The sequence below is a fragment of the Mixophyes fleayi genome, chromosome 5 (genome assembly GCF_038048845.1).
Source record: "Mixophyes fleayi isolate aMixFle1 chromosome 5, aMixFle1.hap1, whole genome shotgun sequence".
Taxonomy (NCBI): domain Eukaryota; kingdom Metazoa; phylum Chordata; class Amphibia; order Anura; family Limnodynastidae; genus Mixophyes; species Mixophyes fleayi.
The window spans coordinates 5,516,368-5,660,546 of NC_134406.1; the positions used below are offsets into that span (position 1 = coordinate 5,516,368).

Genomic DNA, 144,179 nt, shown 5'->3' on the forward strand with positions numbered 1-144,179 from the left:
GGCCGAACAGAGGCGCGGAGTCTAACGGGTCCCCCGGTCTTCACCAAGAACAGCCGCAAGGCAGGATGGACTTTTGCAGCCGGGAACACGCAGGTCATGGCTCTCTGATCAGCCACTAACACAGAGAGAAAGGGAAATCCATAAATAGGTCAGCGAGCCGAGGACTGGTACACTAGCGGTAGTGAGGTACAAAATAAGTGTGCAGAAGGGGAGGCCAATAACACGCAAAATCAGAAGCCGAGGGAGAGTGGTCAAAACAAGCAAAGACTGGTACACAAGGGGTTAACAGGCAGAAGCACTATGGAAGAAGAAATCACAGGGGAAACCGAGATCATCAGCAATACAGCATAACAGAGAGTCAGTCTGGGTATGAATACCTGTTGCTCTGACACAGGTGCAATGACAGAGTGAGCTTTATATACTGTTCAGGATTGAATACGGCGCCTCCCAGCCACGGTCATGTGACCACCCAAACCTGGAAGTGCTGAGCTTGTACAGAGACAGAAGGAATCAGCAGCACAGGAGTGCGGAGCAGGTAAGTTTTGTGACACCACCTGTGTTGTGTCCATGGGGGATGGTGACAGTTCAGATATAAACCACTAAACCTATCATTATTGGAAGGGGGGATGTTGGATGTGAAAGAGGGCTTATATGTTATTGTCTTTTTAAAGATAAAAAAGCAAAATAAAAAAAAACAACAATTACAAGTATTATGGGCTTTATGTACTAATAGAGCTGCAGTGCACTTTTTTTTTTGAAGCAGAGAGGTGCTAAATACAATATTGAATTATTACCTATAACACTTGTATGCTCCATAATGGAGCAGATCTGTTCTCACCGGTAGCAGAGTACTTCAGCACACCTATAAGGGGACTGAGTCATGTACTGGGGAAATCCCTGGTGGGCCCAATTGCTTGAGGGTCCCACCCACTACCATAGAGCAGGACCCAAAACATGCTCTATAGTTGCCTAAATCAGTGATTTATTCTGACTTCTTCTCTTCTTTCTTATAAAGCTGACTCCCACATCACTCTGCAGGGAGATCATGCAGCACAACCAATCAGGGGAGGAGCAGAGAGTGCAGTGTATTTTGCACCATGTTCTCCCTCTTTCCTCTGACTTTGCAGGTAAGAATGTATAGACATTTCAGGAGTGTTGGTGGTATGTGGGGGAGTTGTGAGTCGCATGTGGGGAGGCCGGAAGGGCATGTGAGAATGTCTGTGGGAGCATGTGGTGAGGCCTTAGTGGCATTGAGCGGCATATGGGGAGATCTGAGAGCAATGTGAAAGGCATGTAGGAAAATCTTAGTGGTAGGTGAAGGGATGTGGTGATATCTGAGTGACAAGTGAGGGTCAAGTGGGAAGGTCTGAGTATCCTGTAGTGGGAATGTGGAAAGGTCTGAGTGTCATCTGGCAAGGTCTGAGAGGCATTTACGGGTCGTGTGGAAGGTCTCAGTGGCAACTGGGGAGGTCTGAGTGGCATGGGAGGCATGTTGGTAGGACTGAGCGCCATGTGATGTGGTCTGAGTGGCATGGGAGGCATGTTGGTAGGACTGAGCGCCATGTGGTCTGACTGGAATGTAAAGGAGCTTTGGAGTACATGGGGATCTGTGGGTAAATGTGCATCTGAGGGCATGTGGGGCTATTTTGTAGCAAGTGTAAGTCTCAGTGGCATGTAGTGGAATTTTGGAGCAATGAAGAGGCATGTGGGTGCATTTTGGGATGAATGATGTGGGGATGCCAAGGTTGTTTTAGGGCTTTTATTTATTCTTGAAATCAAGGGTAATGGACATCTGGAATGGAGGTTTGAGGGCTGCACAAGCGGCAAGAATATCAGGTTGCTCATCAGTGGCCTAAATGTTGTCTATCATTTGCTTAAATGAGGTCCCCCCCTTGTGACTGGCCTCTCTGGTGGCTGAACATCAAACTTTGGAAGTTATTTTCTGATGGACCTCACTTTGTGCACAGGGGCATTGTCATGCTGAAACTGGAGAGGACCTTCCACAATCTGTTGCCACAAAGTTGAAAACACCCAATTCCCTGTAATGTCATAAGATTTCCCTTCACTGGAACTAAGGGCTCAGGCAATGAAAAACAGCCCTGACCATTTGTCCTCCTCCACCAAACTTTATAGTTAGCAGGACATATTTGGGTTCTCTTGGCACCAACCAAGCCCATATTCATCCATCAGACTGCCAGATATCGAAAAGAAAATCATCTCCCTAGAGAACTTGTTTCCACTGCTCTACAGTTTAATGGCAGTGTGTTTTATCACTTCAGTAGATATTCAGCATTATGCATGTTGATCTAAGGCTTGTTTGTGGAAACCCAATCCATGGCGCTCCTAATGAACAGTTCTTGTGCTGACATTGTTTCCATAGGAAGTTCAGCACTCGGTGGTCCCGTTCTGTGAGCTCGTGTGTCTTAACGCTTTGCGGCTGAGCTGTTGTTCCTCCTAGATGTTTCCACTTCACAATAACAGCACTTACAATAGACCGGGGCAGCTCTAGCAGGGCAGAAGTTTGATGAACTGACTTGTCGGAAAAGTAGCATCGTACGACTGTCCTACTTTGAAAGTCGCTGAGCTCTTCATTATGACCCAGTCCACTGCTAACATTGACTATTGTTGATTATGTGGCTGTATGCTTCATTTTATGCAACTGTTAGCAATGAGTGTGGCTGAAATGGCCAAAAACCCTAATTAGAAGAGGTGTCTACATCTTTGGCCATGTATTATATGTATATGTATACATAAACGGGCTCAAGAACGCAAAATAAGATGTTTGTCATAAATGACCCCTTTATCTTTCACTGTACAAAACAGCAAACTACAACGACAATTAATAAACTGAAACAAGCAGATCATACTAGATGTAGAAAAATCAGTTCACATTCTACTAGACTCAGGGGCAGGCTGGGCTTGGGGGCAGGGGGCATCTGCCCCTTTGGCAGGTCCCATAGTGGCTTTCTTGGGCTGGGTCACTGGGCCAACCTGGATTTTTTTTTTCTTTAAAATGTTTTTAACAGGCTGCTGAGTTGAGTCTTGCCACCCAGGCTAAAATTTGCCAGCCCTCCCCTGCTGCTAGTGTACGTCAGTTTTATAAGGAAGGTCATGCACCATATTTATTTCAGAAAGAGAATAAACATTCAAATTCTAAGTGTTTTATGTTCTAGGTGTTTTATGTTCTAGGTGTTTTATGTTCTAGCTGTTTTATACCTGACAGTTTCACCAGTAGATTCTGCAGCATTTTATCGACAAATATTTTGCTCTGTTAATTTAGAGCATCATCATTAATTTATTAATTTATAGCAGCATTTTGCACATTGCTGTTGATTTGCTAGTTGAATTGTTCAGCTTGTCTGCACTGCCTAAAATAGACTGTAAAATTATTTAGTTACCTGCAGTACCACATAGAAGTTGGTGGTGGCAGTAGAGTATAAAGAACGAATATTAACACTTTCTGGTCAAACGCTATTATATTTAAATCTAATATTTAGCTTCATGTAGACACCAGTGATCTTTTAATAATGCACTTCTGAAATGTGTGCGAAATCTGGGAAAGTGTTGGAGATAAAGTTGAACATTTTATGTTTAACTTCACCGTAATTGTAAAAGAGATGAGAGGCCATTTTCAGTTTTATCTGCATTGTGCCAAGATGATAATATACTGTAATATCATTCAGTATGATATCTGGATCTATTAACGCCAATAGACAGCAGCATCTTGGTACAATTTTGATAATAGAGCGGATAGCACTTTACATTGATACCGTTTTATGGTTACAGAGGCTATAAAAATGTATTCGTCCCTTTGGAATTTTTCAAATTTTTCTTACATAAAATAATTAAAATGGATTTATTTTGGGAGCTGGTGCCATTGATCAGCACAAAGTACTGTAATGTTAAGTAAAAAAAAAACTTTAGAGCTTTTTCTTAATTAATTACATATAATCATTAATTACATCATTTCAACCCCTCTTATTTTAATACTTGGTAGACGCACATTTAGCTATGATTTTTTTGTGTCTCTACTATCTCATCTAGAATACTGACCTTTTGTCTCATCTTCCTTGCGATACGGCTTGAGTTCCATCAGGTTGGATGGGGACAGTTGGTGGACATTAGTTTTTAAATAATTCTACAGATTCTGGATGGGTTTTAAGGTCTGAGCTTTTGAAATGTGAGAACTTTTTCAAAGTGGTTCTGGAACTGGTGCATTTAATCTACTCTACAGTTCAAATATTTGGCGTAAACTTGAAAATAGACTACAAATATGAGCTAAATTCAAGTAAATTGAATAGATTTGACCTTTGAGCCTGTTCAAACTTAAAAGTTTACTTTATATAGTATTTTTAATGGTGTTTCCATGAGAACAGTGATACTGTACTTCAAACTCAAACTTCAAACACAAACTATGAACGTGAACACAGAATTGTTCATTATTGAAATTAAGAATAGTGCATAATGTAGTCCTTTAAGCTCAGACAGGGATTTTATAGTTTATTTTAACATATTTCAAATTTCAGTTGGAGTTAAGATTGCAGTTATAAAATGACTAGAGATGCTCAGGCTCAGTTCCCCGAGAACCTAACACCCGAACTTAGGGGATCCAAGTAAAGAGCCGAGCCGGCTCGGTACTAACGTGCGCCCTCGGAATTGAAAACGATCTCGGATCTCACGAGTTTTGTATTTCTTTTTAAGATCCAACATAGAGAGGGGTGGGGGGGAGGGCGGACCCCCGTTTATCTTTTCTGCCACTGCTGTGTGGCAATGTGTCCCAGATGTGCTAGGAACTGCCGTGTGTTTGTGTCATTGCTCTATCGCTTACCATCCAGCCAGGTCGCTGCAGTATTTGTCCGAAAGTGTATGAAAATAATATTGTGACCTGTGAGGTGGTCAAAATTGACTGCAAATGACTTGAAATTAGTGTTATTGGGGTTAATAATAATGTAGGAACAAAAAAAGAGCAAAATGATGTGATTTTAGCATATTTTAGGATTTTTTCTAAAAAATCCAAAACCAAAACCAAAACACACAAGGGCGGTTTTGCCAAAACCAAAACCAAAACCAAAACAAGAAGGTAATCCAGATCCAAAACCAAAACGAGTTCACAGGGGTCAGTGAGCATCTCTAAAAATGACTAATAAGGTGGTTAAAACTAAAAGCTATTGTTGATATTTTTTTGATCTGTTTGACCAAAAGTTCCAGCCCTACAAACCGATAGGTTAAACAACTTTACTTAGCTTCATTCCAGAACGCTGATTTTTTTTTTTATATTTTAAGTTACTCCAATTTGACTTTTGCTATATGCTTTGGGTTATTGTCCTGCTGGAATATAAATCTTCTCGCACGTCCTAAGTCTCTATGGCTAATCCTCGCACAACAAGACATTCATCTAACCTCCAAGCCTTTAAGCTTTCCCAGAGAACTGACATCTTCAGGCGACCTTACCGAATTCCCAAAATTTAAACTCTCCAGGCTATTCTAACCGACTACCTCCTTTCTTTAAAATTTTATTCTCATTCTATACTCAAATAACCCTCTAATCAACTGGAGGGAATGCTGAGGGCACAGGGGGTGCAGGAATGAATCTTGCTCCTTGTGCCACCCCTGAGGTCCATTCTTTGCCCTGAAAAGAGCAGAGTGGGGACTTCTTCTGAGCAGCACCAGCACAGTGGGCATGGGCACCGGATCACACATGCTCACACAAGGTCACCTCCCTGCTCTTTTCAAAGCAGAGGTTTTGACCCAAGGGGCTACAGCGGCATTAAAGAGCTCCTAACCCAAACTTTCGCTATTGGGCCTGAAGATACAATGTTCTGCTCCAGCTCTGATTTGCAAAGCAACATTGCTGTGTTTTTCTCATTGCAGTCTGGTTGGCACAATATGTAATATGTGGCACCTTATGTATCAAACGCCTATTGTCCTATAGGTGATAAGCTTGTGGGCCAGATCCTCTAACCCTTTGTCTGTCTGTTAACACCTAGCCTTGTTTGTTCCCATTTCTAAAGCACTGCTGCATATGTCAGCACTAACTAAATAAATGGTAATAAGTAAATAATCTTTTAGAATTTTGTAGGATTAAAACATCTGATTTGAAAGCGGTTGAAACATCGAGATATAATATTTGGCAATTTGACTGTTTTCTTCCATTACTAGGTCTGAGCCTAAGGCAACCAGAAATCCAATCCTTAATCCCGGATATTTTGATGGGGTACGCCTGAAAATTCAGATGGCCAATGACCAAATTTGTATGAACTAATCGGGCTCCATGTGATCTGATCTGTAAGGTCCAGTGACCGGATTGTAAGGAAATTCACAACTTATCACAAAACACTATTTATATTTATCACAATGTAGTTTTCCTATTAGTGGGTAAGTCAGGATGGGGCGATGCCCATCAAGTGTAACCATGAACATGATGATCTCATTGTACGTATGGCATCAGTTTCCACACTGAATATATTAGTACACTTTGGAGAATATCATTGAACCACTGTGACGTCTCAGATGAATCTCTGAAATTATATTGCTCAACTTTATTTCCTGAGGGTTAACTGGATAACATAGAGGATAGTTTATCAAGGTGAATAAATAGAGTAACCCCAGAGAAACCAATCATTAGCCTCTCTTGTGCTTAACTTATCAAAGTAGATTGCTTTTGATTTGAAATCAATGGGTTTTATCTAAGCTTCACCACTGGGCCGTACAGAAGTCCGATGGGCGATGATGATACCTTCCAACTGTCCCGACATCCTGATTAGCAGAGATGTAAAAGGGGTGGCTCTTAATAGAAAAGTGGGTGGAATCGAAATATGTACAGTTGGGGGTGTAGTTTGGTCTGGACAGGGTGAGGCTTATTTTGTCTCGCTTTCGGGATTCTAATTGTTGGAAGGTGCGTTTTAGGGTCTAGAGGTGTGGGACGTATCCCATTAAGGCCTCAGAAGGGGGCAATGACATCTCCTGCCACCCTCACTTCCAGACCATATAGTGGCCGAACCACCCGCACCCATGGTAGTATTTTTTGGGGAAATGAAAATAAAATATATCTAATAAAAACATTTTTTTCTTGCTCATCTGGTGTCATACATCTGTTACTGATGATCTTTATCAGTAGATACAGTCAATATATTTTTGCCTTGCTCTTTAACCCAGGCTTAGCCATACAACTAGCAAAAAAAAATAATAATTCAAACTTAACACAGAATATAAATAAATAAATAAACAAAAGTAAAAGAAGCCATTTATTTATACTCACTTGCGATCACTGATGTGTTATGTGGTTTCTCTATAAATTGTAGTAATATACATTTTATAGTATTGAAGTGTTGTTTTGTCTCCTGGTGACATGACTCACTTACAGGTTGTATTTAGTTTTCCTGGTTGCTTGTATAATGTGTAGTGAAATCATTAAGCAGTTGTGTCCATATTACAGCATACTGTACCCAGGGCCAACGGAAGTTCTGTGGGTGCCCTTGGATGTCCCGCCCCTTACCTTAAAGGGCGGGATGTGGGGGGCGCCATGTCCTGTCCATTAGACTGGTCTGTGACTCTGGGCTTCCTAATCACATCCAAGTAAGAGACAGATATTGTGCACTGACCTGGATATATAAAGTAATAATTCATTGCAACATTTACTATTACAGAAATAGAAATAGAATTCTAGGAGTTGTCACATGGGTTCAAGTTTATCCACTAAACAAAGTAATATAAACTAAGTGATTTAAAATGTATTTGTATTTCTTGGTTGGCTGTTGCCACATTGGGTGTGTAACTGGTGCATCAACACACTGTGAATTATGTCTTTATATTTGGTGATATCAGAGAGGGACAAAGATAACAATATATTTTATTTATTAGTGTCCACCTTAGATCATACATTGTCCAAGCCGGAGAGAGAACAACAGAACTATATCTTTCACACTTCTTCATACAGTGTATTTGAACAATACTTTCTGCTTCTCTCATTCATTCCTCTACTCCTCCGTTTTATTAACCTCACCCAGAGAATACACCACCCACAACAATCCTGTACCCGGCCTCACCCCTGTCACAACTTCCTACAGAGGCAGCGAGTTTCTAACACCCAGGAAGACTGATAGATCTCCCACCTATGCCCTCTATACATAGGCTGTCTCTAGACTAGAAAAGTTGGAGTCTAGGAAGAAAGAAGATGGAGCCCATCTTAAGGTTAACTTAAACAAATATTTGCACATTTTACTTGCTTAACATTTGCACATCTTGCCTTACTTAAATGGCAGAATAGCTGTTGTCTTTACTTCATTTAAAATATATATCTACTTACATGTTTACCCCCAATCCAGGTCTCCGACTTGGATCGATAAATATAAATTTATACTCTGGATAAGTTTAATTTCTATTAAAATTGCACAGGGTTCCAGAGTAAAAGACACAAATACACATAGTGAAGGAATATGGAGTCCTCTCCTCTCTTCTCACCTGTTATAGATAAGTGCAAATATTCCATGATTTCTAATTGCTGTGGTGTACTGATAAAATACTACACAAACCGCATACTATGGTTTCTTTTTACTTGCGACCGTCTGTGCCAGAGTCACCTGTTATTCCGATAACATTTGGAGGAAGGCTGGTTCTTCCGAGATCTCTGTGGACGTATCCTTGCTTTTAATAAGGAAGGTTTACTTAAATTTAAGTTTATATCAGGTGGTACTAGGCCCCTTTACAGCAATATTTGTATAGATTCTAAGGGGGTATTCATTTGTTTGCAAGTTTTATTTTTAGACCGCGTTAAGTCATTTTAAAGCTGTTTTTTTTTTATTATTTTCGAGCGGGTTAACCTTGCTCGCGATTCAATTCCATTTTTAACGCTACATTTTTTTTTTATGAAACGGTCCTCTCGGGGTCCAGTAGAAGGTCTATCGAAAGTATAGGGTGTGCGAGAGGCAGCCGCATTAAAAGCTATTCAATGTGTTTTGACATGATATAGATGATTCTATGTTAAAAAATAGTTCAATAAAAAAATATGCTAAAGAAAGTACTGTAATGTAGATATTATCAATGTCTAATGCAGTCTAATGTATGAAAATGTATGGAAATCCTTTTTTTGTATTATAGATGACCGCATTAAAACTCCCCTTCACTCCCCTAAAAACTCGCAAACACAATGATTAACGCGCGGGGTCAACGTTCCCTCTTTTTCAATTGAATTGCACTAGTTTTCGTGCTGCGTTTAATAAAAACGGTCGCTATTGCAGTTAAAAACCCGTGGGTGACTTTTTTTTTTAACGCTGCAGGGAAAAAAAAAAGCGGACAATTGAATACCCCTCTGAGGGCCTGATATAGAGTTAGCAGTAAATCCAGCTAGAAGGTGCAAAACCATGTTTCACTTGGGTGGGTGGGTGGGATTTAGAGTTGTGAAGGAAAGGATCCAAAACTCTAAATCACCATGTAAAAATAAAGCTGCCCAGTCTTTGTGTGCTACATACGACAGCAGCCAGTTCTATCACTATGTACAACAAAAAATTGTATTTGTACCCCTTGCATTGTACTATAGTTTGTCCAGGTGCAAATTTGCACCCTTTAGTTTGATTTGCTCCTAAACTTAAATGAGGCCTTAAATCTTCTCTTCACCACAGTCATGCTTTTCTAGAGTGTCTGGTGCAAGACTAGCAATGAAAGTTGTTAAAAATGTAACCATAGATGGGTACCATAGTAATGGAGTCGGTGTGCCAGACCTGGCTAAAGAACCTATGTCCCATAGATGCCTTTTCATAATATGGCCCTGCACTCCGAACTGAGATGTCTTTCTCATTTTCCCATGCCCATCAGTTATCTTTAAATGTTTGTGTTGTTTCTCAAATTGTTAAAGCATAAAAAGATTCTAAAGTACAGATTGTTCATATTTGTTTACTCTTCTCTGCTTCTATAAAGTATTCATCTCTCGTTGTGAACACTGAGATTGTCACTTAGAATTCCAAGTTCCGCTGTCAGGGTTCTATTTGTAGAAGGCATCTGTGTCGTCTTTACTGCCATGTTGATACATATGGCTGACATTGTTACATTTTGGATGTCACTAAGATAATTTTCATAAATTCATGATCTGCTCCCAAGAAATACATCCGTCTCAGCTTCATTGAATAGCCAATTTTCCATCCAGAAGGAAACACTGAAAACACTTAAAAAAAAAGCTGTTTTATAATGCAAAATCACCAACTGGAAGTGGGCCAGAACCTGAGGGCTGATGGGTATAGTCAGTGCTTCATTTGTCATTAAAAAAAAAAAAGAGTTTAACTCAAGAACTTAGGACATATGCTTGGAGAACATTATAAATTATATTTAAATGTTAAAGATTATGGTGCCAGAACTGAGTTCCTTTGTGCTCCAGCACAAATTAAGCCTTGGATGTAGTTCTATAGTCATCACAATATGGCAAGCCAAGGTTTCTGTTCCATGAAAGATACTCTAGGAAGAACTCAACAAGTGCAAACCCTCCCCAGGTAGCAGAAAGTTCATGATTCCTCTACACACCAACATTGTTACCACTTTATGGACGCTTTGTACGCTATATTCTTTAGAACTCCATTTGCCCAGGACTGTTAAACTGTTCAGAGTACATAGGGGCACAGAAGAAAAGAGGTAATGAAAATATTGGTTTAAATGGATTGAGAAGCCCTTCTCAGGACCTGGTCAGAAGCAGGTCATAAATGCCCCTGGGATTCAATGTGAGCACTACAACCTTCTCCTGGGACAACCTTTTGTGGACAGTTGGTGTCTACTGTGGTCCTTTGTTACATCTCCGCATTTCCTACCCCTTTACTTGTCTTTAGTATTGTTCTTCTTTGTACTTTAATTCTCATAGTTATACAAGCATTTTTTCCCACCGCTTCTCCTAATCTTATGCTAATGAGTCAATAGTGGGTGGCATTTTGTTAAATTCTTTTATACAATGCACATCATGAAACTGGTTTTTTTTTTTGCATATTTTTGTCTGGATGAATCAGGCCTCCACATTAAAAAAACATAGGAAATTATTCTGTCTGAAAGAATAGACAATGGCTTTAAAAGTATATTTTGCAGAGCAAAAACACTTACTCTTTAAGGATTGAAAAATGGTCTCAAAGAGAATATTTCTACATGAGATTCTATTGCTATTTCATCATATTTTAAAGAACATTTTCAGATTTCTCCACCACCTATTGTTAAGTTAATAATTAAGTCTGGACAGAACCTAATTTTATGGATGTCATAGCTAATGTGCTGCAGATGAGAATAGTGCAACATGTTCTCTATAGACTCATAGGCATCAGCAGTTGGATGAGGGAAGAATGCAGGGATAGGTATTGGTGCTATAGAGGTATTGGTTGGTGTATCAAGAAGGGGGTCGCAGCTTTTCGACTACAGTGAGAGGCCATGACAGAGGAGACTTCACTCCGGTTGGAGTTCGCCTTTAATAACTATTTTAATCATAATTTGATAACTATCCAAAACTGGAATTACTTGCTGTTTAGCATAACCAATATTTACCATTCCGCCTATCCAATGCAGACATTGTATCAGCAACAAAACTCACTAGAGACAGGTGGGAACAGAAGGCTGGTGTAGAGGCAGGAAGATCAATTGGCCGTGATTCCCCTGACGTTACTGAAGGTGAACTAGTGTAAAGATGCAGAGAGAGCAAATGAACTGTAAGACAGTAAATGAACTGTGAGATACTGAAGGAGCAATGAAAAGCAATTATTTAATCAATCAAAGATAACTGCAAGGTTCATTAATGTTAAGTACCTTGAAGAAGAAATTATCATAAATTATTACACACATTCAAAACAAATATTGTATCTGTTTTCCAAAAGCTAAAAAGTATAAAGAGACTGGCACGAGGAGTAAACTGGGACAGACTCCACAGCGTGCTACCCTGCTTATAGGGATGGAGAAAGAGTTTCACAAGTCACTGAAAATCATTTGAAACATTTATGAAAAGTGGCGCTTTTGTAACTGTTCCAAAAGGTGCTGTAATCATAGCAACATACCCGATGTGTGCTTCCATTTTATAAAGAAAAAACGAACATAGTCTGGTGCTAGTTTTTATTATTGCTCCTCAATAAAGGTATGTTGACCATCTTTTACATATCAAATGTGATCTCGGTCCAGAATTTTTAAAACTCAGAAAAAAAGCTAAACTCTTTAATTCTGTATTTTCATCAGTAAAAACCCTGGAAACTGATGTCTATAAATGTCCATCCTGGACTTGTGGCCACATAGGTCTCAATCTACACTTGAAAACAATTCAGTATATTAATTTTTTTTAAAAATTAATTTCTGTATGTATTTTATATGTGTCTGTTCTGGATGTGTTGGAGCCACTATGCCTTCCAGTATTTTTTTTAAACTATTGATTGAAAGCATTTATTTCTGTTAAATAAATTAGACATGTTGTACAAAGTGTTGTTCACGACAAAACCGCTTAGTCAGTCTAAAAATGATTTAAATACCCTTTTATTTATACCTCACATTCACTGACTGCCACTACCATGATCTGATTCCACAGCTAAGACTTTGCTGAAGTTCTTTGATTCTCCCAGACATAGTCCACTTGGATTCAGCTGAAATTAACCAGAGTTTGTAAACCAAACAGTTTTGTAGCATTTAACTACCAAGCTATCTAGCATGTGAATACAAAGGACACAAAGACAGAACATTATTAAAGGGAGTTTAATGTGACGAAAATGTAACAATAATTAAGATATAAAATATATAATTAATCTACATGCAGTAATCTAATTATTAGGGATGTGCACCGGCGACTTTTGAGGTCTCGTGTTTTGTGTTTTGGATCCGGATTTTCGTTATTTTTGAGGTTCGGATTTGTCTCGCAAAACACTTGACGAAAGGTCTCGGTTCGGATTTAAGGTATTGGATTCGGATTTTTTTTGAAAAAAACATAAAAAGTTTAAAAATCAAGTTTTTGGGCTTATTTTCACTCCTAGGCTATTATTAACCTCAATAACATTCAATAACAAGCATTTCCACTAATTTACAGTGTATTCTGAACACCTCACAATATAGTTATTAGTCCAAAACGTTGCAACAAGGTATCTTTCTGGACTGCGTAGAGGAGTGGGTCACCACAATATATTATAAACCCTGAACTTTTATGATTCGCACCAATAATTGTACCTGGACTGCGTAGAGGAGTGGGTCACCACAATATATATTAAAAACCCTGAACTTTTATGATTCGCACCAATAATTGTACCTGGACTGCGTAGAGGAGTGGGTCACCACAATATCTTAAAAACCCTGAACTTTTATGATTCGCACCAATAATTGTACCTGGACTGCGTAGAGGAGTGGGTCACCACAATATATTAAAAACCCTGAACTTTTATGATTCGCACCAATAATTGTACCTGGACTGCGTAGAGGAGTGGGTCACCACAATATCTTAAAAACCCTGAACTTTTATGATTCGCACCAATAAATGTACCTGGACTGCGTAGAGGAGTGGGTCACCACAATATATATTAAAAACACTGAACTTTTATGAATCGCACCAATAAATGTACCTGGACTGCGTAGAGGAGTGGGTCACCACAATATATTAAAAACCCTGAACTTGTATGATTCGCACCAATAATTGTACCTGGACTGCGTAGAGGAGTGGGTCACCACAATATCTTAAAAACCCTGAACTTTTATGATTCGCACCAATAATTGTACCTGGACTGCGTAGAGGAGTGGGTCACCACAATATCTTAAAAACCCTGAACTTTTATGATTCGCACCAATAATTGTACCTGGACTGCGTAGAGGAGTGGGTCACCACAATATCTTAAAAACCCTGAACTTTTATGATTCGCACCAATAATTGTACCTGGACTGCGTAGAGGAGTGGGTCACCACAATATCTTAAAAACCCTGAACTTTTATGATTCGCACCAATAATTGTACCTGGACTGCGTAGAGGAGTGGGTCACCACAATATCTTAAAAACCCTGAACTTTTATGATTCGCACCAATAATTGTACCTGGACTGCGTAGAGGAGTGGGTCACCACAATATATTAAAAACCCTGAACTTTTATGATTCGCACCAATAATTGTACCTGGACTGCGTAGAGGAGTGGGCACTGGGCACCACAATAAAATATATAAAAAACCTTCAACAGATCTGCATTACACTACACATACGGCTGCTCCTCCATCCTCTCCATCATATACATGTTGGAGTTTTAGCGTGTGACAACCTCTTGTTTTTGATAATGTCAGTGCATTTTGAATATTTTTCAATTTGCCCCACACCACTGAATGTACTTTATCTATGATACGCAATACGCATCTATCTATCTTGACTGCGTAGTGTGGTGGCCCCGGTACACAATTTGGTACCGAGGCCACAATATAATTAAAAAACCCTCCACGTGTCTGAATTCCACCAAACAAGTATCTGGACTGCATAGTGGGGTGGCCCCGGTACCCAATTTGATACCGGGGCCACAATACCTCCTCCAAACATGGTACAGACAATTCGTCATTGAGAGACCCCAGACAGACAGGGTCGAAGTGTTATTGTTTGACTTTGTAAACCCAAAAAAATGTCCCTGTTGCACATAGTCGTGCAATGAAGACTGACTTTTTCATTTAAAGGCACGATCTTTAAAGTGTAGTGTTTGTAAGTCTAAGTCATATTATACTTTTGGTAAAATTGGTTTATTTTGTTCCTCTTTATGGTAATTAATTAGTAATAGAATTAAAGTAGGAAATAGAATTAAAGTATGAAATAGAATTAAAGTAGGAAATAGAGTGGTATAGAGTTGTAGTGTGGTATAGATAGAGTGGTCCACACAATATAATAATAAAACCCTCAACTCGTCTGAATTCCACCAAACAAGTATCTGGACTGCGTAGTGGGGTGGCCCCGGTACACAATTTGGTACCGAGGCCACAATATAATTAAAAAATTGGGCATCAACTGTCACCGTTGTTTAATATCTGATACACCTAAATATGGACTGCACAGTGGAGTGGCCCCGGTAGTAAATTTGGTGCCGGGGCCACAATACCTCCTCCAACTTCCAAGTGTAGTGTTTATAAAGACACACAGCGTCGAAGTGTTATTATTAGTTGACTTTCTTAACCCTAAAATTGTCCCTGTTGCAAATATTCGTGCAATGGACAGTTACTTTTCTATTGAAAGACTCAAGCTTTCAAGTGTAGTGTTTATAAAATATAAACAACAATACAGTAGTTTTAGAGCACGTCAATACCTCTTGTTTTAAATTATGACACAGCATTTTACTTTTGGTTTAATTTCTTGAATTTTTTTACATTTGGTTTTACTTTTTGAACATGGCAAACGACTGTTGCTTGGTCATATAATGCAAAAAAAAAAGTTCCAAGATGGAATTGTCCTTGGGCCCTCACACCCACCCTTATGTTGTTGAAATAGGACATGCACACTTTAACAAACCAATCATTTCAGCGACAGGGCCTACCAAACAACTTTGGCTGAAATGATTGGTTTGTTTGGGCCCCCACACCAAAAAAGCTATTCATCTCTCCCTGTACAGACTAAACAGGCTCTACTGAGGCAAGATGTCGTCCTCATCCTCAACCTCTGATTCCTCTCCCCCTACAGTGTGTACTTCCTCCTCATCACACATTATCAATTCGTCCCCGCTGGACTCCACAACCACAGGTCCCTCTGTAGTATCTGGAGGGCAGTGCTGTACTTCATTGAGGAATTGATTATTCATTTTTATAAACATCATTTTTTCAACGTTGTGAGGAAGCAACCTCCTTCGCCGCTCACTGACCAGGTTCCCCGCTGCACTAAAAACTCTTTCCGAGTACACACTGGAGGGGGGACAACTCAGGTAAAATAGAGCCAGTTTGTACAGGGGCTTCCAAACTGCCTTTTTTTCCTGCCAGTAACAATATGGACTGTCTGACATGTCTACTTGGATGGTGTCAGCAAAGTAATCATCCACAATTTTTTCTATTGTGACAGCATCCAATGCAGCGAGAGTAGACATGTCTGCAATGGTTGGCAGGTCCTTCAGTCCGGACCAGATGTTATCAGCATCCCCGCCAGTGCCTCTTTTGGGAAAACTGAGCTTTTTCCTCGCAGCCATAGATGTGGAAGAAAATGAGGGTGGAGCTGTTGGCATGTCACGGTCCTCTTCAGAGGACAATCTCCTGACCAGCAGGTCTTTGCACCGCTGTAGACTTGTGTCCGCCGGAAACAGAGACACAACATACGCTTTAAACCGAGGATCGAGCACGGTGGCCAGAATGTATTCCTCTGACTTTAAAAGAGTGACCACCCTCGGATCCTGGCAAAGCGTACGAAGGGCTACATCCACAAGAGCTACATGCTTGGTGTAATCGCAATGGCTTACCAGCTCCTCCCTCACTTTCTCCAGCTGCTTCTGCAACAGCCTGATCAGGGGAATGACCTGACTCAAGCTGGCAGTGTCGGAACTGACTTCTCGTGTGGCAAGTTCAAATGGCTGCAGAACCTTGCACAACACGGAAATCAGTCTCCACTGCGCTTGACTGAGGCGCATCCCCACTCCTTTGCCTATGTCGTAGGTGGCTGTGTAGGCCTGAATGGCCTTTTGCTGCTCCTCCATCCTCTGCAGCATATAGAGGGTGGAGTTCCAGCGCGTCACAACCTCTTGTTTGAGGTGATGGCAGGGCAGGTTCATGCTTTTTTGATGTGCCTCTAGTCTGCGGTAGGCACTGGCTGAATGCCGAAAGTGTCCAGCAATTTTGCGCGCCACCGCAAGCATCTCCTGCACACCCCTGTCACTCTTGAGGTAATGCTGCACCACCAAATTAATGGTGTGGGCAAAACATGGGACGTGCTGGAAATTGCCCATATTTAATGCCCGCACAATGTTACTGGCATTGTCTGACACCACAAATCCCCATGAGAGTCTAAGTGGGGTAAGCCACTGGGAGATAATTTCCCTCATTTTCTCTAATATGTTGTCAGCGTTGTGCCTCTTATTAAAGCCTGTAATGCACAATGTTGCCTGCCTTTGCATGAGCAGCCATTTTGTAGATGCTGCTACTGATGCAGCTGTTGCTGTTGCTGCGGAAGGGGATGCATCTACCCAGTGGGCTGTCACAGTCATATAGTCCTTCGTTTGCCCAGAACCACTTGTCCACATGTCCGTGGTTAAGTGGACAGTGGGTACAACCGCATTTTTAAGAGCACTGAGGACACTTGATCGTACTTCTCTGTACATTTTTGGTATCGCCTGCCTAGTGAAGTGGAATCTCGAGGGGATTTGGTACCGGGGACACAATACCTCCATCAACCCTCTAAATCCCACTCCACTGATGGCGGACACCGGGCGCACGTCTAACACCAACATTGCAGTTACAGCCGCAGTTATACGCTTTGCAATAGGGTGACTACTATCGTATTTGGTGGTCATGGCAAACGACTGTTGGACGGTCAATTGTTTTGTGAAAGACTTAGCGGTCTTACTACTTCCCCTCTGGGAAGATGACCGACTAACAGCAGCAACAGCAGCAGTGGCAGTAGTAGGCGTACCGCTGCAGGATTCCTCGGATGAATCCCGTATTGAGGAGGACTCAGTCTGGCTGCTGACTTGGGCTGCAGGACTGAATCTGATGGAGATTGTGGAGGAAGTTGACGAGGAGGGTGTTGCTGGTGTGTATCCAACTGGACCACGGGATTTAGGTGTCCCTGTACCGATGAGGGTCCTAGCCCCAGTTCCTGAACTAACCACTGAACTATGAAGGTTATTCAGGTGACGTATAAGGGAGGATGTTCCTAGGTGGGCAAGATCCTTACCCCTGCTTATTTGAGCTTTACATAAGCTACATATTGCCATACATTGGTTGTCTGGATTTGGATAAAAATAACTCCAGACCGAAGAGGTGCATTTTTTGGTCTTCTGACCAGGCATGACGATGGGCTTTTTCATCCCATGGACATCAGCTGTTTCCCCCCCTGGTGCCTCATTTACAATAACCACATCACCATCCTCATCATCAAGTTCCTCCACAGCGCCAGCTACATCATCAATAGCCTCCTCCCGAGCCACCTCTTCCCGTACAGTGATGGGAAGGTCAGGCTTGACAACCACCAACACCCTTGGACTCGCCTTGGGGATTTGTGATAATTTCTCTTTAGAAGGCAGAGTTGTTTGCTGTTTTGTTGCTGACAGCATAACTCTCTTCAATTTTTTGTAGGGGGGGGGAGGAGGAGGAGGGCTAAGATCCGTGGGTGAAGCTGAACCACTAGTCATGAACACGGGCCAGGGCCTAAGCCGTTCCTTGCCACTCCGTGTCGTAAATGGCATATTGGCAACTTTACGTTTCTCCTCAGATGATTTTAAGTTTCTCTTTTTGCTACTTTTTCTTAACTTGGGCTTTTTGGATTTTACATGCCCGGTACTACGAGATTGGGCATCGGGCTTGGAAGACGACGTTGATGGCATTTCATCGTCTATGTCATGACTAGTGGCAGCAGCTTCAGCATTAGGAGGAAGTGGGTCTTGATCTTTCCCTACTTTATCCTCCAAATTTTTGGTCTCCATTATATGTAGCACAAGATACTGCAGAATGTGTGAACTTGGTAATATTGCAGTACCAATGGACTTATACTGCTGGATTGGTTTTGCAAATTTGGTTATAATTATTATATATTTTTTTTTTTTTAAATTTTTTATTTTTTTTTACTTTTTTTTTATTTTTAAAAAACTTGGGAATAGTGGGGAAATAACTATGCCCTTAGAAGCACAGAGCACAGGACACAGCACCACTGGACTGAACAGGACACGGCACAGGACCCAGCAGCACTACGGAACTCAGCAGGACAGAGCACAGGACACAGCACCACTGGACTGATACTGCAGAATGTGTGAACTTGGTAATATTGCAGTACCAATGGACTTATAATGCTGGATTGGTTTTGCAAATTTGGTTATAATTATTATATATTTTTTTTTTTTTTACATTTTTTATTTTTTTTTACTTTTTTTTTATTTTTTAAAAACTTGGGAATAATGGGGAAATAACTATGCCCTTAGAAGCACAGAGCACAGGACACAGCACCACTGGACTGAACAGGACACGGCACAGGACCCAGCAGCACTACGGAACTCAGCAGGACAGAGCACAGGACACAGCACCACTGGACTGATACTGCAGAATGTGTAAACTTTGTAATATTGCAGTACCACTGGACTTTTACTGCTGAATGTGTGAACTTGGTAATATTGCAGTACCAATGGGCTTATACTGCAGGATTGGTTGTGCAAATTTTGTGGTAATTAAAAAATATTAAAGTAGTTTTTGGTATTTTTAAAAAAAACTTTTTTTTATTTTTTTAAACACAGGGGAATATTGGGGAAATAACTATGCCCTTAGAAGCACAGAGCACAGGACACAGCACCACTGGACTGAACAGGACACAGCACAGGACCCAGCAGCACCACTGACCTCAGAAGGACAGAGCACAGCACACAGCACCACTGGACTGATACTGCAGAACACAGCACAGCACAGCACAGCACAGCACAGCACAGAACTAAACAGCACAGAACTAAACAGCACAGAGGACCACCTAACACACCCTCCCTCTACCCTGATCAATGCCCGAGTGAAGATGGCGGCGACTAGCGGGGAATTTATAGGATCCGAGTATCGCGAGATCCGACAACGGGATTATGAGTCAGAGCCTCAGTTTCACTTTTGAATTTGGCGCCAATACCCGGATCTGTCTCGGATCCGACTCGGATCCGCAACGTTCGGGTGGGCTCGGATTTCATAAATCCGAGTGCGCTCATCCCTACTAATTATACAAACAAGTTTCTTAAAAACAGTAAAAACTCACAACATTTATTGATCTCTTTTGCTGGGGTAGGCAGGAATATCATACAAATCCTCAAAAGCAACATTTATCTCCAGGAAATTTCCAATCTTCTCATCATGCTCTCATTAATGAACACATTTATTTCCTCCCATCCACCCTCCTCTTTGTGACCTCACTGGAGGTGGTGGAAAGACTGAGTGAGTTTATAACCCTGGACAGTCCCTTTTTTTCCAAACACTTTGGTCAGAAACGTTTTAGGAATTAAGTGTCTTTTCTTTAGCGCATCACTGGAACATAATCTCTCATTCAATCAGCATAGCATAAATTACATGCAAATGTATACCAAACATATGACATATTAATTATTTGGGACAATATTTAATTTTTATGTCTTTATGATGAATCCCTGAGCTTGACATATGAACTGACCATAAATATATACAGAGATCTGCGCAAGAATGAATTATGAACACTTTCTGTATTAATATATAAAACCCACTGTACCATACAGCTAATATCCTTTTGGTGGCTTCATGTGAATCTTACATCTGTGGAGTTGTGCAATAAATGTTATCTCCCAGACTTTCGTGCTGGGTGCATATAAGCAGAACACATACACCGTAGCTGACAACAATCAGTTTACATACTAAAACCATTGATATCTGGATGAGTAATTTGTAATATATTTCATATTTTCTTACTTATTTAACCCTTGATAATACCAAAACCACAAGTGGGGGTAATAATGTTATTGTCGGGGTGTAATTGAAATGTTGATGATTGTAATATAATGCAATTGGCTGTATTAAGGTTATGTTTTGGGGTTATTAATATTATGCAGGGACTTGTTGGGGCTATTAATGTAATATGGGGACTAGTAATGTAATGTGTAAGTTTGGGCTATCAATTTAATGTGAGGATATTATTGAAGTTTAGTGCATTTATGTAATGTGGGGAGTAGTGGGGGTTATTATTGTAATATGGGGCAATTCATGTAACAAAAACAGCAGATGGCGCTATTAATTTTAAGATGAATTCTCTTTTTATTAAGCGTGGGGTCTATACATGCAATGTTGTATTGATGTATTACATGTGATGGCTATTAATTTACTGACAAGACTAGTTGGGGGGATGAGGCCTATTTATTAAATGTGGGTGTTTTTTATTTAATGACAAGGCTGGCTGGTGAAAGGATACCTATAGTGTTCACTTGTTGCTCACCCTTCAATGATGTGCCCAAAACATCAACAGTCAAAGCTGCAAGAACAGGCAAAGAGTCTGCCAACTGCTCTGATTCTGGCAAAACAGTCATGAGGTATGTCCTGCTTCATGTTGCTTTCCAAATCTGCCCTGCCAGCTGCACTCACCATGCCCCAATGTCCAGTGGAGGAGAGGCCAGAGTGTTGTGCCACACAGCAAACAGCTGCTCTATGAGTTGGTCAATCTAAGCAGAGTGGCTGTGAAATTATCAGTGGGAATCACTGCCACTCTGCACAGAGTTTATTCCCACATACTGTGAAGACCAGACACCAGCAGGTCGGAAATCTTAGGGTTTAGGTTTGGGGCATTTAGGAGATGATAAGAATGGTGGGGGAGTACATGTGACAAGGGGAGAATGGGAAGGGTATATGTCACATTTGAAGAAGGGCCCAAGTACTATTCTTGCGTACAAGGCCCACCATTCATAAAATGCCCCTGGGCTGCAGAAACCTGATTCTGTTCAAATAGATACATTGTATCCTAGATCTAACAATAGGTGGAATATTATCCATGTTGCAATGCTAGTTCTGTACCCAACAAATTTTCCTCTGAAGCTATATGGTTTTCTTGGCAAAACAAACCATCAAAATTCGCATAGAAAAATTAAGAAATCAAAAAGTGTTTCCCAGTATTAAACTCAGTTGATCAGAAATTTGTGAAAAAACAATGTAAAACCCCTGTTCTGCTCACCTCCGATTCATCAAACAATTTTCAGGAACACATCCCCACCTGCTGATCATTCACCTGACGACCCATACACCCAAAACACACATTTAGGGGCTGACTCGAACTTCAATTAAGGGGAGAATCCTTATGCAGAATTCATAGTACAGCACCTTTTTCCTGGTGCTTCCATCGGTAGAAGATTGGTTGAGCCTCCACCGGTTTCTCTGGTCAGTGAAGGTAATTTAAGAAGTCGCAAAAAGGCAAATTATCAACAAAGTAAAGCAGAGGGAAAATATTTTGTTTACAGGTTGGTCTGTGCCCCAAAAATAATCTGTTCTCTTTGCTTTACTTTGTTGATAAATCTTTCTGGGGAGTACCACCTGGTGAGAACACATTTATGCTAAAAGTTATTAGTCCACGTGTAAAACAAAATATATAGACGGTGGTTTCATATAATACATACAAAGTAATGTGCATATAAAACAAGGTTTTACAGCAGTGTTGGCTAACCTGTGACACTCCAGGTGTTGTGAAACTACAAGTCCCAGCATGCTTTGCCACTATATAGCAGCTTATTTCTGGATGGGTATGCTGGAACTTGTAGTTTCACAACACCTGGAGTGTCACAGATTAGCCAACACTGTATTACAGACTTCATCTTTAGTGCGGAGATATTTCTCTTTTGTAGATATAAAATGCAAACGATATAATTAGACATCATTTGCCCATTTTTCTGCAATTGCGCCCGTTTAAAGGGGAAGCACACGGGTCTGCATGTAAAAGTGTCAGCTTCTGCTGGGGGTTTGCATACTTTGATGGTAGGAGCTAAGCAAGACGGAATTTACCTGGGCTGACTGATGTGTGTTGTCCACAGCGGATGACAAATGCAAGAACAAGATTTTGTTGTGTGGGATAAGATATTTAAATGAGTTTTAATGAGACTTTTTGGGGGTGGGAATTTCTGGGTTAGCTGGTCACCGCCAAGGTCCCCCCTCTCTTTGCTTGGAGGAGATTAGGCTTCGGTCTATTATTTCATTGGGATTCCTTTTGTACTTTTCAGGTGTACGTTATACAGCAAAGCACATGTGCATATGTTGGCCAATGTAATAAAATGATTTAAATGCAGAAAAATCAACTGTACTGTAATAAAGACAGTCCCTAAGGTTCAGTCCCCTGAAATCAATGAAAGGGATAGTTTTATGGAAATGCAACTGATTGTTTTTCTGTTTCCACAATGCTCCTTCCCATGTTCATCCAAGGTCCCCGAAAAGGTCGTGTGGAGCATTTTTATGAACTCAACTCACAAAAGCGGAATTTGTTCCATTATTATGGTTTACTTGCAAGGCAGACAAATGAAAATGAAATGCACTTGGGGTTGCATTTTGTGAGTAACGAGGGAGCGCTATTGAGGTGCAAAACGTCACCAGATATGAAGAAGTTAAAGAACAAGACATTTCCATGTTTTCAGTAGCTCCTACTTTCCTTGAAGCGTCAACCTACAGAATAACACCAACCTGTACCGGAACTCAGACTCAATACCTCTTTACCTGTAAAGAGAAAACACAAATAAAACTCTGGGATGGCCTGGCTGAGTGTGCTCGGGATGTCTAGTTGGGATAAGGCAGCTCTGCTCTCACCCCATTGTTACCATCCCGGTTACCCTAACCTGGGCAAAGGGGACTACATTAGTCCAACGTGGAACCATATCCCAAATCTAACTCGCATGGATGCCGGGGCAGCCAATGCGATCCCTGGTTCTACTTAGGGATCGCACAGACTCCTCTTCACCATAGATCAGTCTTCTATACTGCTACAATTGCCAATCAGCCCACAGAACAAACCCACCCACAATCTGCTAAACTACTAACACCAGTAGAGTGTGCGTCCTTGATACTCTAAGGAATTCATTAGCCTGTTAAGAAGAATATAGCTCGACCAAGTTAACCCTTTGAATGCCAGTGTGTGATTTGTTGATACATTTGATTAACAAGCTTAGTGTGTGCTTGCATTTACATTTGTGTAACACTCTGGAGGTGTGAAGAGTCTGTGAGCAGCTAGAAGCCTTGGGTGCCAGTGTGGGAGAGTATATTGGGGTCCTATTGCCCGTCTCCAATAGGTGGTGGCAAACCTGAAGTGTGTGGAGGGTGTGAGAGCACTGTTTGGGGGCGATCTATAACCTGTGTGATAGGTAGATAGAGAGACTGCGGGCTGGAATCGAGTGTGACCTCATACAGCAAACACCCAAAGTTACGGCAGCTGGGAGCATGTTCGTGACAGAGAGAAACGAGGGTAGTGTTATCAATAAAAAGAGAGAGTAAGGGACGTGAGGGAGCAGTGGAGGGGATGTGGGTGATGATTATTTCTGTTTTGTAAATATTGAGTTAAAGAAAGAGCTGGGACATCCAAGATGAGATGGCCGAGAGACAGTAGGATACATGAGAAGAGAAGGAAAGTGGTCAGGGTAATAAAGATAGATTTGGGTGTCATCAGCATTCAGGTGGTATTGAAGGCTCAATGAGCTGATGAGGTCAATAGGGTCACCAAATTGGCAGGGATGGATGGGGTGTGGTCTGTCTAAGAAAAACTGCTGGCAGGCCTATTGTCCAATTTATTCCCACAGGCCTAGTGCCTGAAAACAATGGCCTAACTACTGCCTTAAAGAGAGGTACACAGGACCGAGCCTCAATCAAAGAGTGTCACATGCAATCACTGTCTCTAAATATGTCGCTTTTCTATGCCCTGAACCTAGATATTACACACCCACACAGCCTGTAAGCTTTAATAATGGCAGCACAGGCCCTAAGCCTGAAATATTATGGCACAGATGCTAAGCCTGGATAAACAGTACCCAATAAACTTATACCCTACAGGGATCCCTAAACATCCATGGGCCTTATGCTCAACTAACTGCCCCTCAAGCCTAGTGCCCAATAATAAGACCACATGCCTTGTGCCTGAATGTAAAGTGTGTGCTGGCGCAGGCTGAATAATTGTGCCTAAAGGTCTTACTTGTTTCTTGCAGCTTTCTTCGTCAGCATGGAGGAACCATGATTATTAGTTCCTTGCGTTCCTCCTGCTGTCTTCTTGGATCCACTGCTGTCTTCGAATCTTCTTCTTTCTTGATCCCGACTTTGCTGGGTCTCTGCTGCCTAGTGCTGTCTTCTCTCTTGATCTCGCCATCCTGTCTTCGGAGTTCCTGCTAGGTCAATCTCCATCATGTTAATATAGAGCACTACGCTGTGTCTCACTTCTGGATAGTGGTGTCCCCTGTGATCTAGTGAAGACAGGAAGTGAGGCAACCTCCAGCTATCCGCATCTCTCTATTGAGCATGCACAGGCAGGAAATTTGGCTCTCAGCTGGATCTTCCAGGGACAGCTGAACTGTAAAGAAGTGATAACTAAAGTTGCATCCTTTTTGTGTAATCTTACTTATATATAGATATATAAAGTGACCGGAGGTACAAAAATATATATGAGCAGCCTGTTCTCTGACATTGCTCACAGCTTTATCTGCATATATAAATGTACTATAATAGTGTTAAGTACATTAACTGCATAATCTTGTCATACTGCCTGTCTGCTACAGTCAGTATCAACTGTGAGCAACTTAATATATGTATATATCATCTGTTACAACAAGTTCTGAAATAATACCTAAGTGAAGTTGCAGTGGAATTTTGGGCAACGGAACAGAATTTAGAATACGGTCTTCTGGTCTGATTCATCATGGTATGTGTCTACTGATTTTGTGCACATCGCATGCAAAATCACCAGAACCGGGCCATGCGCTACTAAATGCAGAAATGTTTTTCGTATAATGTTGTACGTATAATCTTTTAATTTAAATTTTTTTATATATTAACTATTTTGTCATTTATGCTTATATTATTAACAGGTGATACTAATTCAATTGTTTTCCACATTTGTATTGGACGCATCCTACAGTGCATTGTGCAGTAGAGCAGAACAGACTTAAACCCAATTTCTTCGGCGCACGTATCTTCAGATTCACTCCTTCAGGAGTACGCAGAGCCAATTTACGTTAGTTTTAAACCAAACGCACGTTGCATTCAGTATGCGTGCTTTCATGAATCAGACCCTTCCACTTCTGTATTTGTAAATTCTGCAAGTAGTGGAATCAATAGTCTATAAATACAGCTGGGATATCTGTGTCAATTCATTCTGCTCTTTGGTTTGGTTGTGGGAGGGATTTTGTGGGGCCAAGTTCCATTGGAGAAATGTGTGAAATTCCATGGCCAAAAGCGAAATGAGGTGAATATTCTATGGAACGAGAGAAAGATACTCTGCACAGGGATAGCAAGAAGACACAACAACCGCGTGCAGTGCGTAATAAGATATAAATCTTTAGTATATAGCACGCGGGGGTGCTAGTCCCAATGTATTAGAGACAGCAAAAATTACGAACAGAGGTTCGTTGTAGAGGGACATATTAGCACTCCTTGTGTTAATTAAAATATAACTTTTATTAATTTTAGTTTAATAATAATATCCTCCCGGAAGAAAAGGTGAAATATAAAAAATTCAAGTATACACACATACATACATGTATTAAAAACAAAAACACCAACAGATAGGGATCTGTTATAGATAGGAATAATTGTATTATGAACTCAGAAAATTATCTATTATTTAATACATGTATGTATGTGTGTATACTTGAATATTCTATGGAACAATTTTGAAAATTTCTAGTATTGACCAACTAAAAAATACACATTGGGCCTGCGTCATTAAGGAGAGCAAAGCTAAAAACAGGAGTAACTTTGCACATTGGCAAAACCATGTTGCATTGGAGGGGGAGGTAAATTTAAAATGTGGGGACAGATTTATAGTTGACGTAGGGCATGTCCTAGATCAACTTTAAATTTCAGTGTAAAAATAAAGCTATAAAGTATTTGTATGCTACATGAAAAAGCAGACAGTATTTTCCTTACATACAAAATAATAAACTAATTTGCATCATTTGAATTGCAACATTTTTTTTCTAGGAGATAACTTTTGTACTACTCTGCTTAATGGCTCAGGCCCATCATGTTGTCTCTGCACTGAGAGCAACTCGAGCTATATATTGTTATTCCCATGCCTTTATTTATTGATTAGGAGCATTTTAATAGCGTCACATTATTGTAGAGCACAAAGCTTCACCGAGATCAAGGATGTGGAGGAGAGGACAAGGAGAAAGGTGCGGGGGAAGGGTGGGAGTGATAACTAAGAGTCAACTCATATTCATACGCAGTTGTAACTCTAGACAAATGCATTATAAACAATACAAAGTAGTAATAATGGGAAAAGGAGAATGATCTTGACTGGTTTCAACTCTCTGCCACTTTTACGCTTCCTTTTGAGTTCAATTTTTATTGAACTGCCACATATATAAACCTCTCTGTGTGAGTGCACTTGAAGTGTTGTTAATGTAGTATATGTGTTTATGTTGGTCTCTACTAGACTGCAAAGAATCATTTTAGAGGAAAGATAAAATAAAAATCCATGGGGTTGATTCGCAGAGAAAATGGTAGTAAATTAGTCTTAAAAAAATGTGCTGACAATAGCATGATTTACAAATAATTTATTTGGGTTTTTTTTTGTTCTTGCTGCCTGGTGGAAATAAAACATATACATTATACAGTGGTTTTAACGAATGTGCTCTTCTGCTTGAGAATTCAGATGCCCCGTATGAAGTGAATTTGAAAATAGTTGACTACAACAGAAGTTACTATGCACCGGTAACCACGGTGTAGCATGTTCTTTTGAAGCTAAATATTTTTGTATGCATTTTTAGACTATACGAACATGCTTAAGACCATCATTAAACAAATTGTTTTGTTATAGTAATATAAGGGTCTCCCATCTAAGCTTATAGTTAGGACTCAGTTATTTTATAAACTGATACGACCAAGCGGTAACCAACAAAAAAGAAGCTATGGGCTGGTTCCTTGTGATGATAGTGGCACATTGTCATAGAGTTGAGTAGAAACTGCCCAAGGTGCTTTGTTCCTAGAAGAGGGACATTGTACTCTCCTATTGACCACGTCTAAAGGTTATCTGCCCTTTCATTCTCTTCCTTTGAGGTCCACTCGATTATTATTATTATTATCATTTATTCATAAGGTGCCACATGGTTTCCGTGGCACCGTACACAATACAGTACATAATAGTAAACGAGTAATACAAAACCTCCAGAAACTCCAGGCATAGCCTAATAGTGAGGTTGGAGCAGGAGAAACGGTATATCCACCTTTTCACTCCTTCTCATCTCCATGTTGCAGTGATTTACTGACCACACTTCCCAATTTCTTGATAACTTTCCGGCCTGGTTCCCCCACTTCCTCTCATCTGACCTCCCCTCCATCATCCTGGGCTACTTCAATATCCCTATTGATAATTTATCTGACCCAGGTTCTATTAAACTTCTTGTTCTTTCCTCTTCTCTTGGTATCACAATGGTCCTCCCCCCCCACCCACCGTCTTGGCCACTCTCTTGACCTTGTCTTCTTCCACTGCTGCTCCCTCTCTGACTTCATCATTTCTCTATTTCCCCTTTCTGACCATCATCTCCTTTCTTTCTCAGTCTCCTAGTCTCCCTCACCTCCCTTGTTTAAACACACTCTCACTATGTGCAATCTTAATGCTATTGACCCTGTGGTCTTTTCATCCTCCCTTGGTACTCTTCTCTCCCTCTAAGCCAATCTCACCTGTCTCAACCTGGCGAACTCCCTCTACAACATCACCCTCTCTTTTGCCCTTGACTCTGCCTGTCCCACCAATGCTGTTTCCCTCCATTGTTCCATCCCCCAACCCTGGCACTCTAAATTTGCACGCTACCTCAAACGTTGTTTACGCACTACGGAACGCCACTGGAGGATATCTCGTTCCTGGGCGGATTTTCTCCACTTCAAGTTTATCCTCTCCTCCAACAGCTCTGCCCTCTCCCTAGCCAAACAGTCTTACTTTAAATCTCTCATTATTTCCCAGTCTACCAAACGTCCGCGACCTCTTCGCTACTTTCAATTCCCTACTCTTCCTTCCCCTTCTTACTTCATTTCTGACCTCGACTTCGCTACGTTCTTCTCCTCCAAAATCAATGCCATCAGAACCGAAAGCTCTTCCTCCAACATCCCTCTCCCCCCCTGCCTTACACCTCTGCTCCCGCTGCCCTCCAACCATCTTTCTATGTGCTCCTTCCACCCTTCCTCCAGTGAGGAAGTCCATTCCTTACTTCTGTCCTCTCCCACCTCCATCTGCCTCTTTGGTCCAATCCCCTCTCACCTCCTCAGTTCCCTGTCATTCTGAAACAGGATTCCTTTGCAAGGAACACATAGGAGAACCTACTGAACGAAAGAAGCCCATTCTATTGGTTCATTCATTTATTTATACATAGCTGTTTCCTTAGCTAGTTCTACAAAGTATACCTCAAGTTTTACCACCCAGGGTCTGCCTACTACATTTACTGCCCTTAATCCTACTGAGCGCTGCAAATAAATAATGGATGACCTTGGACCTTTAACAAACTGTGTGAGTCATGGTATATATAATATATAGCCTCAGTATATATATATATATATATATATATATGTATATGGTATATATAATATATAGATAAGTACTGATCTGGAATAACCAATGTCAAAACCACTGGTCACCTCCTCACGGATCAACTTTATCATCAGCTGCCTAATGTTGCCATCATTACCTGCAATGTAATAATATCAGAGCACAAATTGTAAGAAACATCACATGATCATTCCAGCTTAAGCCTACTGTAGCATCCCTGCTGCTTGCTCCACTCGCTTTACACAAGTTACAGCTACTTTGGATTCTAAGGTAATAGTCGCAGACTTAATAAACCCGTCTCGGGGACTAATGAATTATTTAAAGACTGCATAAGGAAAATGTAACCTATGCATTTCAAGTAGGGAAATCTATTATAAGTAGTCATTCTACAGCCTTTATCAATCTTGCCAGCTCTTAATTCATATATTGGTATTGTGTTTGTCCAAAGTGAATGAATTCAAAATAAAAAGAATTGTCATTTAATTTAGCTAGTTCCTTTACTCTGGATAAATTTTTATTGATCGAAGCTTTCTACAACTGTATTAGGCTACCAAGGGCTTTAAACTGAATTTATTTTTGCAATAAAAATCTATAAACCCTTGGAGACATTTAAAGAGCACATGAATACAGACATTTTTTTCCGCTGTAGCCTTTCCTATCTTGGGTCAGCCCAGCTATTGTTCGACGTGCCGCTGTTTAGATCTGCCAAACAATGCTGCTTCATGTGGTTTTAGCTGCAAGCCCATTGTAATTACATTTCCATTATTGTTTAAAAGTAACTTTTTTATGCCCAAGGGACCAGATTACCGGGAAGAGAGAATGTAATGGCATTGAGGTGAAACAATTATTTCAGTCAAAAAACATACACTTTTTTTGGTGTCCTCTATCTGCAAAACCTGTAAAGAGTTGAGTCAAATTGGATTATATTGGCATTCAAATTAAAAGGGAACTTCAGTGTCCTATCTCCTTACAGTATTCCATGAACCACTGAATATAAATTATAGCAGTTATGTGCTCATGATTTAAAATGACCCATATAATCACAATTCAGCTAGCAACAATATCAGGACTTCTGAACACACTGATTGGTGAATGGCTAGTGCTATTCACCAATCAGAGACCTGGGCTAGCCATGACATTGTTTCTGCACTGTTTATCTCAGATTGACAAGGAGAAATTGATGCTGGATGGAAATGCGCCTCTGGCCACAACGTATCATCTCAATGGTCATTGTTTTCCGCATTCCGTATCAGCTGCAAATTGGAGGGGATAGGATTGGCAAAACAGCAATGGTGTGGAGCACTTATCCCATGTTTTGGGAACAAAATATACAATAAAAATATGACATAATGAATAACTGCATTCATATTGATTTAATAGATGATTTTGATGGAGAGACATGCTGAATCTGTTTTTACCTTGTATTAGGATAAAGTAAATTATAATGACACAACGGTCTCCTTAAGAGGTTGACGAGTTTTTGGTCCCTAACATATTTATGCTAAATTCTACACTTATCCTTGGGATCAAGGGCTAATTATACATTTGCCAACAGTCCCAATTCTGTTGAGATATTTGTCAGAATCGGTGGTCCCACCACTGCAAGACACTGTTCCTCTGCACCGACCACTTGGTTACAAAGTACTCATCTGGACGGTGGGCGGGTAGCTTGAAAGTGAGATCACATGGTCTGCATCTTGTGGAGCATCCTGATTGGCTGTCTGCTCCTACATTTGCAAGCAGTAGTATTTCTCACTACCCATAGTAGGTGCAATGTGCCGGGCTTGAGTGTGTTCATGTTTGTTTTTATTGGTTATCATGTCTTGTCTGGATGCCCTGACTTCTGCCTGGATACTGGACCTGGTTTTGTCCCTTTCTTTGGTCAATGTTGTATCTGCCTATTGTTCAGTGTGCACAGCCCTTGGAGGATGTTTTCCTATTTGTCCAACATCATATCTAGTACTGCCATAGTGTCTCCAACAAATTCAGCACCAGCTTTTTACAAAGAATCACTGATTAAATAAGGAACATATACACGTAGCCGATGTACAGTAAGTGTGCGTCAAGCTCGAGCGCACACAGCAGTGTCCGATTCAATCTTTGGGCATCTGTATGGTAAGTGATTTTCTGTTGTATCACTTGCACCAGCGACAGGTCAGGTGTAAGTGTTATTAGTGATGACGGCTGTGTATACAGCTAGAAAATTGGTTTGCAATCATGTCTGTAAAAATGTATTTTATGTACAGTAGATATTAAATACATCCTAATAAATGTATTTTATGATGTTATTTATTTTTGTAAATGTTTTGTCATTGCTGAATATATTATTAACAGGTGACATTCATTGATATTTTCTTTTCCTGTGCGTTCTGTGCGTCCTTTGGGACTTTATATTCCACATATGTATTGGACGTATCCTGCAGTGTATTGTCTGTTAGAGCAGAGCGAACCTAGACCTGTATTCATCACCAGAAGTATTTTTACATCCGCTCCTTGCTGAATACGGACGTTGTATTATCGATTTATGTGTGTTTATAAAAAAATGCATAATACTTTCTGTGACAGGATGAGACTGCCTATGCCACCCTGTCTGTTGCTGGGAACCGGCTGGGCTTACTTTGCCACCGTTCCCTTTCGTTAACCAAAATGAGCCCTCATGCCGCAGTAGGAGGGGCTTACACGTGCTGCCAACACTGGACTCCTTACCGGCATCCAGTACCGGGTTTCTTCTGGGTAACTGATGCTGCAAGTGTATCCCATTACTGGTGTACCTGGGCTGGTACTCCTGACCTCTTACTATGGATCAGGGAAGCTGTGGATGGATTCCCCCTGGCCTATCACACTGACCAGGGCTGCAGGGTAGCAAGATGTTTATTTGCTCTCACACGGGCTGAAGGTACCAGTGTTCACTCAAGTCAGATGAAAACAGAAGAACACATTTTCAATACAAGCCAGTGCCTTTTATACAGTTAGACATAGGCTATTTTTAGAATCAGGATTTGCTCTGTTTACACAAACATGGATTTCCATGCATTGTAAAGCCGCAATATTTACACTTATCTATGAAATTCTAGAGACGCTGTGATGTCCTACATCACATGCTGTTTAAGATGTTCAGAAAGGTTTGGAAACTCTAGACAAAAGGCCAAACAGTAATGAGCCCCTGCTGGGCCTTTGGCCAGAGCAGGCATCTGACACTTCATCACAAAATTTAGTTAGCAATTCCTGCTATCAGACTCCCTCCCCATATGCCTAATTGGAGGTTTCCACTCGCAACCTTACAAACCCCAAACAATGACACTCCCATACAAAACACATCCTAATACACAAAAGACCTCCATCCACAAAGGCTTATTATATCAGATATATACATCACAAGTAAGGCATTTGCATTAGAAAGGTTAAAACAGAGAAATTAATTTTCTACGCTGGTCTCAGAAATAACGATTTCCTATCTCAACATATACACAACATCAAACATAACTGCTTGTGCAATTATATAAATAAGCACCCGTCGATATTTCCTTTAAATAAATTCATACCATAAGTCATTTATGAGTGATCCAGTCACATATTTATTATACGTGACTTAATGAATCAGGACCTAAGTCTCTACTACTGTTACCAGAAGTCCTGAAGGCAACTGAGTACAAGTCAGTATGATCTGCTCTTTAGGAAAGGAGACCTCTGAGGGCAAAGACCACGATTATTCTGGAGGTTCATTAAAGGATTCCTGCACTTGCCACTACATTATAAAAGGAATAGATAATCTCCAAAGTTGGCAGATCTAGGGCATGGCTTAATTTTGTACTAATTTTTCATTCACGAATGTTGACTGATATGGATGATTAATATTTATTTACCCCTTTTTTATTTATTATTGTTTCTCCCCAATGTCATAAAATGCCCCTACAGTAGTGCAACTGCCTCCTTTGCTGGTGAACAATGATGCTCGCCAAGACCACCCAGCTAGACGAGCCACTATCACTTCTCTCTGATCTTTTATCTGCTCCAGCACTGACAGGGTCTTATCAGAGTTCAGATCAGAGAGAAGGGGCTGCCGGCATCTGAGTGGCAGCAACTGGAGTGAGCTGCAGAGAGAAGAACTCTTTAAGGTCAGGAACACTGTAATCGCAGCAATGACCTATAATTCGTAGGGCAAGAGGCATGAGCAAATGCAAGTTTTCTCTTTCACATACATTTTGATATTTTTTGGTATTTCACGTCACTGTTTGACAATGTTGGAGCTCACTGACTGCTGAGTTGAACTTCTGCCGGTCTGTGCAGCATAAATTGCACACGCCTACAAAGAGAGTTGACGCATATATACTAATGCACACTTGTGTGTATCTGGCACTTGGGCCTCCTTACAACTGGAGAGGAGGCAATGGGGGATGGAAGGGGCGAGCAGATGCAGATCTGCAGAGACACACATTGATGCCTGTTAGGAGGTTTATCTTTCGTACAGGATAGAGTGCGAATACATGCTGATGGCGATGATTTGGCCTAAACCAGACGCTCATAAGGTTGTTGGACATTATGAGCTCCAAGAATCAGAAATATGGGCAGTAGCTGTTTTGGGATAGAAAATCCACCAAGGGATTAAATATGCAGCCTGCACTTAAAGACATTTACTGGGTGCATCTTCTTTTGTATGTCAAATGTACATTCTTTTGATTCATGGCAGCCCTTCCAGACTTTAAGGAGTCAGGACAGCAGGAGGTCTCAGGCATCCTTGAACATCCCCCTCTTCTAGCAACTCTCCTGAGATAAGGGTGCCTCAAACCACAACTGTGAAAGGTTTGACTCCTCCTCCTGACCCTGCTTCAAGACCGTGGGAACCAGGTAGAGTTTAAAAGGACAGTTTAAAGGGACACTGTGCTTCTTTTGAGGGAAATTCTGACTGGAGAATAAGTTTCCATCAGACTTCACTAAACTCGTTAAGAGGGAACTACAGCTGCAACTTGCTCCTTTTATCATTGGTCTGCATCTTTTTCATTTACCTGGCTGATCATTGATCAAACCACTCAAGCTTGACAAGGCATAGCATGAAGCAGGGTGAAGGACCCTCGATATTTCAGAGGAACCTTCCCATTCACCGTGCATAAAATGTATTGTTACCCTTCAGGTGTATTTTGTTACATACCTTGTACTGTTCAATTGTTGACAAACGGTAGCCATTGAGTGATATATGAACAATAAACTTATTCTGAGAGATTTCTGTCTAAGTGGTAACTGAATATTAATATGATACTAGAACATTAATGACCTGATTCATCTCCCTTTGGTTGTCAGTGTCGCCCTGATACCTAGAAAAGGGTTGTAAAGGACCCCACACCCTAGTATCGTTACATACGTCTCTCCCTAATATTGCACAGGAGATACTGTAGCCATTCTCTTTCTTTCTTTCTTTATGTATTTATTTATTTATTTTGTTATAGTTTGTTGGTGATAGTCCTAATGGGTTTGGTTTTTTAAACATGTGTGGAATTTGTATGTTCTCCCCGTGTTTGCGTGGGCTTACTCCGGGTGCTCCGGTTTCCTTCAACAATCCAAAAACATACTAGTAGGTTAATTGGCATCTGACAAATCAACCCTAGTGTGTGTGAATGGTAGGGACTTAGAATGTAAGCTCCAATGGGGCAGAGATTGATGGGAATGACAAATATACTCTCTGTACAGCGCTGGTGGTGCTATATAAATCAATGTTGATAGTCTATAGTTATGACTTAAAGACGATTGCATCTTTTCAAACCAGGCATTTTTCATTTTTTTGCTAAACATGACTACATTACATTTTACCTGGTGTATATAATGATTGCCTTTGTATGGTGTCCATTGTCTATTTAGAGTAATTCCATAAGTATTTCACTTGTGAAAATAAGTGTTGCCAGAAGGAGTTCAAATACTTTGCATTCTCAATCAAGGACAAACTTACATTTGATGCATCTTAGAATGCAGATCGAAGTCTAACATTCGCTAAGCAACTAGGGCAGTGTCAGGATTACTCATTCTCCCTCTAACAAAATGCTGAATTACATGGAACAGGATTTATAAACCTCCCATCAGGACCTTATCTGAAGACAGCTTGAGTCAGCACAAAATTTTTACAGGGCCGACTTTTCCATGGAACGAGCTTCCTAGCAGCCTATCACATAATGCTCCCTCAGAAATCAGCAATCTGGGCTCGCTACATAAAAGAATTCAAGCACAACAAGACTATCTTTATATACTTACATGGCAGCTCCAGGATTCTGTGCTTTAAAGGGTTAAGTAATAATTACACATGACACCAAGCAAACATATATTTTAGAAAGAAAATTGCAATCTGCTGATGCGAAATGTTTGTATGACAAACCACTGAAACACAGGCGATTAAGCCTCTCTGTTCCTTGTCAGCATTGCATAGAAAATGGTAACACGCTCATTTCTGTTGAATAATGCACCCTGTAACAAGGTTTTCTTGTTTCAACTAAGGAATATTTTAGCACAGAATGAATGGAATAATCTCCGGAGAGTAGTAAGTTTAATGCCGTTCATGGCGGTTGTGACTTTAATGTCTACCGATTCCATGTTAAGCAATTTCCCCAAGCTCCATTAGAGGCACTCCAGATGTTCAGGATATTTTAAAATTAAAAAGAAGGATAACTATAGTCTGAGCCATATCTTATGTCAGGGGATGCAGGGTGATCAGGACACCTGCCGGCTCTAGTGTAAATCGGACTAATTAACACAGAGAGATGGAAGCCTACCGATACATACATGGCACACAAGTCATTTCACAAACATAAAATGACCATAAAAATGTCATTTTTCAGCATCGGTTTCGTGTCGTGAATACTAGTTTTTGCTTGTGTTCATACTGGGGACATTAAGCATTTCTATAATAAGCATGTACTGTATTTTAGAATCCTGTAGAGACAGGCTTACTGTAGAGCAGCACAGTTCACTTACAAGGGAAGCAGAAATGTTCTTTATTTTGCAACATCCTGTTTGCCTGTTGGGTCATGTAGGTGAAATCTCTCCATGACATCTATTTATGGAACACCCTGGGTCAGCCACGTCTCTCTCACCCACGTCCGGTGCTATCGTTAGATGACATAAGGTGGAAGCCTAGAGAACCAGCATTTCAGAGGAGCCTAAAAGAATGAATGATTGACATGTTTGTTGCCGTGGATTTAAATTAAACACATGCCCTTTATTGTGCTGTGCTGCTGCAGACTGCTGCTCCTCTCTGTCAGCAATAGGCTGGGACATTGGCACTGCGCTATGACATCACAGCGCAGTGCCTCACTCACAACCTGCCACTGACATCAGAGTAGCGGCAGCCAGTAGCACTGACTCTGACAGCATCCCGCCACTTGCTCCTCGCAAGGTTAAAAATAAGGTAAGTGTAGCACCTGAGGCCAAGTGGAGGAGCGCTTAGGACACCTCCACCTTGGCAAAACCATGTTCAACTGCATGGTGAAAATATGCTAACATCTTGGTCTGAAAATCCCTGCACTTACCTGTAAAACCAGCAACATCTTGCTGCAGGTTTGTACTTTTGTGCATAAAGGATCTGTATAGTATCTGTGACTGCACTAATTATCTCTCTCACTGTAGGGGCACCCAGGAAGTGTCTATGGTAGCGCCATGCTAAGAAAAATTTGCTAAGAAAAAATTGAAGTCAAACACATTTTTGGACCGAGACCACCAGTTCAGTTCAGGATCAGGGATTTCTGGACTTGGGAGCTATACAGAAGAGCAGGAAATGTCGATCAGGAAAACACAAACGACTAATGATTTTTGGGGTATTTAGGGCTGTATTAATAACACAGAAATAACACAGAAAGGAAAGGAAAATATGATTTTTTTTCTGTATTTAGTAACGCAGTGATTGAGTGTTTTTTTCAATTAAACGATATTTGAAATTTGTGTATGTGCCTTTATTTTTACACTTTTAGTATAATGATGAGGGGTTTTAGGGCCCCTGTCTATTATACTTGGACTACTGTGATTGCAAAGTTGTCCTTCCAGGGGTCTTAATCTTGTTTTTTATCCCAGTCCTCACAACCCAGAAGGGAAGGGAAGAGTCCCTGGTAGCTGCTAAGTGAGGGGAGCTTGCTGTATCATGGAGACACTGGCTCCGTGCTGACCAGTCTGGTAGTCTCCCTGTTATACTGAAAACTTCCAAGGCTGCCAAGAGCTGGAGTTGATTAAGGATTTGCCAGTTTATTTATTTTAAAGTCATACACTTTACATGAGACTGTATTTATTACAGGTGGAGAGTGCGCCTGCATATGTGTTTCTCCGCCGAATATTTCCCATTCAAAGAATAGACCCTCAGCAGAGAAATGACATATGTAAAAATAACAGTCCTGCCCCTTTACCCGCCTGATTTATATATAAATAAGGCTAATCCAGGCAGTATTTAAGGAGTCAAACACAAAAGTCTATTTTGCAAGGGGTGATACTAAAGAGGTTGGAGGTTCGACATTGATGTGAGCACCTTGATGTATGCTGGATGGACCATTGTTGTGAACACCTTGATGTATGCTGGGTGGACCATTGTTGTGAACACCTTGATGTATGCTGGGTGGACCAATGATGTGAGCATCTTGATGTATGCTGTGTGGACCATTGATGTGAGCATCTTGATGTACCCTGGATGGACCATTGATGTGAGCAACTTTATGTATGCTGGATGGACCATTGATGTGAGCACCTTGAGGTATTCTGGATGGAACATTGTTGTGAACACCTTGACGTATGCTGTGTGGACCATTGATCTGAGCACCTTGATGTATGCTGTGTGGATCATTGGTGTTAGCATCTTGATGTACCCTGGATGGACCATTGATGTGAGCAGCTTTATAAATTCTGGATGGACCATTGATGTGAGCACCTTGATGTATGCTGGATGTTCCATTGATCTGAGCATTTTGATGTATGCTGGGTGGATAATTGATGTGAGTATTTTGATGTATGATGGGTGGACCATTGATGTGAACACCTTGATATTTGCTGGATGGACCATTGATGTGAATACCTTGATGTATGCTGGGTGGACCAATGATGTGAGCACCTTGATATATGCTGGGTGGACCACTGATGTGAGCACCTTAATATATATTGGGCAGATGATCATTGTGCGACTTTACAGAACCAAGGTATTTTGTAGTTCACACTGGATCCGCTTGGTAAATGACTGCTGTATAACCCAGATATATATCTTATGAAGACACAGAATAAATAAGCAACAATATGAAGTTTATACAATATCTCTTTTATATTCAGGTCAAACATTTCACTTTCACATACATTTAATTTCATTACTAGAGTAGAATATGACTGCTGACTCATTTAATTACCTGTCAGTTGTAGGTTGGTTAAGTTATTGAATGTGGGTGGAATATTTTACTCACTTGTTGCATTATTCTTACTGTTATGTTAAATAGCCCTTATTTCACACTCTGAGGCGTCTGCACCCTTTCAGCATCTTCACTTTGATAATGGAGATCATTATAATCTGCAAACAATATTACAAGACATTCAGTGGGTGGTCATGAATGTAACAACATCTGATTTCTGCTGTTATTTGTGTAATATATAAACAGGAAGGCTTGCGGCTGTCCATTAAACTAACTATGCTACTGTGTCTATTAATGAGCACAAAGCCTTAATGGATCCTAGAAGAATATTTGACATAAGGATTACTTGAGAAATGTGACTTTCTGTCAGTTGTCTCCAAACCGTTAATAAGAAGCCAATAGTGAAGATTAATGTATATATACTGTAAATCAGGGGTGGGCAATAGGTGGCCAGTGAGTCTTAACTCGCAGAGGCAACCAATATCTGCGTCACGTCTGTACAGTGCGGGGAGCTCACGCGGAATACCCAGAGGAAGAGGGAGTGCACCGCGCTGTCCTTCCTTCTTTCCTGTGTCTGGCCCCTTTAAATGCTGGAGAGCCGCACATTTAACCCCCCACCCTCCGGCATCAGCCCATACTTTCATTGAGGCGTCCTTCATACGGAAACAGCATTTAGAGACAAATAAATACCAATGTAATTAAACATTAAAACATACAATTTTGACCCTTGAAATATGTCCCTTTACTGTCATGACTTCATTAAGAAATAGGTCCATAAAAAATTAGTGAGAAATCATCATCATCAGTTATTTATATAGTGCCACTAATTCCACATCAGTCCCTGCCCCATTGGAGCTTACAGTCTAAATTCCCTCACATACACACAGACTAGGGTCAATTTTGATAGCAGTCAATTAACCTACCAGTATGTTTTTGGTGTGTGGGAGGAAACCCGAGCAACCAGAGGAAAGCCATACAAACACGGGGAGAACATACAAACTTCACCACTGGGTTGGTCGGGAATCAAACTCAGTGCTGTGAGGCAGAAGTGCTAACCACTAGTCCACTGTGCTGTTAGTAGTTTTGCTTTTGTTCAATTGATTGTTAAATCTGCTCACTACACTTTGGGCAAAAGGAATCAGGGACAGTGGGGTTTAAGCCCAAATGTGCCTGAATCCAACTGTGATGCATAATTAATGTATATTTTATATAAAAATAAGCCTAGAACCACTAATGTTCTTGGATTCTACGCAAGCTGCTTAGTCCAGAGACTTCTTCCCTAGGACACACTGCTTTGATCAAATACCCTCAAGTGGACTATTTATTAAAGAGTAAATAAAAAAGAGATTTCCACCACCACTTATTAATATTTTAGCGCTGGGACAGCTAAGTGATATTTATTCATTATTTGGCTCATGCACATCGAAACTGGAGAGATTTTTGACTCCAATTCTATAAAGAAAAACTAAAAGTGAAATAAAATCTAGCACTAGATATAATATACAAGTTATATTATAACTACCTTCTCCCTTTCCCCTAAATTATAATATTTAATTTCAGAGGTGGGGGCTGTTTGTCAATAGCCCTACTCATTTTAAACAGACAGGCGTTAAATAAAAATAGTTTATTTAATAAATATGTTTTGTTTTCCAGTGCTCCTCTTCTGTTAATCCTGAGATGGTTTATCACAGCAGTACAAGTATGGCTGCGGTACACGATAAACAGACATGAAAAATGCGTTCAGCAGAGAGAGACGTTGACCCTGAACACCATTAAGTTTACCGCTGAGAAAAATACAGAATTCTCTCTGGCGGTGTATAATACATAGGTTATAATCCTATTGCAGTGGATATTTGAAACACTGCAATAAAAAGAATTTCACCCGTTGATTAATAGTTCAGTATATCGGAATAAACAAGTAATTGGGAAGGGTTGCTCAACCGAAAATGTTTAACCAAACCCAGCATTAGACTGTCTAGACTGGTTCCCACCATAACAGGAAGCCACTAGCCCCCTGATATAGTAGAAGCCAGTGGAAGGATAAAAACAATGTGCCACCTCAGTGTACCCAGTAAAAGTCTCTAGGACTTGTAACACTAAGTACATAAAATATACAATATTATAAAATAGATTAATTAAATAAAACACTCTCTAAATCCGCGGTCCCCATTTTATTATCAAATAAAATCTGTATGAGTGTTTAGTCCATCGAAATCCCATAGGAAAATATTTTCTTGCTTTGTAAAATCTATTGAATTAAAGAGAAAACTCATAAAATCCAACTCAAATGCTCGCTGCCACCACCATAGAGTGACTGTGCTCTGGAATTACAATGACTTCCCATTAGCCTCACAGCCAATCACAAGCACTCTCCCATGCAGACCGCTTGTGATTGGCTAGCTGCTAAGGAAAGTCCTGGTCAATTCATTCAATTCATGTAACCATCATTCAGCTGTGTGTGCTCGGTGGGAACATTTGCTTAATCTTTTGTGTTTTTTTTAAATCTCATTTAGAAAGACAAGTGAACGACCTGTTATTTTACGATGAAGATGGAAGAGAGAAGATTTGTGTATAAAGGGGTCAATGAGAGGTTTCTGTGAGTATTTTATTCAACTGTGTGTTTTTTGTTTTGTTTGCTGCTTTTATGGAACTACAAGTTCCAGCATGTGATGGCAGCCATTGATTGGATGGACATGTTGGTGCTTGTGGATACCCAGGCATTTTAGTGGAGGAAATCTGCCTCGATTTTTCCAATACTGGCCTGGGCTAGCAGTGCTAGTGTTGGCTTTACCATGGGGGGGGGGGGGCTATGCTCTTATTTTTAGCTTTTACTTATTTTAACAAAACATTTAAAAATTCACTGAACTGTGTCCTAGGCTTAGCATATCTTACTCCAATGTGTGCAAATTGTGTACTACGCTAACTGTGTAATTTTCACCCACGTAATTTACCCCTATATTTTGGGGGTAAACTCTCCATGACACTCTCAATATTAAACCCACTGTACTGTTTTTGATGTGGGAGAAAAAAAAGCAAACATTTAAGCAGAAAGATGTGACAGTTTTATGTCACTAAGTTCTTTTTCTTAAGGTTAATTTCAAATATCATTGCTGACTCATGTCTTTTATCTACTAGTTGTTACTTGGTTGAGTTTCTTTATAGCGTTGGCAGAATGTGGGTGGAATGTGTCATCGTCTTGTTATATTACAACCACTATTGTCTTTTACTACAATCCATTTTCACACATAGCGATGACAGATCCCACACAAGATCAGATTCTATAAATGTCACTATAAGCAATAAATAATAGTAGTTTATCATCTGGTTCTATGTGTACTCCTGTCTACCGGTCACTAATGAAACCCTACTGGTGGATCAATAACTCCGGGGCTGAGTCAACGAATTCCACTTTCCAAAACTAGTTCTTGTGGAAAAAAAGTTTATGCTTAAAACATCAAAGTACATTATTACCTTGATAAAGGGAGTTCAACTTTAGGACAACCATCCCATTTTCTCACTTGCCCGACAACATAAAAATTACAGAACAAATCATACAAGTACAATTATAAATGAATATAATAAGTTTAACATAAAAACAACTACAGATATTTTTGAAATTGACAAAAGAGGTGCAAACATGAGATATTGGGTAGAAAAAGACTTGATCATCAGAGCTTACAGTCTAGAGCAGACCTGAATAAGTCCCGCTGGGCTGCTAGCTAAACTGTGATATGGGACCACTCTGAGGGTGTGGTCCCAGGAAGCCCCTATATTGAAAATGAGGGAGAATAATTTTTTTATAATTTATATTATTTACATTAATTATTTGCAGCCATTGTGGCTTTTATATACATACATAGGGCCTGATTCATTAAGGAGCGTAAATGGTGTTATGTTGTATATATTGCCCACAATTACTCTGTGCATGCCTAGAACCATCAGCCATCAGAACACAGAAGCGTTCATTTAATCTTCAAGCGCAAAGGTCACTTGCTACAGCCTTCAATTTCAGGGGCGGTACGGAGGGGGGACTGTGCGTCTGCATGTAGTCAATGTACAGTGAGGGTGCGCCAAGGTTGAGCACACGTAAGAGCATCTGATTCAAGCTTTGGGCATCTCTCAGGTATGTGTTTGTCAGTTGTATCACTTGCTCCAGCTACAGGTGTAGTGTTAGTGCCGATTACTAGTGATGACGGCTGTGTATGCAGCTAGAACATGTGTCTGCAATCAGGGGCAACTGTATAAATATATATTCTCTTCATTAGACATCAATAACATTGTGAAAAATGTATTTCATGGGGAAAATATATTTTTTTTTTAGCGTTTTGTCATATTTATAACAGGTGACAATGATTGAATAGTTTTTTTTTCTGTCCTGTGCATTCTTTTGGGACTTTATATTCCACATATGTATTGGATGTATCCTCCAGTGTATTGTCTGCCAGAGCAGAGAGCACCTAGACCCGTATTAAGAGGTATCTTCAGATCGGCTTCTTTGCTGAATACAGACGTTCATATGCTTGATGTTCCTGCATTTTAAAAAAAAAATCACATTACTTTAATTTTGTGTTTGGTAACGAATGAGGCCCATAGTGCTCTATGTACTAACAAACATAGAGTCCATGAGTCGCAACAGGGTGACACCATATGCAAGAATTGTTCCTTACATTTAACAGAGCCGACTTCCGTCATCCCGAGGTGGGTGAGGATTTTGTCCCTTAGAGGAGAGGGCACATGCTGGACAGCAATTGCTTTCATTCCATCCAACTCCTCTTTTTGGACACTCACCCCATAGACAGCCAAACAAACAGTCATAGAGAAACATTGGAAATTCACTACTTTTTCCTCCGTAATTGCCTTAGTACATAGAGACCATCTTTTAAATTTAATTATGGAAGTTACACAAGACATTTATGTTATTTACTGCTCATCTGTTTTCTTTTATTTGGATATTGTCACTTTATTTAGTTTCATCTCCAGGCATGTATACACATATGAAAAGTGTACAAATGGATTGTTTTTACCGAGTAACATTGGAACAATTTAGGAACTTATGTTCCGCAGCTAAAACTAGGAAAAAAGATTTCTTCAATCTTCCTCCCAATGAACAGCTGACCCTGAAAAGCTGCAGTCTGATTCCTCTATTATCATTAAGAATGGCAATAAAGGAGGTGGTGTGGTTGCTCAGGATCTGATAAATTATAAGAAAGAGGAATATCAGCAATTAAGTAACAAAGTGTTTTACAAAGAACTGAAGTCCAGCCCTGGTGAATTGTTCAAATCAAAATTGAAGAATCTGTTGGACCTAGCGGTGGTTGATGGGGTAATTTCGAGGAATGAATATGGTTTTTTGGTTATCCCTCACCCCATTACACCTATTTATTTCCATTTGCTCAAAATTCACAAGTTCTTGCACAATCCACCTGGGCGCCCTATAATTTCTGGTAATGGTTCACTCACTACCAATTTATCTAGTTATGTTGATTTTTATTTGCAACCTTTGGTAGTCAAATTGAGGTCTCACATACGAGATTCTGCTCATCTGCTAAATTTACTTCAAAATGTATCTTGGGAGACAAATTTCGCCTTCCTATGGATGTTGAACCTCTATGCACCAATATTCCTCATCATAAAGGATAACAAGTTATATAGAAAGTATTATCTAAGCAGAGTGAAACCACAATTGAACACAAAAGGTTTTTGGTAGATTCTATTGCTTTCATCCTTTCTCACAATCACTTTTTATTTGATGGTGTACATTATTTGCAGGTAATGGGGACGGCGGGAATCCCACGTATGGGATGGGATTCCCGCCGTTGGGGAGGCGAGTTCGGGGCGGGCCTCGTCCTCTATGGCCGTTATATTAATGATTTATTTTTTATTTGGAAGGGTGGGGAATCACGGGCACTGGAGTTTGTTAATTTTTTTTAACTCTAATGATTATAATTTAAAATTAACTTATAAGTATCATGTTTCACACATTAAGTTCCTTGATTTGGCCCTCTTGGCCACCGATGGGTCCATTTCTAACTCTACTTTCTTTAACAAAGTAGATTGTAATAACTATTTACATTTTGCTAGCTCTCATTATCCAAAATGGAAACTGAACATCCCTAAGGATAAATTTATGATCCAATTCTGAAAACTTTGTTGCCAAAAAATCCAATGATGATTTTCAAGAGGGCAAATTATTTGAAAAACATTCTTGCTCCTAGCTTTATTAAATTCCAAGATACTTGTCTGAAGAGTGACTCTTCCCGTATGACCCAATCAATTGATTGGCTTCCCTCTTTTCCAGAGGGTTGTTATAAATGTGGGGGCACAAGACGAGTTACTTGCAACTTTATTGAAAATAAGGCAAAACTTGTAAGCTCTATGTCAGGTGAAGAAGAATTTAGAATAAGAGGTTTCATTAATTGTAATTTCAAGTTTGTAATATATCTTTTAAGATGTGATTGTAACTTGTATTATATTGGACATACTACTACAGCTTTAAAAATCAGATTTAACGAACATAGACGTAATATAATGAATGGTCTTATGTCTCACAGTTTGTCAAGACATTTAAAATAAAAAATCATTGAGATCCTGGTGGTTTGGTTGGAATTTAATTACTTAAGAGTACTCCTAGAGGAGGAGACCGATTTAGAAAACTTTGCAAACAAGAGGTCTATTGGATCTATTTGTTGAATACACTGTCTCCTCTCTGTTTTAATGATTCCTTAGAATGAAATGATATTGTTTAGGTTATTTCTTATTTAGTCACAATATTTATATATATATATATTTTGTTTTTTATATCTTTATTTTCCCATATTTATTTTTATTTTCACATTTATTTTAATTTTTATATTCATATTGATTTTCATTTTTATTTTTATTTATATTTATTCTTATTTATATTTCTTCACATATTTTTTTTATTTTTTATTTTTATATTTACTTTTATTTTTATATTTATATTCATTTACATTTTCAACAATATAGGATGTTTGTATTTATCATTTTATTTGTGTATGGATTTTTTTTTTGTTTTATTTAGAATAGTAATTATTATTTATGGCTCTTTTATACGAATGAACATCTATCTTATTTGTCTCTCTGTGACAATATAAATATACAAAGCTTTAAAGTGTTTTGACATATGAGCTAATATGTGTTATTTTCTGTTGATTTAAATGTACATATTTCTGAAGTTTCTTAATGAGTGTATTCAGATTCCTTTCTGATCTATTGGCTCTTTAAACTGTGTGCTGCGGTTTGCTAGTGGTAAAGTTTTTAACAGATGCTTTGGATATAATTAATTGACAGATTATTTATACAGGGAAGGCTGCAGTAGTCTCTGAGGAAGTTGCCCTTTGGCAATGAAATGCATTAGTCGTTTGTGCTACATTGTTGCTTGAACAAGACCCATCACTCCGGTGAAGACGTTGATGTTACAGTTTTGTGTGCTCACACCCACGTTACCAGGACGGAGATTTTCATTCCTTACTCTGGAACCGTTTCTCACTGTGATTGTTTTAGGCGGGAGCGTTTTCTCAGCTACACCATCTGACTCTACGAGCTCTATGGAGCCAACCAATTCAGCTTCATAAGGAGCTGAACTTTACGTCTGGTGTGGTCCTACAGTGGTCCAGTAAGATTGTTTTTAACATTTCCCACGTAGCTGGGTACTTACAAAGACCAGTGAACTTATTTCTGTTTTCGAACTACCTGTGGTTTGAATTAAATGATATCTCTCCTCCCCATCATATTGTGTGATTTTCTATAGCTCCAGTGACTGTCTCATTAGTTCCTAGATGGTATATTTGCTCCTACATGATCATTAATCATATTAATGAACTGAGTTGTTCCAGTTGATTATTCACTATCTATTCCTGAGTCAGTGGGCAGCAAGAAAGTCTTTTCTGGCTATAAGCCTGCGATATATACATGCGAACTAATACTCCTACCAGAGATTGGACATTCAAGCTTGTCTATTTTTAATTTCACTGATATGTGGTTTTAATCTCATATGAGATATATTTTTATTTTTATATATATATGTCAGATGTATTAAATTGAAGTTTTTTTCCGCAGCTCACGGTTTCCAGTGGAAGGTATTTGGCCACCAGTCCATATTTTGTTTGTTTTTTACACTTTCTTGGGGGGCTTACATACCTCCTGCATTAGGTGCTCTTTTGCTACTGTCATATCCAGTGCCCTTAGGTATTTGTTTGTGTTTGTTATCTCTAGGTATGTGTCTGCCATTAACTCCAGGGTTAACCCCTGCAAGATAAGGTCCAGTATCTGTCTTTGGTATGTGTGTGTCATTATTTCCTCTTGATCAGTGATGTAATCTGTATGACTCTGTACTAGACTCACACTCTTCCTTCCCTCTCACAACCTACTGGAACCTCCTCCATCAGGATTTTATTCCCAACACTCCAAAGAGACTACACAGAGTAAGGTGTTCAATGATTCTTTGGATTCTTTGTCACCACTTCCTCTATCAGTTGGAGGTCCATTAGTCCCTCTGCTTTTCTCCATCTACAGTGGCTGGCTGGGCTAGGGGGCATCAACCGGTCCTATAGTGGACTACCTTGGATTAGGTCACTGGGCTACCTGCATTTTTTTTTTCCTTTAAAATGTTCCTGATAGGCTGCTGAGTTGAAACTACTTCCCTGGGCTACAATTTGCCAGCCAGCCCCTGTCCATCTACACCATTTCTCTTGGAAAACCAATAAACTCCTTTGGGTTTCAGAATCACCACTATGTGGATGTCACCCAGATGTATCTAGCCTCTGTTACTGAATATCATTCTGCCATTTCATTTTGGATTCCTGATATCTTTACTTCTGTCGACAACAACAACAATGAACCCTACCAAGTTTGTTAAACTGTTCCTTTGTTCCCACCATCTTATCTTGCTCCAAGTCCACATCTTAGAAACATCTCCAGCACACATCTCAAACAAGACTTTAATTCATGCACTCATTACCTCCCGCAGTGACTATTTCAATTCTCTTCTCTCTGGTCTTCTCCGAACCAGATTTTCACCTCTACAACGCAGTGGTTACACTATTTTTCCATCAAATGTTATTCTACTGCTGTTGCGCTCTATCATTTCTAAATTAATTGCCTCTACTTTGCAATATTCAATAATAAATAGTTCCACTAACATATAAGGCCATCAACAAAACATCGCCAACTTACATCTCTTCACTTGACTCAATATACTTCCGTGCTCCAACCCTCTACTCTGACTGAAATCTGTACCAACCACCCCGACTCTTTACTGGCTCCCATTCCCTGTCAGAGGTATTTTTTGGGCTGCACGTAAACTGGCGCACCCCACGACTTTCCCCATGTCTGCAAATCTTCAAGTGCTCCCTAAATAAATTCCTCTTTTGGCAACTTTATCAACTTACCAAACCTCCTTCTTAACCTCTGTAGATGTACTATAACTTATTACACCTCTACATAATTCATGCAAAACTTCATTTTCTCTCTATACTCAAAGAGGTTACAGACCCTCAAACCAGCATTGCTATGTGGCTGGATCATAGTACACCAGTGAGCACTTTTTCCCATTGCAATCTGGATTGACCAGTATGCATTACATTACACTTAACCTTATTTATATTTTAAATGCAGCCAATGTTGTACGATGGTGTCAGATAAAGTTGAATGAACACACAGTGACTCTCCTCATTCAGCTTCTACATAATAGACTTATACAGCTCTGTTTATCCATTAATATAATAAAAACTAGTCATATTGCCCTGCAGAATTACACTTACTTCTCAGACTGGTTTTAGAGTCAAAGGGCTAGATTTACTAAGCTGCGGGTTTGAAAAAGTGGGGATGTTGCCTATAGCAACCAATCAGATTCTAGCTATCATTTATTTAGTACTTTCTACAAAATGACAGCTAGAATCTGACTGGTTGCTATAGGCAACATCCCCACTTTTTCAAACCCACAGCTTAGTAAATCTAGCCCAAAGTGTTGGCTAAAACTTAGAACATCATCATAATCAGAATATACCAAGAGACAGATAAAGAAAAATGTTATGAAATACAAAATGATACAGGTAATTATTTAAAATTTCTGTATAACTGTCATTAATTATCCGACCCTCCCAGAGCTCTGGTTCTACTTGCCTTTCAATTTACAAGGAAGTATGATCAAAGTCATGTGTAGTAATTGTTTCTGCTGCTATAAGATTGTGGGAGATGTGATTATTTGTTGGTCATTAAACATTATAGTTGAGCATGATGTTATACGCATTCACCTCAGAGCCAAGCAGTAACCCTAACAGACCCCCACTGAGGGGTATTATGTAAAGGCCATTCAGAAACTATAAATGTCTCTGTGCCCTGGTGTCTCACTATCAGCCCTCGTGTTTATAATCGGCTCCTTTTAAAGCAGAACTGAAAGGACTCTAATTGGAAAAAAATAACTGACAGATTTAGCAAAGTTGATTTAAACTTTGACAAAAGCTAATTTAATGTTGCTCGTTACCCACTGCGAATTTGTAGACTGTAATTTTGCCGATTGTACTAGTGGATTTCTTGAGCAGCTGGATGTTTTGTAATCATGGATTCTGGTGGAACAGAAAAGGAAATTCTGTTATATTCCATTCCAACATGCCGAAACACACAATCATTGTGCGGATATAGAGAATGTATGTGTGTGAATGCTTCTATGGGTAATTGCAACTTGGATTTCAAATTGAGATGGTTATAATACAAGGAAAAAGTAGCATTAATGTGGTTTGAAAGGCACCATATTTCCTTGTATACCATAGCCTTTTTTATGCAAAAACCATCACAATGCTGACAGGTGGCATGGTGGTTAGCATTGCTGTCTCATTTCGCTGTGGCCATGAGTTTGATTCCGACCAGTGCCCTATCTGTGTGGGGTTTGTATGTTCTCCCCGTGTTTGCGTGGGTTTCCTCCAGGTGCTCCGGTTCCCATCCACAGTCCAAAAACATACTGGTAGGTCAATTGGCCGCTGGTGTGTGTGGTAGAGAATTTAAGCTGTGAGCTCTAAGGTGGCAGGAACTGATTGATTTAAGTATTCTCTGTAGAAGCTCTGCATAATTTCATGGCACTAAATTAATCATAATTGTCCTTTTGCAATTCAAAAACAAGAGTGAATAATTTCAGATGCTGTGACATAAAAGCCATGGGGCCTGATTCATTAATGATCTTAACGTAAGAAACTTCTTATTTCAGTCTCCTGGACAAAACCATGTTACAATGCAAGAGGTGCAAATTAGTGTTCTGTTTTGCACATAAGTTAAATACTGACTGTTTTTTCATGTAACACACAAATATCAACTTTAAATTTCAGCGTACAAATAAGCTATCAAGTATTTGTGTGTTACATGAAAAAACAGTCAGTATTTAACTGGCCCAACGTAATAAAAATACTCACATAGACAAGAGGGACACATTTATTAAGGCACTTTTGTCAATTTTTAGTCCTAACTGGATCTGAAACAGGGCAAAACACTAAAATGTTCTGTTAGTAAAGTTGCAGTGATATCACTGGCCCTGACCTTATGTTTGAACCCAACAACCTACCCAGTGCGGAAGAACAGGTTTGCAAGCCTGTCACTCATACTCTGCTGGCTCAGATAGAGAAACAAACACACAAATTTTTGACAGCACTTATTCTCAGTAGTGCAAATCTGTATGTACCTAGAAAATATGAGGTATTGGTTCATATTTTGATTAAAACACTAAAACTCGCAACCCAACATTAAGGGTCCTCATTTTAGCAGATCCCTGCAACCACATCCCTCTTTCAGACAGAACTGAAATGAAGTTAAACTTATGTACGTTCACCTCTCAGGTAAAGTGGTTGATATGTAGCAAAAGGCTGGCCCGTAAACCACATATAAATAACCTTTAATAGGTTCCTTGGAAACAAAATAGAAAATAAATAAACCAGCGATATGTATATAAAACAAGTGTTGCCTAAAATATAGAGAAGACCCATGGTGTTGGGTTGCAAGCTTAAATGTTTTGATACATCATACGAACCAATACTTCATATTTTCATCTTGCTAGATGCATACATAAGCGCAGATGACAATTGTGTTTCTGTTTTGCATCCATAGCAGGTTAATAAGGGCTTAACAAGCAGTACTGTAAATTGGAAGAAATTAGAGAAAGTGGAAATAAATAAGGTGAATTGTCTCATGAACATGTAATTAATGTTTCTATCTAGCTTTTACATCTTTGCAACCCTGTAAGTAACGCAATTATATTCCACAATGTGTATTATAAAACATAGATATTTTCACATTGCATTCCTTTTTAATCAAATTAATAGAAGCTTCAACCCACATTCTCTTGATTATTTAGAAACTCAAACTGAAATCTCAAATTGCATTTCAAAAACAAGATGTTGTTTGATGTGTAGAATAGTTTGCAGTTGAAAAATTGTAGAATTTACGAAATTGGCACTTTTAGCAAACAAACATTTTGGAGTGAGGAGTGAGCACAGAACCACCAAGAGGAATTTTTGGGCCCTGGTACAGAAGGTTCTTGCTGCCATTTCCATAGCCAAAGCAAGGGTGGGTGGCTATGGAAGGGTGCATGAATATTGGTATTGGGGTGACCCTAAAGACCTTGTCTTACAGAAATCTGTGTAAGAAATACTGACATTATAAAGTAATAGACTTATAGAAGATTCAATTAGTTTGCAATTCTAGGAATCCTGTTTTAATTGGGTATATCTACATACAGGCGCTGGCTGGCAATTTCAGCCTGGGGGGCGCACAGACTGCCGCATCACATGACACGGGATGCGGGGATGCATCCCGTGTCATGAGATTCGGCTGCCTGTGCGCTGACGTGGCCGCATCCCGTGTCATGAGATGTGGCCGCTGGTAAAAATCGGCGATATTGCATCCGGGGGGCGACTGGCCCTAACAGCGGTGATTCTGAGCGGCCAGGGGGCCGATGCCCCCTGCCCCCCGGTCCAGCCCGCCCCTGTCTACATATGGAGTTGACTTTATTGAGATATTTGCGGTGCAATACAGTGCACATGTGATAGCATGCCCCATCTAATTAGGAAACCTTAAAAATTCTGCTAACATTGGTTCAACTTAAATTTGGCTCAACAATTGTGAATCTCATTGAAATTAGTTTTGATATAATTCTGTTTGGCAGCTGTACACAAGCCCTTAATTCTCCAAATGACGTACTTCCAACAAAACCTGAAAGGCATATTTTCTGCTAAGTGCACGTTTAGGGGAAGCGCTCTAGTTTGTGTCCTGCTGTACTTTTCCCATCTATCTAATAATCCAACCGTGATAGTTGGCAGCTAGAGCTGTGACTGGTTCGCTTTTTCCATGGAGTTATTGGTGCGCTTCACAATTGTCATCAGGTGTACAGTCGGTCAACAACAATGCTCGCTATACAATTAACATGTTCACTTCTGTTTTGGAAACTGCTATCTTGTTTCTCAGGTACTCCATGTTTTTACCAAAGGAAACTATGATGTATTTCCATGAGATGAATCAGGGCCAACGTTCTGAAGTTTGATCTTTGATGATCTAGACTGATCTCAGATTCTTGCTCTTGAATTAGCAAGTTTTATGGCACTGATTTGTAATGCTGTAGGTGACAGAGAACTAGCAGCCATACTAGCATCTTATATTTCGTTATCAGTTTTATTTAGCTTATAATAAATGACTGTATTCTCCACAGAATAATGTTTTTTGGGCTAGGATGGAGAAAGTAATGCTTCTCAGATGCAGTCTAGTGTTATTTCATTTAGTCAGCAGAATATGCAGAGTTTGCTTTGCATTATACACTACTGTTAACTGTTTGCCACTAATTACATTTTTATATTTTAAATAAGTTGGATGATGCTGTATTAGTATTATCTTGCTTTGCTTCATTACCACTGGCTTGAGCATTGCTTCTTTTCTTGTGATATTTAGCACAGTTACCCTTTTTTATTCATGTCAGGATTATGCTTATTGCATGATGGCAAATTTGTATCCTCAGATCACCTGTGAGTATGGGACAAGAGTAAATATTACTCTTCATTATCCCTTTGAGGATGACTATCACATTGCAGTACGACTGTCTCATGATTCACATCCTTTTACTGTTGCGAATAGTCACTGACACTTAATTGTAATTTCAGATGTTTTTCATCACTGCTAGGAACTAACATATTGTCCTCAAAATCAAGAGAAAGGAGGATTCATTAATGATCTTAACGTAAGAAACTTCTTATTTCAGTCTCCTGGACAAAACCATGTTACAATGCAAGGGGTGCAAATTAGTATTCTGTTTTGCACATAAGTTAAATACTGACTGTTTTTTCATGTAACACACAAATATCAACTTTAAATTTCAGTGTGCAAATAAGTTATCAAGTATTTGTGCGCTACATGAAAAAACAGTCAGTATTTAACTTATGTGCAAAACAGAATACTAATTTGCACCCCTTGCATTGTAACATTGTTTTGTCCAGGAGACTGAAATCAGAAGTTTCTTAAGTTAAGATCCTTAATGAATCAGGCCCATAGTTTGTATGGTTTATGCACTGGTGTGACCAATCTGCGCTCACAGAAATGCTCGATCTGCCAAGCTCTTACCATCAATTGGTGCAAAGTATCTGGTCTGTTGCAATATTAGAAACGGGCGTTACTGCAGTAAGTAATGCATTGTGGCCACAGATGTACAGTACATTCATTTTAAATTGATATTTTCATCTGTCATTCTATTCAGTCCTGTCAACCATTAGTGGCCTTTCCCTAAATCTAGCCCAGTACTTACCTGATGCTACTGCAAATCTATATATTCATATATTTTTTTTTTAGAAACAGCATTAAATCAGGAATATGAATTCCTTGTGGTTCTCTGCTCTGACTGTATAAATAAGTTGTATTCCAGGAATGCATTGTAGCTTTGGGCATTCGGAGTATATCTGAGTCATTTGTTCCTACAAGAGAGCTGACCTTCCCTCCTCCCCCGGTCTCCCACCTCTTTTCAGTTTAATGTATCGCTGCTTCTCTCCTCTGCTTACCTTTAAGTCACCTGAAATAATGACTCCCAGATCTCTCAGCTAATTAGGAAGTGACATTCTGCTGCCATTAACTATATTATGCCTCTGAATTTTTAACACCCAAGTGAGTTAATTTGTACTTTTTAGCATTACAGTGTAATTGATGGACTCATGTTTAGCGCTCTAACTTACCTAATGGATATTGCTTTCCAACAAGTAAAAAGCCAAATAGAACTATTCCCCAAGACTGTAGCAGGTGTAGAAACACCCTTTTCCCACATTATACAAATCATTGGCTGAAAACAGTACAGACTACAAGTAATGTTTATGTATGTGTGTATGTCCATGTGTTTATCTGTGTGTGCATATGTGTGTGTGTGCATATGTGTGTGTGTGTGTGTGTCTGTGTGTGTGTGTCTGTGTGTGCATGTGCATGTGTGTGTGTGTGTCTGTGTCTATTGCTTTGATCTACAAACTTGTAGCATATGTCTAACAAAGTACCCCTCTATGTTTTGTACCAATAATTGCTGATTATTAGATTACTAAACTCTCTAGAGACCTGGATCTATATGGACTCTATGTATGATGTATGCCTACCTACCAACATTTAAAATCCTGAAAGCAGAGCAAAATAAGCTCACCCTGTATCTCCCAAACTCTGCCCACAAATGGGCAAATTTCAGTACAACTCCACCTCCCTTTCTGTGAACCCCGGCCTTTTTGCCGAGTGCAAATCGTGATGTCCCCCCAAAATGGGTACATTTAGGAGGTATATGCAGTGCTTTTTTTGTAAGAAAAAAGGTACCGAAACTCACATCACATAGTCAATCACTGTGCACACACCCACACACGTCAGTTGTGTAATGAAACATAACAGTCGCCGCCCGCAGTAAGCTCTCTGCGCGCGACCACGCGATCAATCACAAGCTGGGCAGCGACACAAGCTAGGCAGTGCCATCACAACCAGCGCGGATAAAGTACGCATGCATCGGACTCGACACACAAGCAGCCCGCATGCACCGTTTTAATGATTTTGCCGCTGACCTGCTACGCTCGACAGGGCGATTCAAGTCCACGTGGACCAAATATCAAATGTTCAAAAGTTACTTTTAAAACTTGGAAAAAAGGTGCCGGAACTCAGTACCGGCGAGTTCTATGAAAAAAAAAAGCACTGGGTATATGTATGTATGTATGTATGTATGTATGTATGTATGATTTATAAAGAAATATTCCTAAAACAGCCTATGCTAATAGTTATTGTACATATTGGGCAATCTTAACACCAAATGACCCTAGTGCCGTGCAGTGAATGATAGCGGAGGTGCTGGTTATTGAGTCATCACATCTGCTCGTCGCCAGGCAGTCATTAGGGTGTTGACCATTTCTATCTACGTGCAAAGGCCAGAAACAACAGTGAATGGCCATGCAGCCACTCTGCTTATTAGGAATATTGTCCAATATCCCCATGACTCTCATTACTTAATTAAAGGGGTCGACCTCCTTTTATTATCACCAACCAACTTCCTCCCTCCTGCAGCTGGGATCACAGTCATAGCAGCAGAGGATGACAATCTATTCATACTTCTTACTGAAGAGGCTGCAGCAGGGAACACCCCTATTTGCAATAAAGGTGGGGGGAGGCACTATATATAAAGGGGATTGCTCTTTAAGACATACATTGTGCTCTGGCAGAGAGTATGTTAGAATTGAAAAGGGAATGTTGTAATCCATTGTAGGACTTTTAAATAAAGTTTGTTTCCTGAATGAGTTCAGTACAGACAAATGCTGACACATATTGACACTCAAACATATTAAAGGAAAGTCCCCCAAATCCTGTCTCTCCTCTGTATGTGCTAATATGTCCATCCACTAGTCCACTACTCACCTTATATTATATTTAATCTATATTCCATTTTCAGGTACGGCAGTACTTGAACCCAAGGAATTGCTGGAATGTGCGATGTTCTTTGGACAGTTATTATCGTGTCTCTTTTTCTGCACCAACATAAATAATGATCAGTATGTGACAAAATAATAAAGCCCCAAGTGTCCAGTAATTCTTAATTGTTTAGTACATTGTTAAGCTCCAGGGGCCAGAAATACTCACCCAAGATGACACCTACAACCCACTGATGTGCCTCTATTTCCCACCAAGGATTAAGTCGGGTGCTTGGAGTATAGTTGACGGCTCATGAGTTTTTATTGGATTGTAAATATTCCATGGCAGCTTGTTATGGAACAGGAACCCACTGAAAGGGACTCTACCACATTCATGGTGAGCCCAATGTATTAGGGAAGATGAACTGCAGGAGAAGTGACCCAAGGTGATCCAATCGTCCAGGGTGACTGAGGTGGTGCACACCGGTCCTGCTGTCAGCTAATAGTGTAACTAATCTCCCCCCCTTTAAGTTGATTAGAATATCTATCCTCTCTAAGCAAAATTGTGTACACATCTGTACTACCTCAACTATGCAAACATAAGATCAGGGTGTCACAAAGGAGAAAACACTGTTTTCTGCTGAATCTCTTCCTCTTTTTTGCTTTCATAAATGACCTCTTATAGGCTAGTAAGATTCTTACTTGGCGCTAGGTCACCAGCCAAACTATAGTGGTCCAGACAGAGTAAAGAAGTGAAAATGTTTTGCTTTCATCTATTTATTAATATGAGCAAACGGATGATGCCAAAAGAAAGCTAAGTGAGCTTTTAATAGCATTATAATCAGGGAAGTGTAAATACTGTTATGTCTGTGTTTATTGATTGTCATAAAGATTCTCCGTTGCGATCATTGTGGTTCCAAAGCACATAGGTTTTAGTCGCAACTGTATTACAAGGCAACGGTTGTTATGCATACGCATGCGCATGTTAGCACTAGCACAAGCTTCTATCAGAATGGTTTCCAAGGCCAGAGGTGAACAATTTGTGCACGGTACAGTTGTAAACAGCAATGACATCACAAAGACACACATTTAGATTATTAAGGTCTTCATTCATAGGTCGAAGGGTCTTGATCTCCATGAACTCGACGTGACATTGTTGGATTCCTCTGGTCATTGTTCCTTAAGATTGCCAGGTGTCCTTCTCCAGATTTCCGCCTCTAGACCTGTATAAACTGTTTTTTATGATCCCCGTCTATTGGCTATTTGGTGTGTGAAAAAGTGATATTACTTATAACTAGTGTTCGAACCTTGCGAACGCTAGTTATAAGTAATATCACTTTTTAGATAACACCGGAAACGTTCTCATGCAATGGTGAACAAAATGATACCAAACTCAATGTAATTTAGATGCTTTTATATTAAAAGATAATAAATACATGAAACATATTTAAATGTTATGATAATAACATGATGAATCGCATCGCAACTGATTGTTGTGTACAAAAATTATTAATTACAACCTTCGTCCAATTATTTAACTTCAACAATACATCTTGTCAAACCCCCCAATTTCAGTCTTGCAGATGGATAAGATGTAATTACAGCATAGACCATCAAAACTATTATGTCCAAGCCACATGTTTTGGCAGCTTTTACCTTTAGTACAGCCTATGTGCCCATATGCCTTCATGCTACCTGGTTGTAGTAGTAATAATGTACAGATTTATGTTCAGAACTTCAAATTCCCTCTAATAATTTTACAAAAAAAAGGCAATATTTTTTACATTTATTGCAATAAGCCATGAAAACGTCATACCGACAATTTCACTGCCAGGGAAATAACATCTTTGGAAAAGTTAATGAGATCATTCACATTACAAGCAGCGAAACGCGCGTTGACCCAGCCAGTAAACCAAGCAGACACAGGGTCAGTTATCTAGAGTGCAGCCAATAACTTCAAAGGTTGTTGATGCCACTTCAAGGGAGAAGCTTAATTTATTTCCGGAAGAGACTATTTAGAAATATCACATTTCTCAAAGGCATAAAATACACTAGGGGACAGTAATTGAGCACTGTTGAAAAAGTCACAAGGCTCTTCATCGTTAGAAGACCTCTTACCTAGAGAGTTATAACTTCCAGTTTAATGGAAAAGCCACTGTGTATATCAACACAAAGGTTGAAATTAGTGTGATCCAGTACATTTTTTTTTTTAATATCACCCACATTTTATTGCTCACGCAATAATCATTGCAAATTTTGAGTTATAGTGATGTAGGACCTATTGTCATGTCTTTCCAACTGTCCTAATTGTGATATTTCACAAATCCTCCAGGCATGCATAGTAAAGGTTAAAAAAATAAATTTGCAATGTATAAAGATGTCTTGGATTTTTTTAGGACTATGTCCCCATGGTGGTGTGCTGCCCGATTAAAATATCATACAATGCTTATAAATCTATTTTGATTAATGCTAAGGACTTTACTTTCAATTGAGTGTCACGAATATTAAAGTTCTCATCATGTGTGAAGATTCTGTATGTCGGGGTAATATATAAAACTAGTTCTGTACCAGAAATTCCTGCTATAGCTCTTGTAGATAACATCACAGCCGACTGGAGTCCTCATTGTATTTTAGCTATGTTTTGTTGTCAACTTTTCTGAACTACGGAGGGTCACTGACAAAATGACCCACCACTGCTGACAACTGGGAAGGCAGGATCCACATCTCCACAATGAACAAAACTCAACTGCAATTTTGTATTGATGTGCTTATTCAGATTCACTCACACTTCATACTATATATTATGGGTAATGTCATTGAACACCAAATTATTTTAGGCAACCTACACAGCAACAGTAGGATTATTATGTCACATCCATAATGCCTATAGTCAATCTCAACAGTCCCATAAAAACAAAATATATTGGGGAGTGGTATGGTAATTTAGGTAACAAATTATTAATAGGACACCTTGAGAAAGCAGAGTAATGGCAGGAGAAGTTGGAGATGGCGTAACTAGGAATACTTTTTTTCTTACTACCTTTTTTCGGGCAGCACCCACTCTATGGAATTCTCTCCCTCGCACAATAAGACTCTTCTGTGGTCTACAAACTTTCAAGCGTTCTCTGAAAACCTACCTATTCAGACAAGCTTATAATATTCCTTAACCACCCTCTTAACCTCACCGCCTTTAGCCTGTTAACGCCTGTTACACAATTTCACACAAGACAACCACCCCCTGACCAACATTGTTGTGTGACAGGATCATTTAGCTTATGAGTCACTTTTACCTTTGCAGTCTGGCTGGGCCAAAATGCAAAATGTAGACTTATCTGCATGTGTCAATCTCCCATTGTCCCATAGATTGTCAGCTTGCGAGCAGCCTTCTCACCTCTTTGTCTGTTTTACCCAGTTTGTTTATTAGTTTATTATGTCTGTCCCCAATTGTAAAGCGCTACGGAATATGTTGGCGCTATATAAATAAATGATGATGATGATGATGATAGTCTGGCACAAGTCCAGGGCAGGTGATAGATGTTAGACAGAATTCATGCCAAATATGAAACAGAATTCGTAACATGTAGACAGACTTTTTCATCCAGATGGACCTATAATTGCTTGAGCACATCACTATGCATTTGTATGGGCAGCTGCATTTTTAAGACTAGCCTTTGTGGGGTATATTTCATAGGACCTAAAACTTCTTTGAGACTTCCAAGGATATTTTTAGCTTTGGGCTAAATGTATCAAGCTTGGATTTTTTCAAATTGCTGATTAATTAAATTGCCGTTTGAAATATGGTCGACCAAACCTCCGAAAATTGGTGATTCAGCAACACCGGAGTTCAATACATTTACCCATTTGTGGTTTACTATGGGCATTTCTAGGGGAGCCCCTGTCATCAAAATTTACCAAACAGCTCCAGGTGGACATGTCAGCTACTTGTGCAGTGGACTTGGGCAAAAATATCTTCCTAACTGGATGAGAACCAGCCAGAAAACAGCACCTGTAATTTCCTGTAGAATGGAGCAGTACCAGGTGGTCCCCAAACTGTGGGTACTTAGAGAAGGTGTATGTAGGGGTCTACACATAGGAAGGCAATCTGTGGCATTAGACATCCTAGTAATTACTATCTGTAATGGTGGATAGGGCATGCTGGAACGTGTAAGCCCCAACATGTTCTGCCAACCAATAATGGAAAGGAGTCAGTGGGGCCAATATGGGTTCTGAGGTAAGGAGGGCCTGGTATAGCTGGGTCACCCTTCCAGTATTCTGCACCCCCCCAATCTACTGCAGCGCTGATGCCTCCTCTCTGTAATGGAAAAAAATGGCTCCTTCTCTGATCTGTTCAGTGTAATGCAGAGAGCCTGGAACGATACCATGGATTCGCTAGGTCCCTGCCCAAGTTTTTGGTATGAAATGTGGTGATCTCCCTGATGGAAGTGCGAAGATTTGTAATTGCTAGGTCTGCTGCTAGGGTCTGCATTATACACTAGCAGACCTGAAAGTTCACAGGGCCCCACAATGTGACATGATTAAGAAACACGTTATTCGGTCTTATAGGGATCTCATTACAACACTTTTCCTCCCCCACCCCTCATCCCTCCTATATATGCTCTCACACTTTTTTGTAGAAAACAGAGGAAAAGGTAGAGAAAGTGCAGAGTGCTGTATATATATATATATATATATATATATATATATATATATACATATATATATGAGAGAGAGAGAGTACTTTTTTGTCATAGAACTCACCGGCACCTTTTTTCGACGGATTTTCCAGGTTTTAAAAGTAACTTTTGAACATTTGAGGTTTGCTCCAGGTGGTCTTGAATCGCCCTGTCGAGCGAAGCAGGTCGGCGGCAAAATCATTAAAACGGTGCATGCGCGCTGCTTGTGTGTCTAGTCCGATGCATGTGTACTTTGTCCCAGACATATGTATGTATATATTATGTATGTATGTATGTATATATTATATATGACATGGCGTTACAGTCACACCGAACCTTGTATCTCCACAAAAACCAGCAGCCATGGTGAACAGCAAAGACAGAATGAGAGAGGTAGACGGGAACATCTCCACTTTTTCAAACCCACAGCTTAATTAATTTACCCCCAGTTGAGGGACAACGTGTTGGGTGCAATTATCCTTTATCCTCTATTTGAAAGGGTGCTTAGCGTTCATTGAAAAAAAGGAAAAGAAAACTCCAAATTTCCATACACGATGAAGTTATTTTGCTAAATATTTTCACTAAAGTCCCTTCATTCAATTAATTTATTACTTTTATCCAGAAACAGAACAATAAAAAATACACTACTATTGTCAGAAAATAAAATGTACAGACTGTTGCCGTACCTGGCTGCGATAAAGAGGAGCATATGATTATACTTTGGATGCTTGTGAGGATACATAAATTAATTCATTCTAAAGTAAATGAGTCATGTTCTAAACGTGATTCTCCCTCATTCCAAGGTAAATAAGGGAACTCAAAACACAATATGCCAGACGTGACAACTGGAGAGCAGACGCTGGCCAACGCTCACACTGTTTGCTGAGAATTAAATACTTGGAACTCTAAATAAAGTCATTTATACTACAGCAATTATAAACTCATCTTTAAAGTGACAGCAGAAGTGTGGTAACGGATGATGTTGAACAATTCTTGTTGTTGTCATAGGATACATTATTAAAGGTTGTGAGAACATAGAAGCAAACAGAAAAAGATTGAGATAGAATAATCATATTCCACGTTGTGGAACATGATTATCACGGGCATTGCTTGCTCTCCAGAGGGGCACATGACCGTTCTCCCTTCATAAATGGACAGATACTTTACGGTGCTGAGTGCGCTTCATAAGACAGACCCAGTGTAGGCAGAAAGGTTTGTTGGTTGAATAAACATTGTTCCCAGCAGTGCAGAGCTGTTACTCTTCAACAGCCCCATGAACTCTCCTAATTGGCTGCCTGATGTGCACAGGAGGAAAATCAGGCAATGTAAGTACTTCTTGCTGTTAAATGGGGGGGCGCCATTTGGGGGAGCTTCGGCCAATACCAATGGTCAGATGGGGCTCATTTTGTATACTTGTCATTCTAAAGGTGGGCATATTATATACTAGACATTATAATAGTACTCAAACTACATGCTGGACATAAGAATGGGGCTCAAACTGTTTCATTGGCACTAAAATGGGGTTCATCCCTGCTAAAACTGTATCCTGGACAAGAGAACGGGGTGCAGCACTGTATACTGGTTATCAGAATGGGGAACTGTATTGCATACTGGTGAAGACCCACTCTATAGATCCACATTCACAGCAGTGAAGCCCCAACACAAAGCCCCACTTCACATATACCTGGGGAACCCCACTACCCATATATCATGAAGGGACTCCATATATATATATATATATATATATATATATATATATATATATATATATATATATATATATATGGGAACCCCGCTACACATATACAATGGAGAGAACCTCCGCTACACATATACAATAAAGGGAATCCCACTTCATATATACAGTGCATGAGAACTGTGTTTTGAAGACAATATTTCCAAACGTTAACAGGTACTGTAACATGCCTGCTGCATTTTTATGTCAGTCATTATAATGGTATGTGTCTAATATAACATAATCATCAGCCCGGCACTTCATCCCACAACTGCATTAATGCAACTTCAAGCTAAGAGGTCTATTTAAGAAAAAGTGGCAACAGAATAGATTTTCTATCGCTGCGATATAAACTCTTCTGTCATTGCTATTTATCATAAAGATGCTCAGCTCCCTGGCGACGGCTGGCAGTGCCATGCAGAGACATCTCTTAGTGGACCGGTTACAGTTCCTTTTGATGTCTCGACCCGGCACTGCACTATGACCCCAGCACTGCACTGTGACCCCAGCACTGCACTGTGACCCCAGCACTGTACTATGACCCCAGCACTGCACTGTGACCCCAGCACTGCACTATGACCCCAGCACTGCACTGTGACCCCAGCACTGCACTGTGACCCCAGCACTGCACTATGACCCCAGCACTGCACTGTGACCCCAGCACTGCACTGGAAGTCTGGTCTCAGGATTCCAGTAGTAGATTCAACGAGAATTTAAAAAAATTATAGAATTTAAAAAAAAAACTGTTAGAAAAATAGTAAAAAAATCATTAATATTAAATTTAACTTTAAATGAAAAAAGTGCTTTATTTAATTAAATAAAGTATTTTTTTCCTTATCACTGCTGCTGACGCCATTCTAAGATGGCGATAGCGGTCAGTGGATTGTGGCAGTACAGGTACCACTTCATTTAAATCTCTGGGAAAACACTTGATAATATAGAAACTTCTACAGATGCACTTGTTACTCCACCAACTGTATTTTAAAACAGGATTGAATACATTACATAGGTGATACAGATCATGTGATTTACTGATCTATATTCAGCATAAAAAATATGTTTTTAAATGAGTGATTTATCATTTATTAAATGGAGGAGATAGAGTAAACCCCAATAGCAGTAACCCCCTCTTGTAGTAATCCTCACCACTAGTATCCCCCGCTAGCAGTAATCCCCACTAGTAGTAACCCTGCTGGCAGGAAGCCCCACTGGCAGTAACCCCTGCTGGCAGTAAGCACCACTGGCAGTAACCCTGGTAGCAGTAAGCCCCCACTGCCAGTAACCCTGGTAGCAGTAAGCCTCGCTAGCTATAAGTCCCGCTGGCAGTAAGCCCCACTGGCAGTAACCCCTGCTGGCAGTAAGCCCCATTGGCAGTAAGCTCCGGTAGCAGTAACCCCCAGTAGTAAGTAGTAGTAAGGCAGTAAGCTTCGCTTGCTATAAGCCCCCTGGCAGTAAGTTTCACTAGCAGTAAGCCTCGCTAGCTATAAGCCCCACTGTCAGTAAGCTCTGCTAGCAGTAACCCAGGAAGCAGTAAGCTCCGCTAGCTATAAGTCCTGCTGGCAGTAACCCCTGCTGGCAGTAAGCCCCATAGGCAGTAACTCTGCTGGCAATAATCCTCACTGGCAGTAAGCTCCGCTAGCAGTAAGCTCCGCTAGCTATAAGTCCTGCTGGCAGTAAGCCCCATAGGCAGTAACCCTGCTGGCAATAATCCTCACTGGCAGTAAGCTCCGCTAGCAGTAAGCTCCGCTAGCTATAAGTCCTGCTGGCAGTAAGCCCCACTGGTTTTAAGATTCACCAGTGAAAGGTGGCTATAGTTTCCCCATACTTGCATGTTGAAACATATTTGACAAGGATTGTGGTGGTACATCTCTAGATGGCGATAACAAGAATAAAAATAGAGTGACATTTTGACAAATAGGCCCCTAAAACAGATGCTGCCTCCTAGAACACACAGAATATACAGAAGCCACTTAAAATTCCTTTCTGAAGGCAGTAACACAAGTCTTGGTTTTATCCCTCTCATTAATCGTGGCCTCTTGTCTCTCTTTTAAAACCTCCAATATTCCAGGCTGCTATATCATTATTGTAGGCACTTTATGCAATAAAAATAATTTGATTTGCATATTATCGCCTTGTGTGCTGGCTATAACACTTTTAACAAGGAACATTTCACTGAAGAATGTGCAATTTGTAAAGGTCAGGAAGCCTCGTTGCAAAGAATAAACTGACATATGTGAAGAGGGACAATTTGAGAAGGGTAATCCAGTTTCATTGTTATGACATGCTAATGTGTCCTGCACCAAAACTCATTCCATCTAACCTGCAAGAAAACGGCTAGCAATTACAGCCAAGCAGATATCTCTTTTCTTATGTGTTGTTCAGAATCCTACAATGCCTGAGTGACTGTGAAACATTACTGGATGACTAAACTTATTGTCATTAACTTTACAATTAATGACACTAATTAACAACATTTTCTAAAAGAACACTAAAAGAGAAAGAATAACTTTTTGGAGAAACACCCCTCAGTGTACAGTTTGATTGTGAGTTGCTACAAAGTTCCTCTCTCTGTCCAATGTCCAGGGCTGAAGTTTTCTCTTTTTACGAATCCATTGTTCCTTTGTCAGACACAACGGGATCATCTTGCACCAGGGCTAAGGATTAGTGGAGAATCTGAGCATTGTTGTCAAAAGTTCTCTAATTAGTTTCGTTGTGACTATAATGAGATATTCGAGAGGAAGAGGAAAAGAAAAAAAGAAAAAAACTTTCTTTATTAGTTTTATTAACTTCTTATGTTTTCTTTGTTACAAAACCCCAACTCCACTTACTTACCTGTTTCTCTGTTTTGCCTCCACAGAATAAAGAGACTCTGCAACATTATTCAGGGTTGCAACATTCCCCACCGAACCTGTGTGTGATAGAATCAATGAAAGTAAAACTAACATTTTCTATTGTGTTATAAAATGTATCTAATAAAACTTTGTGATTTCTTATTTATCAGAGAAAATGCAAAGTCTTCATTATTTTAGCCCTTGTTTCCTGATCTCCTGTAGCCCTAATTAGTAAAATAAAAAAAAATAAAACAGGTTTGAAATGTAAATGACTGTACATGGTGAATTGCTTAAATTGTGTTCTGTCTTTTCCTGTGTATCTGGTTAGTGGATAATTGGCAACTTTCTGCCATCCCAGTGGAGGTCCAGCGGCAAGTGCAGGGAATTCTCAATATATTTCAAATCAGGTCATCTAGGAAGCTGCAGGATGCGGGAGGGTGGCTTGCTCACCGGGAGAGATACCAGGGATTCTGGAAACAGAGAGTGGGAATGGGAAGTTTATAGAGCAAAGCTGACACATTGACCTGTGTGTATTTTGTTATGTACTTATTCCTTAATGTAAATGAACAGGAGTCGTATGAACCAACAGTTCATTATACACAATTCTGGGGTCCCACTCCCACGTTACCCAGAACCCCGCAGTCCAGAGGACTCTTTAAAAATCTTCCTATCTGGGGGAAACTATAGGTTAAAACATTAACTATTGCATGGCCCACAATACAGAATCACACACGACCTAGGCGCTTATATGACTTCTTGGCCAATACCAGCCCTCGGTTGCCTTTACCAAATATGAGAAGTGGTATTGTGCAGCTGGCCATACTGACATCATAAGAACATATACTGAGAATTACAGCCAGAATACTGGAGGTTATTTAATGAGTGCACCAGAATCACACTGTAATATATTTAGAATCACCAAGTCCAATCTCCTAACACTTTAGTATCGCTCCTTCCAAATAAAGACATGTTTCAGTTTTTCTCCTAAAATACTTCTTACTTTAGTCTTATTTATGGCTTAAATATCACATGAGACTGAGGGGGCATTGGGGCACCCTCTCCGTCCCTTCTACACATAAAAATAATATCGCTCTACAAAATTAACTCTCGTTCCCTAACAAAATAACAATCTACAATGTGTCTCTTCAATACTTCAGTGGTAACACCTTCACTCCATCTATCTGCTCCCTTCTAGAAGTGCAAACTTCTGCCCTCCACAGAAGCGGGCATCTGGCTCTGTACACCTCTGCGTCCCGGTGGAAATCTAAATCTGATTCAGAAACTGAGGTGCATGGCAAGTCCAAAGCTGCATTTGTGCTGTGCAGCTACCATTTTGCTCTTCATACATGAACTCCATAGTATCCTGCTCATTTTTACCTGCAGGAACCAGAGCATCTTGGTGACTTCTAATATCCATATAATTTACAATAGGGAGCGCATGTTTTTATATATTTATTTATTCCCAGCTCCCTCCCCCTTCAGTACCCGCTCCTACATATTTGGCAATGATACAACCCTACCGTGCAGACAGGTAACATCTGGTGGGAGGAGCTGTCTGTTTATTATTAGTGGGGATGGATCTTCTTTCTGATTGGGCGAGAGCTCATAATCCAATACGACAGGTTAGAACTTTCTCAACTGGTATAAAGAACTTGCACAACGAATCAGACTATGAGCAGAATACAGTTTCCCCCCCTCTGGCAGAAATTCTGAATATAACAAATGCTTGGAAAAAACTTAATGTTAATAAAAAAAATTAAAAGCACCACTGGCTGCCTCCCCTTTCCTCTGCCTGCTTTACAGCTCCATAAATAAATCTGAACCTCACACAAGTGATCAGTGGTATTCACATTTATTTTTATATTATTTACCTGGTCCATAATAGTGCCTACAATATATGAAACACAAATGTTTTGTGACATCTTCATCATCATCATTTATTTATAAAGCGCCACTAATTCCGCAGCGCTGTACAGAGAACTCACTCACATCAGTCCCTGCCCCATTGAAGCTTACAGTCTAAATTCCCTAACAGACATAGAAAGATAGACTAAGGTGATTTTAATTTTAATAGCAGTGAATTAACCTACCAGTATGTTTTTGGAGTGTGGGAGGAAACCGGAGCGCTCGGAGGAAACCCGCGCAAACAGGAGAAGACCATACAAACTCCACACAGATAAGGCCATGGTTGGGAATCGAACTCTGTGCTGAGAGGCAGAAGTGCTAACCACTGAGCCACTGTGCTGGTGAACTTGTCTATCTTGGAAGAAAGACAAGTTCATCAAGATAATTCTGGAGCTCTCCCATTGTAAAGGAGCATTAATGAAGAACACAGAATAACAGGAATTCACTAACATTGCTCAAAAGTGCAAAATCATATCAGCCAATCAGCAATTAGCTTTTTATCTGTCTAGTGCAAGGCAGACACTGAAAGCAAGCAAATGTTTGATTGGCTACATAGCAATAACCCCATAATGAAAATATCACACAGGGCAGGGGGGATTTAGGAATATATTGAGCAGAAGTTATGTTTATTCCTCTGCGTTCTCTCTTGTCATTGAACAGTACTTTTATAAGCTATAATTGTAGGAGTTACTACACCATATATGGTAATACACAAGTTACAAGTTCTATGTCCTGACAGCAAAAAAAGTATCTAAGAAACACATCTCACACCTTTAGAAAGTAACAGCTAAGCTGTATGTAAAACATCTTACACAAGCGAAAATAGCCGTTGTCTGTGAGTCATCTATTTGTGCTCTTCCACCCACCTCATACACCACAAGTTAAAGTTAAAAGATTAGATAAATACATTCTACAGCCTCATGAGATATAAAACTGAATTTTATATCTTAATTGCCATAATATTTACACTGCATTGTGTGTTTTAGTAAACTTGGCACCTTGCAGATAAAAATGATTTTAATATGGCAGAAACTTAAAAGAGATAAGAAGGTCATAATCTCCACCTCCACCCAGATAAGATGGCGAAATTATGTTTTGCGGATGTGTAAGTTTTACTGGAAATAACAGTTCATGTGGTCTTTCTAGAGCCTTAAATTAACTTTTAAGTATTGTGACAGTTTTGCTAAACTATCTGCGGCTACTTGAACCAAGGCACTGGATTGGAGTGATTTACTTGGCTGATGCGTGTGAAGTGCAACTGTTTCCCCCAGGAAACGACACCCTTAACCCTATCTTGTGACAAATGAGCTATATACAGCATATTTAACAAATTCTTGTCTCATGTACCAATATTTCAGCGCACTGTAGAATAAAATTCAGTTGTTGGGCAATACAGTACATTGATAAAAGTATTGTTCACTTTTGGGCAACTTCTACAGAATTCTGAAACCACATGTCATTAATCCTAAATTCTGTTTGTGCTGCATTTGGACCCGTGAAGACGGTCTACATGGACCCTACACTGGAGCCTATTTTTGAGTAAATCTGACACTGAGTTCAATTTGGACTTTTATTTGAATCACTTTTGAGCATCCCCTTCTTAATTAAACTTCCCCCCAAAATATACTAACTAGGAACCGCCCACCCTCTCCCATAGGACCTCCCACTTTCGCCTAAGGACAGGTTTAGAATAGGGTGGCGGACCCCCTATGTACTATACATAGGTGGGAGGTTAGATTAATGAAGTGGTTGATCAAAAGTGCTTTACGGTGTCAGGGAGTGAGTTAAAGTTAGACAGGTATTTTTAATTTTATCTTTTAGATTTTTTAAAATTTTTATTACCTTTTTTTAAAACAATTTCGATGAGGTGCTTGATCTAAGTGTCCCATGCAGTTCGGCATCAGAAGATCATTTGTAATACTGGTAAAAATGAATTGGATAAGGCCACCTTTTTTTAAATCACTTATTTGAACTGCCCCACTAAACCAGCAGAGCGAACGCCCCAGATATAAAATTAATCGCATAACATTCCTTAATTAGGCAAATCATCTTGCGTTTAGTATGTGCAAGTACTTGGATCTTTAGCAATTTTTTTTTATTTTAACACTGTGAACATAAAACTGTAGGAAATTGAATATAGACACCAATAACCTTGCAGATGGAAAAACTAGAATTTTTGCCTTTATTCCAAGATTGTAATGTCTGCAATAACAGCGAGATAATCAGGCACTAAGTAAAAAACAGCCGTAAATGCAAATGACCCAGGACACAGATTTGAAAATTCCATGTTCAGAGCTCTTCATTATGTTAAGGAAAAAAGAAACAGGCCTTTAATGATCTTATTAAACAAAGAGATATGTACGGTGGCTACTCTCCCGTTAGGATGTTCAGATGTTGGGTCTCAGGAGGCAGAAATGAGGCTGTATTATGGCATTATAGCATCAACAGACAATGCATTGGTATCATCTGTCACTGATAGATCTCAACTGCATCATAAACTCATGGATATAGAGGAACGACTGCTGTTGAGACATTGTAACATCTCTAAAGCCTTCCCACAGAACATTTGTATGCTTCAAATAGCGTTAAGTAGTTTCTAAACTGCAAAAGAGAAAATATTAGAAAAGATAAATAATGGTGTGTTTTCACTGAAATAGCGGTTTATTCTTTAAAAAGTACTTTAAAGAGGCATTTACTGCAGACGTGTGCAAAGATTGTAGCAAATGGAAGGGCCACTAAACTACAATGTAATTTGTCTTGTATACAAGCTCACTGTACTATTTGCAAAAATCGCTCAGATACTTCCATGCCGTAATCTTCTCTAAGCTAAGCCTCCGTCAAACAGGCCAAGCGAGCGTCGATACCCTTACTCCGCAAACTTCTCATTCATGCTAATAGGACTCTTTTTTGACCAGCTATAGGGTCACGGTGCCCCCAGGCGGCCTGGGGAATGGTGGCTAGTTGGCTGGGGAAGTTTTTAAACTAGGAAATGAAGGGGGTGAATGCAACAATAGAAACGGTGTCTTTATCATTAAGGCTGATATCTTCTTTGAAAGACTTAGTTACATATTAATATGAAGAAGACAAGTTCACCCTGTTAGAAGCTTTAGAGTAAAGCAAATGGAAATGATTACAGGCCATTTTACTTTCTTCTTTTTTTTAATTTTGCTTTTCTACTTACAATGTTTTCTGTATAAACTATGGACCTCATTCATCAAAGATGCAAAACGCATGTACATAGGGCATAAGTACATCCTTATTCAAGGTTGAGCGCATATAGGTACAGGGGCGCACACAGGGGGGATTTCTGGTTCTCCAGAAACCCCTCCCCTCCACGAAGAATGGGGGCTAAACAGTGCCCCTACTGTAGTACAATACAGCACCGCCGCGGACGCTTCTTTGACAGCGCCGCGGCTGCTGTACAATAGAGTGCCACCGAAATGGAGATGCTGCGCATGCGCAGCCGCATGCGCAGCAGCTTGTTCTATATATTTTTTATACTGCGTGCGCCCCTGAGGCAACACGATCCTTGATGAGCATGGTAGTAACTCAATTATTTGCCCCATCTATTTCAGCGATAGACATATATTGCCGATTGATGGAGGAACGCACAGGTGTGCAAATTCTTCCTTAAACTCATAATTATTTTCACAATTATCATACTAACCCAGCTTATTAACCCTTTGTATGATGGTGTATGTATGATATCTGTATATTATTGCCTGATATGAAAAACCCTATACAACGTACCTCAAAGCTACTAATGTATATTACTACGCACAGTGGCTGGATCACTTATAAATAACTTATTGTATACATTTATTTCAATTAGTGGCGCAGTGCATCGATGTATATCATTGCAAATGTACTGATTTTTTTTATTAGAAATGTATTGATTTCTAATGCAGTAGGCACATGTTGGAGGAAATGTTTTTTTGCAAGAAAGGAACAAAGGAAATCCCATGTTAATTAGGCCTTTCGAATGTTTGTGACCAAGATATCTTTTTAGCCTGAGTGCACAGGAGGGGGTTGTTAGACTTTCATCCTGTGTCTTACAGAGATAGGAAACCTAAGGTAAGTTTGTTACTTTTAAATTATGTTAAATCCAAGTTCAGAGAATATATTACATCCTGATGCTAATCAGATGTAATATCTAAGATTGTGTGGTGCCAGCTAGATTCTGCCTGGTGCCTATTGCCTGCTGTATCCTGTGACCAACAGATAAGAGCTTACACTCTACTCCGTTCCTCGGCTGTCCTGCATTGAGCCCAGCGCCTCTGCGTTAATACTCTGTCCGCTACCCAACAGTCCTGATTTCTAGTAAGCGGTCAGGAGGTACCAGGCAGCCCACAGCAAAGAGGTGCTGCAGCAGCTATACCAGCTATACAGAAGTAAGCGGCTCTTGGTGCCGTGAAGGAAACTAGTGGTGGCAGCAAGATTCTCCTACAACTACTGTGCAGTTGGTAATCGCAAGTTGTCGAGTATCTGGTGGTAAGGTGACACCAGTAGGAGTGGTCAAAAACTGATGGTGAGAATGAAACCCAGATAAACTGTGCAGGAAGATCATCCATTCATCCTTCCTCTCCCAACTGACCGGGTGGGTTTTCACATTTTTGAAAAACATTATTTGGTATTTTTTTACGTTCTTTACTAAGACATGTGCCGGTTGTATTTGTTCAGCACCTGGAAAAAAAGAAAAAAAACATTCTACAATGACAATCTTATGATGTCCTAGCTCAGCAGAGTTCAGAGGAGGTAGATTACGTGAGACCCTCTGCAATGGTTCATGTTATGCTGAACACAGTAATAGCCAGAGGACTGCATTTTGGAGTCACATGCAGAATTATTGGGCGGGGGGGTGGTTGGCAACAAACACTTATTAGGCCCATTATGTCAGACACCCGTGGAATGGCAAAAACTGTCCAAGACTAGAGAAATTCCCATTTAGGAAGGAAAGACTTTTTGAGGGCAAAAGTTCTATGCTGCAAAACATTATACTTAATATTATATTAGATTATACTATCAAGATACTTACATTCTTCTGCACCATCCTGTGATGTCACCTCCACTAGGGGCCTCTCCATGGTCTCCACTAAGGATCCCTCCCAGGATTCAGCCCTGGACTACTCCTCCGGTAGTGGGAACTTGTTGTTTGGTTTTTCACTTTTTAATGTTTTCTTTTTTCTCGCAATACACAAATTAAAGAAAATTAGTTTCTTTGTTTCCAAAAACCAAAAGTACAATGAAATCACATATTCTTCATAGCGAGAAAAGTCTAAGAATCTGGAAGACTAGGATCAACCTCATCCACCTCCTGGCCAGCAACCTCGGCCTCTTCCACCCATGGATTCCCACTCCTGATAACGATGTTATGGAATACCACAGACATAGCAATTATGTTGCATACTCTATTTGGCACATACATAAGATCACCATCAGTCAGGTCAAGTCAGCGGAAACTGGTCTTTAAAAGACCAAAAATCCGCTCGATAACCGATCTGGTTAACGCAGGCGCTGAATTGTATGCAACTTCTTGCTCCATGTGTGGATCTAAAATGGGAGTGAAGAGCCAAGGGCGGAAAGAGAATGTTTTGTCTCATATATTGTGTAACAAAGAAGAAAAAAAATTATATTAGTAATGAGAAACTAATCACACAAACAATTATGGAAATCTTTTAATATGATATGGCGCTATTGTATACATATTCATAGGCAAACCGAGGGGGGTTTCCTAGTGCCTGGAAACCCCCTCCAAGCCTGGGCACTGTACAGTTGAGGTGGCTGGGCCTCTTTATGGGCACAAGGGACTCCTCATCAAGTGGAAGATGGATGAAGTACGTGACAGGAAAGCCCTTAGCACATACTTTAGCACACGACTGAAGGTCGCTTGGGACATTCCTGCCGCTACACCCACTGTGGTCTGTAAGGATCCAGATGCACAGAAGTGCAATACCGTCAAGAGCTTGGTAAGTAGTGGTGTTTCTGTTGGCATATAGCGCAAAGGCTCTAGGGGGTAATGTAATAAGTTGAGATTCCAACAAATCGCTGATATTCGGCGACTTTTCCGGCATAATTTAAAAAAGCAATGTGTTGAAAGGTGAGTTTTGCCTTTTTAAATCTATTTTTTTACAACTGTCCAGAGCCAGTGGGTCGGGCGGCTGTTATGCCGCCAAACCCGCAGGATATGGAGCAGTGCTTAGGGCGCCTTAGTAAAATATGTTAGTAGGTATTAATGAAGCTTCAAGTGCAATTAATTTTGAAACAGTTTTCCATAGTTTACGCACATTGTAACTTTAACATTTACTTGACTTTTTTTTTATCTAAACACAAAAATTAAAACCAAATCTTCATTAATATTTGCAGGTCATTGTAAAACCCCTATATTAATCTTTAGTATTTTAATAAAATATATTTCATTTAACAACAATTTCAGGCCACTTTAGTCCATCTTTGATGAATTGCTTCCAGATTGTAATGTCAGATAAAACTGAATTGTTTCATAATTATTGTAGATATCTTAAATAACTGAGAAATTAGATACAGAAAAAAAATATGAAAAAATCCCGTTACATTAATCCCTCAGGGCTCTTTACACAATTTATAATGTGTTTATTGTGCCTATTTAAATGTGTTTTTGAAATACTTTTGATCAACTTTTTTTTTTAAATAAAACAATATTTATAGTAAACAATTTTGCATATATTTTACAAGTGTATATGTTTTTTTCCTAACATTCGTTTTTCTTGGTTGCCATTTTGCTTCACATATTGATCATCTAGTCTGTGATTTTGACTTTAATGGCTTCTGTATAATATATTATAATGTCATTAAAAATGCAGTCATTTTTATTCATATGAAGTATTAATGTGCTTTGTATACCCATCATTCTAAAAATAACACATACAGATATAGGGTATGCTGGTGCTTGTAGTACGTCACGGGCCAGCATGCCCAAACACTTAATGGGTTCCTTGGCATGCTGGAATCTGTAGTCCACCGGCAAAATGGTTAATTGAATCTATTTTCTTACTATGAACTATGCACCCTGCTCAAGGTTTGTGGGAATAACCCAAATACTTTGCAGGAAGGGCTGCTTATACCTAGGGGGGACCACCTGCATTATTTTAGTGGGCCCATTCACCGTGTGGGGTACGTATTGGCGATGACTACAATAACAACAAGAAGGACACCGACATAAACATCACGTTGAGCATCAATGCAACAGTGAGTAAATATCTACATACCATTAATTAGATAAGCTGTCTCTCCAGCAGCGGTGATAACCGTCAGCTGTAAATTGCGAATAGAGAAAATTCAGCGACTGCTAACCTCGTCATTTACAGTGGTCACAGTGCGCTTTTAAGGCGACAGTTGGTGGACCTGACTCCTCTATAATGTATTCTAGTGCCGGGTCCACCCATTGCCACATTAAAAGCTCCAATCGCACTGTGACAGTGGAGTGAAGCAAGAGGAAAAGGTAGGTGGTGCGAGAGGAGGGAGTTGTTTAGGATGGGAAGGAGTAGCAAATTGAGATAATAGGGATTGAGGGAAAGGAGTGGAAGGGGCAGGTGGAGCATGAGGAGGGAATTGTCTTATAATAGAGCAGGGAAAGCAAGTGTGAATAGGTGAGTTTTAATGATGTATTTGAAAGGTTTGAGGTTGAGGGCAAGTCTGGTTGAGCTGGGCAGGGAGTTCCAAATATGGGGAGCGGCACAGGCAATGTTCTGAAAGCGGGAGTGTGAGGTGATAACAGGTGATAAGGAGAGGAGAAGGTCATTGACAGAGCATCATGGGTGAGTAGCATAGTATATCTTGACAAGGTCAGAGATGTAGGTGTGGGAGGCATTAAAGAGGGCTTTATAAGTGAGATTAAGAAACTTGAATTGTATTCTTTAGGGAATATGGAGCCAATGAAGTGCTTTGCAGAGAGGCATAGCAGGTCACGACTCAGAAGAGATTTTAGAGGTGACAAAATTTGAGTGTGAAATTCAACGATGACCCTCAGGTATATAGGGAACATGAGAGAGTGGACGCCTTCTATCTTAAGGGTGATAGGAGGAGGAAATGTGACACCTAGGCACACTATGATACTGGGACACAAGGCATACTGTGATACAGGGCTACTAGGCATACTGTGATACAGGGACACTAGGCACACTGTGATACTGGGACACTAAGCACACTGTGATACTGGGACACTGGGCAGTAGAAAGACAATAAGTTTAGTTTTGCATATGTTGAGCTTAAGGAAACATCCAGGCTTTCAGATGAATATGGCAGAGAGACATCTGGATGCACAGAAACGGAGAGAGGGAGATAGATCAGGAGTGGTAAGATAGATTAGAGTGTCATCAGCATAGAGGTGATATTGAATTCCTAATGCACTGTATCATCTAAAAGGACTTAGCTGGAATATTATGTATTCTGTGCACAATTGCGCTGCTGTTGATTTTTGTAGCAGAAGTTGGAATTATTAGTCAATGTATGATAATGGTACAATGTTGTGGGCAGTTGTGTTCATATCGATTATTTGCATTTCTTGTTCTTAATTAAAGCCAGGTGGGTTGTGGGTAAATCTGGCAGGGTCCATTGTGTAGAATACAGTGGTGGAAGCTGAATTCTCCCATGACCCCTCCTTCTCTTCTCAAACAGGAAGCCCTCGTCAGCTGGAAGCCCATCGGAGCTGATAAAACATGTAAGAGGGGAATTCTGGGAGGTTCACTTAGTCAAGCAAGCCGCTTCTCTCAACTAAGTCGGTACCCTTTGTTCTGGGCAAGGGACAGGTAGTCATCCTTGAGCCAACTTAGCAGGGGTTAAAGGAGATTGTGCATCAGAATGGTATCATCCCCCTCTTGGACCAGCGGCCAGTCCAGGGGAACAGAATTGTCTATCCCCAACCTGGGGTGGATCTAGAGAGCATAATAATTTAACTTCCTTTAGGGATGACTGCTGATATTTTATACCAGGACACTGGCAGTGGAGCTCCGACTTCTGCCAGGTTCAACTATGCTGACTCCATCTGAAGACCCCCTGATCCCTGGCACCTGAGGGTCCTATCACACTGACAGAAGGTGCTGGTGCTGAGTGGCTGGGACATCAATTTAAAAGACTTTTTGCAGAATCTGCAGTCTTACACATTGCGTGTGTGTGAGAGCGGTAAGATTGGTGACTCACCTGGCTATTATTTAACTATATTACTGTATTGCATGGTATTAGCCTTTGTAATAAAGATACCGTTGCATCTTTCCAATTTACCGTGATTGTGTGATTCAAGGAAATCTAGGGACCAGGATTATCCCATTAGCTCTGGCTGTAATATCCTGGCTCCTGACAGTTACCACATCATTTTAATACTTTTAGACTTATATTGATACATTATCTGTCTTTTCTTATTGATGGATGTTGTATTGTTATTCAGTAATGGCTTAGCAGCAATGACTCAATATGTAAGTTAGTTTATGTCACTACAACAACTTGTGAAGCCCTCTTCCCCAGCCACAGGAGAGTTCTTATGGCCTCATTGAGAACACGGCATGGGAGGGGGGAATTTTAAATGTGTGGACGGGTTTAGAGTTAGGAGGGGGCGTGTCTTAGCTGAACTCTAAACTGTTGTCCAGTATTTGTGTGCAAAAGCAGCTAGTATTTCCCCTGCATGTAAAAATAAATAAATAAATACAGTTGCCCCCTTTGCAGTGTAAAATTATTTGACCAGGAACAAATCTACTCCTTATTTTTGTTTTGCTCTAAATGAGGCCTATTTGCTCCTTGGCAAAACCATGTTGCATTGGAAGGGGAGGTAAATTTAAAATGTGGGGACAGATTTATAGTTGGGGTGGGTAGGGCATGTCCTAGATCAACTTTAAATTTCAGTGTATAAATAAAGCTATCAAGCATTTGTGCGCTACATGAAAAAGCAGCCAGTATTTTTCTTACGTGCAAAACAATAAACCAATTTGCACGCCTTGCATTGTAACATGGTTTGTCAAGGAGCAAATTTACTCCTGTTTTTTAATTTGCTTTTCTTAATGAATCAGGCCCACAATGTCTTAACGATTTTCCGATGAAAAGGATGGTATTGCGATACCAGATGAACTCAAATAAACTTAAATTACTGCATTATTAACATTCCTAAAAAAAGACAAAGGACAGTTCTTAAAGCGAATTACATCTGTATAGTTGATGTCTTGTTTTTTTCCTTTGCTGGGAAATACCTGTACTTCACCTTCATTCTCTATACATGGCCTTTTAAATTTCAGGATCTATTTGTCTATGGCAGCATTAACATTTTAGCATTGGAAGACAGTGAAGAAGGCATCAGTGATACCAGTATAAATTATTTTAATTAGAGACACTGACCCCTGTGTTTTGGTTTTTGTTTTGGATCTATATTAACTTCATATTTTGGCTTTGGTTTTGGCAAAACCGTCCTCACGTGTTTTAGTTTTGGTTTTGGATCTGTATTTTTTTTTAAAAAAAATTAATGATAGTAAATGCTAAAATCACATAATTTGGCTCTTTTTTGTTGCTACATTATTATTAACCTCAATAGCATTAATTTCCAGTCATTTCCAGTCATTTTTGTCAAGTGACAAAAACACTGCTACCCCTGTTTCTGTATGAGCAATGGGACTGCATCTCCCGGGGAGGGAGGTACTTATGGAATCCAAAACCCCTGAGATCCAACGGTGCAACAATGATGTTTTGCCTCAATACAAATCCGAAGAAGCGGGAAAGTATGAAGTTCGGGGGCGCTTGGTTTTCGGAAAATCGAGCCTGAGCATCTCTAATTTTAATGCACTTTTTCTGCACTAATTAGTGCTCACAAAGCACAGTAACAACAGAGTAGAAACGATGATAGCAGTAAGTTATAGCAACAGAATCACCAATATACGAAAGAGAAGGAAAATTATATCAAAACAATAAATATAAAAGTATGTGAAGTAAACCAATATCAAACTTGAATTAGATTACACCGCACAGTAAAAATGGTGTCTGTATAGTTGCCTTTTAATATTCATAACTTTTATATTTGATTATCATAAATAACATTTGTTTTACAACACTGTTCACAGCTTTGTAATTTTGTCCCCAAAACTGTAATAGAATTGTAGAATGTAATCAGAAAACAATGTATCATTCATTTCTAGTCTGGCACAATAGTTATCATGTGCCTGATTGCTGCCGCTGTCTCGGTGATTAGGTTATTGTCAAGTTCCTCTTTTTAACGTCCCTAATGTTTACCTCCTTAAAGGTGTAGGGGAAACCCTGGCTACATTGGCCACCAGTAGGACGTACCTGGCCAAAGAGTCTGATCTCATAGCATTGGCTCTGACACGGTAACAAGGAAGTAAGCAAAGTTACCTGAGTCTCTGATAGATGGATTCCCATAGCTGGTAACTGGTTGGATCTGCATATGGGCAGACAAAAGCGTCTCGGAATGCTGCAACACTGGATCAAGTGTAAATTTGGGGTTATCTAGAGGTGTAGCCCTAAATCAGGTCGGGTCGGTACACAGGAAGACAAAATATAACAAAGTTCCAGAGGATAGAGTCACTAAATTCAACAGGTCAAGCCGGGTCAGCACACAGGTGAGTAAGTAATATAAGCAGGGTCCCAAGGGAGTAATGCAGTCACAGAGTCCAGAAGTCAGTGCACAGAGGGTTTAGCCAGGCTCAAGAAAGTGTGAAACACAACCGCCGGACTGGCTGCCAAGCCATGCAAATCATTGACATGAGATCAAGCCAACCAAGCAAAGATCTGGGAGTTATACAAGTGGGCAAGCTATGAGTAGTGGCTCATTAGTTGACCAAGTGACCTTTAGTAATGCAGTGACATAGACCCAATGTGGTTGTGTAGGTATGCATCTCAGAGAGACAGGAGTGAACCATTTGCTAGGCTCTTCAGCAAAAGGAAGTAACGATTGTGGAGAGCTGGGAACTAACTGACTTTGTGCAGTTTTTCTGCTGCAATCCTCTTCTAGTTTGTATTCTATGAAAAACATACATCCAATTTAATGCACAAAAGTGTTCAAATCATGAAAAGTGACAGTTAGGTCCTGTGATACCTTAATACGATCACAGATAGCTCATCCGGAGGCAGTGACTAAAGCTCAATATTTCAGCCCAATTTAGGGACAAAGGGCCTGATTCATCAAGGTACGCAAACGCATACGCATCTGCTAAACGGGACTTGAGCTACGTAAAACACCACATACGCAGCGCAAACAGAGCAGATACGGCACTCAAAGTCAACTCAATCTCAAACTTCAACGCAAATATAACGGTTTGCGTCACTCAAAGTATGAAACACAGATGCGCATGCATTTGCGTACCTTGATGAATCAGGCCCAAAGTTCTGAAGCTGCAAAGCATAGTAACACCCAGTGATAGTGTCTAAGACACAAGAGGCTTGTATATGTATATGTATATTGTATATGTATTGTATATGTATATGTATTGGATATTCAGCCAAGTTTATAAATAAAATTCTGAAAAGTCAACATAAAGCCACAATAGTATTATAAGGTCATTCTTTTACCAGAAAGAAAAGACAGGGGCCACTGTTTTTTTTATAATAGTTGTGGCAAGCACAATAAATCCCTATTTTTGTAATGCAAGGGTTTGACTATACAACACTTTCTCCGCAGTCCCCCATGCCTCATGCATTGGTGTCACCCTTAGCTCTGTTCTCAGGTTTACTCCACACACGCAGTCCCTTCCACTGTCATGTCACTTCCTACTTTGAAACATTGCCAAAATAAGCACAATTCTCAGTCAGGTCATTACCAAAACCCTTGTTCATTCCGTCATTTTCTCCCGTCATTGACAACTGCAAGTCCTTGGCTGTGGTCACCCATCTATCCCCATCGCAATCCCTCTTAAATGCCCCAGTGAGACCGGTCTTCCACTCTTGCAAAACCACACCCGACGCATAACTCTACAAATCGCTACACTGGCTTCTTATTTTCTCCAACATTAATTTCCAAGCTACTCACCCTAACATTCACAGTCCTCACAACACCTGCCCGTCTTCCATCTTTGTCAAAGAATACTTGGATATGCCTCTGACCTGCTCCTTGCCCCCTCTCTGATTGGCACCTCTCCTATCTCCAAGTCTTCTCCTGTGCTGCTCCACACTTATGGAACACCCTATACCACCTGAACAGACGTTCCCACACCCTTCAATCTTTAAAGTACTCTCCTAAACTTCATTTGTTCACTGTAACCACTTCTGCCCCAACCTGCCTCTACTCCCAACTACCATTTTCTCCCAGTAGCTCATATTGGCTCAGCTGTGCCCTCTCCCCCATGAGCAGGGCCATCTCTCTACCGTATATTTCATGTCAGTACCTTCTCAGTCTACCTCATATGCCCTTGTTCTATTTCTATGTATAATTTGTTATAACAACTGAGAAGAGTTTTGTGGAGCCTTATAAATAAACATTGATGATGATAACAGGGAGATATTTTCACCTGTTTGGAAACAACCCTACATACTGTAAATCTCAATTATAACGAGGAGGTGGGGAAAGCACAGGTTAAGTACAGATTTTTCAGAAATAGACAAATTGGGTGCAAAAAAGAAGATTTTAAAATGAGACAGGAGAGGGAGCTACCAATGAGGCTTGGAGAGCATTCATGTGATGAGGAAGACTTTGCAAGAAATATATTATTTGGTACTAGATTTCTCCCTGCGTCTCCAATTGTACAAATAGGACCAGTAGAACCATCAGAATGTCTGCATGATCCAATCCCTGAGCAAACTGTAATTAATTATCCTAGATATTAATCACTCTGGTGCTGGCTAGCTCTGAGGTGCAGAGTCGAAACCTTGGTTTTCATAAGATAACCACACACCGTGAGTGATAGACTTCGATACAGTAGGGCATGACAGGAATCATATACAGGTCAAAGGTGAGAAATAGGTTCCGAAATGTATAAGAGGCCTGGTCAGTAGTAGAAGGTCTGAGACAAACACATGCTAGCAGCTGTCCATCAAACATATTTAAGGCTTATTTGGGTGTGGCCTAAAGCCAACCCTTGATAGTAAGCCCCTGTACCTGGGCGGTGAGTGTATCTGATTTTAACTGCAGTTTAATGGTGTTTAAAGCCTATAGGTCAGTGTAGGACATACTGCATACAATGAGGTGCCCTTGAAGCTGGGATGCAGGCTTAAATGCTTTGATAAAAATATGAACCAATACGTCATGTTTTCATTTTGCTAGATACACACAGATATGCAGTGTTAAGGATAAGCGCTGAAAACAACTTTCTTTTGTTTTACAAACAAATGCTAATTTGCTGCTCAGGCTCTAAACCTGTTTAAATAAAGTAACGCTAACACAACACAGGGAGTGTCTGAATGTACGTGTCTTTATAATAAGCTCCTATTGGCATACTTACTTTAACTTCTATCAGCCCGGTACTTTCGGGAAGGTTTGACCCTTATTAAAGTGTTATAAGAGAAAGTAAACAGACATCAGGGGGTAAATGTATGAACCTCCGGATTCTTCAACTCCGGCGAGTTCAGCATCTTCAGCGCTTAAATTTAAAACGGCGCTGCCTTGTAAAGGGAGACTTCCCTTTACAAGGCAGCGCCGCTTTAAATTTAAGCGCTGAAGACGCTGAACTCGCCGGAGTTGAAGAATCCGGAGGTTCATACATTTACCCCCAGAGCTGCCTTTATTTCAAGTGTTATATTTCCTTTCATGACTCAGTGTATATACCATTGAGGTGATGAAATGACGTGTTAGTCCTTGTCATATTGCATAGATGTCCCTTAATTCCGTTACAGAAAGCTAGATGAATGCATGTGATTGTTCTAATGCATACAATGCACTAACCTGTTCTATCAAGATTTTCAACAACAATTAGTAGGCTGATACATTCATTGAACTATGATGTTACATTGTTTAGCATTTTGCCAGCGCTCACGTAAAAGCGTCTAATTAATTTTTTCAAGGAGTTCAGAGGTTTAAATGAACTAGAAGCAATTTCAAAACACTTATCTGGCTTGAAACAAAACATTTGATGAACGTGTCAGTTACAATTACTATTATTTTATAAAGTTCTTGAATCTATAGAACAATAAGCACAAATAACCTATTTTGCATCACGAATGTACACGCACAAATGATGTCACAAAAATTGAGGTCTTACGTGCATATTAAGAGCCACAAGTTTCTCACGGTACATATACTCAGTGCTTTTTTTGTAATAAAAAAGGTGGCGGAATTCACATCTTGTTAATATTTTATGAAAAAAAATTATATATTCAGTTCTTAACATACATTTAATTTATTGTATTTAAGGCAAATGTTCATAATAAATTGCTTTTTCATGCTTTGCCCCTACTAAGTTTTTTATCCCACTCATGCTGCCGTTTTTCATTTATTTTCCTCACCATTTCTTTTTTTTGCCACTTCCTTTAAACCTGCACCCCTTTCTTATTCTTTCTCTGACTTACCTTTTTATTGCCTCCTTTGTTCTCTTCTTCTTCTTTTCCAGTCTTCTGACGCTGTTGGCGGCGCTCCTCACTTCTCCATCTGTAATGAATGTCGGGCGCGACTTGCGTGATGATGTCATGCCCGACATTCATTGGAGGCCAATTGAGAAGGGAGGAGGGTGCAGCCACACCGGACATAGGGTGTTTGTTGTGTTTTTTTTGGTTTTTTTAAAGGCCGGTGGAGAAGCCGCAAGGCCTTGTGAAAAAGGTGCTGGAACGCCGTTCTTAGCGTTCAATGAGAAAAAAAGCCCTACATATACTTACATCATACTTGCCAGCTCTCCCGGATTGTCAGGGAGCCTCTGGAATCTGGTAGTGACACGATTGACCGTGACCTCCTTATGCCATCCCCCCACACACCTTTCCTAGGATCTCTCGGAGATAAAAAGTATGACTTACACCCAAAGATAGCGTAGAGATGTAGGTTGACAGTGTTAGCAGTCAATGTGAAAGTCACATTCCATTACTCATACAAACTCTGATGTACTTAGTGTATACCTATAGGAGAATAGTGTATTCACTGATATTAATAAATATGAGTCGCATTTTCCATGTAGAAAGTAATGAAAGACAAACACCGCCCACATCCCTTATTTACCGCGTTATAAAGCTAATGGGAATCTTCTTTCTTGCAGTAGCCCGAATGGAAATGACAAATAAGAAATTGATGAAGCGCTATCAGCTGGAAGAGTCAATGTGCATCAGAAGGAGCATGCCTACTGCTCTCAGGAGACATGTCCGAAGACGTACGCTAGGTATGCAAGTAGACAAAAAACTACACATCAAAGTCCAACCTCCTACCTCTATCGTTAGCTCTTCTTCTAAATTTCTGCTGGGTTTAGCCTCATGATGGCTTAACTTAATCATACAATTTAGGGGAAATTGTGACAGTCTATAATACAGGTGGCACTTGAGCGAGTTTGAAGTTTCTGTTTACAACGGACCAGGGGCGGACCTAGACATTTTTTTAGGGAGGGGGTGGATTTAGCATAGCCACGCCCTCTTTCACTCTGATTGGTTGGCCCATTCCCCTTGTTCGCTTTGATTGGACCTCACCACCACCGTGGAAAGGTATATAGAGTGCTGCTAGTGGGGGCGATAGGGGCAGTCGGAACTGCATTGGAACTGCAAAGTGTGGAATGCGTCTTATTGAATGTATATGATCAGACCCTTTAGTATAGCAAGGAACATGTCAAAAGTCCCCATCTTCACCCTTTAGTTCATTACAGTGATCTCACGTCGCAAAATGAAACATAACTTTGGCAATCGGGGAGCAGGTTCTATATGTAAGGCTCATTTCCAAAAGTAGGTAATTGTAGAAACACAGTGCGAATGGGTGGTAGTCAGCATATCGATATATGTGGCGATGTAGAATGTAGAAGCCTTTGTAAACTACATTCTTCATTCTATTGGTTGAAGTCGCATTTCCCAGCACTCGTCATTCATACACCATCAGGAAGGAGACTTTCGGAGTGAAGATATCGGGGTAAGTGTTGTCGGGAACTCAGCATTGATATGTTGTACCCAACCCGCGCGAATGCTTATATCTCTCTCATACATTGAGGCACATTTTACAGACAGGCCAGGATGGCGGCGTCTGTATCGTGTATTGGGCACAGTAAGTGGGTAGACACCTTGATGTGCACTTAAAAAAATAGTAGCATTTGGGCAAATCAAAAGGCAGCAAAGATCACTATTTTTATGGCTTACACATGATCCTTAGCATCCTTCAGAATGCCCAATATGAACAGTGTCGGAGCTAATTCAAAGTTGGCCGCAGTTGCGCACCAAATTGCAGACGCAAATGGTGTTGAGTAATAAAGTTGCAATTGTGGGCATTGGCAAAGCTGCAAGACATGTACAGGTCTGCTCAAGTAGCATCTCTGCCCAGCTAATGCCAAGCATACTTCACATACATTTACACCCACGTTTATAACCTTTTCTTCTGTTTGCAAAATACGTATTCACAATTGCACAAACAGAACCTTACTGTACTTATCTTACACTTGAATGCCACTTCCTTCTCCTGTCACGCCTCTCTAGGAACAAGCGGCGTAAGTTTTTCATGGAAACCTGCACAGGCGGCCACGCTTGCTGCCATTGCTTTGATTTTCACACTACTCAGACTGGCGTAGTTCAACCTCTGCATTATAATACAACACCACTCTCACCCTTTAGTTCTAAAATCTCACCCCTTCTTCATAAGCCGCCGTATCCTAACTAATTCCCAATATATACTGTTCCTTTACTTAACCCTTACATGTCATCACACCACCTTTGCGAAAGCCATACTCACTGTTCGATTTTCTAGGCAAGTTATAGTATCCTTTATATACAAACTTATTTTCAGTATCTGATTTGACATATTTTTTTCTGCTTTGTCTCTGGGAGAATTATTCTTATTTGTGCTGACATTTCTATCATGAATTTTAATAAATTCTGGCATTGCACAAAGTTATGCGATAAAATCCTTATCTTATTTTAATTCATCGTATTTCTATTTTTTGTTTTTCTCTGTAGTGTTATCAACGGATACGGTTCTAACTTTGCTGGATTTTTGCTACATTGGAAATGTTCCTTAAAATGAATTATTCTCTTGTGCTACATAAGATGAATTCCGGCTACGAAAGGTTCAATACTATTTTATGAACTGGATCTAGAAGAAAACAGTAAGACGCCCACACAGTTATATTTATGGCACTGAATTTCCTCCCCGATTTTCCAGGCTTTTGCGTTGTATTTCAGGGTGAGAGATTTTTTTTTGGGTCACTTAAATGAAGCGTTGTTATATATAAAAATTCTATAACTTTGATTGTGACAACTCTTCCTGGGATGATAATAACAATTACCCAGTCAGCATTACATAGAACACATAGGCTATGATTATTGTGTTTTCTATTATTAATGGGATTTTGCAGAACTTCTTATATTTTTTAAATTATATTTTATAATTATATTTCATACTAGCTGAAGTACCCGGCGTTGTCGGGTTTAAATCTCCAAGTTATTAAGTTATCAATAAGTTGAATGTAACTGTCAACCTTTTAAAAATAATTAGAGGCTTAGCAGCTCTTCCAACACACCCATGAGGTGGCTGCCCAATGACATTTTTATTTTTATATTAAATTTCATCCAAATCCATCCAGTGGAAGGTCCTGAACAGGCTTCCCGGGTCAAAGCTCTGCCCAGCGCACATCAAAGGGAGGTCCGCTGGGACCTCAACCCCCTAGTATGTCTTCTGGAATCCAATCTTACCAGGCTGTGAAGTTTTTGTCCAAATAAATCCAGTGGAATGCTGAGAACAGGCTCCCTGGTTCAAAGTTCTGCCCAGTGTACACCAACGAGAGGTCCTACCGGGACTCTAACCCTCCTAAAACCTGACCAGGATCTAACTCAACCACCTCTAATTGGTTTCATCTAGAGATGCTCAGGCTTGGTTCCCCCTAGAACACACCCAAACTTAGCAGATCCGAGATCGGTACTTTTGCGCGCCCTCGGAAATAATAACGAGGCAAAACGTCATTGTTACGTTGTTGGATCTCGCAAGCTTTGGATTCTATAAGTTCCCCCCTCCACAGCAATCCAGCGCCATTTCACAGAGGGACACAGAAGGGGTAGCACAGTTCTTGGCAGTCTCTAGTGTAGTTGGGCAGCGTCATAGGTAGAAAAGAAAGAGGAGGGGTAGCAGTGTTCTTCAAAGTCTACAGTGACATTCAGGAGAGCTCCATTGCTCCTTTGCTAATTGTCATTGCTGAAATACAAATAATAGGTCTGGCAGGCTTGGTCTTCTAAATCTGCAGTCTTTGTTTGAAAGTGTATGAAAATAATATTGTGACCTGTGCAGTGGTCAAAATTGACTGCAAATGACTTTAAATTAGTGTTATTTAGATTAATAATAATGTAGGGGGAAAAAAGGCAAAAATATGTGATTTTAGCAACAAACAAAAAATAGGGATTTTAGAAAAAAATCAGGATCCAAAACCAAAACACGCAAGGGTGGTTTTGCCAAAAACAAAACCAAAACACAAAGTTAATCCAGATCCAAAACCAGAACACGGGGGTCAGTGAACATCTCTAGTTTCATCCCAATGGATGCAGGGGTGTGGAAGATATTGACCAACAAACAAACAAACATTTTATGTACAATAGACATTCATAACATCTTAATAAATGTATTTCATGGAAATAAATAACATAAACTTTTTTTATTTTTTAATGTTTTATCATCAATGCCTATATTATCAACAGCTAACATTAAATAATTAGTTTGTGAGTTTATATTCCACATATGTATTGGACGTATCCTGCAGTGTATTGTCTGTTAGAGCAGAGCGCACATAGACCCAAATTCATCACCAGACGTATCTTCAAATCAGCTCACTTGTTGAATTTGAGCATAACTATTCTTTGATTTACATGCATTTTAAAACAAACGCATTTCGGGACTGAGTCATTAAGGAGAGCAAAGCAAAAAAATGAGTAACTTTGCACCTTGGCAACACCATGTTGCATTGGAGAGGGAAGTAAACTTCAAATGTGGGGACAGATTTATAGTTTATAGGGGTAGGGCATGTCCTAGATCAACTTTAAATTTCAGTATAAAAATAAAGCAATCAAGTATTTGTGTGCTACGTGAAAAAGCAGCCAGTATTTTCCTTACATGCAAAATAATAAACTAATTTGCACCCCTTGCTTTGTAACATAGTTTGTCCAGGAGCAAATTTACTCCTTTTGTTGTCTTGCTCTTCTTAATAACTCAGGCCCATTATGTTCTGTATGCGTCCCTTAATGAATCAGCCCCATAATGTGGATCCCCACTTAACTACAGTAAAAAAACTAAAAGCCCTTTTTATTTAAATGCTGTGTAGTGTTTATCACCAGCACATTACAGCACAGTCCCCCTGAATGAAACTAGCAATCTTTAATGTGGCAAGTTGTATTATTTCATAAGGGGATACACGGACACTGTGACATCACTCACATGCAGTACTCTAGCTGATGGGCATCGGATCTCACCGGCACACTTGATGAGGCGAGGCTCAAAGTAAAACGATTCAGAGAGAAAACAAGGTGCCACCACTTTGAAGGGGTCTTTCCACCCTTACTTGATCGCCACTTGCACGGTGTGGATCCTAATCATCATCATCATTTATTTATGTTGCACCAGCAGATTCCGTTGTGCTTTTCCGTAGCAGATCCTAATGTGAACATATTCTGTTGCCTTGTATAAGAAGAGAGTGGTCAACAGTGTCAAAAGCAACGAGAGATCCAGGAGAATTAAAAAAGAGTAATGGACTTTAGTTTTAGTAGTGATCAAATCATTGACAACCTTGGTCAATGCAGTCTCTGTGAAGTGTTGCAAACGAAAGCTTGACTGACGAGGATCCAATAGGTTGTTTGCAGAAAGAAAGCGTCACTGACCTTCACTCTGTGCTTACCCTGACTAAGTTACTCTGTCTGTCACTTCTACCATCACTGACCTTCACTCTGTGCTGACCCTGACTAAGTTACTCTGTCTGTCACTTCTACCATCACTGACCTTCACTCTGTGCTGACCCTGACTAAGTTACTCTGTCTGTCACTTCTACCATCACTGACCTTCACTCTGTGCTGACCCTGACTAAGTTACTCTGTCTGTCACTTCTACCCTCACTGACCTTCACTCTGTGCTGACCCTGACTAAGTTACTCTGTCTGTCACTTCTACCCTCACTGACCTTCACTCTGTGCTGACCCTGACTAAGGTACTCTGTCTGTCACTTCTACCATCACTGACCTTCACTCTGTGCTGACCCTGACTAAGTTACTCTGTCTGTCACTTCTACCCTCACTGACCTTCACTCTGTGCTTACCCTGACTAAGTTACTCTGTCTGTCACTTCTACCCTCACTGACCTTCACTCTGTGCTGACCCTGACTAAGTTACTCTGTCTGTCACTTCTACCCTCACTGACCTTCACTCTGTGCTGACCCTGACTAAGGTACTCTGTCTGTCACTTCTACCATCACTGACCTTCACTCTGTGCTGACCCTGACTAAGGTACTCTGTCTGTCACTTCTACCCTCACTGACCTTCACTCTGTGCTGACCCTGACTAAGTTACTCTGTCTGTCACTTCTACCCTCACTGACCTTCACTCTGTGCTTACCCTGACTAAGTTACTCTGTCTGTCACTTCTACCCTCACTGACCTTCACTCTGTGCTTACCCTGACTAAGTTACTCTGTCTGTCACTTCTACCCTCACTGACGATCTCTCTGTGCTGACCCTGACTAAGGTACTCTGTCTGTCACTTCTACCCTCACTGACGCTCACTCTGTGCTGACCCTGACTAAGTTACTCTGTCTGTCACTTCTACCCTCACTGACCTTCACTCTGTGCTGACCCTGACTAAGTTACTCTGTCTATCACTTCTACCCTCACTCACCTTCACTCTGTGCTGACCCTGACTAAGCTACTCTGTCTGTCACTTCTACCCTCACTGACCTTCCCTCTGTGCTGATTCTGACTAAGTTACTCTGTCTATCACTTCTACCATCAATGACCTTCACTCTGCGCTGACCCTGACTAAGCTACTCTGTCTGTCACTTCTACCCTCACTGACCTTCACTCTGTGCTGACCCTGACTAAGTTACTCTGTCTATCACTTCTACCCTCACTCACCTTCACTCTGTGCTGACCCTGACTAAGCTACTCTGTCTGTCACTTCTACCCTCACTGACCTTCCCTCTGTGCTGATTCTGACTAAGTTACTCTGTCTATCACTTCTACCCTCACTGACCTTCACTCTGTGCTGACCCTGACTAAGTTACTCTGTCTATCACTTCTACCATCAATGACCTTCACTCTGTGCTGACCCTGACTAAGCTACTCTGTCTGTCACTTCTACCCTCACTGACCTTCCCTCTGTGCTGATTCTGACTAAGTTACTCTGTCTGTCACTTCTACCCTCACTGACCTTCCCTCTGTGCTGATTCTGACTAAGTTACTCTGTCTGTCACTTCTACCCTCACTGACCTTCACTCTGTGCTGACCCTGACTAAGTTACTCTGTCTATCACTTCTACCCTCACTGACCTTCACTCTGTGCTGACCCTGACTAAGTTACTCTGTCTGTCACTTCTACCATCACTGACCTTCACTCTGTGCTGACCCTGACTAAGCTACTCTGTCTGTCACTTCTACCATCACTGCGCAGACAATCTCTGCTTTACTCTCTCTATGCCAAAGCATAATTGTTCTGTTAAATAAATCATTACTATAAAATATTGATAAATGGTTTTATCAGTTATAGTGAATCAGATTGATACATTCTATATAATTTTCAATACACCTTTCAATTTTTTGCAGGGCACTACAATTATATGATGCTATTACTGTATGAGCAGTAAAATGACATGTGTAGAGCAGGAGAAGCTAATTAACCTTCCAATCCCTGTATTTACTGTGCCAATAAAATGACATTCAGATTGACAGTGGTTTGCTCTCAAGTTGACACAGCACAACGTCAATAATAACAGAATGGCTAAAAAATGCTGTAATATTTGGTGACAATAGTTTTAATAAAAAAAGATAATAACTTTCCAAAATAACTCTTTAATAGTATATTAAAGTGTTCTGTTACAGCATAACATTTACTATGGACCATTGGACAACGATATTAGATTTTTACCTAGTAGGCAACATTCAGATTACTTGTAACCTGCACAAATTTTAAATACGTCAGTAAAGTATTTTAATAGGTATAATGACAATCTTATTCATTTTAGCTTAATACAATGAAAATTAATCCCATGAGTTAGTGGCTTTTCTGGTGATAATATATCTATTTCTGTGGAGCCTTAAATACAAAACAAGTCATTTTCGCTAATGAAGTGGAGAGTATGTCTATTAGTTATAGATGTTATATTTTCACTGTAAGAAGTTAGATTTGGATTATTATTGTCCCTGTGCTGAAAGATTAAGGTGCTTCTAGTTCATGATTATAAAACAGAAACATGATAAATATATTTTCATTAATAAGTGAAATATGAAACAAAAATATGCGCATATGAATTAATTACATGTGAAGCATACTCAAGATTCTTGAATCGGAACAGATGAGACAAGGAGATTGACCACAACATGATGGGGGGGCTGCACCCCTCTCCTCAAACACCCACTCATTGCCGCATGCAGCAGGGCAGAGCAGAAATGGGGGATGGGGGCCATTGGGGGCACATGCTCCAGGCCCCCTCCCCTCTTGGGGCCCCCTGCTGTATAACTGCACCAAGGGTAGTGCAGTTGGTGCCACAACCAAGCTGGCAATGCCTCTGTTTGCCCCATTCATGCATGGCTGTCCCTGTGTCACCTACCCCAAAGGCCCCCTGCTCTCTGCTGGCTGAAGTTCTGCACACATGACGTCTTCATATTATCACATTGCAATGCAGTCAGTGCAGAGGAACTGGCCATTGCCAAACTATTGGGGAGATAGAGAAAGATTTTCCTAAAAATTAACAATTTGTTTTCCATATATTTTATTTTCTTTCTTTTTAAAAAATAAAAATATATATATTGAGCAAATTATCAGTAAAATCCCATCAGAGGGGGTGGGGTTTGGGGCTGTCTTAGAAAACCTGGTGCCAAATCTATAAAAACAATAGTAGGTGGGAGGGGGGGGGGGGGGTGGGTTTGAGAAGGATAATCCTGCTTCTGCTCTATAAATAATACAAATGTGTGTGTGTATGTGTGTGTGTGTATGTGTGTGTGTGTATGTGTGTGTGTATGTATGTGTGTGTATGTGTGTGTGTATGTGTGTGTGTATGTGTATGTGTGTGTGTATGTATGTGTGTGGGGGGGGGCTGCGGGGGGGGTTAATATGCCTATTTTGTCACACAATCACTAAAAATAGGGGGTATTGACATGGTTATTCTGACTCCTAATCTATACAAAGATATGTAGGAGATAGGGGGTTTGTTGACTTTTCTGGTGCCTAATCTCCTAAATATATGTAAAGGGGTAGTGGTTGGAGAGACTATTCTGGTGCCTGATCTCTTAAATATATGTAATGGGGTAGTGGTTGGAGAGACTATTCTGGTGCCTGATCTCTTAAATATATGTAAAGGGGTAGTGGTTGGAGAGACTATTCTGGTGCCTGATCTCTTAAATATATGTAATGGGGTAGTGGTTGGAGAGACTATTCTGGTGCCTGATCTCTTAAATATATGTAAAGGGGTAGTGGTTGGAGAGACTATTCTGGTGCCTGATCTCTTAAATATATGTAAAGGGTAGTGGTTGGAGAGACTATTCTGGTGCCTGATATCTTAAAAATAAATATAAGGGGGTAGGGTTTGTCATGGTTTTTATGGTGCCCAATCTATGAAAAATAAGGGGCTGGTTGGGAGCTCTGCCCTTTTATTATTATTTATGTATTATACTTTATTTAGGCTATGAATTTAATAATGTGGCTGGTGGTGGTGTTGGCGGGAAATAGGTCTACAAATTAAATGGAAATCCTATGTCAGAACTCGTGGGGAGAGGATATATGTACATACCAAAAGCGAATGCTTTTAAAGTTGGTGCTGGTTTGGGTGAAGGAGGCTTATTTATTAAATGTCAACAATATTAATTTAATTTTGGGGTTAAGGAGGCTTATTTATTAAACGTGGGTGTTATTAATTTCTACTGAGCAGATCAAGGTCATGGACAACTTAAAATTGAGCTGTATATGAACAATTTTATACAATAGTCGCCAATGTGTCTGGAAAAAATTGTGTCAAGCAACATATATCCATATGATAGATAATCCCCACAATACTCTAAGTGTTTGTAGTTTGTCCTATTTCTATAGACTCTAATTGCTGATTTTCACTTTTTTAGGTCAAGTGTCAGATCTGAGGCTATTCTGATACCGCACCCCATCAAGTAACATGTTTCTTGTCTTCAAAAACCTGAGTTACATTTACCATTTATAACAAAACTGCCTTTGTAATTGAATGTTGAAGTGGCTATTATGTTTTTCTTGTCGTGGCTTTTATTTATCCCCTTGACCTACAAAGAACCGGTATAGTTCATGTTCTCTTATATCCTAGTAATTTCCACAACGCCATTTTCAGTGTTTGAAAGCTGCAGTCTCGGTATCCTATCACTCATAATTCATTGCCATAAGATGCCACATGGCCAATAGATGGCTACAAGCTCAGTGTTTCCTCCTTGGTAGTGGCCTGGGGTCACCCCCTCTCTGCAGAGCCTCCCTATCCCCCCAATATAGAGCTGCCATTGGGGCTTCTGTGATTGGAGCTATGGGTGGAATTGTGCAAAGTTTTGACATATTTTGGTAAAGCATAATTTCTCCCATTGCAGTTATAGAAAATGAAAATCCCCCATAATGTAATAACACAGTTTTCTTTCACAGGCTGCCCATTACTTGGATGTAGAGTACCATGAATGTCTGGTAAGAATGCCCTATTTTTAAATGCCTGGTTGAACAATTTTTCCAAGATAAATCAATCCTTGATCTATCTGCTTTGTCTCTGTGTGAGGGGCCTGGGTTAGAGCGGGATTTGTTTGTTACAAATTACAACTAAGTTGGAGACCCGTGAAGAACCTATGGTTGAAAATAGGTTTCATAAAATATAGTTCTTGTAAAGGATGGTGACAGAATCTCTGGGGTCATGGGTTCAATTTCCGACCATGGCCTTATCTGTGTGGAGTTTGTATGTTCCCCCGTGTTTGCGTGAGTTTCCTCCGGGTGCTATGGTTTCCTCCCACACTCCAAAAACATACTGGTAGGTTAATTAGCTGCGATCAAAATTGACCCTAGTCTCTCTCTCTCTGTCAGTGTATATTAGGGAATTTAGACTATAAGCTCCAATGGGGCAGGGACTGATGTGAATGAGTTCTCTGTACAGCGCTGCGGAATCAGTGGCGCTATATAAATAAATGATGATGATGATTATCACTGCAGTTCAACAGCCTCCATTCCCATATCATCATGACGTTTGTTAATTCTGTTGGACTGAATGGTACCCAGGAGACGCTCAGGAAATCCAGCAAAGGGAAGTCCGCAAGACTTGACAATGAACCTCAGGGAACTCTAGTCCAGACAACAAATGAATTAATCACATAAAATTAATGCTATATCATATATGTTACAAAGTGACATCCGATTCTTGTGTATATTTTGCATGTATTTAATGAAGGGAGATGGGGAGACCCTGGAAATGTATTCTGCTGCTGTACCATAATGTAGACTAGTTGGAAAGGATTATTCTTATTTAATACACAAACAGCCAAGAGTCATGCAAAATCCCATTACAGAAATTGCTGTAACTAATCAAAGTTAAACGACAATAATTGAATCATACATATATATTAGGGAAACAGTTGCTGGTCAAGGTTAATTGAGTGAATATTGCTTTGTGATAAGAACAAATAGAGAATAGATTAAATGTGTTTTATTGCTTTGTTTCATGTCCTTCCGTATTTGTAATTATTATCTAGACAAACCATGGCCAATGGGGAAAATTTCTCTGCCTTGAAGGGAGACAAGGATTTCTCATCGTAACAATTAGTAAGCTAGAAAAAATACACTGGTCCATCAAGCTTAGATGTTATACCCACTGGGTTAAAGTACAAGAAACCAGTGAAACACAATGGCTGTTAATTGTGTTATTGTCATTGGAGGTTGTCTGGGTTTCCCCAATGTGTTCACCTGTGGTAAGTGGGACAAAGCTTCCAAAAATGAGTAACATTAAAAGTGGTTGTGGGGTCATTGAAAACAATGGTAAAGTAATGTACCAGATTGCACATTTTTAGAGTCATTTTCCGCTAATTAACGTAGGGGAAAGCAGGAAGGCTGCGGAGACGTACGGGAAGATCCCTCTCCTGCGATGCTCTCACCATAGGGTAGAGCGGCTGATGCCATCTTCAGATGGAGTTAGCCATCGGGGCAAGCTCTGAGAAGCTAGGCTTTTTGGAGATTGCTAAATTGGTCCGGACCGCAGTCCCCATTGAAAATAATGAGGACTATTGGTTTAATATGATACTTAGCCTAATGCAGGAGATATCTATGATATTTCCTAGGTTAGGCTTTTGTTAGATAGGTGTGTTACTTTGAAATGCCTAAACAATGCAGAAAAAGCTCTATGACTTAATAAATAGGCCCCTAAAACACAAATAAAGTGTGGTGAGGAACAGATGTTGCGTTATGGACACAGGTTAGAGATGGAGTAGAAGGAGTCACCTCCGGAGATAGGATTCTCTGGAGCTCCACCATCCAAAGCACGGGGAAGCCTATTTAACAAAGATAGAGACGGTACACGTACCTCGGCAATCCTTGATCCTTGTTCTGTTATTGCCATCTCTGGATGGCGATATTAGAAGAAAAGAGTTCCATTTCTGGACTTCCTCTGCGCATGCGTGAACTACATTTTTCCTGAGACTAGGCCGGCAACGAGGTAACCCTTATTATTCTGGGACAGGATGAGGGATACTTAGTTGCTGTGGGGAGACTTTAATAATAGATTGTGACGATTGCTGATTTTGAGGCTTATTGCTACATTTTAATAAATAGACCTCTAACTCTCAAGGACAAAAAAAAAACACATTACCTGTATATACTTGATAGAAGCTTAGCTTCTTAGCTTTAGAAGAGATGCAACATGTAACAATGTATCTATATTTGCTCTGCAGGCGATTAACAATTGCTGTTCTCTGTTATGAGACATTCCACTCTCAGAGATCCTCCCCGCAGTCTTCTTCAATGTACTTAATGAGAGCGACACACGTGTGAATAGAGAGAAAATTTCCCCCCTACTCACAGATTTGTCTGAAATACATATGAATCATTTTTTTTCCCAGACTTATGGCGTGATCGAGTGCTCGTTTCTAAGAATGTCAGTCGCCATCTGGAAGTTTTTTAAAAAAAAATTGATCCATCTGGAACCTGAAGGACGAAGCCCCTGAAATGATGTATATTATAATTTATATCACCCTGTAAGGTTCATTCCACTCATCTACATATCACACTATTTTGAATAAAAGAATATTTTGTAATTTTCAAAGATAGTTTCTACATTCTATGCCAAAAGCTTGTCACTAACTGGAGCAAAATACTTTATTGTGCGGGTTACTAAACAATGGGCGAGACTTTCAGATGGATGATAGATTGGTCAGGTGGCAAGTGTGGGGAGGGAACCTGGTGATGCCATAGCGTCACCGTGACCCTGGTACCTGCTGCGGAATACCAGTATAATCTCCCCATTAGTAGCTATGGTGACGCAAATCACATCCTCAAAGGTCGCCTCTGTCCACCTCAATGGTGAAGTGATACCACTCTCACACTGCCGCTCTGGCAATATCCTGGCTTTATGAACCTTTGATATTGCCGGGTGATAGTGCAGGACACCCCAGCAAATTCCCGGGTAGACCCTGTTCACAGAGGTCTGCCTGGTTCTCCATGACAACATCATATGAGGAGCTTTGATTGGCTCCTCTTGTGGGGTTTTTTTTACTTTTCAATTTTTCAATAGCTTTCGGTGAAAACCGGGTTTCCCCGTTCAGGCTGGAGGCTACCTAGGTCGGACCTGGGAATTACCCTATCATCATCCCACACAAACACTAGGAGAACATACAAACTCCACAGAGATAAGGCCATGGTTGGGAATCGAACTCATGATCCCAGCACTGTGAGACAGAAGTGCTAACCACTTAGCCACCAAACCCTACAAAAGACCTGCATCTAATTCCCGGGTCACACGACCCAGGTACATTCCCCTGGACCCGTTCACACTGAGCCTTGACCCGGGTCATCAGGCCCGCCCCCCATTCCCCTCCACCCCCCCCCCGGCAATAACCCGGGTTTTCGAGACAGTGTGAACGGGGTATGAGTGGATTCTGGGAGGGAGGCCTGCTATTCTGCGAGTCAGGTAGACTCCCTACAATTTGGGAATCCCCTGAAATTTCCATGACACTAGGTAAGTATGCTTCTACCCAATCTATTAGACACAGCCTTGCTCTCTCACTGAGACTGTACATACTTTAGATATTAGGTTCTTTGATGCGATATAGAGAATACTTTTTTACACATTTCTGTCATACTATTCATACTGAACATTAAATGCTGCTACCATACAGTGTCCTCTGCCACCAATCCCGTCTGTTACTATAATAAATATAATTCATTCATCTGAGCAGGAAAACAGAGAACCACACAGGGATATCAGTACAACATCGCAGTGTGCACCTTTTGGATCAGTGCAAATATCCCTAATTGGAATCTTGCAAAGTGTCCTCAGGAGGAGGCAGAGCGGGAGTCTAAACATAATAAACATATCTCGTCGTCATGACTAATTATCAGCAATTTTAATTGGCTTCAATCATCCCAGATCTTTTTTCTCCTCTGGATCATTAGTGCATCTCAAGAGATTTGTTGTACGGCAAAATATTTTAATCAGGTAATTAATAACAGAAGCTCGTTATAGAATACTTAAGATGTGTGTTTTGCAAATTTGCTCATTTTTGTAAAAACTGAACAAAATAAACATTAATTTAATCTTATAGGAACAAAGGCTGCAGCCGGTAACTGAACTCTAATCAACATGCAACTTTGTAAATGCACAAGATGGGAAATGTTACTGTTCTATGATGTTATGAAAACCTTGGGACAAATCTGTGGCTCTTTCTGTAAGTAACAGTGACCTGTCATTTCCTTTATGCAAATTGAGCAATTAGCTGCATCTCGGCTTTTACGGTTTCTATAGAATATTTGTTTATTCCGTTGATTACAAACATGTACAGTGTTGACTTTATAAGGCTCAACTTTCGATATCAATACCGCAAACATCTTAAAATACACAATCGGGATACAAATAAGCTCCTCCTATGATCAGCCCAAACCACACCCAGAACTGCCCAGTTCATGCCCAAATCTTCCAAACCACGCCCACATTGTCACACGTCCACACCCCATGAATTGCAACAGTCCCGTGTGATTTAGCCACACCCTGGTTTTTCTTAGTCCCTCCCCCAAACCTCCCAGGGTTGCAGTGTTCCTCCCAGCAACCCCTCAAATCAGTAGGAGACTCCAGTTTTGACAGCTTAAAATCAAGACTACATAACAACAAGATTCTCCATTACCCTAATGACAGCCTTAATCCATTGATTTGCAGATGGCAATGTAATTCTACTTTTTGCAAATTATCAGGTGATGGATCTGTGCTCCAAATAGTTCATATTATTCAAGACTGAAATCCCTTTAGATGGGTTCTGATCTCGAATGTGTTTTATGTTCTGAATTCCTAGTGGGCAAAGCTTGACCCAAGGCCACGATGTAAATGAAAAGCCCAACATTGAAGCCTAGGGAATTGTCTGAAATGGTCGCTAATTTAGTCATTGCTTTAGCAAAACATAAAATTATCAATATGTAAAGGTACAGGGCACATTCAGAGTTGGATGCAAAATGAGTGAATAAAACAAAGGTATTTCTGTCCATACGCGTCTCAGGATTTGGCTGATTCTGCCCTGGCACCATATGCGCTTATGAACACGCCGTGTCTGCACTCCGCCTGCGTTGGCACACCTCTTCCGTCCCTGTTCTGCCATTGGCACGTACACAGGAGACATAAGTGCCAAAATCGGGGCATGCGCAAAGCGACTTCAGACACGTTACTCAAACTACATACGTCTCACCATTATATAAAGTAAATAAGAGATTCATGTCCTTGGTGAAATGGGGGCACAGGGACAGCATGTTTCGTTCTGCACGAGCCATTGGTAAAGTTGTGCTATTTCTGTCGCTCGGGGTTGTACTGTATCAGCGTTAGTATAAACAAGAACAGACGCTCTCGGAAGCTGGGAGGGGGCTATATTTCCCTTGAAAGGCCCATTGCTTTTTCATACTGTGATGTTTAATATTCCCCGATATTCACCAGCTCAACAAAAGATCATAGTTATTTCTAATGATCGGAAGAACACTTTGCTTTTCCCTCTTGTTATAGAAAAACAAGCCGCTCCTTGTAGGAATTGCCAGTGGGAAATTTATGTCCGTTTTGAAAATAATATATATTGAAATCTATATGAAAAATAGATGAGTGAATCTTTTTTCCTCTTACAATGTCATTACTATGTGCAATCTACAGTCTGTCAGTCCGTGTAAAGGAGAAGTCTCCTCCAATGGTTTACTTTACATTCCTGTACTCCCATCAATAATAAGATCATCTTGAACCCTTAGTATCATTTTTGCTGTTGTTTTATTGCTGTAGAACAACATTAAAACATCTTTGCACAATGGGTTAACTGCTTTGCTGAATGCTGCAACATTGTTGCAACAATTTAACAATAAACTAACCTAGTCCAGTAACCCTTGTAGGAAGGGAGGGGTATGAGCACAGGCTGCTATCATTTCTAAAGTGGATTGATAAATGTCATCAAAAGACTCCAGCTTACAAGTAGTTTATGCTGGTCACACGCACTGTGATGAAAGTCACATTCATCCGTGTGTGGACTAGTATTGTGGACACATATCATATTGAGATTATATTTTACTGTGCAAGACTATAACAATCAGATAAAGGGGTATAGTGTGAGTATGTTTGGGGGTAGCCCATGCTTAGCATGAGGACACACAGCCATTCCCACCGAGCAACTCTTGGCGCTAGATTTACTAAGAAACGTGTTTGGCATCCCCATGATTTTCCGTCAGTTTTGGTGGGCAAACAGCCGTATTTACTATTGGGCGGTTTTATGGTTCAATGTGAAACCACCGTCGATGTACGGCGGTATGTAAGCCTCCAACCCACCGGTGGTTTTGATAGAAACATGGCGGTTTTGCTTTAAAACCCGTCCGTTTCATTTACTGGAGGGATTTTTTAATAGCCACCTTTTTCCCGGCGTTTTACTATTGTCTGTTTTCTAAGTAAGGAGATTTGACATCACAAGCACTATATAAGCCAGTGCACGTCCTCTTTCACTTTAATGTTTTGAGGAGCAAAGAGAGAGGAGCTTTGGTGTTTAGTAAGTGAGGTATTTTGGTGTTTTTTTCAGGTGATTTATCCACTTGGGGTGTGAGTAGTTCTGTGATTTTATTCTGTGCTGTTGGTTTATTTTCTGTGTTCATTTCTGTCTTGTGTTTTTGGTAATTGTTTAGTCCTCTGTCTGTGTTTCTTGTGTGTGAGTGTGGTGTGTGTGGCTGAACAGTTAGTGCAGTTAGTCATTTGTGTTTGTCTGTATTTTAGTGTTCATTGTTTCCTGTTTAGTGGTTTGGGCTATGGAGAGAGATAGGAGGGGGGCAGAGGATGAGGAGAGGGAGATGGAGCTGGAGGGGGCAGAGGAAGCTCAGGAAAGCTTAGAGGAAACAGGAGAGCGGAGGAAGACTAAGGCCGGCAGGAATATAAGGTTTTCACATGATGAAAATTGTGTGTTAGTGCCTAATATTGTTTCTTTAGGCAGTCTGGCCGTACTCCACTAAAGACATAGTCTGTGGATTGCTTAGAATGATACATTACTAGCACTCACAGGCCAGTCCTGTATGTGTACTAGTCATGATAATAGAGAATGTTAAATGATTTTCAGGTGAGTTAAAATAATGTGTTTTGAACTAGTGTAAAAAAAATAAAAATTACATGTGACTTTAAGTATACTTATCATTTTAATTTCTCTACAGGAGCATCCTCATATCAAGCAGGTCTTCTGGATCATCATAAATGTCATCTTCTGCAGGGCCAGGGGAAGGAACATTAGTCACATTAGAAGTGGTTGTTGTACCCATGTCTAGGTGCCAGGAACACCCCGAAAAATGGGCCAATCTATAGCCAATTTCCAGGTCCAACAATCTCAGTCATAGGCAAACAGAGGGAGGGGGCGGGGGTTCTAGTGACTGGAAACCCCCCTCAAAGCCTGGGGCTCTGTATAATTGAGGTGGCTGGACTCTGCCCCCGCTTCACACGGCTCTGCTTGAAAAGGGAGAGCTGCATACACCTATCAGGAGTGCACACAGTATTGTCCATGTATATTCTCCTCTGTATACATCTCCTCTGTCACCCAACTCCGCTGCCTGGGTGTCACCCTCGACTCCTCTCTCTCTTTTGCCCCCCATATTCACTCCCTTGCCCAAGCCTGTCGCTTCCAACTTCGCAACATCGCCCGCATCCGTCCCTTTCTATCTCAGGATGCTGCCAAGACTATCATCCATCTATCTAAAATTATAGCTACGCCCACATGTGTGAGGGGCCACTGCGTGCGTGTATTATGTGTGTGTGTGTGTGTGTGAGGGGCCACTGCGTGCGTGTATTATGTGTGTGTGTGTGTGTGCGAGGGGCCACTGTGTGTGTGAAGGGGGGGGGCCCAAACCAATATCTTGCCTAGGGCCCCATGAGGTGTAAATCCGGCTCTGTCTGTGTCAGAGGTATGCTTATGTGCATATAAACATATAGATATGAAATGTAACAGGGGAAATGACAATTCCCAGTTCCTTTGGATATACAATATTCAGTCCAATTACCACAGTCACATTTAGTTCCCAGTGTGTCAGTGGTTCCTATATATAAAGCCTTCCGAAAGCAAGTTCTAAATTGAGTACTTCTGCCTGAAACAATATTCTCTGGGCAACCATGAAGTCAATCAATAGGATTTAGAAACAGCTGAGCTCTCTGCAGTGCTGAAAGTATCTTTTTCAAAAGGGACCACTTCCTGTCCATAGCTAGTCCCCTCTATCTTGGTGGTATATAAAACTGGCAGCCCCTGCACAACCTACCAGATCATTGTGCCTCTATCTGACATTCCTGTCATTCTCTCTGATTAACTTCCAACACCTGGCTTTGAAAAAATGACCCTCCCGTCTCTGACTTCTCTGATGTGTAAGATGACCTGATTTGGTTTGACTGTGGCTACATCTCTCAATATTTATCCTGTTGCTTTTCAGTCTCCAACTGGACGGATTCATACCTGCCATTGTGACACTAAACATATGACATTCTACTAACATTATTATTCAGCCATTGTGAAGCGGATCTTCACTGTTCCTGTAACTCTTCTTTTATCAAACACGGCATAGTAAACGGATTGTACTCCGAGTGCTTCCTGGTACACGTGTCCATGGTGCTACCTAAAGAATGTAAAGTTTACAGCTAGATCTTCATTGTTTTGATGGTTAGAACAGTGTGTTAGGATCAACGTGTATTGTGTTTACTTTAAATGGCATCTCTATTGTAAAACAAGTGGCTTCCAATAAATCTGTAAGGCACAAACTAGCATATATCCAAATGTAAGATCTTGCCCTAAAGCTTTAGTTTATAGAATACAGCACTTCCTGTCCCATTGGAGTAATCCTGTTTAGTTCTTTACTACCCCCCCCCCCCCCCCCCCCCTTTATGGCTGTGTGGTCTGGCTCCTCCCACTTAATTCTTTGATATCTTTTCTGCAAGTACTATCTATTTGCAGGCAGGATTCAACCACAAGTTGCTCATAGCGGGTCACAGGTGATGATGTCATAGGTGAGAGACATAAGCTGTCTAGTGCTAGTGTTATGTGGCATATGCAGTTTTCTACCATAATAATGCCCACAGACCCAAGAAATCACTGCACTTTGTAAAGATGATATAAAGTCAGACAATTGACTGAGTTGGGAGTCGAGGGACATGGCTGGCAGTGAAAGGTTGAGAAATAGACGGTATGACCACATTCCATCATTATCAGCAGCAACAACGTTTATTTATAAGAAGCCACAGATTCTGTAGTGCAGGACAATCATCTTACAGATATGATGCACAGGAATACAAGAAACATAATAATAGATAGATGAATACAATCAAGCAATTGACCTATATATGAGTAACCATGAGCTTACAATTGGAGATAGCACGTACTCTAGTACAAAGTCCATGCATGTGAGTAAACAAACAGCAAAACAAAAATGCAGCATATGCATCAGACACAAAGGAGCTAAGAGCACATGAGAGATAGGGTAGGGTAGAGATGATCCTGCCCCTGAAGGCTTACATTCTAAAGGGAATATGTATTGCCTTGGTGTTTTCTGGTACTTTCCATTAGTGATGCGTCTGCAGTCAAGGGAAATAATTTGTTTTATATCTGGTGCAAAAAAATCCTGTATATTTTCCAACAATCTTCATACAATAAATACAAAGAGAATTGTGTTTGTGGCAGAGATCCCTCAGTGATAATCGCTTACTCAATATATAGTCATGAACACACATGTAACACTCTCCCTCTCCTGGTTTACATATTCACCTTCTACCTCCAGTATAAGAGCTGCCTTAACAAGGACTTGCTCTATCTTTATTTGCACTATATACTGTACATTAAAAGACTGCTGTCTCACACATTGTGGTGGGTATGACCTTATGAGTGGTGGTAATCGAGTTATCGGTGCTGTAAACACCGACACTGTTTACTCCTATATAATTATTCTGATAGTGAACACAGCGACATAGAAAAAATAACTACTTACCAGTAAAGAGACACAGAGGAAATCCGATGAGAGGACATCGCAACACTTCCAAATGACGTCAGTTGCGTGCGCGACTTGAAAATTTTGACTTTTAAAGCGGCAATGCATGGACCCAGATAAGTATTACCTTTGGGCTAGGATTAAGGGGCAGGGGTTAGGTTTAGGATTAGGGTTAGGGGTTAGAGTTAGGGGTTAGAGTTAGGGGTTTGGGTGAGGGTTAGGGGTTAGGGTTAGTATTAGGGTTAGGGGTTAAGGTTAGGAATAAAATTAATATTACCATAGTCCGTGCGTTGCCGCTTAAATAAACAAAAAAAACTGATGTCATTTGGAAGTGTCGCAATGTCCTCTCTTCGGATTTCCTCTGTGTCTCTTTACTGGTAAGTAGTTATTTTTTCTATGTCGCTCTGATCACTATCGGAATAATTATTTAGGAGAAAACAGTGTCAGCGTTTACAGCACCGATAACTCGTACTACACCCCTTATGAGGAGGGGGATGGAGGAAGCAGCAGGACACAGAATGAGCCTTAGAACTTAGAAGCCGCAGAGAAGCCATACGAGGTTCAGGGAAGATTGTAGTCCAACCATCCTCTATATGAAATAAAGCTAGATTAGCAAGGTTAAATAAAGTCAGAGATCCCTCGTGTTCATCCTCTCGTAAATACTAATTGTGTTGATCCAGAGGAAAGAAAAACAAACCCCCAGAGTGACAATTGCCCGTTTACTTCAAACTTTACACTTATTCTAAAAATAACTGGGGACTTTAGATAGAAAGGACAAAAGCTAAATATATAGAGCAATGAATTAGTATTTTAACCTCCCAGCTTTTGTTTTGGATACGATTCTACAGTAACTAGCTGTCCTCATCCTTCAGGACAATATCAGAAACTGATTGCAGTTGAAGCCAGCAATTAGTACAAAAATAGCTAATAATTAGCATGTTCATGTTCACTGAACAACTTATTACAGGAATTGCTGGGCTTCCACACCTAAATAAGGATCACCCAACACTGCTGTACCGCTGAACGATCAGGGGAAATAATGATATGTTATTTTAATGTTATAATTAGACTTGGTAAAAAGAGAACTGATTTAATTTATTGGCAGTGAGAGGAGCAGGATAATGCCAAAGATAAGATTATTTACTCTGCAGTCAGGAGAGGCGTAGAACACATTCTGTTAATTTTAAGTGTTGTGCACGATGTAATAGAGAATAGACTACATTTCTGGAAAGAACATATTATAAACCAGAATGAACTGAAACGTGGCATGCAATGTGCAAGAAGTAAAAGTTGCTTTAAGCCATTCACCTAGAGAGACGAGCACATTTCAAAACTGTCACGTAAAATATTCTATAAAAGCTTAACGGCTGCTATTCCTCACTTCACGTAAACCTCTTAATACTTAAACTTCTTTGAATAATTGACACAAAACATAAATGTGTCAAAATTAAAAGGAGTTTATTTTCAACTAAATATGGTAGTGGAGAAAAGAGCAGTCAGTACAATATCTGCCAAGCAACCATGTTACCCCAGCAATCACCATGAGATATCCGCAAATGGACCGGACAACCAAAACACATCCTGGAGGCACATATCTACTTTATCAGGACCCACAATCCCAGGCACTACAGAATCTTCTGGGCTCAAAGGTTCTCAACCACAAGCTAACCCACAGACTATAGCCGATTCATCGAAAGAGACGGGTTCAGCGTGCACACTACCGCAATGTTTGCCCCAACCACTGGCCGTTGACTGCACTGTGTTTTCTGGCAACACGCCATCCAGGATCTTCACAAGCCAATGCCAGACATACCAGGAACCGGCCACAGGCACCGGAGTTCAGCCCACCAGGTAGGGCGGATGGACAACGTCCTGATCTCCAGAGAATGATTTACTCTCCACCCATCAATCTTATAATCTACACCTAGCCCTCCCCTGTGACATCAGATGGGCGTCCACCTCCCCAGTTAAACTTTTAACCCCAGAGGACTAACTACAGTTTAGTGACAAAGCCTCAGATTTTAATTTACTTCATGCTTACTTTAGCTCTCAGCTTTTATTCTTTCCGAAGTTGGTGGTGGTGGGGATGTTTGTTTCTTCAGCTGAACTTATGTTTTCCACTTGGAACACACTATTAAAGGCTCAGACACAATTTATATCAAAAAGTGGCCATTTGAGCAGATCAGGGCAGGTCTGGTTTTGTCTTGATTTGGAATGCTCAATGTTGGGAGGTAACACGGTGCTGCCTCTTCAGTAAGCCAATCTACCTCAACAGCCATGATACCTTGAGCTACCAACATTTATTTACTTTTTTGTGATGATATTTTCAATTATGCAAATGTCCAAAGAACAGACATAGACACTAGCTATATCATCTATTTCCTTCTTTTGAATGTTGATATTATTTTTAGGCAGACGTGCTTGTTTATCATTTATTTATTTTTGTAGGGAAACTATCATTTATTTTTTTTGGAACACCTTTTTGGTGTTGTTTCACCTGTCTGGCACTGTTTCTGTGCTATGTGAAGTTCAAACAACTTCATGTATTAAAGTTATAGGGAGGGTTGCAAGCACTAATGGGAGATTACGTAAGGGGAGTCATTTACTTATATATTCCTTTTGAAACCAGATTCCAGGAGGGTGTAAACAATTTTTCATCACTGATTTCCAATGCTGCTCAGCAGTAAAAGGATATGGTTATCAAGTCTTAGGGCTAGATTTACTAAGCTGCGGGTTTTAAAAAGTGGGGATGTTGCCTAATGCAACCAATCAGATTCTAGCTGTCATTTTGTAGAAGGTACTAAATAAATGAAAGCTAGAATCTGATTGGTTGCCATAGGCAACATCCCCACTTTTTCAAACCCGCAGCTTAGTAAATCTAGCCCTTAGTCAGGTCTGGGGAGGAAGTTTTAAAGATTCCCTTTGGTTAAATAATAAAACAAAACAACTTGTTGTCATTTTGGTGCTGAAGTGGTGAATATTTTGCACAAGAAAATAAAGAAAGAAGAAAGAAGTAATCTCCATGTTCTCAGGTTTATGATTTTTTTTCCACATCTAACAGTATTTCATGTCTGGCACAGTGTGTTCTACAAACAAATGCCTGTGTTCCATTAAGCCGCACAGTCACTGTAAATATCACCTCAGATTTCATAAACTTCAAACGACAATGAAAGTTTCTTCTGTTTTTTCCGTCTTTTCCTGAACAATATACTGTTTTTTTTCTGTATTGTGCTAAGGAAAAACCCACACAACATTGGATGGTTTTATCTCTTCTGAACAGACTGTCCATTGTAATATTGTAATATACTCTACTTCCGATAAAATATAATAATAATAATAATTATATATATATATATATATATAAAAGTAGTGTCACCCAAAGGGTTTTTAGTGATGTTACTCCACTTTCACTTCTGTTTCATATTTGTATTTCTTATCATCCTACAAGTGAAAGTATCAGCCACTTCACATGTATCTCACCTCTAGTGTCCAGTTCATCATAAATCATTGCTGTGCACTTATATAACATTTCCAGGCAAACATGCGACAACCTGGTTCCCTCACTTCCTGTCCACTGACCCATTTTCATTCTAGGGGGTCTCAACATTCCCATCGAGGTCATCTTTCACCCATCAATATGGTGACTCCCTGGACCCACTGTTCTCCCATATGTGCTCCATATCCAGCTTCTCCAACTCACACTCTCCAACCACAACCCCCTTTCCTAATGCCTTACCTTGCCTCCAGTACCACCCCTGTAGCCAAATCCATGCACAAACAGGAACACCTAAACACCACACCTCTTTGCCAGCTTCCGCTCACTTCTCTACCCACCCCAACCACATCCATTCTCCTCTTACTGCTCACAACTTTTCCCCTTACTTCTAAGGTAAAATCAACACTATTCTTCCTGACCTCCACAAAGAAATCTCCTCTTGACAGACCCAACACGTTAACATCATACGACTGTTTGACTCTGATGTGAGAGGAGGTACTACTCGTGTAAGAAGCTTTGTATGTCGTTCTATTCCACAAAGATATGCATACCCTGCATAATTACAACATTGAAATCGGGCTACTAATATTAGAGGTCCCGTGCACTAATTATTGTCCTCATATCCGGATGGGAGAGCAGCGATTCCCTGTAGAATTTATTATGGTTCTTAGAAAATCATGAACTGTTTGGTAGGCAACGTCCTGCTACTAGCTGTACAGAATCTGCTCGGGTGTCAGTCAGTGACAGGATCGGGATTGTTATCTTATTTAACATCTGAAATGTGTATAATTCTGTGTGAGAAGACACAGAGGATCACCAGACCCTAGTAACTAATTTATATGTATAATGTAATTGGTGTCAGATATATTTTATTTTTATTTTAAGGTGGCGACGTCGGATTTTATGTATATGATTGTTATATTGTTAGATCATTTGCGAATAAATGAGCCCTGTGGGTTAGACTATTTATATTACTGTTTCTCTCATCATTATATTTATTTATATGTTAAGAGTTACTGTGTATCTCTTTATTTTCTTTATAATTCACTAATGCAGGTGGTTGCCGAGCCCCCAGAAGCAGCCATTTCTCTTACATGCTATATAATCATTAATAGATTGTTCAGAGATTAATAGATTATTCACATAGCGACCCTTTAGATTTATGTGATTTATCTAGAATAGTATATATCTTAATTCTTATTAAATCTGCAAGTAACCTGTGCTTCTCCTACTATTTGACAAACACCTCTCACCCCGAAGACTTCTCTCGTGCTGTCCCAACTTATGAAACTCTCCAAAGCATTGCTACTCAAGTTATTGCTAGTTTCTGTCGTGTTGGTCACCCCCTATCCTCTCACCAATTCTACCTCCACCTGATAGTATTCCACTCCTACCTCCCAAATTACTATGCGTAAGTGCACGCCCACTTTCCACTTTTGGGATGTGCTTCCAGGCAACATTTTTGGCATCATGGAAGTCTCGCTTTTAATCCGTTTTAGATCCCCCCTAATTATTTACAACTTTGCAATTTTTCTCTTAAAATTTTGAACATCATTCATATCTTAAATGCATCATGAATTCATGAGATTAAAGGAACATTAGGGGCCTGATTCATTAAGGAACTTAAATTAAGAAGTTTCTTATGTAAGTCCCCTGGACAAAACCATGTTACAATGCAAGGGGTGCAAATTAGTTTTCTGATTTGTACATAAGTTAAATACTGACTATTTTTTCGTGTAGCACACAACACGGTTTTATCCAGGAGTCTTAAATAAGAAACTTCTTAATTTAAGTTCCTTAATGAATCAGGCCCTAGGATTTCATTTATATTAAGTGTCGTATTTGCACATTTTAATGTTTTAGTACATTGGTAATTGTGCAACTATAGGTGAACTTTTCAGTGTAAATTTCACCTAGGTACACAGCTCACAATCGGCAAGATTTCGTTTAGCAAAAGTTAGATTTCGCTAAACCTAACTACTAGTGAGACAGAACTTTTAAATGAGTGGAAAGAGCACAATTTATAATATGTTCCCAGGTTTTAAGGAAGACATAGTGCAGAAAATAATAGTTTATTCAAAATCTTTGGAATTGATGGAAACTAAACCTGACAACACTTCAAAGAAAAGCGTAACAACATGCAAACACGCAAGAGTGACACGTGATAAAGGTAATCCAGATGTCTCATCATTAATTCAAAACATACATAAGGTGATGCTTAACCTGGAAATATTTAGTTGAAAAATGGAAAAGTTAAATTGATTGAAGGGGTGGTGAGAAAGTGTAAGGGGGACTTTACACATATGTGCATTTCAAAATGGTCCCACAAACTTGCCAATGGTTAATGATAATATTTTCACAGGGCAGTTTCAATATCCGACATGAGGTCGTACTGGGGGCAATGGTCTTTGTTATGTGCGGGGCAGATAATTAGTTCTGTTTCTGAAAATACTAAATCATTGCCTGACCTCTTATTTTGCAGTTTGTAAATAGCCTTATTAAAGTGCTGTTTAATTAAATACCTAATCTGTGAAAAGTCCGGACTTTGATCTGTAGTGGGGATAGGTGGTCTCACGGAACAGCATGCTGGGACTAATTTTGAAGTTGGCAAAACCTGTCATCAACCAAACCTTTAGGTGCGGATTATGGTTCATGCTGTTTGAACTTTTGTGACTGTATTAGGGCATTATTATTATTATCCCCTTCCTTTAGTACTTATTATAAATTCAATATTTAATCTATATCTGGAACAGGAAACCAGTGTTTGGAACACACTATAAATCGCCCACTACCCTCTACATGGGGCCGGTATTGTTCTATATGCAGCTGCAGTTATAACAAGCCAAATTCAGTACAATCAAACTGACTGTTTTGTCCCACTTTCTGCCTATTTCTATATAAAAGAAACATGAGATTTGGGGAAAAGCTTCTACAGAATGTGTCTCAGTTTTTAATTCATAGCACTGGCATTTGTCACTGAAAAATGGAACAAGCGATCATCCTTAATTTAGGGAATTAAAAAGAATAGATTAATTTATTAGTCTGATTGCATTTAACCTGAAATATCGGGATTCTTTTACGGTCCGAATTTTAGTTTATTCTAGGGGTGACATATAAGGACAATACAACTGTAAGTTAAGGGGGAGATATAAGTAAGAGACGCAGCAGAACAGCACAATTGGCGTTAGGGGGCCTCAAATCAGGTGATAATGTGAATCTAGACTTTCAAGAATTCTTGTCCATTACTTTTGCCAGGCCTGATAGCTACTGTGTGGAGGAGACAGGCAATTTGGAATGGTCCTGTGTATTAGGAGGAGTGAGGGGTGTGGCTTGGATTAGAAGGCGGGTCATGTCCAATTACAGGGGCGTGGTCTCTTTCTGCTTTAGTACATAGGTTATTCTTGTTAAAGACAAATTAATATTCTACCAGTGCATATGTTAGTTTGGCCACTACAGCCTCTGTTCCATTGGAGTCTAAGGCTGATATGTCCTCAGAACAAGCAAAAAACATTATCAGTAAAGAGTAATATATCAAGACGTGCTCAGAAAACACTGAACACTGCAATAAGCTGCTCAGACACTCACTGAATTACGTACACTCAGCTGACATACAATTTATAGTTTCTCTGATGTTATCATGTAATGGGACATTTTATATATACATATATATATATATATATATATATATATATATATATATATATATATATATATATATATATTTGCTGATATCGTCTGCTAAATGAACATTTCCTGCTTTACATTATATAGAGGCACATGTGCCTTCTCAGGTTTTAATCTATACAACAGAATTGAATGTGTTCCACTTTTGGTATCTTGCTGATCATAAATGTTGTTTTCAGCTATTTAGATCACTGAGTGCCTTCCCTTTTGACACAGGAAGTTTGGTGTACATATATAAAATACTTCCCCCAAAGACACACAGCCTCAGGTAGTATGTTGATCAGTTAAGTTCATTCAGTTCATCAACAAGAAAGTGAAATAAAGAGTATGTTTACCACAAGAACACTGGGGCCTCATGAAGAGATAGAAATAATCCAGCTAAAAGATGCAGTTTTGCACCACGGCAGAACCATATTGAGCTGCATGAGGGGAGGGCAAATTTAAATGTGTGGACAAATTAAAGTGGGAATGTGAGACTCCTATCTCAAGCCAAATTTGCAGTGTAAAAATAAACCTCCAGTATTTGTGTGCTACATGCAAACGCAGGTAGTAAATACAGGATTTTCGGACAGCACCATGGACAGCTCCTGTAAATAAGGCTCTAAGTGTAGGTAACAGAATACAGGATCCTCGGACAGCACCATGGACAGCTCCTAGTAGCAATAGTCTATTGTGAAGTTTATTAAATAACTTTTTCAGATTTAGTGATTGGGTTAAAATAATAATACAACAATATACTTGTGACACTGAGATACAAAAAAACCCTTTTGCTATATGGAGCAATGTCCTCTCTAGTGTAAACACAATGGATATTTTAGATGATCAAACAGTTCTCTGATTATATAATTGTATAAATCAGCAGCACCCCCTCCTCTCTGATATTGAGCCCCCAGTACTTAATCTGCTGAATTTCTTCCAGATATCTCGCATCAGACCTGAAAATACAGAAACGATTCTCAATTCTTGATGGAAACTGGACTAGTAACTTCCTTAAACACCAGTAACAAATATTAGTATCGATATGCACCATTAATGAGAATGAGAATCATATTAATGAAAATTACCGTATATTGGATTGTAAGCTCTCTCCTCCTGTTTTCTGGTCTGTTCCCACCTTGTGCATCATATTGAATTTTCTGCATTTTGCTTATCGGACCTCTGTGGGGCAGATTCAATTAATGAACATTGTGGCTGTGAAAAATGAGCAGATATTTCACTAAAACAAATTGTCTCGCGGCCGTTCCGGGACACTATGCTGCCATTTTTTTTACAATTGAATCTGTCCCTATGTTTTATGTACTACGCTCACTGTACGGCGCTGCTGAATTTTGTGTTGCCATATATATAATCGACAATAACAATAAAAAAAATATTAATATCCTTAAACTGCATAGCTTATGCTTTCCTTTTAATACATACTTGTTCCTAATGAACAAAAGTGGCTATTTTAAAACTTAACTTTTATATACATATTACCATCATTTTTATTGTATTTTACTATTATCATCAAGTTGAGTTCCCTGTTGCAAATGTCATTGTTAAATATTGTTTAATGTGCTGTATTACATTGAAAGTGTGATTACTGTGTTACAACTTTAAAGTGGAGGCAGCCATTATGCAGGACTCACAAAAATGCAGCCAATCAATTCACCTTAAACAATGCCATCGCTAAGGCCCTTCTGGTTAGTCCACAATTTTGATCGCCTTTAAGTACCTCAGATATATTACTGATTCCTAGTAACATGACAGTGACTATTGCTTCAGGTCACAAAATAGCTGCTTCGGGCAGCATGGTGGCTCAGTGGTTAGCACTTCTGCCTCACAGCACTGGGGTCATGAGTTTGATTCCCAACCATCGCCTTATTTGTATGTTCTCCCCATGATTGCGTAGGTTTCCTCCCACACTCCAAAAACATACTGGTAGGTTAATTGGCTGCTATTAAAATTGCTCTTAGTCTCTCTCAGTCTGTCTGTGTGTGTGTGTGTGTGTGTGTGTGTGTGTTAGGGGATTCAGATTGTAAGCTCCAAAGGGCTAGGGACTGATGTGAGTGAGTTCTCTGTATTAGTGGCGCTATATAAATAAATAGATGATGATGATGATGATGCTTCCAATGTGTGTAGGTGACGGGTGTGCTTTAAATATCAAGGTCAATTCCCCTGTAAAAAGCAGAAAATATAAAGCAGTCTTAGATCCTTTACTGACCATATGATTTATACAGCAGCATATAAATCACATACCGTAGTAATAACTGAATCACATAATCAAATCAGAGTGGGCTAAAATATATACACAGCAAATGATGCATTAAACAGCCACACAGGTAATCATCCGAAACATGGGGTGAGAAAATGATGCGCTTAATGTCTGACGTTAGAGAGCTGTGAATACAGTATGTAGGGTAATATTGTTATGTCATGTCAGTGACGTTTGCAGTGTGAAAGGAGATGAATACAATGTATCACAGACACATTCGAGCACTACCGTACACAGCAATAGATAGCAGCTGATATTACACAGCAGACACGGAAAATGACCTTTTAAGGAGAGAGTTTCCTTCCCTGGCACATGGCTGACGTGTCGATCTGTGAAGGAGATTCACCACTAGACAGAATCCGGAACAGCGAGAGGAGGTTTCTCTCTCAGCAGATGGGTATTCTCACTAATTACAGTGTGAGCTTAATGCAATCTTAAATTAGTTCCATTACCATTTGCTAAACAATAGTACCATACAAACAATTATACATTTTAGCTGTCAGTGTTCGAGTTTAATTTCCGGTGTTATTTTGTTGCTGACAGCAGGGTCTCCGTCCGCCACTGGTGGATCAGTTTTTGTGAACATCACTACCCTGCTCCCCTCAGAATAATATCACCAGTAAACACATCATAATGATATGTTATTATAAAGGGGAAATGATTTAAATCACTGGACTGTTGTTAGCAATAAAAGGATAATTTCACCTTTAAAAAAAATGTCCTACCTACTCTTAATATTGTTTGTGCCATATAAGATATTTTGAAATACAGCCCCTTACATTAGTCCTTTTGATTACAAATTATATCCTGATATCTGTGGCTGTAATTACCATGTCTCTGTGTTAATAGTTTTTATCTTATTCCTGGAGGGAAACACTTCATCCTGGAAATCTATGAATTCTGGAATTTAATGAGAATGCAGCCTCTCCATTCAATAGGACGGTGATAACAATGAGGTTCTTTTGCGAGCAGAGCAAGGGACACAGGGGTGCGAGGATCTCGTAGGGTGGTACCCGACAATGCCCAGTCCTCCTCGCCTCCAGACCCCGTCTCTGCCGCAGCACTTGCCCGCCCTATTGTTGCGTTCCTGGCTGCTGCTGCTGTGATTTCTGCATTCTTGTGTGCAGTTGACTGTGGCACTTTAAACTCATTTTATGAAAACTGGCGCACATATCATTGTGCACAAGAGGTAATGTAAAACTTAGCAAACAGAGTCTAATGATTTTATGTAACACCACAAGCCCTGGTGTTGTTATTCACACCTCCCAGTGACTAAATTTGTGGCCTCGGCCCTAGGTCCCAGAGGAGACAACAACTTAACAACATAAGGCTGGTATGAGCTTATAAGAACATGTGTCAGGGACTCAGGGCAGAGGGTAGGAGGTTCAGGGCTCTCCATTGTAATCTGGCAAGAGGGTTCATGGCCTGGCGCCACTAGGGTCAAAGTACATCATGACAGAGAGAATATGAGTGAAATGGCACAGATGTGGACTAGAAATGTCCTCAGAATGTGACTGTATGACATAGAGAACACCTTAATCAGGGAGAATATATCACAATACCTCAGAATATAACGGTATGACTGAGAAACATAACATCTGAGTGAATGAACCCAGAGACATACTGCTGGGAGAAAAGGGGCAACATACATTGAAAAGACTGAGAGAACACTAGCAATGATATTTACAGAGCCGAGTGAGTGGTGCCGGAGGAGGGGCAAGTGCAACACAGCTGAGAAAGAATGGATTGGCATTGAAGCACCACTTTAACTGTGACTGTCCTATTAACGTATCCATGTAGTCATTAAAATCCATGCAGGAGACGAAAAGGAAGCTGTATATATTTGATTTATTATTGCAACCATTTAAGAATGTGCAGGATTGAAGACGACGTGTAAATAGAGTTTCTATTTTGCAATATAGAGATGTCGGTCGTCTTACTGTGACAACTAATGCTCATCATCCAACAACCGAGCTCATCATCTTTCTCTTATCTACATTTCTATCACTACCAACATTTCCCTCACAGAAGATAACATCACTCTCTCTGTGCCATATGTCCACTGCCTTGGAGTTACCCTTGACTGTGGCCTCAGCCTTACTCCTCATATCCAGTCCCTCATTAAGTCCTCATACTCTCTTAGGAACAGGCCCGGCGCTCCCATTAGGCAAGGTTAGGCACTTGCCTAGGGCGCCGGGCTCTGGAGGGCGCCTGGAGGGCGCCACAAGAATGTAAATTACTTTAAAACTGTGCGGCGACCGCTGACCATACCTGTCACGGCCGCCGCACAGCATTCCGATGCACGGGGGAGAGGGGAGAGGCTATTGCTCACCACCGCCACCTCTCTGCTCCGTCTCCTCCCCTCCACTCACTAGTGTCAGTGAGTGGAGGGGAGGAGACGGAGCAGAAAGGCGGCGGTGGTGAGACAAGGTAAGGAAAGACGGGGTGAGGGGGGAGGAGGGCGCCGATTTTTTGCGGGGGGGGCGCCATTTTTTTCAAAATGCCTAAGGCGCCATGGACCCTAGCACCGGCCCTGCTTAGGAAGTAACCAAACTCCTGGCCCATTGACTCAGAACTTCTCACCTTGACTACTGCAACCTCCTGCTCACTGGGCTTCCTGACTCCCAGGTTTTCCGTCTTCATCTAGAACGAGGGTCATCCTCCTCTCCCCTCATTCCTCTTCCACTGCTCCTTTCCTTCACTGGCTTCCAATCCAATTCACAATTCAGTTCAAACTCCTTACCCTCCCTTACAAATCCCTCATGAACTGATTTCCCCCATACAGCTCCGACCTCATCTCAAGGTATTCCTCCTCCCAGCTGTTCCCCTCTGCCTCTGACCTATGCCTCTCTCTTCTCATTAACTCCTCCAACTCTCGCCTCTAGACTTCCCCCATGCTGTCCTCGTCCTTTTTAATTCCCTCTGGTCACTTATACCCACACCCAAGAGCTAGCCAGGGCAGACATGAAACCTTGGGTGAGGAGGTGCGTTATTTACCCAGCATCCCCTTTCTTTCACACACAAATTTTCAAAAAACCCAAACTCCCAACTTTGCAACTCCTTGAATTGGGATAGGGGGCATGACCATGTAACGAATTGGGCATGGACACTCGCAGCAAGACATGTCTATCATCATCATCATCATAATCATCACCATTTATTTACATAGCGCCACTAATTCCGCAGCGCTGTACAGAGAACTCACTCACATCAGTCCCTCCCCCATTGGAGCTTACAGTCTAAATTCTCTAACACAGACTAGGGTCAATTTGTTAGCAGCCAATTAACCTACCAGTATGTTTTTGGAGTGTGGGAGGAAACCGAAGCACCTGGAGGAAACGGGGAGAACATGCAAACTCCACACAGATAAGGCCATGGTTGGGAATTGAACTCATGACCCCAGTGCTGTGAGGCAGAAGTGCTAACCACTGAGCCACAATGTCTATCACTTTTGAAGCACCATTCATTGCCGCATGCAATAGCAGCAGGTGAACAGAACATACCTCCCAACTTTTTGGCCAGTGAGACAAAGATGTCCACGTGTGGGACAGTGGGACAAAATCCTCAAATCGGCACTCTCTAGGCTAAATTGCAATGGTTGGAAGCAAATGCAGTGTTAGCTTTATGAACAGTTGATTAATATACAGTCAGTTTAATAGACAACTCCCTATGGTATGAGAATGATAACCACTAATAGATTTTTCCACCCATGCACAATGTTAACAGCTAAACTGGCATTGAAAAATGATTCTGTAGGTGAGTCAGTGGGCTGATCCTGAACAATAGGCATTATTAGTCCAGTCTGCGCTCTCTCCTGAACATTGTTTTGAAGCTATTGTATAATTGTCTATATTTAACAGTAACCCTGATATATGGTTGTGAGATAGGATTCAGCAATGAATAGGCAGCAACAAACTATTTCTAGTGTGTGGGAAACTAAATAATAAATCTCTGCAGTGGAGCATGACCTCCGTTGGAGATCTGAGTCCTCCGACACAGCGCTGTACATCAATTCATATAATTCTGTTTATTATGACTTGTCTGTGACACACCGGTACTTCTTATAAGAGTCTGTCTCTGGTCTTTGAAGTTTGTAGATAAGGTTTTCCTACACTGCTATAGGGGGTTAATCTGAGAGACGCTAAATGGGTAAACTGGAAATGTTATAACTGAAACAGGGGCAAACGCATGATTTGTAGAGGGGGGTTTCCACACCACGCCCCAGTGGGCATGGCCAGCATGCATGGGGGCGTGGCTATATTATTAGACAGTGCTTGGCTGCTCTCCAACTCTTCCTATCCCCGTAATATCAATGGGCAATGCTGCCTGCACTCCTGTTAGGTGCACGCAGCTCTCCCTTTTCAAGCAGAGCCGTGTGAAGCGGGGGCAGGGTCCAGCCACCTCAATTATACAGTGCCCCAGGCTTGGAGAGGGGGTTTCTATGCAGTAGAACCCCACCCCCCTCCCCACCTTGGTTTGCCTATGTGAAAGGGGTAAGGATTGGGACCTGTTGTTATTTTGTATCCTGTTGTAATTCTCTTCCTTCAGTCTGTACTTCTATTTTTATTAGGCATTCCCTGGGTTTTAGATTATATATTTCTTTGCATAGAGGTAATTTGTATAATTAAGTTATGTTAATAGACTCTTAACAATGGGAATGTCTAATAAGTTCCTGGAGTAAATCAAGAGTGCAGGAGTGTTAATAATATGATTATTTAACGTTAGTATTGTACTGTGTTTAAATTAATACTTGTATATTCCAGCTGCCTTGTGTTGTGTATATATAGGGGGTATTGTGTATGTTTCAGCGCTATGTTTATGATTATTTCTCAGCTGGTTCAGGTATTTTGAATGTCATAGAAATTTGTGAAGTAAATGCAGTTGGGGTAGTTAATCGCTCATGCGTCGTGTTATTTAATTGACCTTTGTATCACACATAGAGGGAGATTCAATTCGGCATGAGGTGTCTCTGGAACGTCCGCAGAGATAACCCCTATTACTCAGCGCTGAATATATTGTCATCCACATCAGCACCTGCCCCTAACACACACTATGGTTAATTTTGTCCGAATCCAGAAAAATACCAGTACATTTTTGGACTGCGGGAGCCAACAAAACTCCAAACATACAGAACGCTCATTGGAACTGAACTCATGGCCCCAGGGCCTTGGGAAACCAATGCTAACCACTGTGCCACAATGCTGCCCACATTACAATGCTGCCAGTTTAACCAGTGCGCGTGGCATAGATGTTCCTGCTACACAGAAGTCACTAATCACCACATTTGGGAATATTTTTGCACACGTGTACTTTGTGCACTTACTAAAGCACTTTGCTCTTTTATAAAACAATGTTGAGACCAGCAAATCATCAATCCCCCTAAATATTGCATCTTGGCACATACCCATCATCCACAGAATTTTCTATTGCACAGTTGCCATCTATATAAATAATAAAGGGACATTTGAGCATCTTGGCAGCTAACACACAATTAATTGATTGCCGGTTAGAAACGTCTAACTGGGAATTTCCTGCATGTTGTGGGTGAATAGAAAGAACAAGTTCGGCTTTGCTTCCAGCAGCTAATTGTCCCTATTGATATCACATCCTGTACATACAGCTTGCAAAGCTAAATTTAGACGCAAAAATATACAGAACCAATTTGCGAATTGTTCTCAGCTGTCAATACACCAGGTTTAAATTTCTATGCCTATATAATTGTTAACGTTCAGTAAAATAGGTGTTGTGAAATGTGTGTTATACATGGGTATAGTTCTGAAATTTGATGTTCGGGAAACACAACCGGAGAAGACATCCAGAGCTTAATATATATACAGTTTAGTAGAAAGATGGAACACGGGGTCATTCAGCGGCCACACAGCAGATCGTTGGATCCACAAATGTCATTATGATATTATGAAACAGCAGTTATCAACCGTATGTGTATGGATTTATGGGACTGCGGCCATGATCGAGTGTATGACACTAAGAGATTTCTCCACAATCTGAACAGGAAGGAGGATCAGTTAATATATTGTAGTTGATGAGGGACAGTGCTGGTTGCCTGTCTACGGTGACTCGTTCATCTTTATTGTCTCCACCACCAATAGCTGCACAGAAATTCCAGTAGCCGAAAGCTGCTGTCTTGCTGGTGGCTGATAATGCTGCTGCCTTTATAGCATACTTGCCAACTCTCCCTGAATGTCAGGGAGACTCCCTGAACTAGGGGTGATCTCCCTCCCTCCCTGAAGAGTCTGACATTCTCCCTGATGCTGAGCCAGTACAAGACGTGGTTGGCTTCGCCATCTGTGGCATGATGACACAGTTCAGAAATTGTGTCCTATGTCCATGTATTGATGCCTATGGAGATGGCCATTTTCATGGAGACCAAGATTTAATCAAAGACTAATAGGGAAGACAACATGACTTCAGTAATGGAAACAGAAACTTATAAGACACTTCAGTCTCTAGAGATTCATTAGCTGCTTTTCTTTAAAGCACAGTTGCCTACTCTCCCGCAATGTCTGGGAGACCTCCTGGTTCTCGCCCCCCACAATAGATAAGTGATGGGGCGGGGCTTAATGGCGTAAATATTGTACAATCTTAGCCCCAGCCCCTGCTGTAATTGACCAAAATTGTGACAATCGTTTAGGGGGCGGGGTCAAAATGATGCAATTAGTCAAGCCCCACCCCTGCACGCCCAGCTCTCCCTGGGATCTCCCTGAAGCCAACGAGGAAAAGTCGGCAATTATGATTTATAGTAGCCACACAAACTCTCTCCACCAGCAACAATTGTTATTCAACCTCCCTATGTATCAATTGTTCCCCACACCTGTTATTTGGGAAGGGTCATCTTGACGAGGTTCGTGACATTGTATGCCATTTATTTGTATTTTGATCGTCCCAATTTACCTTGCTGCATTATAAATAAAGGGTAATCTAATGTGCAAATCTTGTATCTTCTGATGGTCAGACCTGAGCCGGTTAATATAAATGTCTGATTCTCCTGGGCTAACGACCTGCGGTGAAGTTGTATCTTCCATTGTCTGTTGTTTGGCTACTGCTGATTGTAATAAAATAACCGCAGGCATGTGATTACCTCCTGGCTGTTACTCTCTGTGGTCCTTGTAGGTGCTCTGCGTTAAGGGTTTGAAATAGGAGTGGATCTTCTATCTCACATCTATGAGATGCTATTCTTGGGGTCCACTGAAGGAATGAAAATACAACAATGAATGCTATCATTCAAAGTAAACTAATATCATGTGTGCTTGTGTGACGGTACACCAGATAACTGTAGACATTTCAATATGTCTGTCACTATGCAAAAATATTATGTAGTGGCACCGGGCTGTACTGCGGCCCAATTTGTGCACATTGCTTTAGTTGAATGTAATCCATTTATGTCCTATGTTAAGGTACTCATCACCGCAATGCAGAAGCACAAAAAATGCCTCATACGTCTGTATGGAGATATTTATGTATTGTTGACTTGTGTCCCTTCACATCTGGAGAAACAGAATGAGGGTGGGCATGTGCATATAATTGATCATTGTAGGTGGACACTTCCGCAGCTATGCCTATTTGTAAACGTACCTCTTGCGGGTGCTGGAGGTGTAATAACACAGAATGATAATAAAGACTACCAGCCCTATCGAGCTACGTCTGATTGGCTGATTGCATTATGCCCTCTCCAGCTGACAGTACTTCAATAATCAGCTTTGTGGCTATATATTATCCAGAGGCAAAGGCCTATTGGCAGTAGTGAATTAGCATCTCCATTTGATCTACTGCAGGAAAGAGAATTACCATTTGATTTTTAAAGGGTAAACAACAAACGGGGATGTATTTGTGTTTTATTACATTTTACATAAAATTTGAAGTGCGTCCTATCTCCTCGCCCTCGTTATAAGGATTCCTTTGTTCTAGTTGTCGTGTAGTTGCTTTTTCTGTTGTCTCTTCTTGTGTTGCGTTTTACTCATTCTATTGTTTGTCTTGATGCTTACTTATCATCATCATCACCATTTATTTATATAGCGCCACTAATTCTGCAGCGCTGTACAGAGAACGCACTCACATCAGTCCCTGCCCCATTGGAGCTTACAGTCTAAATTCCCTAACACACACACACACACACAGAGACTAGGGTCAATTTGATAGAAGCCAGTTAACCTGCCAGTATGTTTTTGGAGTGTGGGAGGAAACCGGAGCACCTGGAGGAAACCCAGGCAAACATGGGGAGAACATACAAAATCCACACAGATAAGGCCAAGGTTGGAATTCGAACTCATGACCCTAGTGCTGTGAGGCAGAAGTGCTAACCACTGAGCCACCATACTTATCTGTATAAGGTCTCTTTGTGTCTTTTTTGAGTGTGTGACGTCATGGATTATGTGGCCCCAAAAATAAACAACGATGACGATGATTTTAAATGGAAAATACAGTTTTAGCATTTATTAACAGCTATTCTCTCTTGTGTACATGAGACCTCACTACATTGTTATATAGGTTAATGTGTCACTTTGCGCATTTAGTACTGACACTCTCTAGCTATAGCCCTACGCTCACATGCCGGATATACGTCTGGCACAGATACTACTGTTTTTTGAGCTGGGTGCATTTTAAATATGTCCTCAACCTATACAAGTAAGAATGCTTTTTTGCACACATTTTTTTCCTACCAATGTTCAGTATGTAAATGTGACCAACTGTACATGAGTTAATAGGTGGTTAGGTGCAGAGTATAGGAGGAATTATATGTAGTAGAGTAATTCAGGAGTTTAATGAAGGAGTAGAGTAATGCAGGAGTTTCACCATTTTGGTAAGGTGTGATAAATTAGTTTTGTATGTTTGGGGGAAATAGATCTCAATATTATATTTTCATTATGTATCATAGAAATGTATACACGTGTCTTTCATTTTTATGGCTACAAATGTTTTATTATCTTTCTGCTTTTTCAGTTAAACCTAAATCTCATCATCTATGAAAATGTTTTCTTCTAATTTAACACAATTCTATAACCCTGAACAACGGTGGGACAAACATCTCTGCAGCCATCTACTCTGCATGTGGTTATGCGCATTAGGACATTAGGACATTAGGACTTTGCGTTCATATCCTATTATGGCTCTTGTAAGATAGACCTTATTTCACCTCAATTACTTGGTCCATTAGTCCTCATAACTACCCACAAAATTGAATAAAAGCTTTAGAAGAATAAAAATCACTTTTCATCACGTAAGAAGAAAACATATGTTTTATAAGTGTGGGAGGCTCTGCTTAAGCAGACAAGGGAACGCTGTAGGTGGAAACTTATTTTGCAGAACTGTAAAGTGACAGATGCAAATTTAATACAGAGAGGGCAAGTGAAGACAAAACAAAGTTCAATCTGAAGGCACTTTGTATTTCATGTCATATAAAGCTTCTAAAAGTCATATCAATATGCGATAAAGGAAAGGCTTCTGCTTATCTAAAACTGTCCAGCATATTGACTACCATATCCTTGGTGACAGCGGGGGGCTTTAATACTGGACAGAGAAAAGGGGATTCCTAAGTTTTGCATCGCAGTGCAATGGGCAAATATATGAGGGCACAGACATTTTGAGTGCCATAGGCTTCATTGACTGATTTGCAGTCTTCTAGGTAACATGAATGTTTTCAACATTGAAGGATTTATATAAATGGACATAACCAGTGATGCTACTACAAGTTTGGGGGAAATTTTTTCGCTCTGTTTTAGCCGCATTGTAGCCATTGGCTAAAACTGAAAGCTGGAAACTATACCTAGTAGTGCTGTGTGGGCACATTGATGGACTGTATTATATAATCATGTGGGCACTCAATTGGACAGGGGTCCATAATTCTGAGGGCACTCTGCTGAACTAGTATATAATTATGTGAGCACTCTGCTTGACTAGCATATAATTATGTGGGCACTCTGCTGGACTAATATATAATTATGAGGGCACTTTGATGGACTAGTATATAATTATGGGGGCACTTTGATGGACTTGTATATAATTATGTGGGCACTCTGCTGGACTAGTATATAATTATGTGGGCACTTTGCTGGACTAGTATATAATTATGTGGGCACTCTGCTGGACTAGTATATAATTATGAGGGCACTCTGCTGGACTAGTATATAATTATGTGGGCACTCTGCTAGACTAGTATATAATTATGTGGGCACTTTGCTGGACTAGTATATAATTATGTGAGCAGTATGCTGGACTAGTATATAATTATGAGGGCACTCTGCTGGACTAGTATATAATTATGTGGGCACTCTGCTGGACTAGTATATAAATATGTGGGCACTTTGCTGGACTAGTATATAATTATGTGGGCAGTATGCTGGACTAGTATATAATTATGAGGGTACTCTGCTGGACTAGTATATAATTATGAGGGCACTCTGCTGGACTAGTATATAATAATGTGGGCACTCTGCTGGACTAGTATATAATTATGTGAGGACTCTGCTGGACTAGTATATAATTGTGTGAGCACTCTGCTGGACTAGTATATAATTATGAGGGCACTCTGCTGGACTAGTATATAATTATGTGGGCACTCTGCTGGACTAGTATATAATTATGAGGGCACTCTGCTGGACTAGTATATAATTATGTGGGCACTTTGATGGACTAGTATATAATTATGTGGGCACTCTGCTGGACTAGTATATAATTATGAGGGCTCTCTGCTGGACCAGTATATAATTATGTGGGCACTCTGCTAGACTAGTATATAATTGTGTGGGCATTTTGCTGGACTAGTATATAATTATGAGGGCACTCTGCTAGACTAGTATATAATTATTCGGGCACTCTGCTAGACTAGTATATAATTATGAGGGCACTTTGCTGGACTAGTATATAATTATGTGGCAACTCTGCTGGACTAGTATATAATTATGTGGGCACTATGCTGGACTAGTATATAATTATGTGGGCACTCTGCTGGACTAGTATATAATTATGTGGGCACTATGCTGGACTAGTATATAATTATGTGGGCACTCTGCTGGACTAGTATATAATTATGTGGGCACTCTGCTGGACTAATATATAATTATGTGGGCACTCTGCTGGACTAGTATATAATTATGTGGGCACTCTGCTGGACTAGTATAAAATTATGTGGGCACTCTGCTGGACTAGTATATAATTATGTGGGCACTCTGCTGGATTGGTATATAAGCCTGTGGGTAATCTGATGGGCTGACCCATGTCTCTGGCGGATCAATGAGGTGGCACTGTGGTTTGTGATAGCAGGAGGGGGAGGGCAAAGCTGTTATTGTTACTCTTCTGTTCTTATCTGGCACAATAAGGTGTTGAAGTCCTGGTATGATATTTAGGGGGCTGAAGCAATAAGTATATGTGTGTTAAGCTGACACAATCACAACAATGGCATAAATAGTGACACATTAATGTATAAGGAGTTAGTGCCTCAGACTAGAGTAATTTGAAATTCATACCTCTTAACATTTGAAAATTGTAAACTACCGCTGATATGGGACATGGCCGTGTCAAATTAAGGGAGTGTCCAAATTACAGTGGGGGTTGGTCAGCACGTCAGGGGCGTATCATCTGAAACATGTGGGAATTGGGGGACCCAGCTCCTTCCACTATCTAACTCTCAGTCTGTGATCTTCACATAGAATGAATGTGGCCCACACTCTGCATAATACAGTAACTCGGGATAATAGACAAAGACATGGTACATTGTATAATACACAGAAAACACTATGGAGATAATCAGGACCACAAGAGCTACCTCAGGCCCCAGTGTGACCCCTTCCCCTAGACTGCACGTGCATCCTTGGGAAAATATAGAGCTGCGTGCGTAGCCTTAAGGTCCACCAAGTGGACCAATAAGAATCTTTTGGTCCACTTGCTCACTATAAACCACCCACAATTTGGTTCAGTTAGCACCACTATCATTGCCACTGTTGAGTCCACGAGGGAGGTCTGGTCCCCATACACCCATAGCCCACTTGTTGGTGCCCCTGGTGGTTACTTATGAAGTGCAAAAAATGCCAGGATGTAGTGCAATGTCCTCTATGCACAAGTAAACCAATATTTCTGCCAAATCTAATTGGTTTACCGAACAAGACGGCAGTGTTTGGCGAAGAACAGAACTTTTCAACGACCAATGTTAGAGTTGGAGGGAGGGAGGGAAGGAGGAAGGGAGATCCTTGCTAAGTATGGAGCACCTGCACCAGTTCATATAGGGTTCTGGAGTAGTAAAAAAAATAGACTACATTTGGTGAAGCGAGATTATTGAAGTCAGATAAAGAGGAGGAAATGATGTATGTTTATGACTCAGCCATTTCTACAAAAAGGACCTAAAAGGAGCTGGTGGAGTTTGGCGCTAGTCCTGTCATTTTAATGGGCTGAATCTTGCACCATTCAGTTGTACTTCGGGGGGAAAAAATAGTTGCACTTTGCCAAAGTAAAAAATGTTTCAAACACACAAATGTTCTCTTACACTTGTGGTTAATAGAAGCCACAAATGAGGTTCATCCATGACTCCCAACAGTCCCTATGTTGGTGAGACACTTGAGATTCATTGACCCATTAAGGAAGTTGTCCTTACAATAATGAGGTCAAGGTTTGTGCTCAACTCAACTGGGCTGGGTTTAGACAGAACTGGGCGTGGCATTGACCAATCAGGGGTGTGGCTCATTCATGTCCTGATTTTGCTTTTAACAGTGCTGTGAGATGCGGCTAATCCGAGAAATATTTTAGGAGAAAGAGTAAACATTTTATTTAAGGAGAACAATATAAAATTCACCTACACAAAAAAACATAACAATTATTCCTGAAGTTAATATACCTTTAAATTGACCAATTTTTGAAGGTACTAATACCTGGATATGAAGGAGTTAAAAATGGATAGTTGAAGAAGAATTATATTTGAGCAGCTCAGCTTGTTACCAGCGTATTATGTGCACTTTATGGATTTCCAGCCATTTCCTCCTAGCACTTCTTCTCTTGTTATCGTGGCTCTCAGCCATCTAAGTGACTGTAATGTTACCTGCAGGAAGGGGCTGTCTGAATGTCACAGTTCTAACAAGTAGAGGAAGAAAAGACAGCGGACACTTTGTTCTATGTAATGCCTGCAGGTTCTGTGTACTGAGATCTAAGATTGCGGAGGTCTCTGGATCCATCCCACGGTCTAGTAATGTCAGACTCTGGACCCACAGGACAATATTATTGCAGCAGGGAGAGTGAATGTGTATGTAACAATGTCCTGATATAATGGGAACTGCTCTGTGTATGTGTGAGGTCCAAGCTGGTGATCAGGGGATGTTTAACCGAAATACGTGGTCCCACAGCAATTGTTTTGCTGGGGTTGCTATCACCCAAAACTCCATCTCCAAAATCACCCACTGAGATTTTCTCCATGCCATAAAATAGCTTCCAGTGCAAGAGATTCATTAAACTCTTGCCAACACTACAACTGTGTCGGAACTCTATACACATTCATCGTATCCTTAGTAGCAGAAGCATTTGTTGTTCTCTGGTTGGTGTCCTAGGTTGCTGAGCCCACACCACTTGATTGACTTTATCATATCCCACCTTGACTACTGCAACCTCCTCCCACCTCACCCGAGGGTAGCCTTCCTCTCCCTTCGCTCCTCATCCGCTGCACCACTCTGCAAATCCCTTCACTGGCTCTTCCCCCTCAACTACAAAGCCCTCACCAGCGACTTCTCTTCCTACATCTCTAACCTCTTCCTTCCACTTCTGACCTAAGCCTCCCCTACCCTCTAATAATGACCTCCAAGACTTCTCCTGTGCTGCTCTCAACATGTGAAACTCCTTGCCTCACGTGACCATACTCTCAGGGCCATCTTAACAACATTATGGGCCCCCGGGCAAAGCAGTGCACCGGGGCCCCTAGATATAGATATAGATATATAGATGTATACAGATACAGATATAGATATATAGAGATAGAGATAGATAGATGTACTTGCTCAATGACCCTTGTAGGTTTTTTTTGCAGGTTTTTTTCTTTTGCAGGATTATTTATTCTCATTAAGAGCCGTGCCTATGGGGCCCCCTTGCCCGTGGGGCCCCCAGGCAGCTGCCCATCGTGCCCAATGGAAAAGATGGCCCTGCATACTCTCCCCTAACCTACAATCTCTCAAGCACTCTCCAAATGTACTTGTCAAGTTATATTTAATTGTTTTTACGCTTAAGTTTGTACCTTTGAAATTTGAATCTGTATATTTGCTACTTGAATGATTCATACTAGTAATTTGTACAAAATGTATGTTTAAATTCTAAGTTGGATTAAATATACATGTTTGGGTTGTGGTCATTGCTTTATGTTGTCACTGGGATAAATAGAGCCTTTACTCCTATTTGGATGATGCTGTAAGTATGGGATAATATCCATGAACTTAAATATTAACAGAGCATAACTTTTAGAAGTCCAATGGGAGCACCCTATCTCCAGCCACCAAGGGGAACAACAGGAAGTAAAAGTGCAGAAACTTAAGAGACAGAAGATTTAAGACTCTCTTTTATTTTATAAGTTATTAACAGGTGGCAATAATTGTTTTTTTTTTCAGGTCTATTGTGACAATCTATTACAGAAAGTTTTTACACAAACACAACTTCACTCCATCATTATCAATTGCCCTGATTGAACCTGAATTCCTTATATTTAGCGACTGCAATGGTCATTTATTTCTTAAAATAGTGCTTGTTGGAGCCTCATTATTGTCACATAAATCCTTAGCATAATATGACAATGCCAGGCCCAGATTTTAATTTTACCCTCCCAACCCAGCTCTCTTTTTCTGGTATGTCACCCAACAGCACAGAGTGTATCAGGAGATGAGTGATGTGTTAGTGAGGACAGGGCTGTATGTGACAGGGGCAGTGACATGATGTGAGGAGGGGAATGGAGGCAGCAGGAAGCCACAGACTGAGAGTTATATAGTGGAAGGAGCAGGGTCCCCCAGCAGCACAGAGTATATCAGGAGATGAGTGATGTGTTAGTGAGGACAGGGATGAATGTCACAGGGGCAGAGACATAATGTGAGGAGGGGAATGGAGGCAGCAGGAAGCCACAGACTGAGAGTTATATAGTGGAAGGAGCAGGGTCCCTCAGCAGCACAGAGTATATCAGGAGATGAGTGATGTGTTAGTGAGGACAGGGATGAATGTGACAGGGGCAGTGACATGATGTGAGGGGGGGAATGGAGGCAGCAGGAAGTCACAGACTGAGAGTTATATAGTGGAAGGAGCAGGTCCCCCCAGCAGCACAGAGTATATCAGGAGATGAGTGATGTGTTAGTGAGGACAGGGCTACATGTGACAGGGGCAGTGACATGATGTGAGGAGGGGATTGGAGGCAGCAGGAAACCACAGACTGAGAGTTATATAGTGGAAGGAGCAAGTTCCCCCAGCAGCACAGAGTATATCTGGAGAAGAGTGATGTGTTAGTGAGGACAGGGGTGCATGTGACAGGGGCAGTGACATGATGTGAGGAGGGGAGTGGAGGCAGCAGGAAGTCACAGACTGAGAGTTATATAGTGGAAGGAGCAAGTTCCCCCAGCAGCACAGAGTATATCAGGAGATGAGTGATGTGTTAGTGAGGACAGGGCTGCATGTGACAGGGGCAGTGACATGATGTGAGGAGGGGAGTGGAGGCAGCAGGAAGTCACAGACTGAGAGTTATATAGTGGAAGGAGCAGGTTCCCCCAGCAGCACAGAGTATATCAGGAGATGCGTGATGTATTAGTGAGGACAGGGATGAATGTGACAGGGGCAGAGACATGATGTGAGGAGGGGAATGGAGGCAGCAGGAAGCCACAGACTGAGAGTTATATAGTGGAAGGAGCAGGGTCCCCCAGCAGCACAGAGTATATCAGGAGATGAGTGATGTGTTAGTGAGGACAGGGATGAATGTCACAGGGGCAGAGACATAATGTGAGGAGGGGAATGGAGGCAGCAGGAAGCCACAGACTGAGAGTTATATAGTGGAAGGAGCAGGGTCCCTCAGCAGCACAGAGTATATCAGGAGATGAGTGATGTGTTAGTGAGGACAGGGATGAATGTGACAGGGGCAGTGACATGATGTGAGGGGGGGAATGGAGGCAGCAGGAAGTCACAGACTGAGAGTTATATAGTGGAAGGAGCAGGTCCCCCCAGCAGCACAGAGTATATCAGGAGATGAGTGATGTGTTAGTGAGGACAGGGCTACATGTGACAGGGGCAGTGACATGATGTGAGGAGGGGAATGGAGGCAGCAGGAAGCCACAGACTGAGAGTTATGTAGTAGAAGGAGCAGGATCCCCAGCAGCACAGTGTAATGATGTGAGACTACTGATGTGACTTTGGGATCAAACTCACCTGTGTATGAAGTTCACACATCCAAATTGTTTATTTTATTTAAAGACAGTTTTAAAAGTGCAGATTAACTATCCTATGTAATTTTTACATTTTGAGTATTCATCAATGTACTAAACAGAAAACAATTAGAATGGGCTTTTAATCCAGGGAGAGATCTTACTCTGATATAACTTAACCTTTTACACATTTTTTTTAATTATGTGCTAATTATGCGCTAAAACAATATTAATTGGTAGCTGGTTCAGTGCTATGACCATAATCACTTCCTGCCCCCTTCCTGCTCCGAGTCAGGATGCAACAGGAATACAGTGTTCACAGCTCTGTGTCCTCCCTGCTCTGAGCTGGGAGCTCTCTGCCATACATGGGCTTCCTTTCCTGTGCTCTACGTAGGCATTTCCGAGCTTCCCCGTTCTCTCACAATCCTTTTTATGTCCTGTGTGCAGAACTTGAGTCAAGCTGTGAATTTCCCTTGTCATCTGTCAAGCTGTCCTCCCTCACAGCGAGATGTCCCAGCTACATCAGATGTCCCAACTAATGAACGCCTTTCCCTTCCCTACGTTTTCACTTCAGCCTCTTATGAAACATACTTATAACATATGAGTGAAACAGTATTTTTTTGGTAATATCCTCTGCACCACTGTTTATGAAACAAACACAGAGATTCCTCTATCTGGTAATCAGTGATTGTTACATTGATAAGATGTTTGTTAATGATACATGTGAATACTGAATGGGACGTCCACCTCAGTCCAGCACTGGTATTTGTGGACCATCGTCCCGCTGAGCCTCATCGGTGCCGGTTTTAACCGCTTGCCCACCACTACTGGGTTAAAATTGGACATCACCTCTGACAAACAGCAGAGGAGATAACTGACTCCTGATTGGTCAATCAGATGACGCGTTTGCTACACAGCTCCTCCATAGTTGCTAGCATAGTATAGTTTGGCTCCACCATGGCGGAGTTATACTTGTCATCACAATGACTTAAGCAAGATCAACCCAAAAATTGCCTCATTCGTCGGATATTACACGCAATGCTTTCATTAATAATAATAATTATAATAATAATTGGTGCAAACAGAACTCCACGTTATAGGCACAGTAAAAAATAAATCAGAGGTATATAAAAAAGTTCATGTAAAGTAGAGGTCAGTAAAATAGGGAAAACTGCTGTACTCAGCAAGTGGCCCGTAAGGAATTCTCATTATTATTATTATTATTATTATTATTACTATTATTATTTTTATTTTATTACCCTTTTCTATATAGCACCAACTTATTACGCAGCATTTTGCATTACGGTGTCCAGGGATGGATGTCAGAATTGCAGAGTGGAAGACGTTTAGAGACATTAGTCAGTATGAGGGGTATAAAGAAATCCTGCCACAGACCAGCACAGAGGGCGTGTGGGTGTATATAGCGGGGAAAGCACAGAGCGCGTGTGGGTGTCTACTGGGGAAATCACTCCGAGATGTTAGTGGGTGTTAGGGAATGCACAGAGTCTTCAGCAAAGTGTTTCAGTCAATTTATAGTACTAGACAACGAGAGTAAATCCTCACTGTGCAGTAATTGTTTATTTGTGTTGTCTGCGACAAGATCAGGATATAATGATCTGTCTGTTACAGTTTAATACCGGGGCTCCTAATTGGGTTCCTCCAGCAATATACACTATATGGGCAAAAGTATTTGGCCACGCCTGTTAATTATTGATTTGAGGGGTTTCAATCAGACTCGTTGCCAGAGGTGTATAAAATCCAGCACCTACCCATGCAATCTTCATTTGTAAACATTTGTGATACAAAATGGGTCGTTTTGAAGAGCTCAGTGAACCTCAAGCGTGGTACTGTCATAGGATGCCACCTTTACAATGAGACGGTTCGTGAATTTTCATCCCTGCTGGATATTCCACGGGCAACTGTAAGTGATATTATTAGAAAGCGGAAGCGTTTAGGAACAACAGCAATTTAGCCACGAAGCAGAACATCACAGAGCGTGGTCAACGACTGCTAAGGCACATGGTGCGCAAAAGTCCCCAACGCTCTACCGATTCTATAGCTGAAGAGTTCTGAACTGCCACTGGCTTTAATGTAAGCACAAAAACTGTCTGGTGGGAGATTAATGGAATGGGTTTCCATGGCCGAGCAGCTGCATGCAGCCTCACATCACCAAGACCAATGCCAAGCATCGGATGGACTGGTGTAAAGTACACCGACACTGGACTGTGGAGCAGTGGAAACATGTTCTGGGGAGTGATGAATAACCCTTCTCTGTTTGGCTGTCAGATGGGCGAGTCTGGGTTTGGCGGATGCCGGGAGAATGTTACCTGCCTCACTGTATTATGCCAACTGTGAAGTTGAAGGAGGGGGGGAGTAACACCCATGGGGGTGGTGCCCGGTGGCACATTGCAAATCACTTTCGTTTTGGACAAGTGAATAAGGTTGATCCGCTCAGGGCACATTATTGTGCACATGATTTTTCTACTCTCGTCAGACGTCAGACTAGATGTGCTGAGAGGTGAAAATAAGTTTGAATAGATGAACTGTGCAAAAGTATAATCATCACGGAAATCCAATCTCCCTCTATTTTAGAGCCACCACTTTCCTTAAATCATACTATTTGACTTATCTCCTAAAGTGCTGTATAATGTTCTAAATTCATGACATAGGCCGCTCCACACACCACGCAGCCCCTAAAATGTACCCTCCTCCTTTATATCAATTTAAATCACATTCTGCAAAATGATATCTTGCTTTTCGACTGCTCTGTAAAACCCTGTGCAATGATGCATCTACTTTGTACTTTGCAAGGTGTACTCTCACCTCACCCCACACCAACTGGCTGGCACAAACGTCTGTAGCTTTTACAGTACTGCCATACTGCTCTGCAATCCTATGCGTTTTGGTGGAAGTCTAGGTATATGGCAGGACCAAAGCTGATTTGGAGCTGTGTTAAATGTTTATTGTTTCAGAAATGACCGCTAGAAGCCCATTCATCAAACCTTCCAAAAATGCAAAAGTGGAGGTGTTGCCCATAACAACCAAAGAGATTCTAATTAGAATGTACTAGATAAGAAAGGACTATAATCTGATTGGTTGCTAAGGGCAACACCTCCACTTTTCTTTTTAGAAGGTTTTAGAAGGTTTGATAAATCTACCCTCCCCCTACTGTCTATAGGGTCCTTGGGGTAGCAGGATCTTGTAGCTTTATTGTTCTACATATACTACTGACAATCATTATTTTCCTATTTGATATCATCAACATAAGATGTGTTGAGGGTGAAGTTGGCTTCTGACCATCATGAGCTCTCACAATTCCCTGCTAGCATGTTAGATTCATGCAATGACAGAAGCCCAGTGGCAGAGCTTCCTCATCCGCAGCAGGGGGCGGGGCTAATATGACACAATATTTGCGTCATTAAGCCCCACCCCCCGCCACTTATCTATTGCGGAGACGAGCACCAGGAGGTTGCCCTGCCCTCCAGGGAGCCCGGGAAGTCTCCCAGAAATGCGGGAGTCTCCCTGACATTCCGGGAGAGTAGGCAACTACGCGTTAAAGAAAAGCAGCTAATGAATCTCTAGAGACTGAAGTGTCTTTTACATTTCTGTCTCCATTACTGAAGTCATGTTGTCTTACCTGTCAGTCTTTGATTAAATCTTGGTCTCCATGAAAATGGCCACCTCCATAGGCATCAATACATGGACATAGGACACAATGTTTGAACTGTGCCATCATGTCACAGATGGCGAAGCCGACCATGTCTTGTATTGGCTCAGTATCAGGGAGAATGCCAGACTCTTCAGGGAGTGAGGGAGATCACCCCTAGTTCAGGGAGTCTCCCTGACATTCAGGGAGAGTTGGCAAGTATGATATGTATATATATATATATATATATATATATATATATATATATATATATATATATATATTATATACACAGACATACCCATACAGTATGTAATGTATGGGAATGGCTGTTTAGATCTCCTAAGTGGATGGTGAGGATTAACCTGTAGTCAGGTTTTCCAGGAATGCAATCAGTTAAAGCATGTAAGTACATACCAGCAGTAAAAAGTTTTGAAAGATAATTTGCAATTAAAATGAAATCATCCTTCTGTGGCAATGGATTCATGCATGGCCGCTCGCTGTGTGCCTTACAATGGGAACAGATGTGAGGCAGGTTTCCTCGTCTCTGTCATCTTAAGGAACGAGCCTTAATGCAGGGTAATCCCTCCTTCACCTTTCCACAGCTAATGTGCATAAGACGCTTAATTGACATCCCACTCAGAGAAATTGGAAGGTGTACACTGTAATTTGTCACTTGCGCTGACAAAAAAAAAAAATAAGAAAAAAATCACACAATCCCCCTCACTTAGCATGTGGAGCTTGGAAGTGCAGCACGGTGGGGCCAACAGCCTGTGAGAATGTGTGAGTCATCGGGAAAATTAGTCAGTGTGTAGGTGTTGAAAAGCAATGACTAAATAAGGCCAAAACTGCTGTTCGCCACAGTAGAAGAGTTCAGGGCTGAAAAACCAGGGAATCAAATGCAGAAGATTGCAGGGTTTCAAAAAACACAGCAAATCCCTTGTAAGAACAAATAGCGTTAAGTGTTTCAGAAGAGAATGCAGGAATTTTGTCCGAGCCTAATGTATATATAGACCTCCCGCTGAACTCCATCTCAGGGTGTCACCCTCTACAGGTATGCTTGGCATACAATGAGAATTTAACATTTTATTAAGCTGAAATATAGCAAAATCATATAGATTTAAATATGTGAAGTAAGTAAACTCCATTAATTTTAACTCTACGAGTTTTCCTTATTCCCTTAATCCCTCAATGCTGTATATATGTAATAATAGTATTCATACAGAGTTTTTACCTTTATAATATGGCATAGATGGATCAAGTCTGAGAGGAAGGTGCAATGCTGTGTACGATGGCACATGGAGATATAGTGTTACGTTGTGCCATATTGGCTTTCTACACTCACATACAGTGCTGAGCGATAGTGTAGACCATGGAAGTCATGTGACTGCTCAGCTTTGCACAGTTTGTTTAAAAGAACTCTGTCCTGCATCCACATGTAGGACTGTAGACAACTGATGTAGGACTGTAGGTAACTGACTACAGACTAACGACAGATTTTGAATCAGCAATAGACAGTGTAGATCTTTGCTTCTGTTGCATTAAAAGGCTTTAATGACTGCATGTTCTTCCTATTCCAAACTAACTGGCTATATGTTATCACTAAAGCTGCATTATCACCTAAGGTGTCCCCTCTCCCTAACTTTATCCCCAGGAGGCACTACATATGGCTGTTTACCCCAAAGGGTCACCTCGAGTGGTTAGCTTTTGCGACTGGTCACAAAACCCCCTCCAGAGTTATTTAAGCATGGCTAACAAAATTAATTATCGGCCTCTGTTTAACAGAACCGACAGAGGCTTCGAAAAAAATGACTGTCTATAGGAGCCCATGGGACCCCCCCGGCTTGGAGGATGGGCCACCTTAGGGAAACGTCTCCTAGGTGCACCTTTCAAGGGGTTGTCGATTTTTGGACAACAGCTTCTCAATTAAAATGTGTTTACTCTGCAAATGGGGGGGGGGGGGGGGGCTCATCCAAATTTTTAATTATAACTTTTAGCCGGCACTCGGCAATGGAGGAATGTCATTCCGAAATTGTAATACACATTACTCAGTAATCATTGTTGCTGTACCTCCACCTAATCATTTCCCAACCCAAATAGGGTTACCAAGATTGATAAAAGTGTGATATGCTTGAGAGTACCACCTATTCATCACATGTCATGTTTAGTTACATTTTAAGTTCTGAATTGAAAAAGTATTTGCTCTAATTTTTCAGAATACATAATATAACCTGATATTTACACTACGTGGCCAAAAGTACGAGGACCCATTCTCTAATTTGTGTGTTTGGCCAGTTCACCAACACTTATTATTAACGGGGACATAAAAAAAGCATACAGCCAGCATTCTCTATAGTCAGACATTAACAGTAGAATGGGTCGTACTAAAGAGCTCAGTGACTTTAAATTTGGCACTGCCATAGGATGCCACCTTTTTAACAAGTCAGTTTCTCAACTTTCTGCCCTGTAGGATTGTCCTGGTGAACTGTAAATGCTGTAGTTGTGAAGTGGAAACGCTTGAAGCAACAACAGTTCAGCTGCACTGCTGTAGGCTAAGGTCTCAGAATAGGACCTTTGTGTGCTGAAGTGTGCAGTACTAAAAATCATCTGTACTCAGTTGTAACACTTAGTGCAAAATTCCAAACTCCATCATGAAATGGCCTCCCCGAGTTTGGTGTGGAAAGAACATGACTGGCCTGCACAGAGCCCTGACCTCAACCCCATCAAACACATTTTGGATGAATTTATTCCCTGCTTTATTCTTCACATCCAGACTCTCTCCTAGTCCTGTGGACTCCACCTTAATAACATTGCCAGAATTTGCCCCTTTCTTACTAAACACGATACCAAAACTCTTATCCATTCTCTCATTATCTCCTGTCTTGACTATTGCAGCCTCCTGCTATCTGGCATTCCTGACACCCATATATCCACACTTCAATCCATCCTAAATGCTGCTGCAAGACTGATCTTCCTTTCTCACCGCTCCACATCTGCTGCCCCACTTTGCAAATCCCTACACTGTCTCCCTGTGTCCTCAAGAATCAAATTCAAATTACTCACCCTTACTTACAAAGCCCTTAACACCACCCCTCCATACATCTCAAATCTCATATCAGAATACTCTCCCTCCCTCCCTCTTAGATCTACCTCTGACCTGCGCCTTGTCTCGTCTCTGGTAACCACCTCTCACTCCCGCCTACAAGACTTCTCCCGTGCTGCTCCCCGCTTATGGAAATCCCTACCACGCTCAATCAGACTTTCCCACGGCCTTCATATCTTTAGATGCTCTTTGAAAACCCATCTCTTTTTTAGAGGTGACCTTATCCCCGATAACACTACTCACACTAATGCACCCCCACAACTCTCCCAATCTCCACTCTGAGTCACACTTGCTCCTCTTGTCTGAGCTGTGCCCTCTCCCACTTAGAATGTAAGCTCTCTAATGAGCAGGGTCCTCCATGCCCTTTGTTTTCATGTCTGCATTTATTTTGTCTAGCTTGTACGTCCCTGTTTTATTTAAGTACTGTTTTCCCTACTGTACGGGGCTGCGGAGCACTGTGGCGCCTTACAAGTCAACGATAATAATAATAATAATAATAATAATAATAATAATGAATTGGAACGCTGACTGTGAGCCAGGCCTTAATGCCCAACATCAGTGCCTGACCCCAGTAATGCTCTTGTGGCTAAATGTATGTGAATCCCAGCAGTCATGTTCCAAACACTAGGGGTGAGCCTAGGGGTGAGCCTTCCCAGAAGAGTGGAGGCTATTACAGCAGTAAATGGGGGGGACCCACTCCATATTAATGCCCATGGTTTGAGAAAGAGATGTTCAGCAAGCACATCAGGATTTAATGTTTAGGTGTCCACATACCTTTGGCCATGTAGTGTGTTTTTCCTCTATATGGTTACAATTAACAGTATACTCTCAAAGCAAGTTGAAACTCTTTTAAAAGTAATTTATTCACTATTTTGTTTTACAATCTTTCAACTAAAAAAAAATGTTGTTTGTAGTAAACCTGTATGAAATTTTGCGCCACTGTCATTCCTTATACATCTGTCACATGATGTCTAGTGATGATTGAATTTGCTCCAATTTGCTATCAGATAAGAGCACCCAGAGCTTGTGTTAGAAGTTCCTTCTGTTTGTGTACACAGGGTACAAGTCCCTCTACAAGAGACAAAATAAATAACTGACACGTGTATGGGTCTGATATCAACCTACTTTAATACACAGACCGAATCTACTCCCACTTACTATAGCGACCTTACGAATAGCCTTAATGTCAATAAATGATGTTGTGCAAATGACAGTGTGTGTGTGTGTGTTTTACGTAGGTGTGCAGAGAGAGGGAGGACATTGACTACCCACTTAGAACAATGATAAGACAAGACCTTATTTGGCAGGTTTAGACAGGGAAGACGTGTAATATTCCGTGGGAGAGGTGTCTCCTTGTCATAGCTCAATTACGTGTTTTCTCATTTTCACAGAGAGAGGGAATTACACATTCTTCCAAAGCAGGAGTGTTCACAGCCTCCAACGTGTGCTAGCTGAATCATAGGGAGGGGGCATTGAAGTAGCATCCAAATGTTCTAGTTGCCATGGAAATGGAAGCTCCAACCAATGAGCGCTGAGAACGTATAGTGGGGTTTGCTGGTAACTCACATGTCAAGCTCTGCAAGATACAGTATAAATACCGAGACTGGCAAACTACTCACACAAAACTCCAACACAAACAGATAGAAAGTATTATTCTCTACCGGCTTGTGTTCCCAGCGGCTTTCCAGGATCGTTACCTGCTAGCTCCATCGTTATCTTTTTCCAGAGTTTCATTCTCCATCTAGAAGCTGATTTTGTTTCCTGCTTTTGCAAGACAGAACTTCACTCAGTCCAATATTGGGACAAGAATTGTTCTAATCAGCCCTAAGATCTACAGAAATATCCAGGATCTCCACTATTACAGAAAAACAGACAATTCTTCAGAACGTCTGAAAGGACTGGACACTTTTATTTGGGTGATATCTAACTACAATCTTTTATATCCTCTTTGTTATATTTGCTAAACTTTTCAAATAGCAGTGATTTGCTGTATTGGGGAACTTTTCTTTATTGTGCTTTGCTGACGACAAGTGTTTAGCTTAAAGGAATCATATAGAATGTGTATTGATTTGTACAAAAATGCTCTTAGCCTAACATTATAGAGAGGTGCTCTAAGGGTTTACCAAACTTGCTGCCTAAGAGAGTAAATTCTTGCTGAGAATAATTTTAACTCTGAAGTTTCTCACTTGGCAGATGCATATATTGTGCAACTCTAATATTGATATTTAGCTTCATAGTTTCCAATTATATTTCCAAATTTCTAGTTTGTTTATTTGCAAATTCTAGCAATGGCAGCAAGCATGGCTATTAGTGGTATTGTAGCACCCACTCTTTCTGTTCCTGAACAAACAGTAGCTCTTCAAATCGGTACTTGTAGTCCAGCAGAAATGTTGGATCGGGTTAGAAAGACACAGGTGTATATCCTGTCTGGCGTCTCTAGGCAGGTAGAGAGTGAGCTAAAAGGTTTCAAGAGGTCGGTACAGAGGTTAAGTTCAAATATGAACGATCAGTCCCCAGTAGTTGGAATTCAGAGGTGGAAGCGTTCCATAAAGGCTTGTCTATTGAGGTGCCAAGGTACCTTGGTCAACTTAGAGAGGTGGGTGAAAAGAGAGATGAATTCTTGGAGAGGAGTGTTCTCTCGTTTTGAAAAAATGGTTAGCAAGGCAGATCATAACTTGTGTAGGACATGTCAGATGGAAGAAAAGCATAGACGGTCTTTCTACGGAGAGAAAAGTGATAAAGAAAAGGAGGCAGAAGCATCTCAGGAGATAGTTGACCCTTATGCCCCAAGTCCACCATCATCACCTCCACCACCACCACCTCCACTGCCAGCACAAACATGCCACCCACACCACTGGGTGGTGATCTCAGTTGACATCCTCTCTCCTCCTGAGTTTGATGCAAATATGTCAGAGGATCCCAGGGAGTTCCTTGTCAATCTAGAGAAGTTTTTTAAGCGCAGTGGGTGGAATGAAAAAGTTTGGCTATCCCAAGTAGACAATCATTTGAAGGGTGCAGCCAAGAAGTGGTGGGAGTACAGACAGGAGACAGTAGAGAGCTGGCATGATTTCAAAGTGGCCTTCCTGCAGTACTGCGAAAGATTATTGGTTAGAGAGGCCATCAAGAGGGACTTAGATCTTCCTCAGAGACGGTGGGAACCCCTAGAGCAATTTGTGTGGAAGAAAAGAGCCTTGTATCACAGACTTTACGCTGACACCAATGAGGAAGAGATGATCCGTTACATTATTAGCACTCTACACCCTGAGATCAGGCGCTTCCTAAAACCCCCTCTCCCCAAAACAATGGACCAGCTAGTGCAGATGGGAAAAGAAATCCAGTTTGATTTTGAGCAGTCAGAGAAGGAAACACTGAAAGCTTCTTTCTCTGATGAGCAAATTAGCTCCAAACTGAATGTCATAGTGACAAAAGATCCTTATGATAGCAATAGCAATAGCATTTGTACAGAGAAAGCTGGATATGAATAAGAAAGTTACCTGGGAAGCTTGGGATAATGTGATCAATTTCTGCTGGGAAATGGATGCTCTTGAATGAAATACACTTTGAGACATTACAGAAAAAAGTGGAATTAGGCTGAGTACTTTAAGAGAAACTCTATTCATTTTGCATATGGTTCTCCTGCTTAATGCAAAAAGAAAGTATGAAAGTTATAGATAAGTGACCAATATGAGACAGTATAAGGCATGATTTAGATATATATCACACCATTCTGGTTTAGTTATGGCAGTGCTGATAGTCATTACAAGAGTATTGCATTCTGAAGAGAATCTTTTTGCAATACGTTTTGTTACATTTTTTTTTTAATCACATATCTACATTTACAGTTTCATAACATAATGTAAAGTTATAGCTGAACTAATGACTTATTTCAGACTTACGCATCATGCTACAATCAACTCAGCACAATCGAGATTGTAGCAGGTGACTAGGACATATTGTCCTACATCTAGCCTGAAAGTAAGCAGTAGTTGCTTTTCAAGGACAACATAAAGTCAATGGAACTTTGTTAAAGTTTGTGAATTGTCGCCAGAATCTGGTGTCACAACTTTGGGTGCAAATACAACATATCCATTAACGGTTATTAGTTTAACAGGTACCCGGTGAAAGAATTTAACGTCCGTTGGGGCTGTTTAAAGGATCTTCTATCTTATCCCTTTACATTTCAGGGACAATGGCAGAAGGAAGAAAGTTCATTGTTTGTTCAGTTTTAAGAGCATTTTTCTATTTATATATATATATATATATATATATTGAATATGTAAATAGGGGAAAAATATTTTTGATAGTCATCATTATGCTATGTGTGTACCAAAATGTCATCTACTTAGAAATCTTATTGTCTTATTGTACATATGATAAATGCAATATATTGTACATAGAGAGATGAAAAAAATTTGCATGGTGACTTTACATAATTACAGCAATTTATTAGAAAGCAATAATGTGCTTCTACTAATTTGTAATTCAAAAATATATTGTCATATGCACCTCTTTGTGCTATAAATATTGTCATTTTCTCCAAATGTTGAACTTTTTAGTAGCCTTGTGGTAAAATGATTTTTGTGTCTTGAGCACATGTACAGTATATATGTGAAAACATGGTAGCACTTTTTATTGAATAGTATGTTGGATCAAAAGCAATGTCATACCAAAATAAATGAACGTTCATGTACAGCTAGGTCCGTTCTAGAACTTCCTGATTGCACAGTCTCTACCTGGACATTGACTCTATCATTTAAGAAGTTTGATTGTGCACTTATTATGTATTTGTGGACATTATCAATCCTTTAACTCCAACTTCTTCACTTGAAAGTCGACAAATCAATGGATGGTTCCAAAAGGCTCTTCAATCATTTAGGATGATGCAAGGAACAGAAAACCCAATTCTGCACCTATTCACTATGTAGGGAGGTCTTGACATATTAAAAGGACAGTGTTGAATTTAGGACTCACTCAATCATCTTCACTCAGGAATATCTGTGAACTTCAGGATTTCTTGACATTTGGACTAGATCTAAACACAGCTGAGAAGACATCAAGATCACTTGCTCTTGACTCAGGAGCCCAGTCTTTCAGCCAGGGGTTCTCATGGGGAGAACAGACTACAAACTGCTGGCTGAGCAAACAGTGAAAACATCACCCTCTTCTGCTACACATGAGGCTAATGAGCGGGTCCACCTTCTTCTGCCATGCATGAGACCAATGAGTGGGTCCACCTTCTTCTGCTACACCTGAGGCCAATGAGCGGTCCACCCTCTTCTGCTACACATGAGGTCAATGAGCAGGTCCACCCTCTTCTGCTACACATGAGGTCAATGAGCAGGTCCACCCTCTTCTGCTACACCTGAGGCCAATGAGCGGTCCATCTTCTTCTGCCACACATGAGACCAATGAGCGGGTCCACCTTCTTCTGCTACACCTGAGGCCAATGAGCAGTCCACCCTCTTCTGCTACACATGAGGCCAATGAAAGGGTCCACCTTCTGCTACATCTGAGGTCCATGAGGCTGATCGAGGATCAAGTGAGAAAGAGGCCCTTAGTATAACAATGTAAGTATATTTGTGAAATCCTTGACAGATTAATAGATTGTGTTTAAAGCCCATCAATTATTAACTACCATTGCAGTCCTCCTTTTAAGATATCTTTCTATGTAAGTAGGGAGCATATATTTTAGGACCTGTCAAGTGCACACAATCTATTAAATTTGGCTGTGCACTGTATATTGCGTGGCAGATTTATATATACCCCATAGTCAATTAAAGTGAAACCCAGATTGCCCTAACTAAAAGCATGTCAGTATTCATTTTGTTCAAACTTTGTGAGTAATGATGAAATACTTATACATGTTTACTTTTTATTTCCAGATAACAGAACAAATATCTGCCGAGGCCTTTTGTTTCCCTTCACGTCAAGAGCCTTTTCGGCAACACAACCTGCTCTGGCCTTCTCTCGCCTTCTGAACCAAAGCTTCAGGAAGCAATGGATAGCAGCCACCAGATACAATGTGACCTACCTGGAAAAGATTATTTGACGATTGTGTAAGTGGACACCTGAAAACTACTTTGGACATTCAGTAAAGTTAATCTCATGAAACTCAGGAGGAACATTGAGGAACGGGACACAGAGAATAGACAGCTGGTGTAATAGAAAAAATAATGATTCTACTTATATTCTAAGTACTTTCTTTGTACCTTCAGTGGTACCAATACCTTCTTCACAACTGTCCCCATTCACAAACCACAAAGAACTTTGCCCGATAAGACACCATTTCAGCCTCAAAAGTTTGTAGGATATGTTTCCTAACGCACAAATGTACTTCATGGAGTGATGATCAAGCGTTTCCTATTTATATAACAAACAACAATGAATGTATTTGTATGTCATTACCGGTTGTTAATACCTCTCTGGTAATTAACCGCAATATACCACTTGCAAAAATAACAGCAGACCGACCAGATAAAGATTGTACTTTTTTTAAGGAAAAAGTGACATTAGTTTGGAAGCCTTAGCATGTAAATGACAAATGAGGACAGTTCCTCGTTTTGTATAAAATATCACCGTTTTGTCTATAAATGTATGAAAGCACATTGCATTTTATCCAAAGAGATCATGTAAACATTATAAAAGCCATACGGTGTCATTGTACAGATGATTGTTGGTTAATAAAATATTATATATATCTACGTTAGTCTTTACATTTCTGTCTGTGGGGAATCTAAGCAGACTGAACATTGCGGCTCTGCAGCCAGTACAGAAAGCAATGATTTAATTGCATGCAGGGGAAGCAGAGTCACTGGTTCCGTACGACCATATAAGGCCAGCACGGAACACTGTCATCTCTTCAGTAAGAGATCAATGGGAGAGATGAAACTCTCGCCCCTCGGTGACACTCTAGCTGGTGTTGCATTTTCTAAATTTAGCCAAGTCAATTAATAGGAAAGCTGCCATTGTTCACCTGCCAGCAGCAGGATCCAAATATCAGTCATAAAATAGCTCGATCAAGCATAACAACAATTACAAATACTATTTAGCCGTTCCTTACCTGCTGGGCCCTTACAAAGGGGGAAAATTGCCGTCATTATGCCCACAATGGAATGTTTAAACGCAGACCAAAAAAAAAAAGCAGGGTTCTGTGAATGTAGGAGAGCGATGAAAGGATGGAACAAGTATGTGACTCATATATATCCTATTGATTAAATAAAATAGCTCTGCCTGGGAAATTATCTTTTTATACAGCGCAATATGCACTAACAAGATTGCAGGGCTGCTCTCCCGTCACTTAAGAGGTAGCAAAATTGTCACAAAAGCACCAATCTCAGATACAGATAAAGCATTGATTTGTCATCTCAATACTGCATCCGCAAACACAAAGGATCAATCATACACCATCATTATGTGAATGTGGTTGAAAACAGACTACACAGCTGTACAAGATATAAACATGAGCTAGGGTACAGTGTGTGTGGGGGGGGGGGCGGCTGCTCTGTGGTCCACAACTGGGGGTGGGAGTCTATATGTGTATATGTGAGTTTGTCACCAGTTGGGTACTGTACTAAATAAGGCACCCAGCAATGTCTAGTAACGTCTGCACATGGGGCATACTAGGAACAAAGCAATTATAGAGTCAATCATTATTAATATCATTATCAGCTATTTTTATAGCGCCACTTATTCCGCAGCGCTATACAGAGAACTCACTCACATCATTCCCTGCCCCATTTACAGTCTAAATCTCCTAACATACACAGAGAGAGAGACTAAGGGCAATTTAATAGCAGCCAATTAAGATACTTGTATGTTTTTGGAGTGTGGGAGGAAACCGGAACACCTGGAGGAAACCCACGCAAACACGGAGAGAACATACAAATTCCACGCAGATAAGGAATTGAACTCACAACCCCAGTGCTGTGAGGCAGAAGTGTTAACCACTGAGCCACTGTGAAGTTTGCTGAAGTAATCATAATTCATAACAGAGACACAATCATCATCATCATCATCAACATTTATTTATATAGCGCCAGCAAATTGCGGAGTGCTTTAAAATTGGGAGAAAACAGTAATAAGACAATACTGGGTAATACATACAGACAGAGAGGTAAGGGAACCCTGCTCACAAGCTTACAATCTATAGATTAATGGGAGTTTGATACACAAGGGTAAGTGCTACATTATATTGCACACTGGTCCAGCTAGAATGCCAAAGTAAAAAGTATTGAGTGGGCTGTGTGATCAATCACACAGCAATGTTGGTCAGAGGGTTTCTGTGTTAGCTGTGCAGAGGGTGGTAATAGGGTAACCTAGGGAGATTAAGAGAGTGGTAGAGGAATATTATAAGCTTGTCTGAAAAGGTGGGTTTTCAGAGAACGCTTGAAGGTTTGAAGACTAGAGGAAAGTCTTACTGTGCGAGGGATAGAATTCCAAAAATTGGGTGTAGCTTGTAAAAAGTCCTGTAACCGGGAATAGGAGGAAGCGATGAAAGTGGAAAAGAGACGCAGAATAAAACAATATGGCATTAAAATACTGTATGCCAGGTTTTTAGAGGAAGTACAGTACAAGATATTTAAAGTCTGTAATAAAAATTCTAATTCCCCTTCCCTCACCCTAATTCGCCTGGAAGAGGGACAGACAGAAACCAGACAAGCTCTTCTCCCTGGGGAGGGCTAACATAGGGCAGGTTACATGAATAGCTCCTGGGAGATGGTTTAGCAATGTTTGCCAGGTCCATTAGCCTGCTAGAGCCCTGGGGTGTCTTTTTCTCTGACGGAGGAGCTGGGTCACCACAAAATATTCATACTGCACTATCCTATTTACAGTAACATAATACCATACTTACCAACTTTAGAAAGTTGGTTTCCGGGAGCCTGCTGGGGGAGGTGGCCGTGATGGGGCGCGGGGCTCCAGAATGCTCATTATTTTGGACCCGCCCCGTGATGTAA

General features: G+C 40.5%; 1 protein-coding gene across 4 annotated transcripts; it reads left to right on the forward strand.

The window, feature by feature from the left end:
• The first annotated feature begins 136,864 nt into the window (after positions 1 to 136,864).
• ARC (activity regulated cytoskeleton associated protein) lies at positions 136,865 to 141,926 on the forward strand. Of its 4 annotated transcripts, none has more exons than XM_075211641.1 (3): positions 136,865 to 140,490; positions 140,529 to 140,792; positions 141,108 to 141,926. In XM_075211641.1, the coding sequence occupies exon 1, from the start codon at positions 137,514 to 137,516 to the stop codon at positions 138,708 to 138,710; it is 1,197 nt and encodes a 398-aa protein (XP_075067742.1). In that variant the 5' UTR covers positions 136,865 to 137,513; the 3' UTR covers positions 138,711 to 140,490; positions 140,529 to 140,792; positions 141,108 to 141,926. The 4 variants fall into 4 exon arrangements, with proteins under 4 accessions (XP_075067742.1, XP_075067743.1, XP_075067741.1 ...); XM_075211642.1 differs by having other exon boundaries at positions 136,865 to 140,415; XM_075211640.1 differs by having other exon boundaries at positions 136,865 to 140,403; positions 140,480 to 140,792.
• Positions 141,927 to 144,179: the final 2,253 nt, after the last annotated feature.

Excerpts from the sequence above, each read along its gene's own strand:
- ARC (XM_075211639.1), top strand. The coding sequence starts at position 137,514 with ATGGCAGCAAGCATGGCTATTAGTGGTATTGTAGCACCCACTCTTTCT.